The sequence below is a fragment of the Nomascus leucogenys genome, chromosome 10 (genome assembly GCF_006542625.1).
Source record: "Nomascus leucogenys isolate Asia chromosome 10, Asia_NLE_v1, whole genome shotgun sequence".
NCBI lineage: Eukaryota > Metazoa > Chordata > Mammalia > Primates > Hylobatidae > Nomascus > Nomascus leucogenys.
In genome coordinates, this window is record NC_044390.1 from 2,138,234 (window position 1) to 2,240,175 (window position 101,942).

The window sequence follows — 101,942 nt, forward strand, 5'->3', positions numbered from 1 at the left end:
GGGTGCTTGGCTGTGACAGGTGCTAAGGGCCTGGGCATCAGCTCCTTGCGGGAGCGTCACTGCCGACGGGGAAGGGAAAGGCAATGGCAATCTTGGGGGCCTCCGGAGTCTGGAGGATCACTCTGATGGGGGAATGTGTGTGGGCTAGGAAGGGAGGTGTAGAGAGCTTGTGGGATTGTTTTGGGTGCCCCCTCACCTTCTCTCATTCTCTCTGGCTACACGGGCCTCCCATCCTCCAAAATACCATTTTCCATTTTGTAACCTATGTATTTGCACGTCCTGGGTCGAAATAGTCTAACCCCAAATTTTCGTCTGGGCTGGCTCCTTTATGCCATTCACTTGTCATCGCCTCAGAGAGGGCTGCCTAACGTCTCAAAAATACCAGCCCTGGCGACCTCTTAAAGTTCCCTTCCTGTGTGAATCACGATCTGAAGTTAGCTGATGGATTTATTCTTGAACATGTTTAGGACTGGTCTCTCCCCCCGGGGCCTTATCAGAACTGGAGAGCTTCATCCTGGGAGTCAAGTTGGCTCACAGGCAGCGATGCTGTTACACCAGTCATCACAGGTGCACCGACCTCTGCACGCCCAGTCACACTGGACGCCTGGTCTCCTTACTCTTGAATTGATTTCTGTCAGGTCTCCTGGCCTCAGTGATGGAATTAAGATGACTTCTATCTCTGAATCCAAGGGTGACTGAAAGCCACAAGCTGCAGAAAGGACAAGGTCAGCATTTCTCTTCAAAGCACTTCAGTCTCATAGAAAAGACTTAGTTTCAGTCAGGTGGACCTAACCATGTAATAGCTGTGGCAGACACTGCTAGTGGTCTCTCTGGTGTCTATTTTGCACTCCTTCCACAGTAGAACACTGATGCTCTTCAAGTGGCCATCTGCCCAGCTTATAATGCTCACCTCCCCAGTCTCCTTGTAAGGAGTAGTGGCTCTGTAACCAATGAATTTTAAGTACAGATTTGTTGGGGGTTTGGTGGATGTGTGGAAAAAGACACAGCTGGCATGTAACTCTGGCCTTTTGTCATCTCACACAACCTTCTTCCTGCTTGGGTATGACACAGGATGTCAACAGGTAGAATAGCTGTAGAGAGCTAGCAAAGGGATCGTGACCAACTCAACATTCCACTGGAGGCTATATGATCAAACAGCAAACTGTTTATCATGAATGTAGAATGTGGGCAAAGTCGCTTCTGCTCCAGCCACCAGAAGGTTTGCTGAAGGCAATCACTCCCTGGTGCCATGCTCCTTGAGGTTATCTAATGGGACATCTAGAGCCTATTGGTTGAAGAATGCAGTCTTGCAAGCCTGCTGTAAATCAAGCTACTGACCGACAACCACCCCCCCACTTCTCCCTATTCACGCTACCTAATAAATACGAAGGGCTGTAAAGGCTCAGGGCCCTTGTTCACTGGAAGCAAGGAGCCCCCAGACCTCTTCTTCCAAATATACTCTTTTGTCTTTTATTCCCACGTTTGTCATCCTTTGTTCAGTCCAACAGGGATAGGGTCCGCTGCAAACAGCCACCTTGACATCATGAGGATGAAAGTTATGCTAAAGATGGCTTAGCAGAAAAAGAGAAATAAACAGTCAAAGAAATGGTATTAGAAATGAAAAAGTGGACATAATCACAGAAATTTTTAGAATTTTGCAAATACTATGATCACCTTATCTCAATATACTTAAAACATATGCAGGGGCTTACTGTAGAGAAAATTATAAGTACCAAAACTGACTCAAGAAGAAATGGAAAATCATTAAATAAGTTCTGAGGCTTCTCCATGAATACCAAAGCAATAGATAATCCCTATCCTATAAAACTATACTGGAGAATTTAAAAACTAGACACCCTTAATACCAAAACTGGACAAGGACAGTAGGGAAAGAATTTAAGTAGGGAAAGAATTGCCAATCTTCAATGACAACATACACATTAAAATCCTACCTAAAGTGACAATAAACAAAGTCCAGCAATACCTAGAAAAATATGTCATGTCCAAGGAAGATATGTCAGAATACTTTCATGTTCTGGAATGTAGAGGCATCACCTATGTGGATAAAGACAGCATTCTGAGTTGATGGAGAAATGGCATAGAAGGAACCAGGTCCTTTGATGACATCATGGAGCAGAGCTGTCTTCTTGCCTTGACCTGCCACCTACCTACATGGGAAGCTGTTACTTGAGAAGGCAATAAAATCTATCTTCTTTATTGACAGAGTTGACAATACTTTTTTTATCTTATTGTAGCAGTCACTTATCCTCAAATGACTGCTATATCCTATTTTCCTATTATATGGGGCTATATGCATCCTTGTTCATATTTAGCAGAGAAGCAACAGAAGCACACTAAAGAATTATGAAGAAAAATATTTCAATATATCCAAATTTTTAGAGAGCTACAAGAATAATTTCATTATCAAGTTCTCCTGGAGCAGGAAGATGACAAAATTTCTCACCTTAACCACCAGGAGTTACACTGTGCTTTTTTTGTAAACCCAAAACTATAGCTTTTTGAAAAACAAAAACCAATAAGAAAGATGAATAATCTCCTGGCTGAATCGTTTAGATTAAGCTGATACAACTTATGAACTACTGCCAATCTTCACATTTGCCATATTTATAAATTGTTTTATTAATTTTTTAAAAATTCAGCATAAAGAATAATATATACTCACAATAGGCAAAAATAAAATTATAGCACAAAGAAAGGATGTCATATGCTTAGGTGTCAGATGTTTAACAAACAGAATGTACAACATGACACTTGATTTGGGAAATAATACTTAGTCCAATGAATTTAGTTATCCAAGGAATCTACTGATTAAAAATATGAATTTTCTATAAAATCATAATTTCTGATTTTATATTTTTCTCTGGAGAGGTATTTTATGTTGTATGTCCATAGGGCCTTACCACATCATGGGACATAAGTGTTTCCTTAGTCACTCAGGAAAAGCCTTGTGATATCCGGCTAAGACAAAGGGCAGTCTACTCCTGTCACTGGGAATTTGATCAGCTTTCTATGAATCATCTGAGGGTGGAAGAGACACCTGAGCACAAGTTGAGTTTTGTTAGAAAAGACAAAAAGGAGACTGGACGCCAAGCAGGTAACCAACAGTATATATTGCCAAGAATTTATCACAGGAGTGCCACGGTGGGGAGCCTGTTAATATCATTCACCACTGTTAATAAATAAGGATGAAACAGTTCCTGGAATCATCTCAATAGATGATTGAGATAAAATGCAGCTCACACCTGTGATTTTAAAAAGAAAAAGCCTTAGCAAACTAGGAATGGTGGAGAGCTTCCTTACTTGGATAAGAAGGTGGAATAAAATTATTATAAACCCCAAATACTTTCATTCAGCTTTGGTTAAAATGGTCTGTCAACATCAGACTGGAAAGTAAAGGTTTCCATAGGTAGTTCTGAAAAGGAAAGCAGTGGCATAGACTTTGTCTTTTATTGTAAATAATATTTACTCATAACTTACTATTAATTGGAAAATGGAAAAAAAAAAGCCTCAGACCAAGAGGTGAAACCTCACTTAGGTTAGGTTTTGTGAGCCTACTTTAAAAGCAATAGAGTGATAAATTGGCCTTCATCAAACTGAGATACACACCATGTGAAATAAAAAATTCACTGGGCTTAAAAAGCAGAATGGAAACAAAAGAAGTAAGACTAAGTGAACCTGAAGAGAGATTGATGGCAATTATCCAATCTGAAGCACAGAGGAAAAAAAGTTGGGGGGGCAAAAATCACTGCTTCAGAGCAATGAACAGGCAGTAACTAAAATTCAAAATACAATACCATTTCCGATTATGAATTTTAGCTCCAGATCAACTGCAAGAACAAACCAGAAATCCCAAGAGTACCCACAGACCCTCTGAAGGAGGCAGGAGACACCCCAAATACTGTGAGTACCCCAACTTCGGAAATGGGAAAGAGAGATCCTCCTCTCCCAAACATACCCCACCCCAACTGGAGGAACTGAAGGTCTGTTTGTGGGAGAAGTTTCTGACATTTCCTGGAGCTGAGTCAATTTAGAGAGCTGAGCAAAATACAGGGGTAGAGGAAGCAGCGGGAAAGACCCTGGGAGCTTGCTGGACCCCAGGCAGGCCATTCCTGCCTGGCACCACAGGGATCCATTGGGAGGGCACCCAGGGGAGAGGGGGAAAACACCAAAGGGAGAAGGAAATCTCTAGCTGCAGTTTGTGACACTTTGAACTGGGTGAGAAGCCTCCTGGTCAGAACTTGGGGCAGGGCACGGATCAGGTGTGCAGACTCCACAGGCAGGGAAAGAACCAAGCCCTTTTCTTTTGCAGCTGGGAGGCACATAGCCTGGGGCAAGTTCTCAAGCCTGGTTCATCCACTGGCTGGAAACAGACTCAGTTCTGTTGGGGGGTCACAGCGGGAGTGAGACCGGTTCTTTCATTTGTGTGGGAGCTGGGTGAGGCCTGTCACTGCCAGCTTTCCCCCACTTCCCTGACAACCAGCATGACTCAGCAGACGCAGCCATAATGCTCTTATGTACCCAACTCCATTCATCTGGGAACTTCACCCACATCCCCCACAGCAGCCGTAGCAAGACCTGCCCAAGGAGAGTGTGAGCTCAGACATACTGACCTCAGACATACCTAGACCTGCCCCCACCTGATGTTCCTTCCCTACCCACCCTGGTAGCTGAAGACAAAGGGCTTATAATCTTGGGAGTTCTACGGCCCCACTCACCAATGGTTCCTCTCCAAACTGCCACAGCTGATGCTCTTTGGAAAGTGCCACCTCCCAGCAGGAGGCAAACCAGCACAAAAATAGAGCATTAAACCACCAAAGCTAAGAACTGTCACAGAGTCCATTTTATACCCCTGCCACCTCCACCAGAACAGGTGTTGGTATCGATGGCTGAGCGACCCATAGGTGGTTCACATCACAGGACTCTGTGCAGACAATGGCCAGTACCAACCCAGAGCCAGGTAGACTTGCTGGGTGGCTAGACCCAGAGGAGAGACAACAATCACTGCAGTTTGGCTCACATGAAGCCACATCCATAGGAAAAGTGGGGAGAGTACTATGTCGAGGGAATAGAAAAAGAATGGTAGAAAAGAATCTGAACAACAGGCTTCAGCCCTAGACCTTCCCTATGACAGAGCATATCCAAATGAGAAGGAATCAGAAAACCAACTCTGGTAATATGACAAAACAAGGCTCTTTTACACCCCCCAAAATCACACTAGTTCACCAGCAATGGATCCAAACCAAGAAGAAATCCCTGATTTACCTGAAAAAGGTTAGTTATTAAGCTAATCAGGGAGGCACTAGAGAAGGGTGAAGCCCAATGCAAGGAAATCCAAAAAGTGATACAAGAAGTGAAGGGAGAAATATTCAAGGAAATAGATAGCATAAAGAAAAAAAATAAAAAATTCAAGAAACAGTGGACACTTACAGAAATGCAAAATGCTCTGGAAAGTCTCAGCAGTAGAATTGAACAAGTAGAAGAAAGAAATTCAGAGCTTGAAGACAAGGTCTTAAATTAACCCAATCCAACAAAGACAAAGAAAAAGGAATAAGAAAATATGAACAAAGCCTCCAAGAAGTCAGGGATTATGTTACATGACCAAACCCAAGAATAATGAGTGTTCCTGAGGAAGAAAAGAAATCTAAAAGTTTGGAAAATATATTTGGGGAAATAATCAAGGAAAACATCTCTAGCCTTGCTAAAGATCTAGACGTCCAAATACAAGAAGCACAAAGAATGCCTGGGAAATTAACTGCAAAAAGATCATCACTAGGCACATTGTCATCAGGTTATCTAAAGTTAAGACAAAGGAAATAATGTTAAGAGCTGTGAGACAGAAGCCACCAAGCAACCTATAAAGGAAAACCTATCAGATTAACAGCAGATTTCTCAGCAGAAACCCTACAAGCTAGAAGGGATTGAGTCCCTATCTTCAGCCTCCTCAAACAAAACAATTATCACCCGAGAATTTTGTATCTAGTGAAACTAAGCACTACATATGAAGGAAAGATACAGTCTTTTGCAGACAAACAAATGCTGAGAGAATTCACCACTACCAAGGCACCACTATAAGAACTGCTAAAAGGAGCTCTAAATCTTGAAACAAATCCTGGAAACATATCAAAACAGAACTTCTTTAAAGCATAAATCACACAGGACCTATAATACAAAAAAAAGTTAAAAAGCAAAAACAAAAAACAAAAATCCAAGGTACACAGGCAACAAAGAGAATGATGAATGCAATGGTACCTCACATCTCAATACTAACATTGAACGTAAATGGCTTAAATGCTCCACTTAAAAGACACAGAACTGTAGAATGGATAAGATCTCACTAACCAGCTATCTGCTGCCTTCATGAGACTCACCTAACCCATAAGGACTTCACATAAACTTAAAGGGATGGAAAAAGGCATTTCATGTGAATGGACACCAAAAAGAAGCAGGGGTAGCTACTCTTATATCAGACAAACCAAACTTTAAATAGCAGTTAAAAGAGACAGAGGGATATTATATAACGGTAAAAGGCCTTGTCCAGCAGGAAAATATCACAATCCTAAACATATATGCACCTAACACTGGAGCTCCCAAATTTGCAAAACAATTACCAATAGACCTAAGAAATAAGATAGAGATCAACACAATAATAGTGGGGGACTTCAATACTCCATTGACAGCATTAGATAGGTCATCAAGACAGAAAGCCAACAAAGAGGTCTGGCACAGTGGCTCATGCCTGTAATCCCAGCACTTGGGTAGGCCGAGGCAGGCAGATCACCTGAGGTGAGGAGTTCAAGACCAGCCTGGCCAACATGGCGAAACCCTGTCTCTACTAAAAATACAAAAATTAGCAGGGTGTGGTGGCAGGCACCTGTAATCCCAGCTACTCGGGAGGGTGAGGCAGAAGAATCACTTGAACCTGGGAGGCAGAGGTTGCAGTGAGCTGAGATCATGCCATTTGTACTCCAGCTGAGGTGACAAGAGTGAAACTCCATCACAAATTTTTAAAAAAGGAAAGTCAACAAAGAAACAATAGAATTAAACTATACCTTGGAACAAATGGACTTAACATATACAGAAGATTTCATCCAACAACCACAGAATATACATTCTATTCAACAGCACATGGGACTTTCTCTAAGATAGACCATATGATAGGCCATAAAATGAGCCTCAATAAATTTAAGAGATAAGAAACCACTTTCCTAAAACAGTCCTTCTTTGAAATGTGCCTAGCATCCTATGGATGGCAAGTAAAGCACTCCCTAGAGGTAAAATGGTGCTCTCAAGCACAGGTTCAGGAAAAGCTTTTCAGCAGTGTTTAGCCGAGGTTTTTCCCAGCAGGCTTAAACTCAACCAGAGGCCTTAAAACATCCCCAGGCACTGATAAAGATATCTAAGCATCGTCTAGCCTAGATGTATGAGCTGGGCTTGTGCAAGAATCACCACCCATAATTCTTCAGAATGACTGCAACAGAAGTCTACCTTCCTTAGAGCTCTCCCAGAAATACTATATCCCTTTCTTCAGTATGTGCATACCTTAGTTACAGTTCTTTTGGGACTACTCTGCCAATTCAGCAGGACGAAACATGTTTACTACCTGGCAGAAGCATGAATCAGGTCAGGTCTAGGGAGCACAGCAGCAGAAGCTCATATACCATCTTTAAGTCTTGGCCACAGGATAACTGATATTCAACTTCCCCCATGTCTCAAGGAGTATCTCATTTGATTTAAATGAACCATATACAGGCTGGAAGCGGTGGCTTATGCCTGTAATCCCAGCACTTTGGGAGGCCAAGGTGGGCAGATCATGAGTCAAGAGATCGAGACTATCCTGTAGTCCCAGCTACTCAGGAGGGTGAGGCAGGAGAATCACTTGAACACGGGAGGTGGAGGTTGCAGTGAGCCGAGATCGCACCACTGCACTCCAGCCTGGCCACAGAGCGAGACTCCATCTCAAAAAATAAAAACAAAAAATGAACCATGCACAACCAGCAACACACAAAAAAACTCATGGAATAACATGAGAGCAGCTCACCCCACCTGCTACCAAAAACAAAACAAAACAAAAACAAACAAAAAACAGGGAAGTTCTTGTATCTGTGTGCATGGTTTCTATTTGTATTGTAAACAAAAACAACAAATAACAGATACTATGAACGCATTTTTTAAGCTTTATAAAGTTTATGTAGTTAATAACGGTGTCATCGTGTTAGTTATGTAATTATATTTCAGTTCATAAACTGCAAGACATCTTTGAGTAGAGATCCATCTCATTTTCCGTAACTACACAGTGATCTACTAAACTGATTTTCTGTAACTTAAGTAACCCATAACTTCACTAGTACTAAACATTTTTTCCAAAATTTTCACAATTCTACAACACATTTGCTTATGCATCTATATTTCTGCACTTGTGCTTTTTGAGAACATAAATGACTAGGTGTAGAATTGTGGCAAAGGGTAATTATATTCAAAATGCTGACAGGTAACACCACATTGCCCTCTAAAATGACTTTCCTCTAATTTACCCTCTCAATATATGAAAATATGGTTTCTCACATCTGTGACAATACTGGATATTATCCACTTTACATTCACATAAAATTCCTGCTGGTTTGTGTTGGTGGGGATGAGGACTTTTACAATCTGCACTTATCTGATCATTAGTGAGGTTGAGAACTTCTTCTATTTAACCATTTTAATTTCTTCATCCAATAAATTTTGTTGACATGCTCTGCAAGACTGTGCACCTTATCCTTGCTGCTTTCTAACAGCCCTTTTTCAAGGGCTATATCCTTTCTAATGTATGTTTAAGATCTCTCAGCCTGTCATATGCCTTTTAACTTTGCATACAGTATCTTACACCATGAAAAAGGTTTAAATCTTCTAAACAGTCCTGTCATTCTCTCCTTATGGCTTCTGGACCTTGTCCTGCTTACCAAAGACTTCCTGAACCTAAAGGCACAGAAATACTCTACATTCTCCTCTACCATCTTAACAGTATTTCCTCTTACGTCTGTAATGAGTATAGAATGAACTTCTGTGTGAGGAGTCAAATGGGATGCTGACTTTATTTCTAGTTGGATAACTGTCAAAGACATTTAATCTCCCCCCATGATACATCGAAAACACTTTTCAAATATAAAAAACCCATGGGATACGACCTTCTACAAAACCTCCCTTCTGATTCCTGCCTAATTAACACTCAACATGAATTTCAGAACTGTCAATGTAAAAGTAACTTACAGGATTACAATATTGAAACATTCATGTAGGATCATGTTATGGATCTCCATTTATTCACAGCCTCTGTTCTCCATCAGCAGAGGCTAATAATTTCCTTTTGTATATAACTAAGTAAACTCACCTATAATTTCATTTCTTTCCCCTTGGTTTGATATCAGAGTTGACTTAGCCTCATGAAAGAAGTGGAACATTTTAAGTGGTTTTTTTAAAAATATACTCCAGAACAACTTTACTAGTGGATCCTTGGAAGGTTAGAATAAATCTGTAAACCCACATGTTGAAATAGAACTATATTATTCAATTTCTCTTTCTTCAGTTAAACATTAGTGATTTTTTTTTTTACTTGACTAAATACAGTCTCGTATATATTCTCCCCAGGAATTCTAATTCTTTTGTTCGTTTTATCCAGAGCTATATAGCCACTTCTTAAAACATGTTCTATGTATCAAGTCATAATTAATTTCCTCACCAACAAGGGAACACAGCCTTAATCATGAGAGCCACTGTGATGTTTGATTATAATATTAAATGTTAAGCATACTACATGTGCTAATCACCATCTACCTTAAGATATTGTTTTAGGTCAGGCTCGTTGCCTGTAATCGCAGCCACTTGAGAATGAGTTGGGAGGGTCACTTGAGCACAGGAGTTTGAGACCACCCTGGGCAACAGAGCAAGACAGCATTTAAAACTTTTTTTGGTTTAAAAAAAGATACTGTTTTGGTTCCAAAATTTTTACGACTGCCATACTGCTTTCAAGAATACACTGTTTAAAACTAATTTACATCAACTCTGAAGAATACTTATCTAACATTTACTAAGCACTTAGTATGAGTTGGTCATTTTGCTAAGCACTTTATGTACATCAAGTATTTTAACTAGAGTTTTAAGAGAGTAACTTAATTTGCATTTTTGAAAGGTCACTGTGGCTGTAAACTCGAAAGGGACAAAAGACGATGAAGTTTTAGAATTCACAGGTATGCAACCCATTGAATGTGAGGACTTTCTTGCTTATCTGAGGTGGTGTATCACTAAAACTATGCATGGACTTTTTTTTTTTTCTTAGCTCATCAGCTATTGTTAATGTTAGTGTATTGTATGTGTGGCACAAGACAATTTTTCTTCTTCCAATGTAGCCCAGGGAAGACAAAAGGTTGGACACCTGTGTAATGATTGAAATAGTCCAGGTGAAATGACTGTGTTTTGGACTGGGGAATCAAAAGAAGTGGATAAATTCCAAAAATATTTAGCAGATATATCCACAGGACTTGGTGATGTAGTGGGTGAGGAAGAGCTGGCTGCCTGAAATGAACTCACTGATGAGCAAGGTGTGCATCTTGTCTGAGGACATTTGCACATTCTTTACATTGTTAAGACCTCTCTGCAGTATGAATTCTTCCATGTAAGGCATTCAGTCTGGCTGAAGGTTTTTCTTGTGTATGCTTCACGAAGTTCTCATGCTGTGTTTTTCAGCTCCATCAGGTCATGTATGTTCTTCTCTAAACTGGTTATTCTAGTTAGCAATTCCTCTAACCTTTTTTCAAGGTTCTTAAAGGCTTCCTTGCATTGGGTTAGAACATGCTCCTTTAGCTCAGAGGAGTTTGTTATTACCCACCTTCCGAAGCCTACTTCTGTCAACTTGTCAAACTCATTCTCTATCCAGTTTTTTTCCCTTGCTGGCAAGGAGTTGTGATCCTTTGGAGGAGAAGAGACATTCTGGTTTTTGGAATTTTCAGGCTTTTTGCACTAGTTTCTCCTCATCTTCGTGAATTTATCTACCTTTGCTCTTTGATGCTGGTGACCTTCAGATGGGGTTTCTGTGTGGATGTCCTTTTGTTGATGTTGATTATATTCCTGTTAATTTTCCTTCTAACAGTGAGGCCCCCCCGGCTGCAGGTCTGCTGGAGTTTGCTGGAGGTCCACTCCAGACCCTGTTTGCCTGGGTATCACCAGTGGAGGCTGCAGAACAGCAAAGATTGCTGCCTGTTCCTTCCTCTGGAAGCCTTGTCCCAGATGCCAGCCAGAGCTCTCCTGTATGAGGTGTCTGTGGACCCCTGCTGGGAAGTGTCTCCCCGTCAGGAGGCACGGGGGTCAGGGACCCACTTGAGGAGGCAGTCTGTCCCTTAGCAGAGCTCAAGCGCTGTGCTGGAAGAACTGCTGCTCTCTTCAGAGCTGGCGAGCAGGAACGTTTAAGTCTGCTGAAGCTATGCCCACAGCCACCCCTTTCCCCCACGTGCCCTGTCCCAGGGAGATGAGGGTTTTATCTGCACTTTTTTCAAAGAAGCACTGCCCAGAGAGGAGGAATCTAGAGACGCACTCTGGCTACACAGGCTTTGCTGAGCTGTGGAGGGCTCTGCTCAGCTGGAACTTCCCCATGGCTTTGTTTATGCTGTGAGAGGAAAACCACCTACTCAAGCTTCGGTAGTGGTGGACACCCCTCCCCCCACCAAGCTTGATCATCCCAGGTCGACTTCAGAATGCTGTGCTGGCAGAGAGAATTCCAAGCCAGTGGATCTTAGCTTGCTGGGCTCAGTGGGCATGGGAACCACTTAGCTCAGCCACTTGGCTCCCTGGCTTCAGCCCCCATAACAAAGGAGTAAGCGGTTCTGTTTCACTAGCATTCCAGGTGCCACTGGGGTATCAAAAAAACTCCCACAGCTCGCTTGGTGTCTGCCCAAATGGCTGCCCAGTTTTGTGCTTGAAACCCAGGGCCTTGGTGGCATAGGCACCCAAGGGAATCTCTTGGTCTATGGGTTGCGAAGACCATGGGAAAAGCGTAGTATCTGCGCCGGAGTGCACCATTCCTCATGGCACAGTCCCTCATGGCTTCCCTTGGCTAGGGGAGGGAGATACCTGACTCCTTGCACTTCCCAGGTGAGGTTATGCCCCACCCTGCTTCAGCTCACCCTCCATGGGCTGCACCCACTGTCTAACCAGTCCCAATGAGATGAGCCGGGTACCTCAGTTGGAAATACAGAAATCACCCACCTTCTGTGTTGATCTCACTGGGAACTGCAGATCAGAGCTGTTCCTATTTGGCCATCTTGCCAGCCTCCTGGCTGAAGGTTTTTCTACATTTCTTATATTTATATGTTTTTTAACCAGTGGGACATCTCTGATTAACAGTAGGGGATTCATGATAACTAAAGGCTTGGCCACATGCGCTACATTCTTAAGGTTCTTCTCCAGTATGACTTCTTTGATGACAAATTAAGGATAACTTTCTTCTGAATGCCTTCCCACATTCAAAACACTGATAGGGCCTTTGGCCAGTGTGGAGTCTTTGATGCTGAGCACAGGATGAGCTATCACTAAAAGCCTTTCCACATTCAGTACATTTATAGGGTTTCTCTCCAGTATGAATTCTTTGATGTTGAGTAAGATTGGAAGTTTGGCTGAAGGCTTTCCCGCATTCATTACACTCATAAGGTTTCTCTCCTGTATGAGTTTTCTGATGTTGGGCAAGGTGTGATCTCTGTTTGAAAGCATTTCCACATTCAATACATTCATAAGGCTTCTCTCCAGTATGAATTCTCTGATGAGTAGCCAGCTGTGAACTGATTCTAAAAGCTTTTCCACATTCTTTACATTCATAGGGTTTTTCACCAGTATGAATTCTCAAATGACTAACAAGGTGTACATTCTGCCTAAAGGCTTTCCCACATTCCTTGCATTCATAAGGTTTCTCTCCAGAATGTACTCTTTGATGCTGAGTGAGTGATGCATGATGGCTAAAATCTTTCCCACATATATCACATTCATAAGGTTTCTCTCCTGTATGAATTCTCTGATGTACAGTACGGGATGAACCAGAGCTGAAGGTTTTTCCACACACATCACATTTGTAAGGTTTCTCTCCTGTATGAATTCTCCTATGCAGGATAAGTCCTATGTGAACACTGAAGGCTTTCCCACAATCAATGCAATTAAAAGGCTTCTCTCCAGTATGATAACTCCTCCAGTGACGAATAAAAGATGTGTTATACCTAAAAGCCTTCCCACACTCAATACATTCATAGGGTCTTTTGCCAGTGTGACATCTCTGATGTCGAGCAAAAGACGAGCCATCACTGAAGGCTTTGCCACATTCTTTACATTCATAGGGTTTCTCTCCAGTATGAATTCTCTGATGCTGAGCAAGGTGTGCAGGCTGTCTGAAGGCTTTTCTACATTCCTTACATTTATATGGTTTTTCTCCAGTATGAATTCTTTGATGTTGAATAAGGTGTTCACTTTGTTTGAAGGCTTTCCTACATTCTTTACATTCAAAGAGTTTCTCTCCAGTATGTGTTCTGTGATGTTGAGCAAGGTGTTGCCTTTGCTTGAAGGCTTTTCCACATTCCTCACATGCATATGGTTTTTCACCAGTATGAATTCTAAAATGAACAGTAAGGGATGAGCTATGGGTGAAGGTTTTGTCACATTCATTACATTTAAAAAGCTTCTTTCCTACATAGACTTTCTTGTGTTTTATTACCATAGAATTTTTGGAGAAGCTTTTTTTATCTGATGTGTGATTATAAATATTCTCTTCTATGTTTTCCAGATGGATACATTTCCCAAATTTAGTATATTTGAATTCTGTTTCCTTAGTGATGGTTTCTTTATGAGTGATTGTTTCTTTCTTGCTAAACATCTCGTGACTTCCCATCTGCTTCTCAAAAAGGTCTTCCCATTTCCAATTTTCTTCAAAAGTGGAACACTCAAGTCCATAGCTTGTAATTCCCTCCATGCATGCATCATCATACATGAACTGCTTCAGAGGTAATTCCTGTGTCACATATATAGATTCCCAATCTGAAAGATATAAAAAAAAAGTGAATGTTCCCTTTATCATGGGCTACAACAAAGGAGACATTGTGAAAAAGGTAATTTAAAAATATTTAATAAATCTCACAAAACCTGTTATGTACAGGCATGTCAACTGGAAAATATGCAGGGAGACCCCAAGAAAGACAGCTCATGAAGGAACATGGGAAAGGTGATTAAGAAAACGAAATGGGCTAGGTGTAGTGGTTCAGGCCTATAATCCCAGCACTTTAGGAGGCTGAGGTGGATTGCTTGAGCCCAGGAGTTCAAGACCAGCCTGGGCAACATGGCAAAACGCCATCTCTGCAAAAAACACAAAAATTAGTCAAGCATGGTGGTTGGTACGTGCCTGTAGTCCCAGTTACTCAGGAGGCTGAGGTCAGAGGATCACTTGAGCCCAGGAGGTTGAAGTGAGCCACGATTGCCCTACTGCACTCCAGCTTAGGCAACAGAGCAAGACCCTGTCTCAAATCAAAAACAAAAACAAAAAAACAAAAATAAAAACTTCAATGTAGGATGAAATCCTAGAGAAGTAGTCTGGAATGGTAATATTTCATGCCTGTATTGACCTAACAGACTATAAATTAAGCTCTCTTCAGCTACTCTCTTCCACTTGTAATTGGTTTTCATATACAGTTACGTTAACTTTGTTTAAATACCAATATCGTATCACTACTGCTGCTGAAAAGTCTCTAGAGATCTCCAGTAACTACATACCCTATGGCTTGTGATTATCTTAGGATTTAGGTGAAATCCTATGGCTATCGTTTCATAATGAGAAAATGGTGTTCCTATGAAATCATCTACATGTTTCAATACAGCGAATTCTTCAATTCTCAGAGTTCCCTGAACTTTAATCTGCATATTAAGAGATTTTCCCGTTCACCTTTCTTTCAACAGCCTGGTAAAATTATCACTTCTTAGACCACCTTTTTATTAAAAAAAAAAAAGAGGGTTTCACTCGGTTGTCTGGGCTGGAGTGCAGTGGCATGATCATAGCTCACTAACTCCTGGGCTTAAGCAATCTTCCCACCTTCTCTTGAGTAGCTAGGATTACAGGTGTGAGCCACTGCACCCAGCACCTTAAGCCACTGCTTAACAGGGTTTTACCATTTCCCCTTTTGAAGAAATGAATTTTATAATGATATGTAGGTTGATATCACTACTATTAATCACATTCTTATTTACTACCACGAGTAACTTTCTTAACTCTTGACCTAGAATATAAGTTTACAGAAGGAATAAATGTGCTTTAAAAATTATTGCAACATCGGCCAGGTGCAAGGGCTCATGCCTGTAATCCCAGCACTTTGGGAGGCCAGGGTGGGCATGTCACCTGAGGTCAGAAGTTAGAGACCAGCCTGGCCAATGTGGTGTAACGCTGTCTCTACTAAAAACACAAAATTAGCGGGGCATGGTGTCACCTGCCTGTAATCCCAGCTACCTGGGAGGCTAAAGCAGGAGAATTGCTTGAACCCAGGAGGCATAGGTTGCAGTGAGCCAAGACTGCGCCATTGCACTCCAGCCTGGGTGACAAGAATGAAATTCCACCTCAAAAAGAAAAAAAAAAAAAAAAAAGAAAAAAGAAAAAATATATTGCTACATCACTTACCATAGACAGAAGAAATCTGGGCATATATACAAAGTTATCAGTAAAATATAAAGGAATCTGTATTGAAGAGATGATACTGAGAGAAAACCTGAGGGAAAAGGTGGTTTCAAGAAAAGGCAAAGGAAGTGCTTTCCTTTTCTATGTCATCTGTAGCAAATCATCGACTAATCCAATGTTTCCTAAGCAATTATACATTATGCACTAAGCATTTGTGATATCGAAGTAATGAAGGAATTCTTCTTGAAAAGTTTAGAAAGTAGTTTAGGAAGACAAGACCAACAAAAAAAGTTTTGAGAAGATAACACAAAACATAATCAAGTGTGAGATAAAGATTAAATTGTTATAAAAGTTCAGAGATGGGAGAGATCAAATCCACTAGAGCAGTCAAGAAAGGTTTTGAGGTATTAACATGCTTTGTAGTCCAGGTCTTCATGGTATCAGGAATATCCAGTGTCTTGAATAACTTGGGTTGCTATAACAAAATAGTCTTGTGTCACTTAATGATGGAGAAATGCTCTGAGAAATGCATCACTATGGATGGGCAATTACAGAGCATACTTATACAAACCTTGATGGTGTAGCCTACTGTACACTTAGGCTATATGGCCTATTGCTCCTGGTCTACAAGCCTGTACAACATGTTACCACTGAATACTATTGGCAACTGAAGCACAATGGTATTTTTGTATCTAAACGTATACAAACATAAAGAAGGTACAGTAAAGTATGCTATGAGGACATTTTATATATTTTTTTTGAGACAGGGTCCCCTCTGTCATCAGGCTGGAGTACAATGGCATGATCATGGCTCACTGCATCCTCAAACTCCTGGGCTCAAGTGATCCTCCTGCCTTAGCTTCCTGAGTAGCTGGGAGTACAAAATGCATGCCACCATGCCCAGCTAATTTTTTATTTTTAGTAGAGATGAGGTCTTGCTGTTGCCTAGGCTGGTCTGGAACTCCTCCTGAAGCAATCCTCCCACCTCAGCCTCTCAAAGTGCTGTGATTATAGGTGTCAGCTACCATGCCCAGCAATAGAAGAGTTTTTTTTTTTTTTGAGACAGAGTCTCGCTCTGTTGCCCAGGCTGGAGTGCAGTGGCGCAATCTTGGCTCACTGCAAGTTCCGCCTCCTGGGTTCATGCCATTCTCCTGCCTCAGCCTCTCGAGTAGCTGGGACTACAGGCACATGCCACCACGCCCAGCTAATTTTTTTGTATTTTTAATAGAGACAGGGTTTCACCATGTTAGCCAGGATGGTCTTGATCTCCTGATCTCGTGATCTGCCCGCCTCGGCCTCCCAAAGTGCTGGGATTATGGGCATGAGCCACCGCGCCTGGCCAGAAGAGATTTTTTTAAAGTTATACCTGTATAGGGCAGCTCCATGATAATCTTGTGTGACTGTCCTGTATGCAGTCCATAATGGATAGATACATTGTTTATGTGGCCCATAACTGTACCATATACTGGGTAGCTTATTGATGTGGTTTGGCTGTGTCCCCACACAAATCTCATCTTTAATTGTAGTAATACCCACATGTCAAGGGTGGGGCCAGGTGGAGATAATTCAATCATGGGGGCAGTTTCCCCCATACTATTCACTGGCAGTGAGTAAGTCTCACGAGATCTGATGGTTTTGTAAATGGGAGTTCCCCCGCACAAGCTCTCTCCTGACTGCCACGATGTAAGAAGTGACTTTGCTCCTCCTTTGCTTCCTGCCATGACTGTCAGGGCTCCCCAGCCATGTGGCACTATAAGTCAATTACACCTCTTTCCTTTATAAACTACCCAGTCTCAGGTATGTCTTTATTAGCAGCTTGAGAACAGACTAATACACTTACAAAGAATACTTATAACTAAACAGACTAATACACTTATAAAAAATTAGCTGGGCATGGCTAATTTATTTCTCACAGATCTGCAGACTGGGAAATCCAAGATCAAGGCCCAGGCAGATTTGGCATAGGCTGGCTTTCTCACAGATGGTGCCTTCTTCCTGTTTCCTCACACAGTGGAAGGGGCAAGGAAGCTCCTTTGGGCCTTTTGTAAAGGTAATTACCCCACTCATAAGCCCTCATGACCTAATCACCTCCCAAGGTCCCCACCTACCACCAGCACTCTAGAGAAGATGATTTCAACATGAATTTCCGGGGCACACAAACATTCAGACCAGGGCACCCATGCTTCAAGAATTGAGGCAATGCGGGGTTAATGAACTAATCACCTATAATTTTTCCTACATAGACAGACTGAAGAGGAGAATATAGAAAAAGACACAGAAAGCTGAGTCCATCGTCTTCTGTTTTCTCACATTTTACTTTTTTGTCACATGAAGATTGTCTTCAACTCCAATTTCCTACAGAGAGCCATGGTTGCTCCTAATTTCCTGGCCTTTTTTAACAGACACTAAGATATCTTATGCATACAATAATACTTATATCTACACATTGACTCAGCATCCCACCAGACTTATAGCTTCTTCCTTTTCCCTTCTTCCACTTGTTCTTCACAGGGCCAATTATCGGGAAAGTTCTTTTCTGTTTCTCTTATTTAAGGCAGATGGCATCTTCATACAAAACTGAAGTATAAAGTGCATCCAAGCAGGATCTATTTCCCTTCTGATGTGTGGGTACAGTCGTCCCTCCTTATCCACAGTGGATACATTTCAAGACCCAGTGTATGCCAGAAACCTGGAATGATGCTGAACCCTATATTCACTAAGTGCAACAGATCTGAAAAGCTAGACGAGACTAAGAGACTAACAGGCAGGTAGGGCATACAGCATGGGTGTGCTAGACAAAGGGATGATTCATGATCTGGGCAGGAAAGAATAGAAAGGTGCAAGACTTCGTCATACAACTCAGAATGGTGCACAATTTAAAACATATAAATGGTTTACTTCTGGAATTTTCCATTTAATATTTTTAGACAGTGGTGGACTGTGGGTAAAAAACTGCAGAAAGCAAAACCTTGAATAGGGGGACTGTTGTATTTGGAGGACACAGGAAGTTTAGGATCCAAATTATTCCAAAATGTAAAGATCAAACACTGTTACAGAAGGGAAAGGAGAATGCTTTAAGGCCTAATTGTGACGGCATATATTGATATGCCCTTTTCTTTTGGAACTTTAATTTCAGTGGGAGAGGTAGAATATAAGCATTAAACAATAAGCAAGTTAATTGTAGGCTTTCCTGAATGTTAGAAAGAAAATAAACAGTGGCTTGGTGGACAGTTACTGGGTTGAGATGGGGAAATGTTCATTACATAAGGTGGTTAGGGAAGGCCTCTGATGAGATGATTTTTTAGCTCTGATTTGATATTCAGGATAGACAGACCCCAGGAGAGGAACATTCTGGGTAGAGGAAACAGGAAGTGCAAATGCCTGGGTCAGTAAAAAGCTTGGTGAGTTCAGAAAAGTTGACCCATGGGCTAGATGAATACTCATTCAATATGACATTTGTAAAGCACAGGTGGAGCAGGCAAAAGAATGATACTGCCTGTGACTCAGAGGCAATCAGATTTGGAATTACCTCTGGACCCATCTAGTCTCCCAAGGCTCTTGAGAGACTCAGTAGCTTGGTATACCTGTAACTCACTTGAAACATACCCTGGGTATCTCACATAATTTAGCAAACTCTGGACTAAAGTATAATGAAAAAGCTAAAAAGTAATAAAGAATGAGGTTACAGAAGTAGGAAGGAGCTGATCAGGAAGAGGCTAACAGGGTTTAGATTTTTCCTATCTGCTACAGGAAAGGAATGAAAGAGCAGCAGGGTACATTATAATTTGTAAGCAGTCCCTAATTCAAGAGTTAAGACAAGATTTAAGAAACATAGAAGTTTATATAAGTCTGTATGGCAGAGCGAAAAAGGGGATGGTAAGGAGCTGGATAAAGATTTTTGCAAAACAAAAATCTTAAGAGATTTAAGATTCTCTAATCTCTAGAGAATATTAGTTCTTAGAGAGAAGACAGTCAAGTAGAAGAGAAGACATTTGAGGGGACCATGTGAAGCATTAAGTTTCAGTCTTCTCCCCAGGCCTGTAAGGCTTATGAATAGTTTCTGAGATGCATAAGTGAGAAGGTATCACCTCTAAAAATGGCTGAGCCATTATGTTAAAAAGATTCCCCTCTCTGGTTCTTCCACACTCACCTGAGAATGGGCTTCTTGTCATCTCACTCGTCATCTCCCAAGGCTCTCTCCCTTGCTCCAATAAGGAGATCACATATGGCTTAGAAATGCAAAGACCTACATATAAAAAAAGACATGAAAATTGGTCATGTTTTGGATTATTTCAGAACTAAAAGCCAGTACCTTAATTCTGGTGGAATGATATAGTAGGAATACTAGATAAGAGATAAAGCACATCTGAAGGGCAGACTACATAAAACTCTGGAATAGCCTAGTAAGACTGCTAACAGTTAACTCTGTGAACTATTTTATAAGGGGCTTGAGGGCAGAAATTTAGCCCAACATTTTCTGAATATTATCACACAGTAGTAAATGAGGTATTTTAAAAGGTCCCTAGAAATAGTTCGAAGTTTTGAGATAATTGCCTGCTTTAGAAAAAAATCAATACTCTTTAGGGGAATATGACAGAATCCAGAGGCTCTACAATGTTTTATTTACAGTATATATGATAAAATTCAAAATTACTTGACATAAGAAAAGGAAAAAGTGAATCATGCCCATTAGAGAAATCAAGCAATAGACGCTCACACTGCAATAACAAAGAATAGCACGATTTCAAAACAGCTATTATTATATCAATACTTAAGAATATAAAGGCAAATATGCTTGAAATAAATGTACACACAGGAAATCTCAGAAAAGAAACTACAAGAACCACCAAATAAATATTATATAATTTAAAAAATATAACATCTGAAACTTAAAAATTCACTAGATGCACCTAACCAAACACTGAGGGTAAGGATAGAGTCAGGGAATTTGACTATGAATCAACAGAAATTATCCAATCTGAGCTGGGCACAGTGCCTCACGCCTGTAATCCCAGCACTTTGGGATGCTAAGTTGGGCGGATCACCTGAGGTCAGGAGTTCAAAACCAACCTGGGCAACATGGTGAAACCCTATCTCTATTAAAAATACAAAAATTAGGTCGGGCGCAGTAGCTCACACCTGTAATCCCAGCACTTTGGGAGGCCGAGGCGGGCAGATCACGAGGTCAGGAGATCGAGACCATCCTGGCTAACATGGTAAACCCCATCTCTACTAAAAAAATACAAAAAAATTAGCCAGGTGTGGTGGCGGGCACCTGTAGTCCCAGCTACTCTGGAGGCTGAGGCAGGAGAATGGCATGAACCCAGCAGGCGGAGCTTGCAGTGAGCCGAGATGGTGCCTCTGCACTCCAGCCTGGGTGACAGAGCGAGACTCCATCTCAAAAAAAAAAAAAAAAAAAAAAAAAAAATTAGCTGGGTGTGGTGGTGGGCGCCTGTAATCCAGCTACTTGGGAGGCTAAGGCAGGAGAATTGCTTGAACCTGGGAGGTGGTGGGCCAAGATTGCGCCACTGCCCTCCAGCCTGGGCAACAGAGCAAGACTGTCTCAAAAAAAAAAAAAAAAAAAAAAGAGCGAGAGAGAAATTAAAATTAAAACAGAACAAAGATTTTTAAAAGTGAAACAATCCTTAGTTACCTAGGGCACAATATCAAACAATCTAACATAGGTGTACCTGAAGTCCAAAACAGAAAAGAACAGAAAAAAACATTTGAAGAAATAATGGCTAAAAATTTCCCAAATTTGGTTTAAGATATAAATTTAGTTTCAAGAAGCTCAATGAACCACAAGCATAATCAAAAGGGCTTTTAGAGAACAGAAAGCTAACCTAGCCAATGGGGTGGCCCCAGTGCTTAGAAGAAAGGTCCATATGAATTTCCCTAACAGTAAGTGATCTGAAGCCATTTTCAGTTTGTGTCTTCAGTTTGTTACTTAATACAAAGATACAGATTTTAAAAGTGATATTCTGAATTTATAGTAATCTAGCTATATATTCTTTGTGAACCTTGTTGTTGTCTAGTGGTGATAATAATTCTGCAGGAGAGAGAGAACAAGGAAACTGAGGAGACTGGTGAGATTCACATTGTGTCTTGTGTTCCCAATTGCCTTAAAGGTGTACGCATGGAATATTTGATATTCACCAAATTCACTAACTCTAAATCTCAAGTTTTCTTTAGTCCCTCAATATCCTCTGTTTCTCAGATTCCATTCCCAAATTCCATTCTGACCTACATATAATAAAAGCAAATTTAATAATATATAGACAAAAAAGTTCCTTAAAGGTAGATTATGCAGGAGGGAAAAGATCCTCACCAAGTGATACCAGGCTCTGATAGTTCTCCAACATCATACTCCTGTATAAACGCTTCTGAGCAGGGTTCATCCATTGCCATTCTTCCTGGGAAAAATCTATTGCCACATCCTTGAATGTCACTAAGTCCTGAAGTGACAAATATATTCTTAACCAACCAATGCTCATGTCCAAAGATAACTCTGAGTTGATCCAAGATGTCTCTACTTTAGGTGAGAAATGACTCATAGAAGAGAAAAAACATAAATAGGAAGATCCAAGCCAAAACAGTACTTATGGAAGTGTTTAACTGCATTGGGTACAATGGTGCCAATCGATTCCAAACATAGGGAAATATGGGTGCATAACTAACTACAAGGCAGTGAAGAGGGCGTCAAGGAAGAACACATACCTATGTTGAATCTTCAAAAGCATAAAAGGAATATCTAAATTGATATTTTTCAAATGATACTCCATGGGATCCAAGTTTTATTGGTAGGGGCTGGAGAAAGGCATTGAACTAATGTAGCTGATTTTTTTTTCTTAAATAATAAAAATATTTTTAAGAATGCAATTTTATTATGTCTGCATCAGTGAATACTGTGTTTTCCACCCACGGCTGGTGGAACCCACAGTTGCAGAACAAAATGAAATTGAAGTTATAACTTTTAAATATTCTTAGAGAAAAATTAATGACCAGTTATAATCACCAGCAGCTTGTAAGAAATTTTAAAAGTTATTGTGGGCATTTTTCACCTTCAGATTTACTTCTGTTGAAAATGAATATCTTATTAATCTTAGTGCCTGATTTGCAAAGTTATCAAAAGTATAACTAAAGACAAGATTATGAGCACATTTTAATTCGCTTTAAACAGTAATCTCTGTATCATATCTTTGTTCTAAAGATTAGTGTTTAAAAGCAAATTTTAAACAGATATTCAATGTATGGGACTTTAGAAGATATACATACCTTTAGGAAAATGTTTAATATATTTTTCATATAAAAGAATTACAAAATTGTTTAAGTTTCTCTGTGTACTCACAGTTTTCCTGAACTCTAGTTTTCACCTTCTAGTGAGTTGAGAACTAAGAACCATCATTTCACATATTCTTATAAAATAAGATGAAGTCCTCAATGCAAGCAAAAGGTGCTCACATTCTTTCCGATATTTAGGATAATTTTGGTGACTATTAAGGACAGAGGAGCTTTGGCTGTTCCCACAGAAAAAACTGCTTTTGATCCTGGTACTTATGGTTAATAATCTAGTACATATACTACCAGAATTTTACGAATACCTATAGAATAACTTTATATATGTGTATGCATGTATATGTAGTGATTTTTTTAACTGATAATGCTATAACCAATGAAGTAAATCCCAATGGATAGCATCTGAAGAGCCTGTAATTCTTTTTTCTTTTTAAGGAAAAAACCATTTATTGCAAGGTATCAGATAATTTATGAGATTTCCAGGAGGATTAATACTGAATAAGAGACTAAATTAAGACTAAATAAATAAATGAGGAAAATAGGCAAATATCTCATTTAGAAGATTTTTCAAATGATTTATGTTTGCCCTTAAGGAGGTAGAACATAATTTCCCACTTCTAGAGTGTAGGTTGTGCATAGTGACTTCCTTACAAACAGTATAGAAAAGTGAGGGAAAAAAGAGTAACCTTATTATAGAGAAACCTGACAAACACTACCTCAAAGTTAATTAACATCTATTAACATCAACAGTAATAAATCATGTTTATAGTGTGCACCCCTGATTTGATGTGATGGAAAAGGAACTTTACCTCTGCAATCTTCCTCCCCAAAACACAGTACCCTAGTCTAATCATGAAAAAACATCAGATTTGAGACATTCTACAAAATAACTGAGTATTCCTCAAAGCTGACAAGGTCATCAATAAGCAAAGTATGAAAAACTATCACAGCTAAGAGGAGTCTTAGGAAATATGACTACTAAATGTAATGTAATTTCCTAGATAGAATCCTGGCACAGAAAAAAAAAAAAACATTAGATAAAACCTAAGAAAACCTGGCTGGGTGCAGTGGCTCACACTTATAATCCCAGCACTTTGGGAGGCCAAGGCCGGTGGATCACTTGAGGCCAGGAGCTCAAGACCAGCCTACATAGCACGGCAAGGACAACATGGCAAAACTCCACCTCTACCAAAAATACAAAAATTGGCTGTGCATGGTAGTGCATGCCTATAATCCCAGCTACTCGAGTGGCTGAGGCTTAACAGGAGATTAGAGAATTAAAGAGAGAATTAAAGCATAAGTGACATATAAAACAGTGTCAATTATGTATATAATTGTAATCTTAGAAAAAGAGGAAAGTTTCAGAATATTTGTGGCTGAAAAATTTCCAAATTGATGAAAGACACCAAGCTACCCTGAACACTGACTTAAAACAAAAATAGTGAATAATGTTCATAGTCTATCAAATAAGCATGTGTGTGTGCATTTCAGGTGGTGGGGTTAATGGACTGAATCTTTATCATCTATAGTAGTAGGTTACTGGATCATTTCTAAAACTAAAATAATCAAGAAATAGTGTGTGGAGCACTATTCAGGAGTATGAGGTTAAATATCAAAACTAAAGACAGTAAGTGGTATTGTGGAGATCCCAACTTACTTCTATAGGGCAAATTGGAGGGGACTAATTCTGTTGTATTAATTGGTGCTTGTGACTTCAAGTAGAATTTTAATGACAACATCAGGCACACAAACTCTAAAAGGTCTGTATCTTTGGAAAATTATGTTAGGTAATTCACAAAATGGTTTTAATGCTGAGGAAGACACAGATGCCCAGAATCCATGTAAATATTTTTTAATATCTCATGAACTCTGACAGCGCAAGAAAAAAAAGCAGTGTTTCAAAATTAATTTAACATAACTTTTGATATGAAGCATATAAATTAATTAGGCATTAATTATGGACATCTGACACTCACGTATGTCATGAAAACACATTTTCCACTTAGAAAAAATGTGAAGGGGAATTTCACAGTGGGAGAATTAAGGGTTCCTTTTTATACATTGTTCCTTATACATGTGCAATATAATATTTAAAAATTAAAAGATTAAAAGCAGAAATTCAAGTAAAACTGAGTGTAGTACAGCAACAGAACCAAATATACACAGGAATTTAGTGCATGATATAGGTGGCATTTCAAATTAGTGAGAATGAGATGAATAATTCAATTAATGCCATTGTGCCAACTTGAAAAAATAAATCTCTGCCTCACTTATTATAAATTATACATTTAATGTAAAAATTTAATGTAAATTAAATGTAAAAATCTAATGTAAATTAAATTTAACATAAAAAGTTAATGTAATTTCAGCCCTACCATGATAGAAAACCACAAAAATCCAGTCTAAGCTTACCAGAAACTTAACTGTGAAGGATAAAACAAATCTTAGAAGAAAAATAGGACCTAAAGGTAGACAAAAATTTCATCAACAAGACACGAAAAATCATTAACTTTGAAGAGAAGAAAGTATTTATGTATACACATAAAGGCATAACATAGCTCTGAATGAGATACATGCTGAGAATAACTTCTTAAAATAACTGGGAGTTAAGGGTGAAATTTGTTTTTAAATTTTGTACCATGTGAACATCTCACCTATTTAAATTTATAAAATTTGCAAAAATTAAGTAGAATAAGATTTTTCAGGTGAACGAATGAGGTTGGTAATTCATACTTAAAATGTAAAGAAAAACTTTTAAAGAATTTATCTTAAAGACATAATCAGAGATTTGGACAAAACTTCAGGTAGAGGAATAATTCCTGATGCATTCTACATATAGGAAACGCACTGCATGCACATTTAACCTGGAACCCAACGCACTAGTACTAACATATCCACATGTATATTCCATACAACATAAATCAAGTCTTTTCACAAGAGTCAGCACTAAATTTAAAATGTACACAAGGTGGGAAGAGGAATCTCAGAGGGACCTCCATGACTTTTTATACTAAGCTATTACTCACTCATTAGGTAGAGTTAAAGACAGTGGCCTCTGAGAGAAGTGGGAACTAGGCTCCTGGACTGTTAATCAGGGAATTTTCAAAAGAAAAGAAGCATTACAAAGTCCTAAACAGCAAGACTGCCTTTCATGAAGAGAAAGAAAATGTCAACTAACCTGGGGTATGACTTTTACTACTTCAACATTCATTTTTGCCTTCTCTTCTGGTCTTTGTCTTGAAGAACAGTGTCTTGGGAGGGCAAGGCTGAAGGAAGGGAAAGGTTAGAGAGAGATGAGGCCTTTGCTGCACTCCCAGAATCACTAGCCTAAAACTGTCTTCTTCTTCCCAGCCTTGGTTGATCCCATAAATGGGTATGAGCAACCTATGGCCACTGAAGAGCTATAACTCGTAACTGTTTCTTTTTTTTCATGCTTGAGGTCCTAAATTTAATCTTTTTCAAAGAGCTACCTTCCCATTCAGATGTATTAGGTACTCTGCATAGATTAGATTATCTCGCTTTATTTTTGAAATAATCCTATAAAATAGTCATTTCCTCTATTTTACAGGTAAAGGTGGAGTCATTCTCTTCTTGGGTCTCTGCTTCATGCTTTGAAAGTCTACTGTTTGAAAATCTGGCTCCTTTCTGGGCCAGATGGATGGGGTTTTTGGGAAAAAAAAAAAAAAAAAGAAAAAGGAAAATCTGACTCCCAAATGCCACCAGAGGTTATCCTCCTTCTTCACTCAATCCCCACCACTGCACCCCTGCCCCGCCCCCCGGCAATGTTTCACTTTCCTCACCCTGAAACGATGGAACCTTTAGCACTCAATTCTGCCACTTTCACTCTCACCTCTGTCCCAGCCCCTTGATTACCCTCCTGTCACACAGAAGTGAGGGTGTCTCCTGCTTCAGTTAGGAGTTTCAGTCACCCCAGCTTTTGCTTCTTACTGAAACCCTTGGACTGGGGACAGGAATTCTATTCCACGTTTCCTATCCCGGCAACACACAATTCCAAACAGCCACACTCATAAAGAATCCAGTCCTATCAATCTTCCAAGTAGTCTCCCCATACACAGCAGTCATACAGGGCCACAATTACAGGTATACGGGGTGACATACAAACACTAACACAGGTTTCCTGGTCACACAGAGGACACAATCACGAGCACCCCAAAACAAGCACATATACACAGTCACATTTCCATTGTCTGAGGACATGAATATAAGCACACACGGTGATTCACCTACACCTTCACACATACCCCCAATCTTACTTCTCTCACACACACAGCTCACTGTCCCTTATCTCTGTCTCACTCACACATGCTTCACAACCTCACAGAGGTTATATTTGTAAAGCCTTTTGGATAACACACCATGGTTCACATAGTTTCTTTGTCACCTATTTTGGTCTCTCACACAACCACATCACTAGTCTTTCTCTCCCTCTTTCACACATACAAACGTGATGGTCTCTCATACATGCGCATTCAACGGTATCTTTCAAAGAGGCCTCAATTACTCAAATACTCCAGTATCTCACACAGATACACAAACACACTCTGATCTCTCACATTCCAACTGCTTTATCTCATGCACACAAAATACATACTGGTTGCTCTCACTCCAATCTTTTTCACACTGTGATACACCCTCTCACAACCTACCAGGCCAGACAGAGACATACTGCAGTCTCTCACATACCCATTGGTCTCTCCCACACTCATACCAGCATACCCCAGTCTCTCCCAATCACTGAACTCAGTCTAGTCTCTTGCTTTTACTCAAGACACACACATGATCTTTCTCAGACTCCAGGGAGCCTCATACTTGTTAATCTTTCACACAGGCACATCTGTTTCTCTCACACATTGATACACTCTGGTCTCGCACTCTGGATTCTCACAATCCAGTCCCTGATAACATACTCAGGTGACAAAGAGGAAAAACAAACTGTTTCTCCTACTCTACTCACACAACACAAAACAGTTCTAAGACCAGATGTGTGGGGGTCTTCACACACATACACACACACACCAGGCAAGCAATACATTCTTCAGTGAATACCAGGTGGGTGACCTCTAGGGCAACCCAATTCTGACACTATCTACCTGGAGATAGCATAAGATCCCATAGGTTGAGGGCTCAGCCCTACAAAATTGCTCCCCACTTCCAATGCCAGTTGCAAACCCCAGGTTGTTTTACTTGTGCTTCTGACTGGCTATAAATCGGGGTTCCTATGACCCCCTCCTTGCGTTCAACTAATTTGCTAGGGCAGCTCACAGAACTTAGGGAAAGACGTTTGTAATCATAAAGGATATTATAAAGGATGCAGGTGAAGGAATGCATAGGACAAGGTTATATAGGAAGGGGCTCATCCTACAGAAACCTCCAGTGTTCAGCTGTCTGGAAGCTTGATGAAGCCAGTCCTTCTGGGTTTTTATGGAAGCTTCATAATGTAGGCATGACTGGTTAAATCACTGACCACTGATGATCAGTTTAACCTGTGGCTCCCTTTCCTTTCCCTGGAGATTGAGGATGGGGCAGGTAATCCCAACCCTCAAATCCTGTCTGGTGACCAGCCCTTACCATGATCAACCTACAGGCTGCCAGCCCACCAATCAGCATGCAAAAAGACACTTAATACTTTGGAGATTCCAAGGATCTTAGAAGTCGTAAGCCAGGAAACATAACTTTGTCCCATACTTTGATCACCTCCCTCTCTCTCACAAACTCATAACAACATACCCTAGTCTCACTCTTTGGACTCTCACAGTTTAGTCTCTTTCTCTCTCTCATACACACACACCATCCTCTCAAGGAGCCTCACATAATGACTGGTCTTTCACACACAGCCACATGCTCATCTCTCTCACACTCACTGGTCTCACGCTATGTTCTGTCTCTCACACACACGAACACACCCTGGTCTCACACTCTGGTCTCTGTCTGTCAGACACACATACCACAGCCTCACACACTGATGGGTCTTTCACCCAAAACACCCATTTCTCACACTCACTGGTCTCCCTTTCACACATTAACATACCACAGTCTCACACTGTTCTCACACAGTCTAGTCTCGCACACCTGGTGATTCTTCTCTCTCTCGCACACACACCGGCCTCTCATTGAGCCTTACACACCGACCGACCGGCCTTTCACACATAGGCACACGCCCATCTCTCTCGCACTCACTGGTCTCTCACTCTCTCACACGAATACATCCTGGTCTCACGCTCTGGACACCCGGTCTGTTACACACTTGCACACCCACACACCTCGCAACCTCTCACTGAGCTTCACACGCTCTCTTTCAAATGCAGGCACATCCCTCTCTCACACTCACTGGTCTCTCACACTGACCCGTCTCGCTCTGTCACACACGAACACAACCTGGTCTCACACTCTGGACTCTCGGTCTGTCACACACACACACACCCCGCAGCCTCTCACGGAGCCTCACACGCTGACCGATCTTTTACACACAGGCACATCCCCATCTCTCCCACAGCTCACTCCAGTGGTCCCGCCGCCCCAAGCCGCCCCGAACGCCCAGCAGCCCCGAGCCCCGGCCTCCACCCCGCAGACTCGAGTACGCGCGCCGCGCTGGCCTCTGGGAAATGTAGTCGTCCTGGGGACAGAGGACGCGGCTGGGCCTTCGCGACCCGCGTCGGAGCCGCCCGCCTCGCCTGCCCTTCCTGGCCCAGCCCTCGAGCTCGGATTCCCAAACCACCCAAAACAAACCCGAGGCCTCGTCTGGCATCCAGACGCTCTCATCCGAAGGACTTCGTGAGTCGACGCTGGAACCCCCATCGCGCAGGCGCCAGCCTCTCTCCAGGGGTCGGGCGAGAGGGGCGGAGACAAGGCGTGGCCTAGCGTTGAGGGACTTGTCCTCGGGCTGCTGAGGGAGTGAGACGGACTTTAGAAACAGAGCAGGCGGTGCCTGCGCAGTGCGTGATTACGCGAGCAGGGCGTGGCCCAGGGTTCCGGCGGGTGAGCCGGAGTGTGCGCAGGCGCAAAGATTGCGTTCTCGCCCTCTCCTCGCCTAGAGACCAGAAGCGGCCCTAGTTACCAGTACGGGGGGAGGCGGGCCTGGGAGGGAAACGCGCAACGGCTGAGCCTTCGGTGTGAGCACGTGTGGGGCTTTGTGACGCTGTCTGTGCCTCTATGATCGCGATGTCATTCGGAGCGCGGCCTTCTGTGCCAGTCCGTGGGAGTGTGATTATCTTTCTGTGTTAAGCTTATTTTGGAGTAAGAACAGCGACGAGGAACCCCGACCGTGTTGTGACTCTGGCAAATTAATACCTCTTGCAGCTGCAAATGGGAATGTCACTGATCAGAGGCAGTGAATAACACGACGTTTTTGGAACCAATCTGCTAGACTTGAACCGCGTTCCGCCCCTTAACAGAATGGAAATGGCCCCTGTTTTAGGGGACTAGCCCTGACTAGGAGAACTGTAGAATTAGTATTGGAAGGTGAGACAAATAAGGAAAAGCAATTCAGGGGGATACAGCAGAGAAAAAAAAAATCCCTGACCTCTTATTATATAATTTACGTTGAAGCGGAGAGAGACAAGCCACAAATTCATGAGTTAGATAAACAGTCTGATGAACAGTAAAAAGGGCTATGGAGAAATATAACTCAGAGAAGGTTGTATCGTATACATTTTTTCTATTGTCTCTTATAATGTCTTAACATCTCAAAAAAACCTTTCTGCAGTAGACACCGGCCAGGTGACCGCTACTCCAATTCAATTCTGACGCTACCTGGAGAACATCAGATCCTACAGGTTAGACAGCTCAGTCCCACAAGACTGTCCCCCACTTCCCATGCCAATTCCAAACTCCAGATTGTTGTACCTGTGTTTCTGAGAGATGTGCTATAAATTGGGGCTCCCACAACCGGCCCCTTGGGTTCCATTAGTTTGCTAGAGCAGCTCACAGAACTCAGGGAAACATTTATGTTTACTGGTTTATTATAAAAGATATTTTAAAGGATACAAACAAATAGCCAGATGAAGAGACATGTAGGGCAAGGTCCGAGAGAATCCCTAGTGCAGGAACTTCTGTGCCCGTGGAGTTGGGGTGCACCACCCTCCCAGCACGAGGATGTGTTTTTGTCTACCCTCTTGGGAGCCGCTTGAACTCAGGCCTTTTCGGTTTTCATGGAGGTTTCATTATGTAGCTGTGATTGATTAAATCATTGGCCACTGGCTTTCAACTCAATTTTCAGCCTCTCTCTTTTCCCGGAAGTAGAGGGTGGAGCTGTGAGTTCCAATGCTCTGAGCACATGGCTGGTTCCTCTGGCTAGTTGTAGCTAGTAGTTGCCACCACTCCCCCGAAATATTGGGATTATCTTGTGAGTTTCCAAAAATCACCTCATTAACATAAACTCATGTGTGGTTGAAATACTGTCTTTCACCTTTATGGCTCTAGAGCTGTTCTGGAGCTTTTTCAGGAACCAGGAACAAAAGGCCAGATATTTTAACAAAAGATATTTATTGCTGTAGTCATTTAGGAAATTAAAAGGGCTGTAGGAACTGTGAGCCATGAACTATACCTTTCTTTCTAACTCCACATTCAGTGATGCCATATTGGTAGATTGAAATCCACCACAAGGGGACTATCTACAGTATGGAAATACAGTCTACATCACTAAAGGATGGAGACACATACTGAGAAATGGGTTCTTAGGCAATTTCCTAAGAACCTTCTTGTGTAAACATCATAGAGTGTACTTACACAAACCTAGATGGTGTAGCCTACTACACACCCACACTCACTCACACTGGGACAACTTAGACATACCAGTTAACTTACTGTGCACATCTTTGGGATGTGGGAGGAATCTGGAGTACCCAGAGAAAATCCATGGAGACATGGCGAGACTAGTCAGATTGCATTAGGACCCACCCTAACGACCTCATTTTAACTTAATTAACTGTAAAAATCCTATCTCCAAATACAGTCACATTCTGAGGTACTGGGAGTTAGGACTTCAACATGCAAAATCTGGGGCAGACAAAACTCAACCAGTAACAAGAGATTATTTTGATTCTTCTGTCCTCATTCATCCCACCAAGGAAGTAAGGGATATTTCCATTATCATACTATAAAGTATCATTACATTACATATATAATGTTTTCTTTATCTAATTTTTACTTTATATATACCACATTTTTGTTCATGGGCCATCAAAGGTATTATCTCACATAATTTTTGTAAAAATAAACTTGAATAACTAACTTTACAGTTGAAGATTTAAACAATAAGGGACTTTTTCCAAAGCCACACATCTAATAAGTTTCAGAGGTATTACTCTAATTCAAGTTTCTTCTTTCCAAATTCAGAACTCTTTCCATCCTGTAACAGTGCACTATTTTTAAGCTTAACTCCTTTCTGAAGAATATCAAATTTAACAACTGTTGGTGACCAGGTGAATTTGGATTACAAAATAATTTCTAGGACAGAATATGATATTCTCAACTTTTGGAACTTCAGGTGAGAGTCGACCAGTTTTCCCCACAGGCTCCATGTGGTCAACGTTATTTGCTTAGAATTGGAAATGGCCTTGTATGACACTGGATCCAACTTATCCTAGCCTGGGATCAGCTTTATTAATTCAAACAAACTCTTTTTTGTTTGTTTTGAGAAAATGCAAAGTTTGTTTAACCTCTTCAGGTTTCACAACCAGTGGCAGCATAGTGAGTTTATTCATGCCATCATGTTGAATTTTATAAAAGAATCTTACATATGGTTGACTGCTAACATCTACTTGCTTAGTCCCTGAGATGTGCCTATATGGGATAGAGTAGCAATTCCTACAAAAAGAAAGACAGGTCTAAAAGATAAAATTGCTGGAGTAGCATTGAGTCGGAGTCTCTGGCAGAATCCCAACAAACTCACAATTCCTGATTTACAGCCCAGGGATTCTTAAACAGTGGTGCCCAAGTGTAATAACATCATTTGATCGTCCAAACATTAGTTAGCCTCTTCCCTGCCTTATATTATAACGTTCTTCAGGGCAGGAATGACCCGTATCTTGTCCTCTGTTCCTTCTACAGTGTCTAAGTAGATGTCAAGCACACAGTGGGTTCTCAATATTTTGTTAAATGAATGAATGAAAGAAGGACAAGCTATAGCCAAAACTTTAATGGGAGTTTGATGTTTTTTGCCTTTTGCAAGAATCTTGAAGCAAGAAGAATGGATACATTTATTCTTATTATCTCTTTTTTTCATTTAAGATTGTTTACCTAGTGAGAAATCCCAGAGATGTAGTTACTTTTGGTTATTATTTCTGGAGAACAATGAGGATGGTCAAAAATACAGAGTCATTTAAATAATATTTGGAATGGTTTCTTCAAGGATATGGTGAGTCTAACTCTAAATATGGGTTCTTGGTCAGGTACAGTGGCTCACACCTGTAATCCTAGCACTTTGGGAGGTCGAGCTGGGAGGACTGCTTGAGCTCAGGAGTTTGAGACTGGCCTGGGCAAAATGGCAAGACCTCGTCTCTTCTAAAAATCAAAAAAATTAGCTGGACATGCTGGCCCATGCCTGCAGTCCCAGCTAGTCAGGTGGCTGAAGTAGGAGGATTGCTAGAGCCCAGGAATTCAAGGCTGCAGTGAGCCATAGTCACACCACTGCACTCCAGCCTGGGCAACAGAGCAAGACCCTGTCTCAAAAAAAAAAAAAAAAAATGGATTCTTCCAGGTGTGGTGGCTCACACTTGTAATCCCAGCACTTTGGGAGGCCGAGGCAGGAGGATCACCTGAGGTCGGGAATTCGAGACCAGTCTGACCAACATGGAGAAACCCTGTCTCAACTAAAAATACAAAATTAGCCAGGTGTGGTGGCTCATGCCTGTAATCCCAGCTATGGGAGGCTGAGGTGGGAGAATCGCTTGAATCCAGAAGGCGGAGGTTGTGGTGAGCCGAGATCGCACCACTGAACTCCAGCCTGGGCAGCAAGAGCGAAACTCTGTCTCAAAAAAAAAAAAGGATTTTTGAAGGGGTAGTGGAGTTTCTGCACCTCAACAGGTATTACTGTCTCACAGTTTAAATGAATGTTGCCATCCAAACTTCTAAGTGTTGTTAAATATCCGATACCTCCAGTTAGCAACAGAAGCTCAGTCAACGTGCTTTGTCCATCCAAATTATTCTAAGTACTATGAACATTACAAAAGATAACTTATGACATTCAAAATAAGAGGAGTGTAATTCACACTACACTAAGATACCATTTCTTACCTATCATACTGAGAAGTGTATTCATTTTTTTATCTCTGCTGTAACAAATTACCACAAACATAGCAGTTAAAGCAAAACAAAACAAAAAAAGATCTTATGTTGTGTAGTTCAGAATTCCAAAATATACTTTATGAGCTAAAATTAATGTCTGGGCTTAGCTGCCTGCCATTCCTGAGGCTCCAGGGGAGAATCTACTTCTTGCCTTTGCTGGCTTTAAGAGCAGCGGTCCTCAACCTTTTTGGCAGCAGGGATGGGTTTTCTGGAAGATGGGTGAGGCAATGGTTTCAGGGTGAAACTGTTCCACTTCAGGTCATCAAGCATTAGTTAGATTCTCATAAGAAGTGTGCAATCTAGATCCCTCATATGTGCAGTTCACAATAGGGTTCACGCTTCGGTGAGAATATGCTGCCACTGATCTCACAGGAAGCAGAGCTCAGGCGGTGACGTTCGTTCGCTGCTCAACTCCTTCTGTGTTGGCCTGGTTTCTAACAGGTCACAGACGGGTACCGGTCTGCGGCCCAGGGGCTGGGGACTCCTGTTCTATAGGCTGCCCTCATTTCTTGTCGTAAGGCTGCATCTCTCTTGTCATCAGGTCTCCTTTGCTTCTTATACTTTAGCCTCCCTCTTATAATGACTCGTGTGATTACAGTGCCTTCACCTGAATAGTCCATGATGCTCTCCCTGTTTGAAGATCCTTTAATCACATTGGCAAAGTTATTTTTGCCGTGAAAAGTAACATATGCACAGATTTTGAAATTAAGACATGGACATCTTTGGTATTTAGAGCGGTGGGAAGGCTCCTTCCTACCACACAGCTAGCATTCAGATTATTCAAATCACTCTAGTGGAGAGATCCTGGGTAGCCAGGTATGCTCATATGTTGGCGGTTAGAAGGAAAATGACACAAGTCTGTGTAGGATAAGTTTGCAAATTCTCACATTCTAACACATTTACATTTTCGGGCAGAATTCCCTCTTCTCCAATGAAAAAAGTATACAAGCAAAACCATGAAAAAGGTAGATTTACAAAACTATTCAAATGTTCCTTATTTGTAATAGCAAAAAAGAACCAAAATTCCCACCGAAAACATCCTGGAACAGCACCCAGCTTACAATAAGAATAAGGAATATTGCCACACCACTGCAGACTGGCCTCTAGGATCCACTGTTAACTTAAAAAGATTAAGGTATGGAAGAAAGTTTGTGACTATTCTACCAATGAACCAAGACAGAGGACAACCCAAAAAACTGCACAGGGAGAGCAGAGCTGGCACAGCTTGGAGTCAGGATTGGGAGTCAGGTGTGGCCAAGACATGAAGCTACTAACATCTGCATGGTCAATATCATGGACAACCTTAAATACAGAATTAAGGGGCTTGGATTTTAACCTGTATTTCAAATTTTAAAAAATACTGTTTCTGACAAGTACTCTCAGATTTTGGAACTGGAATTTTTATAAAAGATATTTTAAAGGCTGTAATGCCCCCACCCCCAAATTTAAAACATCTGTTTTAGTTTGGTCAGCTTATCCAAGTCTCTGGTATCTTGCGAGCTTCCCCTATGAACCCACAGAGTGTCCATATTTTTAACTACTTCAATTTTGGTATAGCAGCATGGCATGGCGCCGACGTCCATGATCTTGCATGTTCCTGCATAAATGCTCTCCTTTCAGAGCTCCAAGTGTCTGCATTCAAACAGTGATTATCCAACTTTTTACTAGCTGTTTTTCAGCAGAAAGATGACAATAACTTCTATGAGCCTCAGTTTTCTTATTTTTCAAATGGGGATTGGGACTGTATTCATTGAAATAGCGCTGAGACCCCTTCCATGCATAAAAATAATGTAGTATCTTCAGTGTAAGATGAAAAAAAGTCTTCATTTTGGTTTTTGAAGATCTTGGAGTTTATTATCTATATCAGGTTGAACACATCACTTGGTTATTAGAACGTTAGATCACGTCCACAATCAGAGCTCCTTGGATTATTCCAAACCCTGAGTTGCAGGCAACATTAGACATGACAAGGAATTCAAGCAAAAGGGAAACAGAAAACACTGTCCTTTTTCAATGAATCCAATGTAAGAATTGAGCTCCACCTTTTTCAGGAGGAGCTGGAATTGTGGAATCAAACAGAAGTCCCTAAATCTCTGCAGTTTTCTGCTTGAATGTTTCATTTTCTAGGTCTCAGTGTAAGTTTCTATTATTTTGTGCCCACATGACCTGAATGTGACCTGACCATTTCTGAGTATGAGGAATTCTATTTTATTGTCCAGATATACAGAGAGAAACAACAATTTCACTGTTGATACAAAGAACAAAAATGTCAAGAGAAGACGCACTGGTGTGCATATGTCAGATGCCCCATTCTGCAAAAATCAATAATATCTAAGTAATAAGATTCCTCGGGACATGACCCCTCCAGCCACATTAATCTGAAGAGAGTACAAATGTGAGGGGAAAACTCCTATAACATGTGCTGTCCCAAAGGTTTGTGTGGGTGGAGGATAAACTAAAGATACGTGTTTGCTGCAGTTAAGTACATCATTTTCCGGCATAGCAGAGAGTAACCAGATTCACATAGAAAGGACGAAGTCATTGACTCTAAATTAGAGGACATTTAAGTTTAGCTCCTACATTGCTACCTGCATTCTCCTCACAATTCACAACCTATTTCATCACAGACAGAGGTGAGACTCATCTTCAATACTGTATCTCACACAACACCCACTGCTCTGCATCGAGGCTGTAAAGGCAGAATTCTATTTCTCATGCAAATGAGGGAAACAGGAAAAGAATACACGTGTGTAAACGGTAAGTAATACTGTTCAAGACAATTGCAATGGGGGAGAGAGAGTGAACTCGGCTCCCCAATATAGCAACAACAGTTGGTTTTGTAGCCAACTATAAGAGTAAGGGGGTCAGTGGGTGGGAAATCACAAACAGGAATTTGATTAGGTCTTAAGGGTAGAATCCTGCTAAAGGCAGGCCAAGGACTTAGACATTAAGGGTGGAAGACGAGGAACCTGATCAAAGATAAGGGAATTCTCACTAAACCTACTTAATAGGATTCTTGCTAAAACTGGGTGCAGCAAGGATGGACACAGAAATCCAAGGTCCAGGCCTAGTCAAGAAGAGGGCTCAGGGAAGCCTAAGAAAAGTCTGGTCGAGGAGAGGTCCGGGGCTCAGGAGGACTTACCAGCTCCACCGGAGGAGAAGCTTGAACTCAGTGAGGCTTCAATGGGCCCGTGCCAGTACCTTAGCTCCGGTTTCGGGCAACTCCTTCGGGGTCCTGAGTCTTCTCTGAGGCCCCACATGTTTGGGCACCAGATTATTGTCGACGAAAAGAGTCAAACTCTGTAAAATATTTTAAGAGATTTATTCTGAGCCAAATATGAGTGACCATGGCCCGTGACACAGCCCTCAGGAGGTCTTGAGAGCATGTGCCCCAGGTGGGTGAGGTACAGCTTGGTTTTATAGATTTTTAGGGAGGCATGAGACATCAATCAAATACATTTAGGAAATACATTGTTTTGGTTCAGAAAGGCAGGACAATTCAGGGTGGTGGCTTCCAGGCTATAGGTAAATTTAAACATTTTCTGGTTGACAATTGGTTGAGTTTATCTGAACACCTGGGATCAACAGAAAGGAAATGTTCAGGATAACATAAAGGATTGTGGAGACCAAATTTGATTGTGCAGAGGAAGTTCTCAGCAGACTTGAGAGAGAGAGAGCAGGTCGTAAAATATTTCTTATCAAGTCCAAAAGGGTACCTGGCTCTTAGTTGATTATCTCCTGGATCTGGAAAGAAAGGAAGGAAAACAAGGGGGAAAGGAGATTCTCTATAGGATGTGGATTTCTCCCAAAAGAGACTTTGCAGGGCAATTTCAAGGTATGGCAAGGAAATATATTTTGGGGTTAAATATTTTTTTCCTGGTCTCATAATGTTATGCCAGAATTAGATTGAAAAGTAACTCATGATGTGTAGGGTCAAATAAAACCCATCTGATGAGAATTTATGGTTGTAGGGCATGACTCCTTAGATCACTTAGGTAGGAATTTGGGCAACATAAAAACAGTCAGAGCTTAGTCCTCATAGCATAGCATAAAAGTCTACTTTTTTTTTTTGAGACAGAGTCTCCCTCTGTTGCCCAGGCTGGAGTGCAGTGGTGCAATCTCAGCTCCCTGAAACCTCTGCCTCCTGGGTTTAAGCAATTCTCCTGCCTCAGCCTCCCGAGTAGCTGGGACTACAGGCACATGCCACCATGCCCGGCTAATTTTTGTATTTTTAGTAGAGACAGGGTTTCACCATGTTGGCCAGGATGGTCTCAATCTCTTGACCTTGCGATCTGCCTGCCTCGGCCTCCCAAAGTGCTGGGATTACAGGTGTGAGCCACTGTGCCTGGCTATTTTTTTTATTTATTTTACTTTATTTATTTATTTTTGAGACACAGTCGTGCTGTGTCGCCCAGGCTGGAGTGCAGAGGCATGATCTCGGCTCACTGCAACCTCTGCCTCCCAGGTTCAAGCCATTCTCCTGCCTCAGCCTCCCGAGTAGCTGGGACTACAGGAGTGTGCCACCACGCCTGGCTAATTTTTTTGTATTTTTAGTAGAGACAGAGTTTCACCGTGTTAGCCACGATGGTCTCAATCTCCTGACTTCGTGATCCACCTGCCTCGGCCTCCCAAAGTGCTGGTATTACAGGTGTGAGCCACCGCGCCCGGCCTATTTTTCATAGTATAAAATTCAGTGGCCTTGTTAGAATCAGAGTTATGCAACAACCACCAAAATAGTTGAGAATACTTTAACTACAAAAAGAAATCCTACCCACTAGCCATTACTTTTTATTCTCTTCTCTCCCCAGTCCTTGGCAACCACCAATCTAATTCGTCTTTTTATCTATTTGCCTACTTGGGACATTTCATACAAATGAGATCACAATATATGGTGTTTTGTTTACTTAGCATAATGTCTTCAAGGTGCATCTAGATTGTAGCATGCATCACTATGTCCTTGATTCAACATATCCCACTAAATTAAAGGGTCAGTTTAGAAACTGATTAAGCCTGTTTGAGCCTATAGTTTCCTTGTGTAAACTGAGATAATGCATACACAGTGCTTTGCGCCATAGAACATCGGTTGATGTGATGGTTAATTTCAGGTATTAACTTGAATGGATTAAGGAATACATATGTAACTGGTAAACATTACTTCTGGCTGTGTCTTCAGGGTATTACCAGAGGAGACTGGCTTGTCCATCAGTGGACTGAGTGGGAAAGATACACCCTCAACGTGGGTGAGCACCAGGCTTACCTTCATGATAAATAGCCTTCAATCAATGCTCATCCACAGTTCTTTGACTCACTATATATTTAAGTAAAAAACCTCTTAATTACTTTTGTTCTGCCTTACCGGCCAGTACACATGTGATTTTAGCTGGATGTACAGAATGAGATCAATTGTTTTGTGGTGTCTCTTTTGTGAAAGGGCTGTATATGCAAAGCAGTCCCCAAACACAGAAGGAGTCAAGAAACCAAAGAATGAGGTAGACAAATCTAGTATGTGCCTGTAATCTCAGCACTTTGGGAGGCTGAGGTGGGAGGATCACTTGAGGTCAAGAGTTTAAGATCAGCCTGGTCTCTTTATTTTCTCATCTCTGCAGAAAATAAGAAAAGTTAGCTGGGCTTGGTGGTGCACCTTGATGGCACACCTCCTGAGTAGTCCCAGCTACTCAGGAGGCTGCAGCTGAAGGATCGCTTGAGCTCAGGAGGTCAAGGCTGCAGTGAGCTATGATGGTGCTACTGCACTCCAGCCTGAGTGACAGAGCAAGACCTTTTCTCAAGAAAAAAAAAAAAAGCATTGGCTAAATCTAATACAGATAAGTACCTACAGTTTGTATAGTTGTTCTATCACTTAGATGATATTAGGCACAGCAGTGTATATGTCAGCAAATACCTTATTGAATTCCCTGTAGTTTACTGTCACGTGCCCAGTACTGTCAGGTTTCCTTTCCCAGTCACACAGAACTGCTGAAGGGACTCTGGGCTGGCCGACTAGTATTAACTTTGGCTAGTTCCTCTATGGTGGCTGTCATTTCTTTTATTCTGCCAAGAAAATAATTTGTTATTTCACACTGATAATACATCATGGGGGAGGAAAAAGTACAGGTGCCTATTTCACTGCCACTCTTTAAATAGTGTTTACCACCCAAACTCATTAGTGGAATTCCCCCATGGACGTTTGTAAAGTGCATCCTTAAAGGATATCCATATCCAACATGTTTTCTGGAATAGGTGAGATAAAGACAGTATAGTAAGCAGGGAAACTCCACCGTCCAATACCAAGAAGGGGAGGAGTTTGTTCCACTCAGATTGTTTGTCCCCAGTAACCATCTAGAGCTGCCCACTTACCAGTGTGTCTCTCTGGGCTTCCAAGAACTAAGGTGTACTCTGCACCTGTGTCCCCTACAACTAGTGTCCTCTGCATGTGTTTTTAGACTCTGATAGATTGTGAGCTACACATGGAGCCTCTAGTCACCCTCTACTGCTCATACCTAGTGGCAACCTTGCCCGCCCGCCGGTCTGTAGGCTGGATAGGAGTCCAAGGCTGGAACAGAGACTGGAGTTCTTTTGTAATACATAGAGTTTCATCTTCTCCATCCTCCTTTTCTGGCCGGATGCTGGGAAGAGGTCTAAACAGTTGGGCAGGAGTTAAGTCCTTTCAAATGCCCACCAACATGGCATTAGGTTGCTGATTTCATGTTTCTTGGTTTATCCCAGCTGAGATCAGATTGTACCACATTTGTTTTCTGGTAATCCTAAGTGGGCCTTTTAGACCTCCTTTTTTAAGTCCAACAGATTTGGTATCTCCTTTTCTTTTCCCTGGGTAACCAGTCGGACCTTATCCCTTCCCCTTTCAGTTTCTCCAAGACCAGCTACAGCATCCCGCACATAATATACATCTTGTCCTACAAGGGGACAACTGCATACCCAGCTCCCCTGAATTGCTCTGTGCCTCCTCCAGAGACCACCATGCCAGTGTCTGACCTGGGAAGTCCCCTTCACTGGGCCAGGCCTCTCTCATAGCCACACCACCATCCATGTGGCTATGCTGTCTCTTGGCAGCTGCTTTAAGAGTTCTTGCTGTGTCCAATAGTTCTGCTGAGGTGTACTCTCAGAGTTAAGCTTTCCTGTGAAAAGACTGCTTGCTATTGTACAGCTGTATCTGTTGGGTTTTGTTTTCCTCCTGCCCTCAAAAAGGGAGGACAGTCCTCCTACTCTGAGATAACCTCTGTCTTCATCTGACTCACAAGTCGATTCCCAAGGATTCCAGGTCTCAGCATCTTGGTCTGGTCTAGCAAGGATCAGTGCAGTTTTTGTCCTCACAGCTGCATAAAAGCGGCAGACAAGTTTCCAGCTGCACCTCCTGAGTTTCAAGCTTATGCACCAAATTAGATGCTAACACAGATGTGGAGATCCTCATATCCTTCTCTAACTGTAATTCTCTAGCTTCTGTACCTTCATCTCGGTTGCTAACTGTACTTCTGGGGTCACATGTACAGCCCATAATAGCGGCCACCCCTCTGTTGCCACCTTCAGTGACCTTCAGTGCATGGTGTGGTTTCCTTCTCACAAGCACTCTAGACCCTGTAGCGTTCTGGGCCATCCCTGTACTCAGGCGGTGGTCTGCAGGCATCCAGCAAACGGGCAACATCACCCCACACACACAGAGGGCTGCCCCAGGACTTCCCCAACTGAGACTTCCTTCCCTTGCCCATACTTTGGCTCCTGAATTCCTCCTGGCTAGCTCACCAACAGTTTCATGAAAGAACCACATAGGGAAAGCAAATCCATACCAAAAAGGAGCCAAGAAACCAAAGAATAAGGAAGACAAATCCAGTTTGTCAGTAGAAGGTGATTTATTGGAAAGTTTAGAAACATGTGGCAACAAGACAGGTAGTATCTCTGCACTGTTACTCCCCAGACCCACAGCTTACATACCATATAGAAAGAGCATACGTGCTTCAGAAGCAATGTGTAGGATCACTGAAATTGACCCCTCAGGGAAAGGCAAGAACGCTGTGTCTCATAGCCCATAATTTGCCAAAGGACAGGACTTAGGTAAGTACATGTTTATAATAACATCAAGGTTGTCTTGGCTTACACAAGCAACAGTACATAAAGTAGAAATTTTGAGGCATTCCTGGGCCTGGGGTTAATCAGAAGTCAACATGGCAGATTAGCATCCAAGATGAAGTGGCATCATCCTGCACAGTGTCCAACATTGTACACTTGATTAGGAGGGAGTAAACGAGATTGAGCACTAGGAGCAACAGTAGCAGGACACCCAACAGCCCAAAGTTGGAAGGAGCACAAGTGTTCACTGATGGATGAGTTCTTTTTTAATAAACAGAATGTGGTCTAAACATACCATGAAATATTATCCAGCCTTAAAAGGGGAGGAAGTTCTGATGCATGCTACAACATGGATGAACCTTGAGGACATTATACAAGTGAAATACGCCAGGCAGAGAAGGATAAATGCTGTATGATTCTACTCATATGATCCAGCCGCCTTGGCCTCCCAAAGCGCTGGGATTACAGGCATGAGCCACTGTGCCAGGCCTGGCCACACTCATTTTCTAGATATTGTTCATCATGTAGAGCACTCTCATATTTTCTTCTTAGAGAGTTTCTTCTGCTCACAGTGCTGATCTAGGCCCTAGCCCTGTGGAGTGAGTCTTTCTTCACATATACTGAAAATAGGGAATTTTTGTCCCACCAAAGAGGCTGAATAGAACCCCTGTGAAGAAAAATAGGGGACAGACATGTGACTTATTACAGGTCAAACCTTCATCTGAGACTCTGTAATGAAGCCTAAACATGCTCACCACACAGTGGGCACTGCAAAGAATGAGGTTGCTGACTTCACAGGGTGGGAACATTCCATTTTCAACCTGCAGTCTACAATGGGGTGGTTGGGAAGACCTCAAGGAGAGGATGACATTGACCTATTCGGTGGGCTCCCCAAGGGAAGAGCATTCCAGGTAAAGGAACAGCAACATACAAAACCATGATGTGGAGGCAAACCAGCCACGTGTGAGGAAGAATGCAGGAGGCCAGTGGGACTAAAGTGGAATCTGAGAGATCACAGTGTGGGGTTTCATTAGGGCTGTCTAGGCCATTGTGAGGAATCTGGATTCTATTCTTTGTGAGGTAGAAAGTCACTGGGGAAGTTAAAGGAGACCAGAACATGATCTGACTTACAGTTTAATAGAATTAATCTACCTGATATGTTAAGAATACATGACTATAAAAAAGTGACAGAATGAGTTAACAAGTTGTTGAAGTAATCCACGTGGAAAATGATGGTTGTCAATCATCAAATGGCCAAATAAAAAGAGGTTCAAGGATGGGGGGTTCATCAGTAACATCATATCTTGGTAAAGATTTTGGTAGAAGAAGGACTAATTGATCCTTTAATTTAGCATCATGGACAACTTTTGGTGACATTTATAAGAGCAATTTCAATGCTGGCATTAGAGGCCCAGTGTGTTCAAGGAAAAATGTTATCAAGGAGCCACAGACAAAGAACACAGACTACTCTTTTCAGGATCTTTGTTCTTTGTTCTCTCTGGAGAACAGAGAAATGGGGGAGTTTTTTAAAGAGTATGCATGACTTAGAGTAATAGTGTTTTTAAATTAAGGGAAATTCCAGAACATTTTTATTATTCTAGAATGATTTAAGAGAGTAGGAAAATTATGTGGAAGACAATGCTCATAATTATTAGAGCAGACAATGCTCATAATTATTAGAGCTACACCCTGAGCAAGTAAGCAAAGCAGTGAGAAAAGTGAGCCTCAGATGAGTGGTTGGCCTTCAGCAGGAACATGGACAGATCATCCACAGTAACGGGAGGGGGCAGGGGGATGATCGTTCTGCTGAGAAATGTGGAACTTCTTCCTGATACATCCTGGTTTACTCATTAAATATGCCTCAAGGTCATCGGATGAGAGAGAAGATTGGGAGAAGCTATTGAAGGTAAAGCAGAAATGTAAGGTATGATGTTTTCTCAGGCAACAAGTCTTGGTGTAAGTGAACATTAAGGTTAAAGGAGATAAGTAAGCAAGGTTTTCTGGTTTCATCTCCTGTCATGTTTAAAGTTGAGTTTACTTGGGATTAGTGTTTATCAGATGAATTCTCTCTAGCTAAAAATGCAAAGAAGTGACTAAAGTAATTAATTTCAACATCTCAGTGTGGGCTATGAAGTAAATTAGTTCATCAGAGGACAGGGATAGTAAGATGAAGGTAGATCACTCAATTGTGATTCTCAAGTTGAAGTACTTTGGAAATGGAGTTGCTAATGCAAATTTTCTTAAAATATAGAAATTGAAATGATGGTGGATATACATATATTATTAATGAAAAATATGTGGGGTAATCCTTGAGTTAAGTGGGTGATGGGGAAGAAGACATGGTCACTAGAAAAGGTCAAGGAACAGAGAGATGGAGCAAGATGGCAGAAAGGAACACTCCAGCAAACTCCACGGCAGGAACATAAATTTCAACAACTATCCATGCAAGAAAATATATTCACAAGAGCTAAGGAAACTAGATGAAAGATCACATTACCTAGTGTTAGCATAACAAGGAAAGACAATTGAAGACAGTAAGAAGGATACTCTCCCACTGGCCTCACCTCCCTTCTTCCAACCCTAGGCAGCATAGCACAGAAGGCCTTAAAGGAAGGAGAGGGAAACATGCATGGTACAAGTACTTGCCCTGCCACAGTAAAACACAGCACTGGGCAGAATCTCAAGGTCCCTGAGTACAGAATGGTGGCCATGAACAGAGCTTTTAGATCCACCCCAGGCCAGAAGAGAATCTGCCACCCAGGCAGGAGGGTCCCATGTCCCAGACCACTTCACTGCTGGCTGACTAAAATGGCCTCAGCCCCAAATAAATTCACTGGCAGGCATAAGCCTTGGGCAGGTAAAGAGACAACCTACAGATTGGGAAAGAGTAATTTGCAAACCATGCATCTAACAAGGGGTTAATATTCAGAATATGTAACGAACTTAATTCGATAGCAAAAAACTAAATAATCCGATTTTAAAATGGGAAAAAACCTGAATAGATATTTCTCAAAATAAGACATACAAATGACAAGGAGGTATATGAGAAATGCTCTATATCACTAAGCATCAAGGAAATGGACATCAAAAGGACAGATAGCTCCTGGCCAGCTTTCACAGTACAATTGCTAAGATTATCTACTGCGATGGGATATAGGTGCAAAAGAATGCCCTGCCATGTGCAGTACCTCTGGTCTTTGATTAGTACAGCAGAAATAGCAACTATTAGGACTGTGGAATAGGTGCCTTTAAAAAAGTGCTACTGATGCAAAGAGCAGAGAAAATAACAATCTCAGATACCTTAATCAGCATTCTAAAGCGTGAATATCAAAAGGAGCATTTAGAGAAACTCATCTCTTGCAGTCAGAGGGCAGGCAGAGCTCAAGTCCAAGCATATGTGTTTATTGGAAGAGGTGACTCAAAGGCTCAATTTCTCAACTACACAAGTCTCCCAAGCCAAAGTTGGACCCTTGATGAGGAAAGAGTTGGCTTTAGGACTGGAGATGGGGCATATAAGCAGATGAAGTTGTAGATCTTAAACAGTCATATTCTCTTTAGCCTTGTTTTTGCTTTAAGAAGAGTTTCATTCAGTTTCTTGAAAGATAAGGGCCCCCTTCTTTGAAGACCATGCAGAAGCATCATATCAGCTATGTACCTCACAAAATAATGCTTGCCTTCCATAGGAATGTGTATACCATTGAGGCCAGGAGTTCAAGACCAACCTGGCCAACATGGGGAAACCCTGTCTCTACTAAAAATACAAAAATTAGCCGGGCATGGTGGCAGGTGCCTGTAATCCCAGCTATTCAGGGGGCTGAGGCAGGAGAATTGCTTGAAAAAAACCTAGATATGACTGTGATTTTAAGACTTCTGCAAAACACAATGCAAATAAGCCAGCACACAACACCGAGTAAATGTTTGTCAAAGGGTAGACAGCAGTGTCTCGTAGTTTCTATAATTTGCTGAATTTATTTTTCATGTGTTCAGTAGACAACCTCAAGATATAAAGAAACCTGGTGCACAACTGGGTTACTGATCGTAAGCATTTGAGCAAAGCTACACACCAGGGTTCATGCCTGACCTCAGGGTAGGAGAGGCTCCAGGACTAGTGGGATGGGACTGATAAGTGAAAGGGAGGGAGAGGGAAGCATACATTTGTGACAGCATAAGGAGATTCATTTGCATGTAAACATCTAGCACGAAAAGATATATGCTGTTTCCTTAACTCTTCAACACCATGCTCTCAAATCCTCTGAAAATATTTCTTCCACAAGAACTTTATTCTGTTGTCACAATTCAGGCCCTTGAAATCCCACAAATAAACGTATACCTCCCCAGTGATATCCTGACTCAATTCTCTCTGCTTAACCCCTTCAAACGATACTCACAAATATGAGTTCTGCTATGGGCTATGATACAGAAGTTTGTACTAGACAAGTCTTCCTATCATAGCATATGGCAGATGCAACTATGTATGGTAGATGCAACTGTGTATAGTAGACACAGCTGTTAGCAATAACTTAAGCATACTCTGAAAATGACCCAGTATGGGAGACTCACCTGAATGCATGTTTGGAATTCCAAATATGACCAACCTGGAGATTCATCCTTATCTATATGATGCATATCTGAGTCCCTGGCCTGGCCTGTGGAATGCGGGCCCTATGGGGGATTGAGGCTCTTTGTCTTGGGTTAAATGAGTCCCTGGCCTGGCCTGTGGAACGCTGGCCCTATGGGGGCTGAGGCTCTTTGTCTTGGGTTAAATGAGGGTTGCCATGTGGATGCTGTTAGGAGGAGAGTGTTAAGTGAAAATGCTATATAAAGTCCATGCTTTCTGCAAGCAGTGGCAGTTCTCCTGTTCAGCCTACCACCGCTGGACCACTCTGTATGTAAGTTCCATCTCACATATAACCTATGCCTCATTTCCTGGATCTGAGTCTCTTCTTCAGCCTCTTGAACCTGGTGCCATCCCTTCTGGAGGTGAAAGAGTTGCAGCATGACACAATAGCGTACTACAAAATTAAACTATATCAGGGCAGTTTTCAGGCAGTGGACAAAAGTCCATGCATGACTAAGATTCATGTGAGAGGGGAAACTGTTAACAAGCTGAGCCTCTTTATCTCCCCATTCTCTGTCGAGGGATAATTCCTCAACTACGGTGGACAGAGCTGGAATCTGAGCCAAGCGGAGCAGTCATGCTGAGTTCAGGAAGCCTCACTGCTAAATGCTACCTATCAAAGTGGCCTCCCCTGACCATCCTGTGTAAAATAATCCCTCCGTCCTCTCTAGACTTTCTAGCGTCTTTATCCTACTTTATTTTTTTTTTAAACAAATGAAATCTTGACAGCCACTGTTCAAACGAGAAATTTCTGAGATTAAATCACAATAATATTCTGGTGCTTGATCTTTGGCTGTTTTTGTTTTTATTTTTATTTTTTATTTTTGAGATGGAGTCTCGCTATGTTGCCCAGGCTGGAGTGCAGTGGCGTGATCTTGGCTCACTGCAAGCTCCGCATCCCCGGTTCATGCCATTCTCCTGCCTCAGCCTCCCGAGTAACTGGGAATACAGGCACTTTTTTTTTTTTTGAGACAGAGTCTCACTCTGTCGCCCAGGCTGGAGTGCAGTGGTACGATCTCAGCTCACTGCAAGTTCCACATCCCAGGTTCACACCATTCTCCTGCCTCAGCCTCCCGAGTAGCTGGGACTACAGGCATGTGTCACCACACCCAGCTAATTTTTGAATTTTTACCAGAGACGGGGTTTCACCATGTTGGCTAGGCTGGTCTCAAACTCCTGACCTCAGGTGATCCACCTGCCTTGGCCTCCCAAAGTGCTAGGATTACAGGTATGAGCCACCATACCTGGCCCAGACATTTATTTTCTCATAGTTCTAGAGACCAGAAATCTGAGATCAGAGTGCAAATATGATTAGGTTTCAGTGAGGGCTCTTTTCCTGGCTTGCAGATGGCCACCTTCTTGCTGTGATCTCATATGGTGAATAGCCAGAGAGGGGAAGATCTCTTTTCTTCTTACAAGGCCATGCTACTATCCAATTAGGGTTCTACCCTTATGACCTCATTTAACTTAATTAGCTCCTAAAGACCCTATTTCCAGATACAGTAACACTTGGGGTTACGTCTTCAACATATGAATTCCTGGAGGGGACACAATCCAGCCAATAACAGAAGTACAGCTAATATAATGCACTATGATATGAGAATACATTGATAATTTATCAGCTACACTAATGCATAAGATAAAGTTAAAGAGTTTCATGCAGGCCGGGCACAGTGGCTCATGCCTGTAATCCCAGCATTTTGAGAGGCTGAGGCGGGTGGATCACGAGGTCAGGAGATCGAGACCATCCTGGCCAACATGGTAATTCCCTCTCTCTACTAAAATACAAAAGATTAGCTGGGCGTGGTGGTGCACACCTGTAGTCCCAACTATTCAGGAGGCTGAGGCACAGGAATCGCTTGAACCCAGGAGGCAGAGGTTGCAGAGAGCCGAGATGACACCACTGCACTCCAGCCTGGAGACAGAGCAAGACTCTGTCTCAAAGAAAAAAAAGAAAGGAGTTTCATGCAATTTAATGTGTTTTGTATCATATGATTCAAATTATAACCCAAGGAGAACATAAATTTACACTTATAGGCCCAGGGACACTCCACATTAGAACTTTCCTTTAGACCTATTAAAACCACGTATCAGAGGCCTCTGACCTGACTGGGAAAGACATGCCCTACATAGACATACAAATGTTATGATGATGGGAGAAACCCAATTGTGTTGAAAAGTAAGCATCGGCCAGGTGTGGTGGCTCACACCTATAATCCCAGCACTTTGGGAGGCCGAGGCGGGTGGATCATTTGAGGTCAGGAGTTCGAGACCAGCCTGACCAAAATGGTGAACCCCCCCCACCCACCACCGTCTCTACTAAAAATACAGAATTAGCCAGGCGTTGTGGCACACGCCTGTAATCCCAGCTACTCAGGAGAATCGCTTGAACCCGGGAGGTGGAGGTTCCAGTGAGCCGAGATCGTGCCATTGCACTCCAGCATGGGCAACAAGGGCAAAACTCCATTTCAAAAAAAAAAAAGTAAGCATCAAATCCATATTCCCTCTGAATTGTAAGTGATGATTTATAATTCAGCTGCTTCCCACATGGGCAATTCAACATCCAGTATTTCACAGTGGGTGCAGTAGAGATGCATTTAACTAATGAAGACTGGGTATTCTCTAGGGTAACGCCAAGGAGATTATCTAGTATATGACACTGTAGCCTACAACCAGGTTTTCTAATATTCTCATGTTACTGAATCACATTTTAACTGCTCCTAAAGTGCTGGCATTCAGGACAGACAGAAAAATAGTCCATACTTACATTCCACTGTTAGCTCACCTTACCCTTGGAATCGAAGAATGACTTGGGGAAGAAGTGAGTGGGGAGAAGGAGGTGTAGAAGCATGGCCATTCTGACTCTCTATACATTCTTGCACAGACTTAGTTTCTATCCTTGGCAAACTACTTAATATTCCAAATGGCAACAGATGGGACCCAGCTGAAATCTCCCTTGGAGTAGATCAGACTAAGGATCTTCATCATTCAACTGATTCCTGAATAGGGAAGAAGAATGTCATCTACTTCAATTTGACTTCTGACCCCACCACTGTATCTTTAAAAACAGATAGCTCTATTGAGATATAGTCATAAACTACATAATTCGCCCATATAAAGTGTAAAAATCAGTAACTTTTAGTATATTCATAGACGTGTAACCACCGCCACAGTCAATTTTAGACATTTTTATCACGTCAAAAAGAAACCCCATAACCTTTAGCTATCCCCTTCCTCACCTCCCATTCCTCCAAAACAAAGCAGATAGTAAGCTACTTCCCTGTATCTATGGGCCTGCTTATTCTACAGATATGTTTTTATTTTCTACATTTTATTATGCTCCAACGTATTGGGGTAGGGGAGCTAGCTGTAGTTGGCTGGGGAGAGCCCTGCCTACGGCTAGCTAATTGTTAAAGGCAGTAAACAACTTGCCCATAAACGTACCCTTTATATGCAACCAACCAATCCAAAGCCCATATCCCCAATTACCATCTTCATCTAATGTTCATACACCAACTATTATTTCCCCTGCCCTAAACCAACCTGAGGACCAGACAACTAGAGACTACCCCCATAGCCCAGAGCGTGAGGACATTATTCAAACTAGACAATCCTAAATTGCTTCCCCTGCCTGGCTTTGCCTCTCCTAGAGAAAACAAGATAAAGGCTCTGGGTCTAGGCTTTTTCCCTTCTGCCTTGGCACTCCTTCTGCCTCCTGACCAAATCTTGATACATCCCCATGTGGCTCTGTATGGTGTGGCATGCTACCTTCTGCTGGGAAATGGAAGTAATAAACTCTTCATGCAAAGGCAGTTGTCACCATGTCTGTCACCTCACCGTACCTGATTTAAAAAAATCTAGGTTATGTTTTAAAATGCCTTTCCTCACATGGAACCTGTCTTAGCCAAAAATAAACCAAAAAGATATAAACTTAACATTTGATGCTACATAAAATAGGATTATGTTTTAGCAACACTAGATTAAGAAGACGTAAAATGGAGCCATTTAGAAAAGCTTTTCTCATATGTTATAAATTGTGTCCCCGCAAATTCTTATGCTGAAGGCCTAACACCTTGCACCTCAGAATGCGACCTTATTTGATTTTTGCAGATATAATTAGTTACATCAAAATGAGGTTATTAGGGTACCAATCTAATCTAACTGGTATCCTTATAAAAAGGGGAAACTTCTCAAAATATTTCATGTACCCCATAAATATATATACTTACTATGTATCCACACAAAAAATAAGAAAATTGTAAAAATTAAAAGGAAAAATTTTAAAGGTGAAATTTGCACACAGATACATGCATGGGGGAAAATGATATGAAGAGACCACAAATTTCTGCTATTTAAGCCACCCAGTCTGTGGTACTTTATTATAGCAGTTGTAGCAAACCCATACATCATAGGGAAAAAAGTTACTAAGTTTGAGTCATATTTTACAGCCAAAAAAAGGAAAAAGCTTTGTGTAACTAACTTTATATTGTTAGAATTTGCAATTACAACTAAAAAAGTTCATTTTCAAGTGTATCATTTTCTGTTAGGTGTGTTTTTAAAAGCATATGAATTTATGTATTTATTTTATTATACTTTAAGTTCTGGGTTACATGTGCACTATGTGCAGTTTTGTTACACAGGAATACACGTGCCATGGTGGTTTGCTGCACCCATCAACCTGTCACCTACATTAGATATTTCTCCTAATGTTATCCCGCCCCTATCCCCCCACCCCCCGCAAGCCCCAGTGTGTGATGTTCCCCTCCCTGTGTCCATGTGTTCTCATTGTTCAACTCCCACTTATGAGTGAGAACATGTGGTGTTTGGTTTTCTGTTCTTGTGATAGTTTGCTGAGAATGATGGTTTTCAGCTTCATCCATGTCCCTGCAAAGGACATGAACGCAAGCATATGAATTTAAAGTGATTATTTCCTATAGTACTTAGATCGTACAGCAGGCAAATGTTACAGGCTACTTAGACCTAAACTCAAATTACAATATGTAAATCCCTGCTGGTGTTCCATCCAAATGCTATAATTTTTTAAATAGTGGGAGATCAACTAAGTTTAAAATGGTCCAAAATAATTGGAAAGAAAAATATATAGAAATGGATCCTAAGGAAATAATTACAGATGAGTGTCAAAATCAGCTGAAAAATGGATCAGGATAGTATTGGTTGTAATAGCCAAAATTAAGGCAAAAAAACCTATGTGACAGTAAGACTTAAATAAGTAAGGTTGTGTTATATTTACAATAAGATATATTATATGATCCAAAAAATAAATAATATACTGATATAGTTTATCTGTGTCCTCACCACATCTCATGTGGAATTGTAGTCGCCAGTGTTGGAGGTGGGACCCGGTGGAAGGTGACTGGATCATGGGGGTGGTTTCTCATGAATGGTTTAGCGCCATCTCCTTGGTACTGTCTTTAGGATAGTGAGTTTGTTCTTGTGAGATCTAGTCGTTTAAAAGCATGTGGCACCTCCCCGACCCCCACCTTTCTCTTGCTCCTGCTCCTGCCATGTGACACTCCTTGCTCCCCCTTTGCCTTCCCCTCCTCCGACAGGAAATTTCCTGAGGTCTCCCCAAAAGCAGCAGCCACTATGCTTCCTATACAGCCTGCAAAACGATGAGCCAATTAAACCTCTTTTCTTTATAAATTCCCCAGTCTCAGGCATTTCTTTGTAACAATGTGAGAACAGACTAACACATATATCATACAAAATACCTAGAAAATAGGAAGAGTAAAATGACACCATTTACAATAAGAGATGAAAATATCTGGTAATATACTCAACAGGACCTTTATGAAAACTTTGAAAACCCTACCAATGGAGTTAAAAGACCTGAATGAATGGTAACACACATCGTATTCTTGGATAAGGGATTCAATATCATGAGTATAATAATGGCAAAACCCTAATAAAATGAACAAGTACAAATTAAAAGTGGTAAAATCTGAATAAGGTCTGTAGTCAAGTCATCAGTACTGTACCAATATCAGTCTCTTGGTTTGATACTATATTACTGGCATGTAGAATGTTACCACTGGGGAAGGCTGGATGAAAGGTAATATTTTTGCAACTTCCTGTGAGTTTACAATGATTTCACAATGAAAAGTTAATTAGCCTTAGGGAGGGAATTGGGTCAAGGTGGCAGTACTTCTTATCATTTACTCTTCTGAAAGCTTTTTTTTTTTTAACCACAATACAGATATATTCTATTTAAAAGAGCATATTTTCTTCATCTAATGGCTTCAACTCTCCTAAATACCACTTTTTTCCTAAAACTTTCCTGGTTATTTTTTTCTCAAATTGATTCTATCCTGCCTAACAATGTGCCTTTCTTTTTTTTTTTTTTTTTTGAGACGGCGTCTCGCTCTGTCGCCCAGGCTGGAGTGCAGTGGCTCAATCTCGGCTCACTGCAAGCTCCGCCTCCCGGGTTCACGCCATTCTCCTGCCTCAGCCTCTCCGAGTAGCTGGGACTACAGGCACCCGCCACCACGCCCGGCTAATTTTTTTTTTGTATTTTTAGTAGAGACGGGGTTTCACCGTGGTCTCGATCTCCTGACCTCGTGATCCGCCCGCCTCGGCCTCCCAAAGTGCTGGGATTACAAGCGTGAGCCACCGCGCCCGGCCACAATGTGCCTTTCTTTGTTCTCTGTACATAGGAAAAGATCCCAGCATTCCACAGATGTGGCCACAATACCATCTTGAAATAGGACCTCATTACTCCATGGAATCTTAATTCCTCAGCAAATTTCCTGTCCCCATTGACCAGACCTCATCCTTTAAGAACAAAATCATCTTCTAGAATACACTGCGAGCCAGAGCTCACAGGTATTCAGAGAAGGCTAGAGCTATCTGGGGCATGGTACCTCATAAGAAGGCATCGATCCCTCATCACCTTATGTGCTTCTCAAGGATAGCTCCCTTTTTCCCTACAGACAGTAATTTCTGAGCCACCAGTGTTATTCGCAGAATCGTAGGCACAATGCTTATAGTGAATAAATACATGATGGTTAAGTGGAGAAGAACATTGAGAGAGGGCACTGGGCTACTTTAGCCATGCCTTTCGGTCTTTCATTTGCCAGAAAGGGAGAAATAAGGACTAAGACCCTAACAGGGTCTTTATGAGACAGGAAGGCGCTGAAGGAAAGGACTGAAAATCACAGGAGAAGGAAATGCCAACTTACTTGGGACATGACTTTAAAGTTTAAAAGCAATTTGTCAAGGTGCCATGTCTCATGCCTGTAATCCCAACACTTTGGGAGGCCAAGGTTGGGAGCATTGCTTGAGGCTAGGGGTTTGAGATCAGCCTGGGCCACATAGTAAGACCTTGCCTCTACAAAAAACTAGCCACGTGTAGTCCCATGCTATTTGGGAGGCTGAGGCAGGAGTAGTGCTGCAGTGAGCTGATTGCTCATTTTTCCCTCCTGATCCCTCTTTTTTAAGAGAAATTGTCCTGGGAAGGCAAAGTTAGGGAGAAAGAAAGGAGCTATAAGACGCCAAGTCTGTCCTGCAGTTCCCAAGATCAGCTCAGAAACCCTCCCTTCCCCTACTCTCCTCCTTTCCCTCATGTTCCAAACACAAACACGTTGTCATAACAAGATTCCAGATACTTGGGGCTGGGTGCGGTGGCTCACAGCTGTAATCCCAGCACTTTGGGAGGCTGAAGTGGGCAGATCACAAGGTCAGGAGATTGAGACCATCATGGCTAACACGGTGAAACCCCGGCTCTACTAAAAGTACAAAAAAATTAGCCGGGTGTGGTGGTTGGCACTTGTAGTCCCAGCTACTTGGGAGGCTGAGGCAGGAGAATGGCGTGAACCCAGGAGGCGGAGCTCCCAGTGAGCCGAGATTGTGCCACTGCAGTCCAGCCTGGGCCACAGAGCGAGACTCTGTCTAAAAAAAAAAAAAAAAAAAAAAAAAAAAAAATTCCAGATACTCTGCAGCTGTCATACGGTCAGGTATTTAATTTATACCTGTAATTCCCATGGGTTCCTGGGGCAGGGGGGAAGGGGTGGGGAGTCTTGAGGTGAGAGTGAGGGAAGGTCTGACCAAACCCAAGACCAGGACTACATTCTGGACCTGGGCTCTGGGACAAACTGTCTTAGAAAGCTCATGGGTGTCTTGGGAGATAGTTGCTTCATTCGGAGAATGGGCACAACAGAACCTGATCAGGAGCCAAGACATCTGACCCACACACTCTGGTTTCTCTGAACTAGGACAGTCTGAGGCATAAAGCTTTGTCCTCAGTCCGGGGCTTCCCAGATTTTCGCACTAACATTCCCCTAAAACAGCAGAAAGGATGACACACTTTCTTGGGAGGTAGTTTAAAGAAAACAAAGAAACTGCCAAGTGACAGATTTATCCTAAGGTTTCTCAGATCTCTTGACCACACCCCTTATTCTAGTATTACCAGGTATTTAGAACAATCTCCAGTCTAGAAAGAAACTTGCTCCAAGGAACAAGTTTATAGAACGGCTTATAGAATTAAGAAAACCTTAAATGGAAAAATTCACTTTCGAGTAGGGACAACAATCAGTAAGTGCTAGCTGCTAGTCACAGGGGTAATGGTAAAAGTCCTAATAGTAGTATCTGTTAGCTTTTATTTTTATTATTACTACTACCTAATCACAGAAATGGGAAACCAAAACTAGTTCCTCACACATTCTCCCTACTACCTAGTCCCCAAAACTTGCTCAGAGTCACCTGGGAAGAAAGAAATCACAGGTCCTGGGTTCCCCTCACACATATACCACCTATACCAAACTGGGTCTCAACACACAGGCGGGTACCCACACACAAAGTCAAAAACACTGGCTTTCCTTGGCCGGGCGCGGTGGCTCACGCCTGTAATCCCAGCACTTTGGGAGGCCGAGGCGGGCGGATCACGAGGTCAAGAGATCGAGATCATCCTGGCCGACATGGTGAAACCCCGTCTGTACTACAAATACAAAAAAATTAACTGGACGTGGTGGCGAGCGCCTGTAGTCCCAGCTACTAGTTAGGATGAGGCAGAAGAATGGCTTGAACCTGGGAGGCGGAGGTTGCAGTGAGCCGAGATCGCACCACTGCACTCCAGCCTGGGCGACGGAGCGAGACTCCGTCCCAAATAAATAAATAAATAAATAAATAAATAAATAACTAGCTTCCCAAGCACAAACAACACTCATCCACAAAAACTGGCTAGGGCTCGAAACCTTAGTCGGATAGTATTTTAGGCTTTATGGGCCACAAGATCTCTGCTGCAAGTACTGAACCCTGCCATTGTGCAAAAGCAGCCATAGAATAGACATAAATATACACAAGTATACATATTCAAAATCAGTGGTTCCCCACAGAGGTGTACACACCGCAAAAACTGGGCTCTAGAGTCAACAGTAAATAGTTCAGGCTTTGTGGGGCCACACATTACCTGTTGCCACCTACTCAACTCTGCCCTTCCGCAAAAGTGGATGCAGAAGCTAAACAAATGTCCAGAACATACACACATATTCAAAATCAGTGCCCCCCGCCACGTACAAAACCACAAAAATCGGCTCAGAGACACACGTATAAGAAAACACAAAGGTTCGTCCTCACACATGTTCAGGGTAACACAATGTGGGTCTCACCTACACAAACGGCGCGATCAAAACCCGGGACCCGCACGTCCAGATGACCGGGACGAGGCCATACTTTACATCTTCTCTCACAGACTCACAATTACGGAACGGTCACCTCAAACGACTTTATGGCGGACACTCCCGGACCTTCCGCTGCCCGCCCCTCCTCGTCCTTTCTCCCCCCCGGGGTCAGCCTCGTGTACCCCGTCTCAACCCCGACGCAGTCGGTCTCACAGCTAGCCCGCCGGCTGCGCAGGCGCAACACCGCATGGAACAGCAGCAGGCCGCGCAGGGGCCTTTGGGAAATGTAGTCCGGGCGCCACGCAAAGGACTGTGGGCCTCTTCGCAAAACGTGCAGGTGAGTCCCCACTGTTGGCAGAAAGAAACATCCTCCACTGCTCTCCCGGGTCAGTTCATCTCCGACCCGGACAGAGTAGAACCAGCGCAGCCCAAGCCTTCTTCACCTCACGTTCTGGGTGGGACCTTCCACAGCCTCGCGCATCCCGGTGGCTTCTGGATGTTGCAGGATGACTGCGTAGTGCGCACGCGCGGGTGGGGGTGGGGGGGGGGCGTCCGCGGGTGAGGCCGGCTCCAAACCTCGTGAAGGTGGGGGCGGGCTGGGGACAATAAGCCTTCACAGGGGAACGTGTGGTTGTGGGAGCGGGGAAGGCGGCGAATTGGGGAGGTTGAGTTTGGTTAAAGAGCTCGAGGAAGGGCCTCAGTGTCCACACGTGACCTCCTGAGAGGATGAAAAGCAGGGCCGTGCGCCCGTCCCCTAGGAGCCCGGTGCGCGTGCCAGCGCCGGGGGTGTGCGCAGGCGCGGGACCTCGCGCGTCCGCCCTCAGGACTGCACCGATCGTGCGAACGCGCTTGTGCGTGTGGCGCTGAGGGGGCGGGGCCTCAGGCCGGGGCTGGTGGTACTGTCCCCGAGAGGCGGGTGAGCGCGCGCCGCGTGGCCTTGTTTGGGGGCGGGGCCACGCTCCCGCCTGCGTGGTGCGTGTGTGAAGGGGGGTGCAGCGCGTGGTCCCGGGGTCCCGGAGGGGAGTGCGCAGGCGCTGAGTCCCTGCGCGGCTGTCACGGTGGTCGCCGCTGGGGTCGGAGCCTGGGAAGACCGAGGTGAGGGGGCTGGCGAGAGTGTGGGTGTGTCTCTGAAGGCGTGGGCGGCGCGCTCGCCACTGCGTGGACGTTCCTGCCCAGGCGTGCGTGGGTTTGCGCGTCCACGATGGCGTGGGCGTCTGCGCGGGTGCTTGCGTGGGCGGTGGGATCGCGCCTGCGTGGGTTCTCGGCCCGCGACGCCGTGAGGTTTGCGCCCTTTCGCCGCTGTGGCTCTCGGGGCTTGTGCGCCCGAGTGTGAAGTGGGCGCCGCGTGTGAGGCGAGCCGTGTGTGCCTGTGTGTGAGGGAGCTATGTCCGGACCGCGGATGTGTATCGCTGCGTGACCCACGCGAAGGAAACAATGGAGCCAGTGGGAAGCCGGGAGTGGGTGTGTGACGCTGGCTGTGAAGATTTGTGTTTCTGGAGTGTGTGCGTGTGTCAGTGTCAGGCTGATGTGGGCGTTTATTGTAGCCTTGGGTTACTGTGTGACTTGCCTGGGCGTCTGTCTGCCACTTAGCGTCAGTGGCTTTGCGGTTATGAGTGTGTGACTGTGCCATTCTGGTGTATATCTCACTGTAACCATGGAAATGGAGGCCCACAGGGGGAGAATTCTGAGCAGCTCTAAGGTGTGATGGGCTGCCCTGGAAATCTGTGGAACTGTTTAATTGTGCATGACTTTCCTCCTTGGTAAAATAGCATATTAATAGAACCTGCCTGGGTGTTATTGGGAAGATTAAATGGGATGACGTAGCTGAAACACCCTGCACAGAGCTTGTCACATACTAATCACCGTGTTTAGGTGTTGGTTATGGTGCTGGTGGTCGTTTTTCTTTGATCCTATACAGAGACAGAGGTAGTAGTGAATACTGGAGGAGTTTGCATCTCTGAACTTGGGACTGGGCGATCTTTGTCCACATACCAGGGCATCTGACCATCTCCAGTTGAGCAGTGGTGCGCTGCCCCCGCCAACCACCTGCGTTGTCTGTTTTCTGCATGTGTGCATTTGAGTGGAGGACAGAGCCCTCCACTGACGCTGCGTATGGTTGTGTCCCCTTCCTACCAGGGTAGCTTGGAAAATTAAGAGCATGGACTATGGCGCCCTGCTGTCTGGTGTTGACTCCTGGTTTCACCACTGGCTAGCTGTGTGACTGGGAGAGCTTACTTAAGTCCACCACCCCTCGGTTCACCTGTAAAACAGTAGTAATAACAACCAACCTCAGGTTTATGGTGAGCATAAGTAGAACTTGGCACAAGGAAGTGCCACATAAATGGTCATCATTTTATTATTAGCATAATAGCCGCAGGCGTCCCACACCTGGAGAATAAAATCCATAGGTAGAAATGCAAAAGGATGAGCCCCAGAGTAAAGGTTTCAGGTCCAGAGGTAAAATAACTTGGATGTCTAGATCAGGGCTTAGGTTCAGAATTGTGTAGTCAGGGTCCTGGGAGGGCAGCATTAGGGTAGAGGAGGTGGGGTCAGGAACAAAGGATCTTCCTGATGGAGATGTCCCTAGAGAGCCCATGGGGTCAAGAACAGAACTTTGAAGTATTAGGGACTAAGGGATGTTTCCATATAACACATGGGTCTGGAAATGTTTCTGTCCAGACCAGTGTTTCACAGCCTTGGCACTATGACATTTGGGGCCTGATAGTTTTTTGTTGGGAAGTGGGAGGGGGTGCTATTCTATGTATTATAGGATGTTGTGCAGCAACCCTGGGCTCTATTTACCATGCCAGTAGCACACCGCACCTCCCTGCGGGTTGTGACAAGCAAAAAAAAATGTCTCCAGACACTGTCAGATGTCCCCTGCAGGGGCAAAATCACTCTGATTGAGAGGACCGTGATGCAAGCGCATGGACAGACCCAAGGCATGATGACAGAGAAGAGTAAGGGAGCTGGGGAAGGCGGGGAGGGAAGAGATGATAAAGGGATAGTGTTCTGAGATGAGAAGAAAGGGCCTGCAGCCCGGGTAAGCTCCGAGATGCATTCATTCATTCAGCCAGTGAGTGCCTCCCATGGATTGGGCACTGTGCTAGTCTCAACAAAACAGGCAAGGTTTTTACTCAGCTGGAACTTATATTTAGTAGGAGAGACAAAAATAAAGTCTTTAATAGGTGCTGATAGGTATTTTGAAAAGTAAAGCAGGGTAAAGGGATTACAGGGTGTTGGCAGATGTTCTTTTCAGAGTCAACATCCAGGTCTCCCATGGGCATCTTGGTCAACTCCAGAGCCAGGAATGGCCACCAGTGGTGACCCTTTGGAATCCCTTGATTAGGGAATCTAAGAGTTTGACTTTGATCTTAACCAAAGACTTTTCTCTTCACTGAGGTCTTGACTTCAACAGAAACAGGTCAGATCTCTAGCCCTGTCTTTGAGACTCTGAGACTCGAACGTTATTCTAAACGATGGCTTCATGTTACTGTCACCTTGGAATGCTTTATTTAAAAAAAAAAAAGTGTGGGGGGGTGGGTCAGACTCAATCCCCAGAGATTCTGATTTAATTGGTCTGGCATACTGAACTGCCATCAGCTGTGACTATTTATTAGCAAGCTCCCAAGAGACTAATGTACGCACAGGGTTGAGAGCTACAGCTCTGAGTGCCTGCAGCCCAGGCCCCTTTGAGGCCTCTGGGAATGAGATAAATTGATTTGGAGGAGTCAGGGGGAGGATGCGAGTGACCTCTGCTTCGACGTCTTATCAAAAACAGTCCTCACAGCTGCACTTCCCTGCAGTAGGGGTATTCCTAGCCCCATCCTGCGAGTGAGGAAACCTAATGTGTTCCCAGGCAAAGTGGGGAAATGGCAGGCTAGACATGCATATACATAGGCCGAGGTCTTTGGAGAAATTGCCTACATATGTCCCTGGCCTCTGGGGCTGGCAGGTTCAGGCCAGGAGTGATCTTTGAATATTTGACGGCTGGTACAGCAAAAGCTGACTGGCCCAAAGGAGGCAATGAGGCTGTGGCAGTGCATTTAATGGCTGGTTTTCAGTATATCAGGACCCTCCCCCAATTCAATACCCAGCACAGCCCCCCAGGCTCAAAGGGGAACCAGGGAAGGAGGGGAAGTCCCCTCAGTTATTTGCCTCATAGGGGAGGCACAACCACGGTTCAGTAACTCTTTGAAGCATGTTCCCATCCAGGTTCCAGCCGTCCTCACCTCAGGAGGACGTAGCTCTGTGCCTTTCAAAGCCCTTTCTCATCTATCATCAGGGACTCAGAAGACGAGCCAGGTTTACAGCCCTGCCTTGATGCGGTATGTGCGATCCAGCCTTCTTTTATTTCGTTTGTTGTTTTGAAGATGTAATTATACATTCATGACACAAAATGCCAAAGTATAGAGAGGAAAAAGCGGGTTTTGGATTTTTTTTCCTTTCCCACACATATAACCTGGTTCCTTTCTTCAGGGACAGTCACTGCTACAAACTTTTTGTTTATCTTTCCAGAGCCTTTTCAAAGTCGTGTATTTGTGTACTATATTTTGTTTTTCTCTAAATGGCTTTTCTATATTTTTGCCCTTATAATACCATTTTATCCTGGAGGTTTTTCAGCCTTGGCACAGTTGGACGTTTTGAGCCAGCTCCTTCTCTGCTCTGGAGGGCTGTCCTGTGCATTGCAGGATGCTGAGCAGCATCCCTGGCCTCCACTCACTAGATGCCAGGGGCACCCCACCTCCCAGATGTGACAACCAAAAATAGCCTCAGACATTGCAATTTTCCCATGGGGGGCAAAATTTCCCCCAATTAGGAATCACTACTATGGTTCTCCTTTGTTTCTTTTAATATGTGATGTCTCATTATATGCATGTAATATTCACTTAGCCATTTTCCTATTGATGGGCTGTTAGGTTGTTTCCAGTCTCCTGATAGTGGTAGTAATAATAAAATTCTTAGCATTGGCCCTGCTTCCTGGCACTACTCTAAATGTGTTACGTATTTTGACTCATTTAATCTTTACCACAACCCTGTGAAGTCATTACTGTGTTTTGTCTCATCTTACAGATGAGGAAGCTCAGGCCCGGAGAGGACACATAGAGTGTCTAAGTCCACACAGATAGCAGACGGCAGAGTTAAATACTGAACCTAGACAGCCTGCTGCAGGCCCACACCCTTACCCAAGGAAATGTACTGCCTCTTTCTATAAACTCTGCCATGGTGAATACCCTTGTGTGTCTCTCATTGTGCACATGTGCAAAGTTGTCTGAAGCCATGTACAGGAAATAAGGTTGCTGGATTAAAGAGTACAACAGGGTTAAAGAATGTGGATCTTCAGTCTTAAAGACATTGCTAAATTGCCCTCCATTGAGGTCACACCAATTTATCTCCTCCAGCACTGGATAAGAATTCTAATCTCAGCCTTTTTAGTGGGTCTCAGTCTTCACTGGTCTCTTGGATGCTTGTTATATGGTTGACCCTTGAACAGTGCAGGGGTTAGTGGTACCAACCCCCTGTACTGTAGAAAATCCACATATAGTTTTGACTCCCCGAAGACTTAAGTACTAATAGTCTACTGGTCACCTTACTGGCACCTAAGCAATAACCTAAACAGTCTACTAACACATATTTTGTGTGTTACATGTATTGCATATTCTATTCTTACAATAAGCTAGAGAGAAGAAAATGTTATTAAGAAAATCATAAGAAAAATGTATTTACTGTTCATTAAGTAGGAGTGGTTTTCATTGTCGTGGCCTTCAAGTTGAGTAGGCTTGAGGAGGGAGAGGAGGGGCTGCTCTTATTGTCTCAGAGGTAGAAAAGGTGGAGGAGCCGGAAGGGGAGACCGGAGAGGTAGGCACATTCAGTGTAACTTCCACTGAAAAAAATTTGCATATAAGTGGACCCTCACAATTCAAACTAACATGGCTCAAGGGTCAACTGTATTGTGAGTTGAAAAGGAAAAGGAAGGCAAGCAATGACCATGGTCAAGTTACCAAAGACATCACATGTAAATATCTTAACAGCAGAGGTGAGGTAGGTTTTCTTTACCTCATTGTGTAGATGAGCAAACAGGCTTTGTGTAACTTTTTCACAGCCAGTAATTGGCAGAGGCAAGCTTTAAATCCAGGATTACCTAATATCGAACTGCTGTTCTTTCTTCCCCAGTAGTGCCGAGTTCCTTGAAGAAAATTATTTTATGGACAATGTATGAGTCTGTTTTCACACTGCTGATAAAGACATACCTAGACTCACAGTTCTGCATGGCTGGGGAGGCCTCACAATCGTGATGGAAGGTGAAAGGCACGTCTTACATGGCCACAGGGAGAATGAGAGAATGAGAGCCAAGCGAGAAGGGTTTCCCTGTACAGAACCATCAGATCACATGAGACTTACTGCCATGAGAACAGCGTGGGGGAACCACCCCCATGATTCAGTTATCTCCCACCGGGTCCCTCCCACAACATGTGGAAATTATGGGAGCTATAATTCAAGATGAGATTTGAGTGGGGACACAGCCAGACCATATCAGACAAGAATCATCTTCTCAAATTTGGGGTGCATGGCTGAGTGCACACACCTGTGAAAACTGCAGGATGAATGCATTACAACTTCCCGGAACAAGTCATTTTACCTAAGTGATTGGAAGGGGAAAGCCAAGTGATCTGCTTATCTGGTAAATCATTTAAAACATGATTTTTACATTAACACAAACCCAGATTTATTATGAAGTAATATGCACAAATGAACATGTTTCAAAACAAGAAATCAAAAGAGTTTTCTGTTACGAGCAGCTGCTTTGGGATATATCTCAAACCACAGAAATAGGCATTAGCCCTCCTGTACTTTTCAGGGATGTCTGCCCAAAGTTTGAGAATTCCCAGGCAAAGAATAGGGCTTTGTTCTCAAAGGCCCTGCAGCGGTGGTGTGCTGGAGCTGGCTCACCCAAGCCATTCAGCCCCATGCCAAGTGACATCAGTTCAATAGCTTACAACCTGCTGTGGTGGGAGTGTGTATTAGTCTGTTCTCACACTGCTGTAAAGAAATACCGGAGACTGGTAATTTTTAAAGAAAAGTTTAATTGGCCCATCGTTCTACAAGTTGTACAGGAAGCATAGCAGCTTCAGGGAGGCGTCAGGAAACTTTTACTCATGGCAGAAGGCAACGTGGGAGGTGGTGTCTTACACGGTGGGAGCAGGAGAAAGAGGCAGGGGGGTGGTGCTACACACTTCTAAACAACTAGATCTCGTGAGAACTCTATCATGAGAACAGCACCAAAGGGATGGTGCTCAACTATTCACGAAGGATCCATCCCCAAGATCCAGTCACCTCCCACCAGGTCCCACTTCCAACATTGGGGATTACAATTAAACAGGAGATTTGGATGGGGACACAGATCCAAACCATATCAGAGTATTTACTCCATGGAAGTTGTAAACACTATAAATCACCCCTGCAGCAAGCTGCTTGTTAAACATTCCCCAGCACACCACTGTCCTAGGGTCTAACACAGCCCAGAATTCAGGTGTCCAGGATTCAGGGCAGGCCTCTTGGTCCCCATCTCTGTACGAAGGAAACCTCGCTCAGAAAAGTCAGAATCGAAGGCCACTCTGCTCAGTTCGTCACCAAGCCCTCGCTCCTCAGTCTTAACATGATATGCTCAAATTTTCCCCAACTCCTGTGGCCACTCTACTATGACATAAACATACATATAGGGATGTTTTCAGGAAGCATTTCACCACACTGACACCTCCCGTACCCTGCCAGGGTGGATAGTGGACTCCTGCCCTGTGTGAGGAGTGCCAAGTGTGCGGCTTGTGGATAGGGCCTCAAATCCAGGCTCCATCAGTTAAAGCTCTGTAACAACAGGCGGGTCATCATCCCTCTCTCATCCCCGCGATGGAAAATAAGGACTCTGGGTGGTTGATTTGCCATTAAAGGTTAAAGGAGATGGTGTAATGCATATAAAGGATCCAGCACAGCTTTCATTCTCATCATTATTAACTGAGGAGGTGATGTTGCTGCCCAGGCATGGAGTACATTCAACACACACACCTGAGCACATGCATAGAGCACGTGGGCAAAGGACGGTCAATGCGACCTTTTCCCAAACTCACATCCCACAGAACTGGCCCCACCTGGCACTTGTAACCTCAACAGCAATGATGGTAAATACAGTTTACCTTAATGGAGCACTGACTGATATGATCTCATCTCATCCTCCAACAGCCCTTTGTCCTCCCTTTGCAGATGTAAAGGAGGGAGGTAAAGACCCAGCAAGGTTCAGTAACTTGCCCAAGGTCACACAGCTGCACACATGAGAACATTGGTCAACGCATTGTCTGGTAGAGGACAAGAGGTAAAGCCAGAAGGCAAATGTGCTCACAATGGAATGTGTTTCCGCTGTGAAGACGTGGCACCTGATACATGTGAGGGATACCCTCACCCTGGTTTAGTGGGTGAAGGAAGGCTCCTTGAAAAAGTGTTGGTAAAGAAAGTTAATATTTATCACAGAGCCATTCAGTCATTCAGTTAGCAAACACTTAAGCCCTTTCCGTGTGCTGGATGCTGGTCTAAGGCACTTGGAATACAGAGACGCCTGTCCTCAGGACGGTTGACAGTAAGCATAATAAGCAAATTCTGCAGTGAGTTACACCACAATAAGAGCTACCGAAAAAAGAAATATCTGAACTAGCTGTGAAGGGTAGGTTGGGACAGCTTGCATTGTTAAATAGAATGGTTAGTGAGGCTTGTTGAGGAGGTGAGATTTGAGCAGACCGCAGGAAGTGAGGTGGGGCTGTGGCAGCCCCTTCAGGGACTAGCAGGGAGGCACTGGCATGGGGGTGGGGGTGTAGGACCCGAATGTGATTCTTCATTCTTACAACTCCCTCCAGAAGTAGGTTCTGTATTGTCCCCAGTTGAGAGGTGAGGAAACTGCGGCACAGATAGGTTCAATGGCTTGCGCAGGGTAACACAGCTGATAGGAACACTTGCCACCCTCAGGTAGTCTGACCCCAGAGTGATGTGTTTACCACCAGTGGAGGCCGCCTTGCCCTTCCCTTTGACCTTGGCTAAAACAAGGCAGGACCCTGAGCTTCCTTAGCATGAGGGAGCTCTGGATATGCGTGCGTGCATGTGTGTGTGTGCACGCGTGCAAGAGGGAGGCAGGCAGAGCTGCTGTTTCAGGCCTCCTTTCTGCCTCTCGGAGTGGCCTCACAGGCCGGCTTCAGCGATCACCAGCCGACCTCTTCATCTCACCCTAGCCCTGTAATTCCCCTGAATTACAGATGTTTTCAGCACCAGGTCACTGACAAAGCAAAAGAAGCCCATTTATTGGGCATGAAGACTGGAAGGAAATGGTGGAAGGGTCACTGTATTCATTTCCTCTTGCTGCTGTGACAAATTGCCACAAACTTAATGGCTTCAAGCTACACTCATTTATTCTCTTACAGTCCTGAAAGGCAGAGCTACAAAGCCATGTCAGCAGGTGCTCCTTCATCTTCAAGGCCAGCAGCATAGCCTCCATCTTGCAATTTCTTTTTCTGTCTGACGCTGATCCTCCTGCCTCCCTTTTATAAAGAGGACCTTTGTAATCATGTTGAGCCCACTTGGGCAATCCAGGATTGTGCTATTGAGAAATAACTATTTAGCCTTTAACCTGTTTCCTGGCATAAAACTCCTGAAATCTTAGAATTTCCAAAGTGATGTCTGTGAACCCAAAATATCGGAGACAAGTCTTAGTCAATTTACAAAGTTTATTTTGCCAAGGCTAAGGACACACCCATGACACAGCCTCAGGAGGCCCTGACATGTGTGTCCAAGGTGGTCGGGGCACAGCTAGGTTTTATACATTTTTGGGCGACATGAGACATCAGCCAGTATGTGTGAGATGTACATTGGTTTGGTCCGGAAAGGTGGGACAACTCGAAGCTAGGGAGGGGCCTTCCAGGTCATAGGTAGATAAGAGACAAACAGTTGCATTCCTTCAAGTCTCTGATGAGCCTTTCACTGAACACACAGTTTACATGTGACAGGAGGGTAGAGGAGTAGTCACTTATGCCTTGGTCTGGCTTAGTGAAATAGGGCAAAGGGAGCAATCAGCTATGCTTTTATCTCATGAGTTCTGTGTGTCCTTTGTCCAAAAAGAATTTTCTTGTGGGCATAGTGTGAGGGAGGTACGTGGTTAGTAATAAAAGGGGAGGCAGGTTTGCCTGAAGCAGTTCCCAGCTTGACTTCCCTTTGGCTTAGTGATTTTGGGGTCCAGAGATTTTGTTGTGGTTGTTTTTGAGACAAAGTCTCGCTCTGTCACCCAGGCTGCAGTGCAGTGGTGTGATCTTGGCTCACTGCAACCTTTGCTCCCAGGTTCAAGCAATTCTCCTACCTCAGGCTCCAGAGTAGCTGAGATTATAGGCATGTGCTAATTTTTGTATTTTTAGTGGAGACGGGGTTTTCTCATTTTGGTGTGTGGGGAAAACTCCTCACACATGTGGTCATGGATTGTTGTGGTGTGACAGCAGAGGAAAAACGGTTTGTGTATTTTCCATTTTCAGAATAATCTCCCCCGCCCCCAAGATCCTTAACTTCATCACACCTGCAGAGTTCCTTTTGCTATGTAAGGTGCCATATTCATGGGTTCTGAAGATGAGGATGTCCATATCTTTGCGGGGGGCCATAACTCTGGTCTACCACAGTCACTAATGCCCCAGTGCCCTCACTCCCAGGCAGATGAAGTCAAGTATCCCCCTTAGCCTGATGTGGCCTGCATGGCACACAGTGCTAATTAGAGGCCCCTCCTGGACCATGGCTCACCTGCATGGGTCCCCACCGCTTCTTGCCCAGTGAGTGTTGCTGGAAAAGAGGGTCCCAATCCAGACCATAAGAGAGGGTTCTTGGATCTTGCACAGGAAGGAATTCAAGGTGAGTCAGAGCACAGTGAAAGAAGCAAGTTTATTGGAAACTACTCTGTTACAGAGTAGGGTGTTCTCAGAAAGCAGGAGAAGGAATGGGAAACTGTAAGGAGCTATCATTAAACCTGGAATGTGCAGATGCGCTCACTAAAGGTAGGGCTATTTGTGCTATCAGTGACCATTCATCCTTCAGCCTAAGCCTGGTCATTGATGTTATCTCTGAGTAAAGTGGGCTGCAGTCTCAGGACATCTGGACATTCTGCAGGCTTGGTGGGAGATGTTCTGTGTGTCCATAGATTTTCTGTAATTGTAATAGGTGATCAGCTCAGGATGTGGCTACTTTCAGACTGTAAGCATTAACATTATAGCGGGGGCCTTGTGAGCGCCTAGCTACTCACTTTAAGATAGAGTCACTCTAGTCATGTTTTATTAAACCAGAGGCCTGGTAACCAGGGGTCCCTCTAACAAGAGCACCAGAGGAGTGGGGTGTGGCTCAGGGCACCCTCCTGAGGGGCTGGGAAGCCACACCTCCAGCTGCCTCCCATTGGGGCCAGGACATTGATCATGTGCCCACCTCAACCCCATCTGTTGCAGAATGACTGTTCATTGGATCCTCATTCTAAGGCTGATACAGCTGAGGGGTATGATAGAGGAGGGGTTACCTCTTACTGGCTTATGTTTCAGAGTCTGCAGGGCCACCTCCCAGGTCCAGCATTCTCAAGGGCCTCCCAGGACCCAACCTGTAGTCATGCTCACAGCTAATGATTTATTACAGCCAAAAAATGCAGAGCAGTATCAGCAAAGGGAAGGGTGCACAGAGCAGAGCCTGGGGAAGCCAAGGCCAGGCTCCTGGGAGTCCTCTCCCAGTGCGGTCCTGAGTGAAATACTAATTCCCTTAGTAACGAGTTAGAGCAACACATGCGAGGTGCTGTCTACACAGCATGCCCGTTAGAGACTCAGTGTCCACGTTTGTTATTGTGAGCTGGTTACATCGGCATCCTCTGCTTGGCAGATAACAATATTGCAGACTCCCAGGAGGAAAGCAGGGGTTCAGCATAAGGCGTAAATTGTGTGCTCCCTGCAGCATACAGTGAAGCTGAAGGTATTCTTAACAGTCAGGAAAAGTTTTATATCCGTGTAGGGAATGGTCTCCCAGCCAGGTCCTTAGACACCAGCCTGGGGCTGACCCTGCACACAGGCCTCTTGGGAGAGCAGCCTCAAACCTGCCCTGCTGGTCTTCTCTGCTCAGCTTGTTTCCTCTGACATGGGCAGAGGTGAGGGAGCCACACAGTATGGTTAAGAGCCAGGCATTCGGGGCAAATGTCTAGGTTTGAACGCTGGCTCTGCCACTGGTCCACCTTATGATGTTGGGCAAGTGATTCCTTCCTCTCTGTGCTTCCACCTCCCCATCTGGAAAATGGCATTAGAACTGGACTTGCCACCAGATGTGAGAATTAAAATGATAATCTTCAGTGTTGCTTAGCACATGGAAGCACTCAACATTTATTCATCTTGTTAATAATTCATCTTAGTATTCCTATTCTTAACTACTACTTTATCCTACAAAGAGAGAAATGTAATAATCCAAGCATTCTTCTGCCTAGCTTCTCTTAAATAGGACAAGGCCATCTTAGGATCCATGTTTCGTATCAAAACATATCCGTTACCTAACTCTGAACTCAAGCCTGATGGCCTGGGATTTATTTATCTTCTTCTACCTCCACCCCTATGGGGACGAAACAAATATCTGTAGAGGGAACATCCGTTATTTCCATTCTCCAGGCTGTATCCTGCTGTACTGTTTTCATTACAAAGTCACAAAAAGCTTTTGGGGACATTTCTGCTGTTGTTGGCAGCAGGGTATGATGATGGCATTCTTTGAAGGCGTGTGCTGGAACATTTAGGGATGAACTGTCATGTCTACAACTTTCAGACAACTGCCTTTTTAAAAAAGGGTAGGAAAAATGTCAGCATTTGGTGAAGAGTAAATAGGCATTCATTGCATCATTTTCTCAAGATGTCAAGCTTTCCACAGTAAGGGAAGTGAAAAGTATGTCCCCATTTCTGTCCTCTCCAAAGACACATGTGGAGGGCCAGGGAATGGCTGCAGCAGAACTGTGTCTCTGGGATGGGGTTTCAGCACACTGAGGATTTGGTTGAGTTAGTCAACAAGTGTTTATTGGGCACCTGTTCTGTGCTAGGTAGGTTCTCAGCCCTGGGAGTAGAGCGGTGAACAAAACAGAGTCTCTGCTTTCCAGCCCAGATCATTGTGTGTGTTTAGGGAGGGGGGAGGTACTACCCACATAAACACCCACATAAACACGCTGTTTTCAGAAAGCGGTGAGTGCTATGTGGAAAACGGGGCAATACAATAATAGAGCATGCGGTAGCACTGCCCTACAGAAACATAATGTGAGGCATATAATTTTACATTTTCCAGAGGCTACATTGAAAAGGGTAAAAAGCAACACATTTATCATTAAAGTTAATTTTGTTTTGTTTTGCTTTGTTTTTGAGACAGAGTCTCACTCTGCTACCCAGGCTGGGCTGCAGTGGCATGATCTTGGCCCGCTGCAACCTCTGCCTCCCAGGCTCAAGCAATCTTCCCATCTCAGCCTCCCAAGTAGCTAGGACTACAGGCACACACCACCACACTCAGCTACTTTTTTAATGTTTTATAGAGACGGGGTCTCACTGCATTGCCCAGGTTGCTCTCAAACTCTTAGGCTCAGGTGATTCTCCTGCATCAGCCTCAAAGCATTGGGATTACAGGCATGAGCCACTGTGCCTGATCCATTAAAATTAATTTTAATAACATTTAACTGATTATATCAAAATATTAACATTTTAACATGTAGCCAATATAAACAGTTATCAATGAAATAGTTATTTTTTCATACTAATAGTTTACATTTTTTCATACTGAGTCTTTGAAATCTGATACAAGTTTTATACACACGGTCCATCTAGACCCTTAATTTTTAGTGGAGATACCTGATCTGTATTTAATTTCATAAAACCTTTGGAAAAGCAGAGTCACATACCCAAGTTGTTCCAGACATACTTTAAAGTTTTACAGTAACCAAATCGAGTATCAGTTTTTCATTTTACATTAACAGTAAATTTTAATAATTTTAGCAATAATTTTAAATTTTATTTTATTATTGTTTTAATAGTGAAGTGATTGGAATGAAAATGAGTTCCAGCCTGGGCACAGTTGCTCATGTCTGTAATCCCAGCACTTTGGAAGGCCTAGGCGGTCTGATTGCTTGAGCCCAGGAGTTTGAGACCAGCCTGGGCAACATGGCAAAATCCTGTCTCTGAAAAATACAAAAATTAGCTCAGTGTGGTGGCGGATGCCTGTGGTCCCAGCTACTCGGAAGGCTGAGGTGGGAGGATCGCTTGAGCCGGGGAGGTTGAGGCTGCAGTGAGCCAAGATCACACCACTGCACTCCCGCCTGGGCAACAGAGCAAGACCCTGTCTCAAAAGGAAAAAAAAAAGGAAAGAAAATGAGTTCCTCAGTTCCAGTAGTCTTATTTCCCATGCTCAGTTTTCATATGTGGCTAGTGGCATTCACATTGGACAGCACAGGTAGAGACTGATACAGGGCAGAGATTCTTTTGAGATGGGTGGATAGAGGGGCCCTCTTGAGGAGGCGATCTGACCACATCTTCCCTCCTCCACTCCACCCACCCTAATCATGCCACCAACATTTTCCCTGGGTTTCTGCAAAGCTATCTAGTGAGTCCTCTCCTCACTCCTGCTCCCTCTCCTAACACAGTTTACCCACCATATAGACATGCCCCAGTTTTTTGTTAAATGTTGTCTGATGGTGTCACTCCCCTGCTCAGCTCCCCCTCCTCCCCCAGTGATGTCACACTTGGGATCAAATCCCAGCTGCTCAGCACCCCTTTCATGATCCGGCCCCTCCTGCCTTAGCCCACTGTCCCCACTGCACTCACTCTGCCTCAGTACACAGACCTTGCTCTCCTCACACCTCGCCTGCGCCCACCCACGACGCAGAGGCACCTGCTGTGCCTCTACCTGGAATGCTCTTCCCCTAGCACCCACATGGCTCATGTTCTCATATTTAGACCTCAGCTCAGTGTGACCTCCTCAGAGACACCATCCCTGACCATCCCACAACTCTAACCCCTCTCCTGGCCTGTTTATTGTTCATAGCAATGACCATGACCATCATTGTGCTTTATATGGACTTGCTTTCCCTACTGGAATGTAAGGTGCTTGGGAGCCGGCACTCTTCCACTCTAACTCACTGCTCTCTCCCCAGTACCTGGGACAGCTGGACACCCAGTAGGTGCTTAGTAAATACTTGTCAAATGGATGGCCAGAGGTCTGTACAGTCCTTATTTGCCTCCTGATCAAGAACCTGCTATGATCTTAGGCACAAAAAGGGTTGGCCGTGCCCTTCCCTGACCATGAGAGGGTGAGGGAGGACAGGAATGCGCCAGGTGTTCTGACATCTGTGTGTGTGCATGTGCATATGTGTGTGTGTGTGTGTGTGTGTGTGTGTGTCCAGGTTAGGTAGGGGCCTGTGGACTCTGGCACTGCCCAAAAGACCCAGTTGGCCTCATGTCCTGTCTTCTCCCCACAGCCCTGCCTTACCAGCTCTCTGCCCCTCTCTGAGCGTGGACCCTAAAAGGGGAGGAAAGGATGCCTTCCGCACGGGGGAAATCCAAATCCAAGGTAAGTGGCAATTCCTCTTTCTTCTGGAACACCCCATCGTGTCTTGTGAGATGTGAACCATTTGCTTTCCTTCCGTGGAGAATTGTTGCCTGTTGGAGATCCATCCAACACCTAGTCCTTGGTTTTCTCCCATTGCCATGGGGGATGAGAACCTGAGAAGGGCCCAGCAGCCAGGAAACTGCCCAGCGGGCCTCTCTCCATTCCCAGTGTGCACGTGGCACTGGCCTGTTGGTTCAGCATACCTAGGGGCTTTGCCAGTGCCAGGAGAAATGCCCTCCCCAGGAGAAATGCCCTCCGTGGAGGAAGATGAGAGCCACTGTGATTTCTCAGCATGGAGATGAATGCCGAGGTGGGGCCTGCAGTAGCAGAGGGGACTTGACATGTGCTCTGGAGTTAGTCTTGTTTTGTGGTTTTGTTTCTCCTTGTAAAATCCATGTTTAATGGAGGAAATCTCTTTAGCTAAGGTCCCAAGACTAAAAGGCACCACATAGCCCTGCTATTCCATTGACTGCACTGGCGCAGGCAGTGAGGTGCTATGTGCAGCCTCCTGTGGTCAGCATGCTCCACCACTATCAATCATCGAGTGGTTTTTACAACAGGCATCTCAAATGCAGTTTCCCATAACAAGCGTGTTTGCTTTCAGTTATGTGTATTAGTTCCCCCTTGCTGCTGTAACAGATTAGCTGCAAACTTGGCAGCTCAAAACAGCACGTGTTTATTATCATGCAGTTTTGTGGTTGGCGTCCAGGCACAACATGGTTTAGCTGGGTCATCTGCTTTGGAGTTCACAGGGCTGAAATCAAGGTGTTGGCCAGCTGTGTTCTCATTTGGGGCTCAGGTCCTCTTCCAGACTTGCTGGTTATTGGCCAGATTCAGTTCCTTCCCACACTTTCCACCTGACCCTCATTTTTCATCTTCAAGACAGCAAGAACCAATAACCAACTGGCCAGGTCAAGTCCAAGATAATCTGCCAAGGTCACATGATCAGTAACCTTGATTATACCCTCAAAGAACCTTTTGTCACGTGTGACATATTCACGTTTCTTGGAGAGCATGTGGTTAGGAGATTAAATTGGGAGCTGTCTGGGCTGAACACTAGCTTCTCCATTTACTAGCTGTGAGACCTGCAGTAAGTTTTCTCATCTCTCTGGGCCTCAGTTTCCTCATCTGTAACATACTGTGATTCCGCTCTGTCAGATTCACATGAGCACTAAGTGAACCAGTACAGTCAGGTGCTTAGAAGAATGCCTTGACTTTGTAAATGCCTGGTAGATCCAGGTTGCCACGTGTTCTTAATGCAACATAATTTTAATAACAGCTATGTCTTATATTGTATTTTATTTAATTTATTTAATACACCTGCCCCTTTTGGCCTCAGAACCCTGAATGCTTCCTGAATGATTCTTGGTACCTTGTGTCTCCCGTGTTTAAGATGTGTGTGCCGTTTCCTCCAGCCATGTGGAAGCACAAGTCCATGGTGAATAGACATTGGATTTCTCATTTCAGGCACCTATAACATTTGGGGACTTGGCCATCTACTTCTCCCAGGAGGAGTGGGAATGGCTGAGCCCCATTCAGAAGGATTTGTATGAAGATGTCATGTTGGAGAATTACCGGAACCTGGTCTCGCTTGGTAAGGCTCTTCTTCCCCCACAGTCCAGAACAAGCCTATTGAGGGACATGCATCACTCTGGGTCTAGTCAGGAAAATGGAAGCCACTGCAGTTTCTTTTTTAAAAGAGCTTTATTGAGATATAATTTACATACTATACAATTCACCCATAAAAAGTGCACAATTAAATGGTTTTTATAATAGTGTATTCAGAGTTATGCATCCATCACTACAATCAATTATATTTTCATTATTCCCACCCAAAAACCCAGTACCCGTAAGCACTCACTCTTCGTCTCCCCCGGCCACTCATCTCCCCCAGATTCAGCAACTACTAGTCCACTTTCTATCTCTATGGTTCTATCTCTATGGATATGCCTGCTCTGGGCCTTTCATACATATGAAATCATAAATATGTGGCTTCTTTGATTTCTAACGTTTTTGAGGTTCATCACGTTGTAGCATGTGCCAATAACTCATTTCTTTTCATTGCCAAAGAATATGTATGGTATGGATAGACCACATTTTGTTTATCCATTCATCAGTTAATAGATGGGCATTTGGGTTTTCACTCTCATTATTTTGATATGCTGCTATGAACATATACAAGTTTTTTGTGTGGATGTATGTTTTCATTTCTCTGGGGCATATACCTAGGGGTAGAATTGCTGGGTCTTATGGAAACTCTGTAGGTAACTTTTGAGTTCTTTTGATATAAATTTTTTTTTTTTTTTGAGACAGAGTCTCGCTCTTTCGCCAGGCTGGAGTGCAGTGGCGCGACCTCAGCTCACTGCAACCTCTGCCTCCCGGGTTCAAGCGATTCCTCTGCCTCAGCCTCCCGAGTAGCTGGGACTACAGGCACCCGCCACCACACCCAGCTAATTTTTTGTATTTTAGTAGAGACGGGGTTTCCCCATGTTAGCCAGGATGGTCTCTATCTCCTGACCTCATGATCTGCCCACCTCGGCCTCCCAAAGTACTGGGATTACAGGCATGGGCCACCGCACCTACCCCTCTTTTGATAGAATTTAAAGAATTGATTTAAGAGGTGTTGTTGAAAGGTGAATAGTGGACATTGATGTAACAGAGACAGTAACTGCAGGATGCTGCCACCATCCCTGGGGTTGGAGGGACAAAGGGAAGAGTTTGGGGTTTTTAGGGCTTCAAGGAAGGTCCCCTCAGATCTGGGACTCAGATTTCTGAAGGAGGGGGCAGTGTGCTGCCTGGTTTGTTTATACTTCTGAGGAGCCAGAGGAAACTGTTTCTGGGAGTACAGAACTAAAAAACCCAGACACTGAGACCAACAAAGCCCCTATTGGTGGATGTTGACAGGAAGCAGCTGGTGAAGCAGAAGTGAAGACACCAAGGCCCCAGCCCTGGCACCACAAAACAGATAATACAAGGGTGAGGGTCTGGAGCAGAAAGACAGTAACTTCATAACCAGCCTCAGGAGTTTCTGACTCAATTCTCAGGAAAATAGTTTGCTTTGTCGAATTAAAATTTAGCAACTCTACTGGCTATAATTTAGATTCCTGCCTCCCCGTGTGAGATTTAAACAACCAGACTCAACACCGCACACTCTTTAACACCAGATGTTTGGGGGTTTTCCCGCACACACCAAACAGTTCTCCAGCAGACTCCAGCTGGGTGTCCTCCAATTCAATTCTGACACTGTCTACCTGGAGATAGCGTCACATCCCACAGGGTAAGAGCCCAGTCCCACAGGACTGTCCCCTACTTCAGAGGCCAGTTGCATGTCCAGGCCTTCCGACTGACCAGCTCTAAATTAGGGGAGTCCCATGACCCTCTCCTCAAGTTCAGTCATTTGCTAGAGTAGCTTTCAGAACTCAGGGAGGCGCTTTACTTATGCTCACCAGCTCAGTGTAAAAGACACTACAGCAGATGCAGTTGAACAGCCAGATGAAAGGGATGCAGAGGGCGAGTTATGGGGGGAGGGGCACAGAGCATGCACCCTCTTACTGTACCACCTTCCACGTGGTCAGCAACCCCGAGGCTCTCCAAACCCAGTCCACTGGGGTTTTTAAGGAGGCTTCAGGTAGGCAAGGTTGATTAAATCATTGGCCATTAGTGATCAGCTCAGCCTCCAGCCTCTAACCCTTCCTCAGAGGTCAGGAAATGGGACTGAAAGTTCCAACCCTCTAATCACATGATTGGCAACCAGCCCCCATCTGAAGGCTGTCCAGGAGCCCCCAGCCACAGTCTTCTCATTAACATACAAAAGACACATATGCAGGAGATTCCCAGGGTTTAAGGAGCTGTGTGCCAGGAAACAGGGATGAAAAGCAACTACATATTTCTTCTTATAAATCACAATATCACACTCCCCATTCTCCAGCTGCCCTTCACATCCCGTGTGCTCCCTTCATGCTACTAAACCTGCAATCCTGTTGATGCAGAGCGTGGCTCTGACTTCTGTGGTGCCCACATTTATGATAATTTCCCATGTTTGTCCCACATACAGGTCTTTCGTTTCGGAGACCAAATGTGATCACCTTATTGGAGAAAGGGAAAGCGCCCTGGATGGTAGAGCCAGTAAGAAGACGCCGGGCTCCTGGTGAGTGACAGAGAACCAAGGCAGCATATGTCTCAGTCTACTGGGGCTGCTATAACAGAATGCCATATATTAGGTGACTTAACAAACAACAGAAATCTACTTCTCACAGTTCTGGAGGCTAAGAAGTCCAAGATCAATGCATGAGCAGATTCGGTGTCTGGTAAGGACTGCTTCCTGGTTCATAGGTGGCACCTTCTTGCTGTGTCTGCACATGGAGGAAGGAGTGAGGGAGCTCTCTGGGAGAGAGATTATAGGTGATTATAGATGATATCTCATTCATGAGGGCTCCACCTTTGTGATTTAAACACCTCCCAAAGGCCCCACCTCCGAATACCATTACCTTAGATGGTAAGATTTCAACATAGGCATTTGGGGAGACACAAACATTCAATCTATTGCAGCATAGAGGCAGGCGTTCTGCAGAAGAGCTCATGTGATTGTGAGGGGGCAATCTCTTTAAGAGATTATTTGTGTGCCTCTCCCACTAAAAGGCCTGTGCAGAGAATTCAAGTCTCTTCAATATGAGTCCTAGAGGAAGAAAAAGCAACATTTAGTAAGCCCTTACTAGGTATCAAGCACTCTTCTAAGTTCAGGGTCTTCCTCCCAGCAACCCCATAAGGTGGGTGCTGTTATTACCCCTACTTTATAGACAAGCAGACTGAGGCCCAGAGAGGTTTGTTGACTTGCTCAAGGTCACCCAGCTAGGAAGGAGCAGCAGAGGAGGGTTTGAGGCCCAGCCTCTGCCTGTTTCCAGAAGCTCAGCTCTCCACCACCTTATGCCCACCTGTCCCCCTGCATCTCTGCTTTCGTATTTCCCTTCAGAGAAGGTATACATTGCCCTCTCTGTTAATACTTATGATAACATTCAAATCTGCATGATTTTTGTGATTCCTTTAAAAATATTTTTTAACTCTTTTCTCCAAGTGTTCTTTTCAGCTACTTTTCAAGGATTCATTGACAAATAGGTTCCTCTTTGGTTGGCCAAGTTATATATTTTGTATATTTGTTTCTTTAAGTAGCATTCATTGAGTTTCTGCTTAGATGGGATGCATCACCTAGGAGCTAGGGATCAACATTTTGGTGTAGGCTGGGAGAAAACGGCACCACCTCAAGCGTCTGGCTTTGGTGACCTCCAGGTTCTGAGGGTGTGTAATGAGAAGCCAGATGGAAGCACAGTGCAAAAAGAGGACACATATGCATTATTTTACATCTTAATTTCAACATGAAGAAATATCCTTTATTAAAATACTGTTTTTAAGTTTAGAAGAAATTTAGTCATATAACAAAGTTTAGAAAAAGGAAAAGACAAAAACAGTTACATAGAGTTAATCACTGATTGCTTGTTTATTTTATGAAATTGGATTTCATGGTTATTATAAGGTTTATATATTTCTGCTTTTTTCACATTTTGTTTTAGTAGAAATGTTCTATGTTACTAGTCTCTCATTTCCTATTTTGCATTTAGATTCTAATTTATTATTATTAACATCAGCGTATCTGCATTAAGTGCTTTTACCTGTTTTCTGTAGTACTGAGTCACAGAGGGGGAGCTCTAGATACTTCTGAATTACTTTGCAGAAGAATTGTCAGATCACCAGCCCCCAGTAAAAAACCCTAGGCACTAGGTCTTTAGTAGACAACATTTCTCACAATTGCGAGGTTTCACAGTTGTGAAATTTCACACATTGTGGGTGTGTTGTCGCAATTTGTTGCAGGAGGAATGAAGTGCAGCCTGTGTGACTGCACAGGGACACAGCTCCTGAAAGCTGTGACCGGTTTCCTCTAGACTCTGCCCCATTTCCCTTTGCACACTTTGCTTTGAATCCTTTTGCTGTAATAAATCATCACCATGACTACAACTTAAAAAGGAGAATTATCAAATCAGCACCATCAATAGCAATGGGGTTTGATTTTCATACTCACTAGTATTGGATATTGCCATTAAAATGTTTCTCTTAATTTAGTAAAATAATAGCAGTCAGCATTTATTGAGAACTTACTTTGTACAGATTCTATGCTAAAGCCTGTAAGTTCAGCATCTCATTTAATCCGCACACTTGTAGAAACCTCTGTCATTCCCAAGTAACAAGATAAGGGTTTGAGTTTTAGAAACGTTAAATAACTTGCCCAGGATCTCCTGTTCGGGAGATGCAGTAGCAAGGTTTGAAGCCTTGGCAGTTCACCTTTTTAAATTTTTTTCTGTTTAATTTTTACAATATATAGAAGGTGTATATATTAATATTTACAGGGTACATAGGATATTTCGATACAGGCATATAATGTGTAAGAATCACATCAGGGTATATGAGGTATCTATCACCTCAAGCTTTTATTACTGTGTTACAAACGTTCCTATTGTACTCCCTCAGTTATTCTAAAATGTACAACAAAGTATTGCTGACTGTATTCACCCTGTTGTGCGATCAAATAGTAGATTGTATTTATTGCATCTAACTTTATTTTTGTACCCACTAATCATCCCCTTTTTTTCTGCCTACCCTTCCCAGCCTCTGGTAACCATCCTTCTACTCTCTTATATCCATGAGTTCAATTGTTTTCATTTTTGGCTCCCACAAATGAGTGAGAACATGTGAAGGCTGTCTGTGTCTGGCTTATTTCCCTTAAAATAATGTCTTCCAGTTCCATCCATGTTGTTGCAGATTACAGGATCTCATCCTTTTTTATGGCTAAATACTACTCCATGACTATTGATGGTCATGTGGCTATTGTGAGTAGTGCTGTGATAAACATGGAAATGCAGAGATCTTTTTTATATACTAATTTATTTTTTTGGGGGGTATATACCAAGCAGTAGGATTGCTGAATCATATATTAGTTCTATTTGTAGTTTTTTGAGGAACCTCCCCATACTGTTCTCAATAGTGGCTGTACTAATTTACATTCCCACAGTGTACGAGGGTTCCCCTTTATCCATATCCTCACCAGCATTTTTTTTGCCTGCTTTGGGATAAAAGTCATTTTAACTGGGGTGAGATGATACCGTGTAGTTTTGATTTGCATTTTTCTGATGATCAGTGACGTTGAGCACTTTCTCATATGCCAGTTTGCCGTGTGTATGTATGTCTTCTTTTGAGAAATGTCTATCAGATCTTTTGCCCATTTTTTAATTGGATTATTACATTTTTTTCCTATAGAGTTGTTTGAGCTCCTTATGTATTCTGTGGTTATCAATCCCTTGTCAGATGGGTAGTTTGCAAATATTTTCTCCCATTCTGTAGATTGTCTCTTCACTTTGTTGATTGTTTCCTTTGCTGTGCCCAAGCTTTTTAACTTGATATGATTCTAATAGTCCATTTTTAGTTTCATTGCCTGTGTTTGTGGGGTATTACTCAAGAAATATTTGCCCAGACCAATGTCCTGGAGACTTTTGCCAGTGTTTTGTTTTAGTAGTTTGATTGTTTTAGGTCTTAGATTTGTCTTTAATCCATTTTTATTTGATTTTTGCATATGGCAAGAGATTGGAGTCTAGTGTCTTCTGCATGTGGATATCCAGTTTTCCCAGTACTATTTATTGAAGAGACTGTCCCTTCCCCAATATATATTTGTAACATCTTTGTTGAAAATGAATTCACGGTAGATGTATGGATTTATTTCTGGGTTCTCTATTCTGTTCCATTGGTCTGTGTGTCTGTTTTTATCTCAGTACCATGCTGTTTTGATTTCTATAGCTCTGTAGTATAATTTGAACTTAGGTAATATGATTCCTACAGTTTTATTCTTTTTGCTCAGAATGGCTTTGGCTATTCTGGGTCTTTTGTGGTTCCATATAAATTTTAGGTTTATTCTATTTCTATGAGGAATGTCTCTGGTAGTTTGATAGGGATTGCATTGAATCTGTAGATTAATTTGGGTAGTATGGGCATTTTCCTAATAATTATTCTTCAAATCCATGAGCATGGACTATCTTTCCATATTTTTGTGTCCTCATCAATTTCTTGCATCAGGTTTTGTAGTTTTCATTGTAGAGTTATTTCACTGCTTTTGTTAAGTTTATTCCTAGGTATTTTATTTTATTTGTAGCTATTGTAAATGGGATTACTTGATTTCTTTTTCAGATTGTTCACTGTTGGCATATAGAAATGCTGCTGGATTTTTATATGTTGATTTTGTATCCTGCAACTTTACTAAATTTATCAGTTGTAATAGTTTCTAGGTGGATTTTTTATGATTTTCCAACTAAAAGATCATATCATCTGCAAAAAGAATAATTTGACGTCTTCCTTTCCAACTTGGATGCCTTTTATTTCTTTCTCTTTTCTGATTGCTCTAGCTAGGACTTTCAGTGCTATGTTGAATGTAGAATAATAGTTGTGAAAGTGGGCATTCTTTTTATGTTCCTGATCTTAGAGGAAAGGCTTTCAGGTGTTTTTTCCATTCAGTATGATGCTAGCCATGGGTCTGTCATATACGGCTTCTGTTGTGTTGAGGAATGTTCCTCTATACCCAGTTTTTTGAGGGATCGTGTCATGAAGGGATGTTAAATTTTATCAAGTGCTTTTCAGCATCAACTGAAGTGATCATAGGTTTTTTGTCCTTCATTCTGTTTATATATATCATTGATTTGCATATATTAAAGCATCAATGCATTCCTGGGATGAATCATTCTTGTTCATGATGAATGATCTCTTTAATGTGTCGAATTCAGTTTGCTAGTATTTTGTTGAGGATTCTTGAATTAATATTAAGCTCTTTTTTTGATGTGTCCTTTGGGTTTTGATATCAGGGTAATACTGGCCTTGTAGAATGAGTTTGGAAGTATTCTGTCCTCCCCTATTTTTTGGAATAGTTGAGTAGGATTGATATTAGGTCTTTTTTAAGTATTTGGTAAAACTTAGCAGTGAAGCTGTCAGGTCCTGGGCTTTTCTTTGCTGGAAAACTTTATTACAGCTTCAATCTCATTGTTATTGCTTTGTTCAGGTTTTGGATGTCTTCATGATTCAGTCTTGGTAGGTTGTATGTGTCTAGGAATTTATATATTTCTTCTAGGTTTTCTTCTTTTTTTTTTTTTTTTTTTTTTTTGAGACGGAGTCTTGCTCTCTCACCCAGGCTGGAGTGCAGTGGTGCGATCTTGGCTCACTGCAAGCTCCGCCTCCCGGGTTCACGCCATTCTCCTGCCTCAGCCTCTCCGAGTAGCTGGGACTACAGGCGCCCACCACCACGCCCAGCTAATTTTTTGTATTTTTAGTAGAGACAAGGTTTCACTGTGGTCTCGATCTCCTGACCTTGTGATCTGCCCACCTCGGCCTCCCAAAGTGCTGGGATTACAAGCGTGAGCCACCGCGCCCGGCCTCTTCTAGGTTTTCTAATGTATTGGCCTAGGTTGCTCATAGTGGTCTCTAATGATCCTTTGAGTATCTGTAGTATCAGTTGTAATCATTCCTTTTGCATCTCTGGTCTTATCTTTTTTTTTCTTAATCTGATTAAAAGTTTGTCAGTTCTGTTTCTCTTTTTGAAAAAATTTCATTTTGTTGATCTTTTGTGGGTTTTTTTTGTTTTTTTTTTTTTTTTTTGAGACTGAGTCTTGCTGTGTCACCCAGGCTGGAGTGCAGTGGCACGATCTCGGCTCACTGCAACCTCCACTGCCTGGGTTCATGCAATTCTCCTGCCTCAGCCTCCTGAGTAGCTGGGATTACAAGCGTCCGCCACCACACCCGGCTAATTTTTGTATTTTTAGTAGAGATGGGGTTTCACCATGTTGGTCAGGCTGGTCTTGAACTCCTGACCTCAGGTGATCCGCCCTCCTTGGCCTCCCAAAATGCTGAGATTACAGGTGTGAGCCACCGCGCCCATCCTCTTTTGTGGTTTTTTAATTTAAATTTCATTTCTTTCTGCTCTGATCCTTACTATTTCTTTTTTTCTGCGAATTTGGGATTTGGTTTGCTCTTGGTTTTCTAGTTCTTTAAGATGCATCATTAGGTTATTTGAAGTTTTTCTACTTTTTTGGTGTAGGCGTTTATTGTTACAAACTCTCTTCATACTGCTTTTGCTGTATGCCATAGGTTACAGCATGTTTTCATATGTTGTGTTTTCATTATCATTTGTTTTAAGGAATTTTTAAATTTTAATTAAGAAATTTCTTCAGGCTGGGGGTGGTGGCTCATGCCTATAATCCCAGCACTTTGGGAGGCCAAGGTGGGTGGATCACCTAAGGTCAGGAGTTCGAGACCACCCTGGCCACCATGGTGAAACCCTGTCTCTACTAAAAATACAAAAAATTAGCCAGGCATGGTGGTGTATGCCTGTAATTCCAGCTAGTCGGGAGGCTGATGCAGGAGAATCGCTTGAACCCAGGAGGTGGAGGTTGCAGTGAGCCGAGATCGCACCATTGCATTCCAGCCTGGGCAACAAGAGCGAAACTCTGTCTCAAAAAAAAAAAAAAGAAATTTCTTCACTGACCCACTGGTCATTCAGTATTATATTGTTTAATTTCAATGTGTTTGTATACTTTCCAAAGTTCTTCTCATAATTGATTTCTAGTTTTGTTCCATGTGGTCAGAGAAGATACTTGATATGATTTCAATTTGAAAGATTTTTTTTTTTTTTTAATACAGTGGTGCAATCACGACTCACTGCAGCCTCAACCTTTTAGGCTAAAGCAATATTCCCACCTTGGCCTACTGAGTAGCTGGGACTACAGGCATGTGCCACCACACCTGGCTAATTTTTGTATTTTTTTAAAGATGGGATTTCACCATGGTGCCTAGGCTGGTCTTGAACTATTGAGCTCAAGCAATCCACCTGCCTCAGCCTCTCAAAGTGCTGGGATTACAGGTGTGAGCCAGTGCACTCAGCTTTTTTTGGATTTTTAAGACTTATCTTGTGTCCTAATATTTCATGGTCTATACTTGAGAATGATCCAAGTGCTGAGGAGAATGTGTAACCTGTAGTCATTGGATGAAATTGTCTGTAAATATCTATTAGGTCCATTAGGTCTGATGTTTCTTTGTTGATTTTCTGTCTGGATGATTTGTGCAATGCTGAAAATAAAGTGGTTAAGTCTCCAACAATTATTGTATTGGGGTTTGTCTCTCTCTTTAGCTCTGAAAATACTTGCTTTATGTATCTGGGTGCTCCATTGTTGGGTGTGTATATATTTACGATTGTTATATCCTTTTGCTGAATTGATCCTTTTAGCATTGTATGACTTTCTTTGTTTCTTTCCATATTTTTTGTCTTAAGCTCTATTTTATCTAAATGTAGCTGCTCCTGCTCTTTTTTGGTTTTCATTTGCATGGGATTTTTTTTCCCTCCCTTTATTTTTAGTCTATGTGTGTCTTTATAGGGAAAGCCTGTTTCTTATAGGGAACAGATCATTGGGTCTTTTTAAAAATTCATCCAGCCACTCTGTGGCTTTTGATTGGAGATTTTGTCCATGTACATTTGATATTTATAAGTAAGGACCTACTACTGACATTTTGTTATTTGTTTTGGTTGTTTTGTGGCCTTTTCTTTTTCCTTCTTGTCTTCCTTTTTGTGAAAGTGATTTCCTCTGATGGTATGTTTTAATTTCCTGAATTATATTTTTTGTGTATCTCTTATATATTTTTTATTTGAGGTCAGCATGAGGCTCGTAAATAATAGAACCCATTAATTTAAACTGATGACAATTTAACTGTGCAAAAACAAACCAACAAACAAGCAAAGAGAAAACTAATAAAAACCCTATACTTTAAATTCATCTCCTCTTTTAAACTTTTTGTTGTTTATATTTTAATACTGTGTGTCTTAAGTTGTTGTAGTTGCAATTTTTTTATCAGTCCATCTTTTAGTCTTCCTTCTTAAGATATGAGTAGTTTACACATCACAATTACAGTATTATAATATTTTGTATTTATCTGTGCAATTACTATTGCTAGTGAGTGTTGTATGTTCAGATGATTTTTTATTGGTCATTAGCATCCTTTTCTTTCAGACCGATGAACTCCCTATAGGATTTTTTTTTTTTTTTTTTTTTTTTTTTTTTTTTTTTTGAGACGATCTCGCTTTTGCCACTGATCAGGCATCTCGCTCACTGCAAGCTCCCCCCCCCCCCCCCCCCCCCCCCCCCCCCCCCCCTATTTTTTATTTTTAGAGACATTCCCTTCTCTCTCCGACCCGATCCCCGCCTCCCCCAGTCTGGACACTGACCACCGCCCCAGGATTTCTTGTAGGATAGGTCTGATGTTGACAAAATCCCTCAGCTTTTGTTTGTCTAGGAAAGTCTTTATTTCTCCTTCCTGTCTGAAGGACATTTTCACTGGATATAATATTCCTGGATAAAGGTTTTTGTTTTCTTCAGCTCTTTAAATATATCATAATTCTCTCTCCTGGCCTATAAGGTTTCCACTGAGCAATCTGCTGCCAGACGTATCAGAGTTCCATTTTATGTTATTTGTTTCTTTTCTCTTGCTGCTTTTAGGATCATGTCTTTATTCCTGACATTTGGGAATTTATTAAATTATCTGAGATAGACTTCTTTGGATTAAAGCTGCTGCTTGGTGTTCTATAACCTCCTTGTACTTGAATTTTGACATCTTTCTCCAGGTTTGGAAAGTTCTCTGTTACTATCTCTGAATACAGTTTCTACCCTAGTCTCTCTACCTTCTCTTTAAAGCCACTAACTCCTAGATATGCCCTTTTGAGACTATATACTAGATCCTGTAGGCATGCTTTATTATTCTTCTTCCCTTTGACTCCTCTGACTATATTTTCAAAGAGCCCATCTTCAAGCTATTTCTTCTGCTTGATCAATTCTGCTGTTGAGAGACTCTGATGCATTCTTTAGTTTGTCAACTGAATTTTTCAGCTCCAGAATTTCTGCTTGATTCTTTTTAATTATTTCAATGTCTTTTTAAAATTTATCTGATAGGATTCTGAATTCCTGCTCTGTGTTATCTTGGATTTTGTTGAGCTTCTTCAAAATAGCTTTTTTTTTTTTTTTTTTTGAGACAGAGTTTCTCTCTGTTCCCAGGCTGGACTACAATGATGGCAAGATCTTGGCTCACTGCAACCTCCGCCTCCTGGGTTCAAGCAATTCTCGTGCCTCAGCCTCCTGAGCGGCTGGGATTACAGGCGTGTCCCACTATGCCCAGCTAATTTTTTTTATTTTTAGTAGAGACGGGGTTTCACCATGTTGGTCAGGCTGGTCTCGAACTCCTGAACTCAGGTGATCCACCCGCCTTGGCCTCCCAAAGTGCTGGGATTACAGGCATGCTCCACCGTGCCTGGCCAAGAAAGCTATTTTGAATTCTCTGACTAAACGGTCACATTATCTCTGTCACTCCAGAACTGGTCACTGTTGCCTTATTTAGTTCATTCGGTGAGGTCATGTTTTCCCGGATGGTCTTGATGCTTATGGATGTTTGTCATTACCTGGTCATTGATGAGTTAGGTATTTATTCTTATCTTTGTAGTCTGGGCTTGTTTGTACTGGTCCTTCCAGAGAAGACTTTCCATGTATTCAAAGGGGCTAGGGTGTGTCTTCGTTCACTGCAGCCATGTTTGCATTAGGGGTCACCCCATGTCCAGTAACTCTGTGACTCTTGTAGACTCACAGAAGTACTGCCTTGGTGGTCTTTGGTAGGATCCAGGAGAATTCCCTAGATTACCAGGAAGTCATTCTTTTCCCTTACTTTCCCCGAATGAATGGAGTCTCTCTCTCTCTGTGCTGAGCTGCCTAGAGTTGGGGAACGGATGATACAAACACTCCCATGACCACCAACACTGGGACTGTGCTGGGTCTGACCCAAAGCCAGCGTAGTACTCATTCTTGCCCAAGGCCTGTGGCTACCACTGCCTGGCTACCACTGATGTTTATTTGAAGCCCAAGAGGTCTTAATTCATCAGGTGGTAAATTCTTCCAGGCCTGTTTTTCCCTTTAGGGCAGCGAGTTGCCTTCTGGCCCAGGGTAGGTCTAGAAATCTTGTCCAGGACCTATGGCCTAGAATGAGGCCTTCAGGACCCTGCTTGGTACTTTATTTTACTGTGGTTGAGCTGATATCCAAGTTGCAAGACAATGTCCTCTTTACTCTTCCCTCTCCCCTTGGAGCTGCCAGCTGTGCTGCCTGGAGTTGGGAGAGAGTTGATACAAACACTCTCTTGGCCACTCCAGCTGGTTTGTCACTGGTGTGTCACTGGGTAGCAGGTACCCTAAGTCCACTGGTTCTGAGCCAAGCATAGCACTAGGACTTGCCCAGGAATTGCAGTCCTTGTAGCCTAGACTGCCTTTCAGATTTACTTAGGACACCAGAGTGTTTTAGTCTGTGGTGGGGGTATTTGCTGGAACTCAAGTTTCCACCACTGCGGTGGACAATTCTCAGGTTTAAATGCTTCCTCTGGGGGTGCTGGCCAAATTCTGCCCACGTTGCTTTCTGCTGTGACGGGGCAGCACTGAGTTCCAATGGAGAGTCCCACCATCACTCCATTCTTCCTCCTCCAAACACATAGATTCTCTCTTGTTGCCATGCTGCACTACCAGGCACTGGGGGAGGGGTGGTGCAGGCATATGATGACTATCTTTTCTACCCTCCTCAGTGCCTCTTTCTTTGAATATGATGTTAAAACTTGATACTTTGATTGCTCACCTAATTTTTGGTTCCTATGAAGGTGTTTTCTTATGTGGATAGTTCAATTTGGTGTTACTGCAGAGGGGGCAATCGCTGGAGGGCTCTATTTGGCCATCTGGCTCTTCCACTTTCTCCCTTTTAGTTGTTTTGTTTGTTTTTTGAGATGGAGTCTCACTCTGTCACCTAGGCTGGAGTGCAGTGGCGTCATCTCAGCTCACTGCAACCTCCACTTCCTGGGTTCATGCAATTCTCCTGCCCCAGCCTCCTGAGTAGCTGGGATTACAGGCACACACCACCACACCTGGCTAATTTTTGTGTTTTTAGTGGAGATGGGGTTTCACCATGTTGGTCAGGATAGTCTTGAACTCCTGACCTTGTGATCCACCCACCTCGGCCTCCCAAAGTGCTAGGATTAAAGGCGTGAGTCACCATGTTTGTTTGTTTGTTTTTTTAAGGAGACAGGAACAGGGTCTTCTATTACCCAGGCTGGAGTGTAATGGTGCAGTCATGGCTCACTGCAGCCTTAAACTCCTGGGCTCAAGCAGTCCTCCTGCCTCAGCCTTCCAAGTACCAGTTTGTTTCTTGAGCCCTTGTGGATAGACTGGATATCCATATTAGTTTACCCATATTGGATAGGCCATAAATCTTTCTTGTAGATTTGCTAGCATTTGTTTTCTGTTTTTACTTATTCTTGTGAATTGTTTTTTCATGATCTTTCCCCTTTTATCTAGCAGTGACTTTTTTATTTTCTGCTTGTATAGTAAGCTTTCATATAGAAAATGCATTAACCATATGACATTACATTTTACTTCAAATATTTCCCCATTCTTTCCTAAGACTTTTTATTTTATTTACCTTTTATTTTTTCTATTTGGTTATATGAAAGTTTCTTTCATTTTTGTGTGATTGGAAATGTTGGCATTCACATTGTAATTTTTTTTTATTTCCATAGTTAGAAATTCATCTGGTTTCTAGAATTTGGGGTATATTTCATATTATTTTAGTTTGTAATGATTTTGTACTTTATATTGAACTAATTCACCTGGGAATAATTTTGGTATATGGTATGGTTTAAGGATTTCCACATTGAAGATGGGGAGATGGGCTGAGGGGATATGTTAGTATTCCACACAGGAAGGAACAAAGGAAGGTACAAAGGAAAAGGAAGGGAAACTAAGAGTTTTAGGAAAATGTGAGAGGGAGAACCAGCTTAACTGATGTGACTTAATGGGATGTGGGGTGGGAAGGACTATAGGAGGAATCTTGAGTTTCTTGTTTTGCTGATGCTGCTAGCTTCACTGTAAACATTTCTATTATCTTCCTGTGTTAATTCCTTATTTTATTTATATCTGGTTGTTTTCTGGAACTTCTACTAATAATAATTATAATGGTAGCTACTACCAGTTATTAAGCAACTCCAGGTTCACAAAGCTTTCTCTAGAACCCTTGGAGCAAGATGTGTTTCAGAATTCAGAATGGTGCAGATTTTAGAAAGGTAAACAGGTCATATACTATATGTGGCATAACATACCCAGCAGGGGCTGGAGCAGCACCCCAGAATCAAACACATTGAGATAGCTACAAAGACTAGACCTCCTAAGAGCAATAAATGGAGGCTATGAATAGCCTCATTGCATTTCAGATGGGGTTTCACTCCAAATGTCCATTCAAAAAAGAAAAGAAAAAAGGAAAGAAGACTTTGGTTCTCAGCTTTTTGAATACTGGAATGGCAGATTAGAGGTCATAGCATGGGCCAGAAATTTCGCACATTATTTCCAATTCTCATGAAAACCTTGTGAGGTACGTGATTATTATCTATATTTTCAAGATAATATGCTTATGGTAATAGAGTTAACAAGTGTGTCACAAGGTTATGTAGTTAAATGAAAAACACCTCAGTTAATTCAGTAATATCTGCCTTTAAAGCACAGCTATGAAACAGAAATGTAATGTGAGCCACATATGTACTGAAAAACTCTTGAGTATCCACATTTAAATAAAAATTTTAAAACAGTGATATGGTTTGGATCTGTGTCCCCACCAAATCTCATGTTGAAATTTAATCCTCAGTGTTGGAGGTGGGGTCTGGTGGGAGGTGATTGGATCATGGGAGTGGATTTCTCATGAATGGTTTACACATTCCCTTGGTGATGTCTTAGCAATAGGGAGTGAGTTCTTACAAAATCCAATTGTTGTAATATGTGGCACCTCCTCCACACTCTCTCTTTCTCCTTGTTTCACCATGTGATGTGCCTTCTCCTACTTTGTCTTTCACCATGAGTAAGAGCTCACTGAGGCCTCCCCAGAAGCCAAGGAGGTGCCAGCACCATGCTTGTACAGCCTACAGAACCAGGAGCCAATTGAACCTATTTTGTTTATAAATTACCCACTCAAGTATTTATTTATAGCAATATAAGAACTTCCTAACACAAACAGGTAAAATTAATTTTAGTAATATATGTATTTAACCTAATATATCCAACGTATTATATCACATAACCAGCATTTTTACAATGAGATACTTTATACTTTTTTGTAGTAAATTTTCACAATCTGGCATATGTTTTATACTCACAGTATACCTCAAACCAGCCACATTTCAATTCCTCAGTAGCTACAGGTGACTAATGGCTACTATATTGGATAGCGTAGTTCTAAGCCTGTGTTTCTCATGCCACATTCACTTAGGTTTATAGTCAGTTTGCCATACAAGTAGTTATTTTATATCACCTTGGACTTTGACACCCTATGCCAGCCACATTGATCTATTTTACTACATAATAGATTCCTTCTTTTAGTCTAATCTCTTACCTATTTTTCTGAGTTTTTCCTGCTTCTTGCTAAAGTCTTCACCTTTGTAAATATCTAAATACAGTCATATGCTGCATAATGATGTTTCAGTCCAGTCAACAACAGACTACATATATGGCCATGGTTCTATAAGATCATAAAACTGTATTTGTACTGTACCTTTTCTACATTTATGTATATTTAGATACACAAATACTTATCATAGTGTTAAAATTGCCTACAGAATTCAATACAGTAACATCATGTACAAGTTTGTAGCCTAGGAGTAGACTATACAGTATAACATAGGTGTATAGTAGGCTATACTATCTAGGTTTATGTAAATCTACTGTAAGATGTTTGCACAATGATGAAATTGCCTGACAATGCATGTCTTACAACATGTCCCCATTGTTAAGCAACATGTGACTGTACTCAATTCTAATTGTTACTAGTTCTTTTTAAATTTGATCTTAAGAATACATTTTTTTAAATCTACAACTTTATTGAGGTAAACATCATAAAAGTCACCATATCTAGAATATAATTCAATGATTTGGATAAATTTACAGAGTGTGTAACCATCAACATAATCCAGTATTAGAACATTTTTATCACCCCTGTAAGATTCCTCACGTCCATTTACAGTTAATCCCCATTCCTACCTTGAGCCCCAGGCAACCACTTATCTTCTGTCTCTGTAGACTTGCCTTTTCTGGACACATTTTCTAATAAACATACGTTTATCTGTGTTTATTAAAACAACCTGTGGAGTTCAATGTGCCGTATATGGCATAAAAGTTATCATATAAATAAAATCTTGACTTATTCATTTTCAAATTACAGACTCTTCTGAATTCTGGTTCTTAAATATCTCTGTAAAACCTTTAGTATAGTCATCAAAACCATAATAAAACACTAAAAAGTTATTGTTTTGGTAATTATAATTGTTGTTATGATTGATCATGATAATTACATTTATATTGTAGAATCTTCATTTTTTCAGCACGGGAAAGGAGAAACATTTAATTCCTTTATGTCTTTCAGACTCAGGGTCTAAGTGTGAGACCAAGAAGTTACCTCCAAATCAATGCAACAAATCTGGGCAAAGCATCTGCCAGAAACTAGTTTCTGCACAACAAAAAGCTCCTACACGAAAGAGTGGCTGCAACAAAAATTCAGTCGTAATAAAACCTAAGAAAGGGCATTCAGGGAAGAAACCTTTAAAATGTAATGACTGTGGTAAAACCTTTAGTCAAAGCTTCTCTCTTAAACTTCATCAGAACATTCATACGGGAGAGAAGCCTTTTGAATGCAGTAATTGTAGAAAAGCTTTCAGACAGATCTCATCCCTCCTACTTCATCAGAGAATTCACAGTGGAAAGAAAAGCCATGAATGCGATAAATGTGGGGAAAGCTTCAATCAAAGAACAACCCTTATTCTACATAGGAGAATTCATGATAGAAAGGAAATTCTTGACTGTGGGAAGGCCTTGAGTCAATGTCAGTCTTTCAATATACATCAGAAAATCCACGTTGTTGGGAATGTCTACCAGTGCAGAAAGTGCGGGAAAGCCTTCAGTCAGATGTCATCCCTTTTACTTCATAAGAAAATTCACAATGGAAAGAAAACACATAAATATAATAAATGTGGGAGAGGCTTCAAAAAGAAATCAGTCTTTGTTGTACGTAAAAGAATTCATGCTGGAGAGGAAATCCCTGAAAATGCGAAGGCCTTAAGTCAGAGTCTACAGCAAAGAAGTCACCATTTAGAGAATCCGTATAAATGCAGAAAATGTGGGAAATTATTTAATAGGATTTCACCCCTGATGCTTCACCAGAGAATTCACACTTCAGAGAAACCGTACAAATGTGATAAATGTGACAAGCTCTTCAGGCGGCTTTCAACCCTTATTCTGCATCTAAGAATTCATAATGGAGAAAAACTATACAGATGCAATAAATGTGAGAAGGTCTGCAATCGGCATTCATCCCTTATTCAACATCAGAAAGTTCATACAAAGAAAAAGAAACTATTTGAGTGTAAGGAATGTGGGAAGATGTTTTCTGGAACTGCAAACCTTAAAATACATCAGAATATTCATTCTGAAGAGAAACCTTTCAAATGCAATAAATGCAGTAAAGTTTTTGGCCGCCAATCATTTCTTATTGAACATCAAAGAATTCATACTGGAGAAAAACCCTACCAGTGTGAGGAATGTGGAAAAGCCTTCAGCCACCGAATATCTCTCACGCGACATAAGAGAATTCATACTGAAGATAGACCCTATGAATGTGATCAGTGTGGGAAGGCCTTCAGCCAGAGTGCACACCTTGCCCAACATGAAAGAATTCATACTGGAGAGAAGCCATATACATGCAAAACATGTGGTAAGGCCTTTAGTCAGCGCACATCTCTTATTCTACATGAAAGAAGTCATACTGGAGAGAAACCCTATGAATGTAATGAATGTGGGAAGGCATTTAGCAGTGGCTCAGACCTTATTCGACATCAGAGAAGTCATTCTTCAGAGAAACCTTATGAATGTAGTAAATGTGGGAAGGCATATAGTCGGAGCTCATCCCTGATTCGACATCAGAATACACATTCTGAAGAAAAAGCCTAAGGTTGTTTTAAATCTATAAAATCAATGAATTAGGCTATCAAAGATATGGCAAATATGTATTTGTCTATAATGTAAATTTTGTGTATATGGGACCATTTGATGATATGTCCCACTTTGAAAGCCAAAGAGCAAAAGTCATTGGTGATTTTGACCTCAGGATTTGAAATTAACTGAAGGAAACTTAGAAGTTTGGTCAGTCATTGTGAATGAAGATCATTTTTCATTTCATAAGAATTACTGGCTGGGCACAGTGGCTTACACCTGTAACCCCAGCACTTTGGGAGGCTGAGACGGGTGGATCACGAGGTCAAGAGTTTGAGACCATGGTGAAACCCCGTCTCTACTAAAAAATACAAAATTAGCTGGGTGTGGTGGGGCGCACCTGTAATCTCAGCTACTGGAGAGGCTGAGGCAGGAGAATCACTTGAACCCAGGAGGTGGAGGTTGCACTGAGCAGAAATTGCGCCACTGCACTCCAGTCTGGGCAACAGAGCAAGACTCTGTGTCAAAAATAATAATAATAATAATTACTGATATTTTACTTCCAGCATAGTTTTAAAGATAATTCATTGGTCACATACAACAAAGTAGAATTGTGAAGTCCATTATAGGGCTCTGAGCCTGATTTAAGGTCACAGAAGAAAGAATTTGAGTCTGTTTCTCAGATCTAGAATTATCAAATATAAGGAACTTCTTGGCAAAACAGGGTGCCACTTTCAGCTGACAAACTTGTGGGTGAGAATAAAGAAAAGTGAGTCTTTAGGTAGATAAAGTTGTCACTCATAATGGTGTATAATGGTAGAAACCTTACTGTACCATCTCCATGGATATGAGGATATATGATCTTCATGGTGTGAACATCTAACATGGCTGAGACAAGCTATCAGTAAAAGAACCAAGATATATGAAGAATGAGGATTTCAGAGCCAGGAGAAATCAGTATTGTTTTATTTGGAAATAAATCATCTATATTTATATGAGTAAACATTGGTATTTTCATGTAACAATACTGGTATGCAATAAGTGGTGTAATATGAGTTGTTATGGACTGAATGTTTGTGTCCCCCCCCAAAATTAATTATGTTAAAATCCTCACCATCAGTGTGATGTTACTTGGAAATGAGGCATTTGGGAGGCAATTAGGATTAGATGAGGTCATGAGGCGTGGAGCCCTCATGATGGGATTAGTGCCTTTATAAGAAGAGACATCAGGCTGGGCGTGGTGGCTCACGCCTGTAGTCCCAGCACTTTGGGAGGCCAAGGCAAGTGGATCATGAGGTCAGGAGATTGAGATAATCCTGGCTAACACGGTGAAACCCCATCTCCACTAAAAAAAATATACAAAAAATTAGCCGGGCATGGTGGCATGTGCCTGTAGTCCCAGCTACTCGGGAGGCTGAAGGAGAAGAATCGCTTGAACCCGGGAGTCAGAGGTTGCAGTGAGCCAAGATCACACCACTGCACTCCAGCCTGGGCAACAGAGCGAGACTACGTCTCAAAAAAAAAAAAAAGAGACATCAGAAAGCCTGCTTGCTGTCTGCACCATGTGAAGATGCAGCAAGAAGCCAGCTGTCTACAGAACAGGAAGAGAACCCTACAAGAACTTAACCATGCTGCCAACCTGTTCTCAGACTTCCAGACTTCAGAACTGTGAGAAGTAAATTGTTGTTTAAGCCACCCAGTCTATGATGTTTTGTTATGGCAGCCCCAGCTAATATATGGAGTGGAAACCCTAGATTTATATACTGGGTTCTTTTCCTGTCAGCAGTTCAACATGTGTAGTAGCTTTCAGTCTCTGCTGTTTGTGCCAAATATCTAAGAAATAAAACCAGATAACTTTTTTGTACTTGGATCATATACAGTTGGGCTCTTCTGTTTAAGTTTTCCTTCTGTAAAAGTTGTTTTTGAGAATACCTAAAGTTTAAGATGACTTTGTGGAATGTGTGGAATGTATATGGGTTAGATCATCCTAACTTTGACCACAAATGATAAAACAACAATCCAAATTGTGAGGGTTGAGCATGCATACAGGATAGTACAACTAACTTCCCATTTAAACTTGTTCTTTCATATTTGTAAAGCAAGCATAAAAATCCACCCCTTGGAGCAAATGGGTGAGCAGACAGCACAGAGGTAACTCATGGAGAGGCAGGTCTTTTTTCCTCCATTTCTACACACACCCTCTAGCTTGTTAATTCCTCTGCCAATCTGCCATACAAATACATGTCAGTCCCAAATGAATTGTGACACACCTGAAGACTGGGGAGAAGCAAGAGGATGCCCTGCCCACAGTCACCTAATTTCTTCAGGTTTATCTCATTGCCTATTGCATTTCTTGCTCCTCTTGGGGATTTCAAGAGAGCATTAGAATGGCAATACATGACAAAGTTAAACTTAACTTGGAATTACTTGTGAGAATTGCATATCGTCACTGCTTTATTTCTGGCCTAGTCAAAAATCCTCATTTCATCTAGTTTTGTCTATTCTCTTCTATTCTTACACTCTTAAAGGCATTTGTGAAAGTGCAATAAAGGTAAAGTAACTTTGGGTTCATGTGTCCTCCCAACTGCTTGGAACTCAGTTATATCCTAATAGGCCGAATCATTTATTATTTAAATTATTTTGCATTACATGAATTTAAAAAATATATCCAAACTAAGAAGGAAATCAACTTTGTGTTTTTTTAAAGTCCTGAAAACTTAACTGGCAAGAAAAATGTTTTGCTTTATTCCTAGACTGTTGCAGGAGAGCCCATTATTACAGTATTTTGCTTTTAATAGATGCCTATAGATTTCCAGCTTTCATTAGCAAACACTTTAGCTGCACATTTGTTGTGCATGTAAATACCCTGGACCAATTACTGCTAAATCCTGTGGATATGTAAACTAATAAGACACTGTTCTTGCCAGCAGACACAGTTTACCAGGGAATTCAGATAATAAAATATGGAATTCTGTATAAGGTGCATAGGTAGTACAGAGAAGAGGATGATAAACTTCATGGTGATGGAGGTATGGGGACAGGGATTGTTTTTGCAGATAGTATTAAAGGAAGAACATGAATTTACTAGGCACACAAAAGTTGGAAAGCTACTGAAGGCAAAGAGAAAATTACAGATGGATAAAATAATGGCAAACAGTAATAGAGTATTTGGGGAGTTACAAGTTCCAGCGTTTAGTACAATGACACATAGTTCAATGGTTAGCACTCAATATATATTTGAATGAATGAAAATTTATTAGCATAGATGGGCTATCTGAAGCATAATCCAATGGGACCTAAACCTGAAGGTCGCCCTGACATTGAGATAGACCCTTGGGAAAACCAGTTCTGACCCTAAAGATAAGGAATCACTATTCATATTTGAAACCTATGGTGAACTTATAACCACAGCAACAACAAACCATAAACCTTCCTCAATTCCTAGCTATAATTATAAAAATCTTAGCCATCCACCTCCCACACACTAAAGACTACATAGAAAGACATGCCCTTTCCAGGAATTAAATCCATTTACCTTCATATCTATTGTGCTACAGAAGATACTTGGCTTTCAGGAAAAAAAAAAAACTGCAAGGCATACAAAAATGCAAAAATCAACACCTTACCCCACCAAGAAACAAAACATTCATCAGAACTAGACTCAGAAATACATAGCGGTTGGACTGACATGGAATTTAAAGGAACTATGAGTAGTATCTTAAGAGTTATAATGGAAAAGTGCACAACAGGCAAGATTAGATGGGTAATTTGAGCAGAGACACAAAAACTATAAGAATAAAATGGGGCTGGGCGTGGTGGCTCACGCCTGTAATCCCAGCACTTTGGGAGGCCAAGGTGGGCGGATCATGAGCTCAGGAGATCGAGATCATCCTGGCTAACACGGTGAAAACCCGTCTCTACTAAAAAATACAGAAAAAAATAGCCAGGCATGGTGGCGGGTGCCTGTAGTCCCAGCTACTCGGGAGGCTGAGGCAGGAGAATGGTGGGAACCCGGGAGGCAGAGCTTGCGGGGAGCTGAGATCACGCCACTGCACTCCAGGCTGGGAGACAGAGTGAGACTCAGTCTCAAAAAACACAAAAAGGATAAAATGGAAATACTAGAAATGAAAAAACACAATAAGCAGATGAACAATGTCCAACAGGCTCATCAATATACTTGACATAGTCAAGGAAAAAGTAAATGAACTTGACGTTAGGACAGTAAAAGTTACTCAAAATGAAACATAAGTGGGATAGGGTAGGACAAGAAGGAACAGAGAATCCAAGAGCTCTTAGAAAATATCCATTGGTCCTACACATACACATAATTGGAATCCCAGAAGATACAGAATAAATGGGACAGAAGAAATATTTGAAGACATAATGGCCAATATGTTTCCAAAATTTATGAACCCAGAACACAAATCTATGAAGCTCAGAGAACCTCAAGAAAGATAAATATTAAAATCACTCTCTCTCTCTCTCACACACACACACACACCACCCCAGCCATATTATGTTCAAACTACTGAAAATAATCTTCAAGCAAGCTAGAGAGGGGAAAAAATTACATATAGAAGAACAAAGTTAAGAAAATTACAGCAGACTTATCAGAAGTATTGCAGGCCAGAGGACAATGTAATGGCATCTTTTAAGAGCTGAAGGAAAAAATCTGTCTTCAGGAAGTGCTCATGAAAATCTTTCAAATTGATAGAGAAATACTCTCACAGAAACAAAACTGAGAAAATAATACATTAAGAGAAGACCTACTCTACAAGAAAAGTTCTTCAAACAGAAGGAATATGAAACAACAGACACCTGGAGATACACAAAGAAATGAAGAGATGCGGAAATGGAATACATGAAGGTAATAACTTTAAAAACTTATCTTAAAAAGTAACTGGCTGTCTTAGAGTAAAAACGTACCATGTAAACAGCATATAAAAGTAAAATATGACAAACATAATGGATGTCGGAGAAAATGGGAATATATAAGATACTAACATGTTAAGTTGTATATTATTTGAATGTATATTCCAATTAAAGATGTAAAGTAACAAATGAAAATGTTTAGTGAGATGTAAACAATAATATAAAATAGAATAATTAAAAATGGTCATTTAGATCATAGAAGGCAAAAATAGAACAAAAACTAAAGAACAGAACAATTAGGATAGAGTTAACAAGGTGGAGATTTTAATCTAACTATATATTTAAAAATATCAAATGTAAATGGCCTAAATATACCAGTTAAAAGACAGAGATTCTATGATTGAATGAAAAAGCAGTATCCAACTATATGCTGTCTACCAAAAACATACTTTAAATATAAAGGCATAGATAAATGGTGGGAAAAAGATACACCATGCAAACATTAACAAAAAAGCAAAAATGACTATATTACTATCAGATGAAGTAGACTTCAGAACAAGGAATACAATCAAGGATAAAGAGTAAGATTACATAATGATAAAAAGGGTCTGTTTACTGGGAAAATGTATTTATTGATTGATTGATTTTTTTGAGACAGAGTCTCGTCTCACTCTTGTCTCCCAGGCTGGAGTGCAATGGCGCAATCTCAGCTCACTGCAACCTCCACCTCCCGGATTCAAGCAATTTTCCTGCCTCAACCTCCCAAGTAGCTGGGACTACAGGTGCCCACCACCATGCCTGGCTAATTTTTGTATTTTTAGTAGAGATGGGGTTTCACCAGGTTGGTCTTGAACTCCCGACCTCAGGTGATCCACCTGCCTCAGCCTCCCAAAGTGCTGGGATTACAGGCATGAGCCACCACGCCTGGCCGGGAAAATGTAATTCTAAATGAGTACACGTTGAATTGCAAGGAAAAATGATAGAACTGAAAAGACAGAAAGACAAATTGACAATTGTCATTGGAGACTTCATCACTCCTCTTGGTAATTAATAGAACAAGTAGACAAAAAATCTGTAAGGATATAGAAGACCTCAACAACATAATCAACCAACTTGACCTGGTTGACATTTGTTAATATAAAACATTCCAAACAATCCAGGCAGAGTACACATTCTTTTTAAGTGTTCATGAAACATTCACCAAGACAGAGTATAAATATTAATAAATTTAAAAATTATTTTGCAAACTATATTCCTTGACTATACCAGAATTAAAGTTGCAATAAACACAGACATCTGAAAATATTTGGAAGGCTTAAATTACAAATTCCATTTTTTTTTTGAGACAGAGTCTTGCTCTGTCACCTAGGCTGGAGTGCAGTGCCGGGATCTTGGCTCACTGCAAGCTCCACCTCCCAGGTTCATGCCATTCTCCTGCTTCAGCCTCCTGAGTAGCTGGGACTACAGACACCCGCCACTATGACCGGCTAATTTTTTTGTATTTTTAGTAGAGGCCGGGTTTCACCGTGTTAGGATGGTCTCGATCTCCTGAGCTCGTGATCCGCCCACCCTGGCCTCCCAAAGTGCTGGGATTACAGGCGTGAGCCACCGCGCCTGGCCACAAATTCCATTTTTCTAATATCGAACTGAGTATTTCTTCAGTAAATCTTGTTAGCTTCTTTCAAGAATTTTTACATTGTCAAATTATTTGCATAAAGTTCATAACATTCTTTTATACATTTAATAACTGTATCATTTGTAGTGATACCACATCTACCATATGGATAACTGGTATAATCTCTTTTTTTCTTTAATTGTCTGCAATTTTTTTGTTGGTTTCATTGACCTTCTCAAAGAACCAGCTTTTGTTTTTCAGGTTTCTATTTCATTGGCTTCCATTCTGATTTTTATTATTTCCATTCTTGTGTTAACTTTGGGTTTCTTGCTCTTCTATTTCTAATTTATTAGGTGGAAATAGGAGTCACTGATTTGAGTCATTTGTTTTGTAACATTGGCATTTAGTGCCACTGTATTTCTTTCCAAGTACTGTGGTGCATCCTATGCATTTTGATACACTTTTTTCTAAGTTTCATTCAACTCAAAATACTTATTTTCCCTTTTGATTTCTTCTTAGAAATATGGTTACTAAAATGTGTGCTCTTTTGTTCTAAATATTTGGGTGTTTTCTAATTACTTTTCTGTTATTGATTTAAATCCATTCTGGTTAGAAAACATGTTTTGTATGACTTCAGTCCTTTTCAGTTTACTGATAATGTTTTAAGGTCTGGAATTATTGTCTGTCTGGGTGAGTGTTCTGGGTTCATTTGAAAAGAATGTGTGTTTTACTCTTCTTGGGGTGAATAGTTCCACAAATATCAATTAGGTCAAGTTGGTGATAATACTGAAGTCTTCAATATCCTCACTATTTTTTCTATTTATATGTTCTGTTGAGAGGCATGCTGAAATCTCCAATTATAATTCGGGATTTGTTTATTTCTCTTGTAGTTCTTTAAGTTCTTTCCCCAATTTCAGGTAGTTGCTTCACATCCATATTCTGATCTGTACTCAGGTTAAGAAAAAAAAAAAAAGAAGAAGAAGAACACACTGCAGATTTCTAGATGCTTTTTTTTCCTTTTCTGAGAGCTGTCTCCTCTCAAACTCTCTATCCTGGGAACTCTAGCCACCTTGATCTCCCTGACTCCCAGCTCCATCACCTTAATTCGTGGAGATCTGTACCACAGCCTGGAAACTACATGTAGTTGTCTGGGGAAATCATAGGACTCACCTCATTTGTTTCTAATTTCTCAGGGATCATTATTTTATTGCCTGATGTCGTTTTTTAGTATTTCAGATGGGAGATTAAATTATTCCCTAGGACTCCATCTTTGCCAGAAGTGTAGATCTCAGATAAGCATTTAGAGAGGGTGGTAATAATGAGTAATCTAGGGTTTTAAACTTGTTTAAATAATATCGCAATTAACATTCTTGTACATATGCTTTTGTAAAGATTTACCAATATTTTTAGAGGATAAATTATTGGGTCAAAATGTAGGTATATTTAACATATATTACCAACTTGTCTTTCCTATCCAAACTATTATCTAGAGTGAAGTAGGATTCTTAAGAGGAATTTTATGTATGTTTGTTCATTGCTGCCTGCATCTCCCCCCTTCCCCACACAACTATCAGGATATATCAGTGAAGTTTTTTCAGATTTTCTTCTGACTTTTTCTCCATTATGGAGACTTTCTCTCACTCTGCTTTTCCCAGAGTGCAGAGAATACCAAAGATGCTGGCACATTGTTGCAGTGTGAACCTACTGTTTCTGTATTATATTTTCAAGTATGTGATATGAGGTGGTGCAATTTTCTCATTCCATGATGCTGGCACATTCTTTTCATTTTGTTCAGTTTTAATGAAGGGGTGTTCTGTAATTTTGAGCCTACCATTATCGATAAGATCTGCGAATGGCTTGAGTTTTTAATTTTTGAATGAAGTGAGCTTTTCCTGATCTACTTATTTATCAAAGGACAGTGCTTTACTGCTAGCAGATAATTGGTTTTACCCCAGTGAATCTGAAACCTTAATGTGTACAGATCATCTGGAGATCTTGTAAAACTGCAGATTCTGAATGATTAAGTCTGGGTTAAGGCCCAAGATTCTGGAATTTTAACAACCTCTCAGGTGATGCTGATGCTGTTATTCCATGGCCCAGACTTTGAGTAGCAAGGATTAGTCTTTACTTTGCATTCTTGCACATTACTGGCAGTATTTTATTTCCTCTATTACATGATAAACCATTCTGTTTTTGAGATGGAGTCTTGATCAGTTGCCCAGGCTGGAGTGCAGTGGTGGGATCTTGGCTCACTGCAAGCTCCGCCTCCCAGGTTCACACCATTCTCCTGCCTCAGCCTCCTGAGTAGCTGGGACTACAGGCGCCCACCACCATGCCCAGCCAATTTTTTTGTATTTTTGGTAGAGATGGGGTTTCACCATGTTAGCCAGGATGGTCTCGATCTCCTGACCTTGTGATCCACCTGCCTCGGCCTCCCAAAGTTCTGGGATTACATGATAAACCATATTTTAAAACCCATGCATTGGCCAGGCGCTGTGGCTCACGCCTGTAATCCCAGCACTTTGGGAGGCCAAGGTGGGCAGATCACGAGGTCAGGAGATTGAGACCATCCTGGCTAACACGGTGAAACCCCATCTCTACTAAAAATACAAAAAAATTGGCTGGGTGTGGGGGCGGGCGCCTGTAGTCCCAGCTACTTGGGAGACTGAGGCAGGAGAATGGCGTGAACCTGGGAGGCGGAGCTTGCAGAGAGCCGAGATGGTGCCACTGCACTCCAGCCTGGGCAACAGAGCGAGACTCCATCTCAAAAAACAAAAACAAACAAAAATAAACACCATGCATTTCCTCCTTAAGCTCTCCTGTCACTCACACAACACTCTGCAACTATAATAGAGTTTAGGAATGCTTCCAAAGCCAGAATGTTTGAAGTGATGTTGTGGCTGCAATCAAGGTGCCCTTTCTTTTGCCCTTCCAGATATGCTGCTGCTTTAGGAAAATTCTGTGCTCCTCAGTGCAGCAGTAGTTTCTTTTCCCAGGATTCTCACCACATTTAGCAGCACCACTTTGTGGATTTTGAAGCTCAGAATTATAGATGTTTCTTCAC

The 101,942-nt window shown here is 42.3% G+C and overlaps 2 protein-coding genes across 7 annotated transcripts; one reads left to right on the top strand and one right to left on the bottom strand.

Moving 5' to 3' along the window:
* Positions 1 to 8,185: 8,185 nt before the first annotated feature.
* ZNF471 (zinc finger protein 471) lies at positions 8,186 to 56,862 on the bottom strand. 4 transcript variants are annotated; one of them, XM_030819535.1, is made up of 7 exons: positions 56,609 to 56,862; positions 40,188 to 40,336; positions 37,431 to 37,588; positions 26,163 to 26,250; positions 22,017 to 22,143; positions 19,839 to 19,934; positions 12,265 to 14,067 (listed from the first exon to the last, which is right to left on the bottom strand). In XM_030819535.1, exons 4-7 carry the CDS (start codon positions 26,193 to 26,195, stop codon positions 12,443 to 12,445), a joined length of 1,881 nt encoding a protein of 626 aa, XP_030675395.1. In that variant the 5' UTR covers positions 26,196 to 26,250; positions 37,431 to 37,588; positions 40,188 to 40,336; positions 56,609 to 56,862; the 3' UTR covers positions 12,265 to 12,442. The 4 variants fall into 4 exon arrangements, with proteins under 4 accessions (XP_003277269.1, XP_030675396.1, XP_030675395.1 ...); XM_003277221.3 differs by lacking the exons at positions 37,431 to 37,588; positions 40,188 to 40,336; positions 56,609 to 56,862 and adding an exon at positions 29,732 to 29,808 and having other exon boundaries at positions 8,186 to 14,067; XM_030819536.1 differs by lacking the exons at positions 22,017 to 22,143; positions 37,431 to 37,588; positions 40,188 to 40,336; positions 56,609 to 56,862 and adding an exon at positions 29,732 to 29,797 and having other exon boundaries at positions 8,186 to 14,067.
* Positions 41,368 to 95,979, top strand: ZNF667 (zinc finger protein 667). 3 transcript variants are annotated; one of them, XM_030819537.1, is made up of 7 exons: positions 41,368 to 41,378; positions 42,307 to 42,314; positions 60,521 to 60,948; positions 72,150 to 72,241; positions 73,748 to 73,874; positions 76,335 to 76,427; positions 90,830 to 93,737. In XM_030819537.1, the coding sequence occupies exons 4-7, from the start codon at positions 72,209 to 72,211 to the stop codon at positions 92,407 to 92,409; spliced, it is 1,833 nt and encodes a 610-aa protein (XP_030675397.1). In that variant the 5' UTR covers positions 41,368 to 41,378; positions 42,307 to 42,314; positions 60,521 to 60,948; positions 72,150 to 72,208; the 3' UTR covers positions 92,410 to 93,737. The 3 variants fall into 3 exon arrangements, with proteins under 3 accessions (XP_030675397.1, XP_003277272.1, XP_030675398.1); XM_003277224.2 differs by lacking the exons at positions 41,368 to 41,378; positions 42,307 to 42,314; positions 60,521 to 60,948 and adding an exon at positions 57,587 to 57,715 and having other exon boundaries at positions 90,830 to 95,979; XM_030819538.1 differs by lacking the exons at positions 41,368 to 41,378; positions 42,307 to 42,314; positions 60,521 to 60,948 and adding an exon at positions 62,795 to 63,302 and having other exon boundaries at positions 90,830 to 95,979.
* Positions 95,980 to 101,942: the final 5,963 nt, after the last annotated feature.

Coding starts and splice junctions, on each gene's coding strand:
- ZNF471 (XM_030819533.1), bottom strand. CDS start 22,242: ATGAGTCATTTCTCACCTAAAGTAGAGACATCTTGGATCAACTCAGAG. Junction 19,935..22,016: donor TCAGAGCCTGGTATCACTTG/GTGAGGATCTTT, acceptor TTTTATATGTAG/GTCTTTGCATTTCTAAGCCA. Junction 14,068..19,838: donor GACAAGAAGCCCATTCTCAG/GTGAGTGTGGAA, acceptor TATATCTTTCAG/ATTGGGAATCTATATATGTG.
- ZNF667 (XM_030819537.1), top strand. CDS start 72,209: ATGCCTTCCGCACGGGGGAAATCCAAATCCAAG. Junction 72,242..73,747: donor GGGGGAAATCCAAATCCAAG/GTAAGTGGCAAT, acceptor TTCTCATTTCAG/GCACCTATAACATTTGGGGA. Junction 76,428..90,829: donor AAGAAGACGCCGGGCTCCTG/GTGAGTGACAGA, acceptor TATGTCTTTCAG/ACTCAGGGTCTAAGTGTGAG.